Source organism: Lytechinus pictus, chromosome 17, assembly GCF_037042905.1.
Source record: "Lytechinus pictus isolate F3 Inbred chromosome 17, Lp3.0, whole genome shotgun sequence".
In the NCBI taxonomy this organism is placed as follows: domain Eukaryota; kingdom Metazoa; phylum Echinodermata; class Echinoidea; order Temnopleuroida; family Toxopneustidae; genus Lytechinus; species Lytechinus pictus.
This window is the reverse complement of record NC_087261.1, coordinates 12,805,651-12,927,546: the sequence shown is the minus strand read 5'-3', so window position 1 is coordinate 12,927,546 and position 121,896 is coordinate 12,805,651. Positions and strand designations below refer to the sequence as shown.

Here is a 121,896-nt window from a genome sequence, read left to right as displayed (position 1 = left end):
ATGGTTGGGGAGGGGTGGGAGGAGAATGAGGATTGGGAGGAGGGGGGGGGGTTGGATGAGATAGAGCGTTGGGAGGAGGGTGGGGTGGGATGATATATAGGCATGAATAGGAGGGAGGGTTGAAAGCCCGTTGAAAGGAGGGTGGGGTCCGGGGCCGGGGGAGGAGAAGATATAGAGGTTTGGAAGTAGGAAATGGTGGCCAATATGGACATGATGGAGGAAATAGAGAGTTAGAAGGGGATGTGTGGGAGGTGAAAGAGTGTTAAGAAGAAAGAGAGAGAGAGAGGGGGGGCATGGGCAGAGGGATGGTTTGGAGGAGGGATTGATTGATGAAAGCGAGAATGACATGAAGGTAGAATACTGTTGTTCTTGTTGTTAACATGGTTAAGGTTGATGGTGCTTTTTTCATCGAGTTCGATAATATCCCGTGGAAAGAGGATGGATTTTTAAGAAGAAATTCCTACGGAACGGGAATACGGGAATAACAACAAAGAAGAGGAAAAGAAAGGAAGAGAAAGAAAGAGAGAGGGAGAGAAAATGGAAAAAATACAAAAAGCTGGGGGTAATACATTAAATTAATTAAAATCTTGCCTTCAGTCAATTTATACAGTCGCTCACTTTTGGGAAAATTAATTCAGAATGATATCGAAATTATTTTGATAAGTTCTAAAACTGATAAACCACACCTGTTGAATCGAAATGTCATTGTTTCCTCTTATCAAACATACAATCCTCTTATCATACGTATACTCAAATATGTCACAACTAAAATCTTCAACTTTTTCAGTCAACAGTCTCCAACATTATGAGATATTGTTGAGTAAATTTGCACTACTATATTGCAACAAGAAGATATATTTCCACATAATTCCAACACTCCTACAGAGCATTGCATCATCAATTTTATGGAAGCACAGGGTCAATGATCTAGGATTAATGAGGATTCTATGGAGGGGGTGGTGCAATACGAATGAACAAAGTAAAAGTATGTAAGAAAGCCACCGTGCCAGGTTAAAAAACAATTCATTAAATTAATGACTGCATGTAGACCTGAAATTATTATTCATTTCAAACAGGCATGTCCGTCAATTCACTTTTTCCCAATTGCATCAGATTTTATCCCTTTCCTTATCTTAATTGCATATACAGTATTATCTTTCTTTAATCCAAATTGAATGCCATGTTATTTTTTTCTGACTTAATGTAGGGCAAGTCAAGCCATTGTTATAAACGTTTAGTAACATGAATGATAATTTCAAACGAAAATTGAGATGTATTGTGAAGTTTCTTTCTTGTAGAATAATGTTGCTTATATCATTTATTTAATCTATGACACATCAACTCCAGAGTATGAATTTTTTCCAGAGTCAATGCTCATGAAAGAGGCCATTGCAATATCAAAACAAACACAAAAATTAAAGGACTGATCTTTTTTAAGAGTTACCTGATTATTGCAATGACCACTATTGTCTTATAAAAAGTGAAAATTAACTGTAAGCTATCATATCATCATCAGGACAGCATTATTAACTAAATCAAATAAAGAGTTTGCAAGGTTTCGAAGTGATCAGACTAGAAATGTAAGGAAAGTAAAGAAAACTGTCAACTTATGACATCTTAAAATCAATTCATCAAATTCTTAATTAAAAGAGAAATCTCAAATCTGACTGACTGCTTTATCATTCAAACCAATCAATATGTAATCACGTGGAGGAGACAAGAGGGAAATATTGGCATATTCGTATCGACATGTGTCCAAATTCTCATCAGATTTGGTGGTAAAACTGTATAAAAGAAGCAATGTTTTACAGAGTTATTCACATTCATCCAACGGGATTCACCGCGTGTTATCTGTTGGTAAGTTGATATATATTTCCTTTATGTTGACATAAAGGGCATTATCTATATACTTTTTTAAATCAAGAATATTTGTTCTCTAAGTAGCAAAGCTTGGTTACTATTAAGAATACCTGCTCCACTGTTGCTATTTTCAGTTTGTTTGGATATTCGAAATTGAAGGAATTCACTTTCATCTTGAATTTGTTTTTCAGGTTTAGTAAATCTATATAAAAATTGAATGCTTTACAATTCGATATTTAAGTTCTCGTAAGATAAGATAAAAACGTATATCATAAAAAGACAAATTATTTTATCAAACACACGTTGTGTGAGCGAATTAACATATCATTTTATATCTATTTGTAAAATTTATTACTAAACTTTCTCGATGTAATGTTGTTTTCCTGTTGGGTATAAAACTGCAAATGAGCATGGAATTGTGCAGAACTATTTTTATTTGAAAATTATCTATGTATATCATATGGCTGCAGTGGTGGATGTACTAAAATTAATGTAAGTAGTAACGAAGTACAATTCATGCCTGTCTTTCCTTGCTCTTTATTTAATCATATATATATATATATATAGACGAAGTTAGACGAAAAAGGTCATCAAAAACTCCTAGAAAACCATGGATTACTTTTGGGATTGTAAAGTCAATTCGAAAAAGGAACAAACTTTATAAAACTAGTTTGAAGAATCCTTCCTCTGAAAATATTAGTAAATATAAAAGATATAGAATTTTTTTAACATGTATCATAAAAAATGCAAAGAAAACATATTATTCACAAAAATTTGAAAATGCTAAAGGAGATATGTCAGCTACTTGGAAAAATATTAACGAATTATTGGGGAAAGCAAAGGATGCTAATTTAAATCATAAATATTCACATGGTGATTTTGTATATGAATCATTAGATGATATTGTTAACGGTTTTAATGATTATTTTGTTAATGTTGGGCAGGAACAAGCATGAAAAATACCACATACCACAACTAATTTTGCAGATTATTTACGCAATTCATGTCAACATACATTGTTTTTTAATCCAACAAATTCTGAGGAAATATTGAAAATCGTAAACAATCTTAAAAACAGTCGTTCTTTTGGACATGACGAGATTAGTAATTTTCTCCTTAAAAAGATTATATTAAGCATTATAACTCCTTTTGTTCACATATGTAATAATTCAATGTCAACCGGAATTTTTCCACTTCATATGAAAATTGCGAAAATCATTCCAATTTATAAAAAGGACGATCGGACACTCATTGAGAATTGTCGCCCTATCTCTATTCTTTCGTCATTTTCAAAAATACTTGAACGTCTTGTTTACAATAGATTAGTTTCATTTTTGTCATTACATAATTTATTAAATCCATCCCAATATGGTTTTCGCATATTTCATTCTGCTGATCTAGCTCTTGTTGATCTTTATGATAAAATTTCTTCTCTTTTAGCAAAAAAGGAACATGTAATTTGTGTTTTCATGGACTTAAGTAAAGCGTTCGATACCCTGGATCATACTATATTGCTTTACAAATTAAAATATTTTGGTGTTAGAGGTACTACTCTTAACTGGTTTAATAGTTATATTTCAAATAGGCAACAATTTACATGTATAAATTCAGTAAGTTCTAATTCACAGTATATTAATTGTGGTGTGCCTCAAGGCTCAATTCTGGGCCCGCTTTTATTTCTTCTGTATATAAATGACATAGTATATTCTTCACCCTTATTACAATATATTCTTTATGCTGATGACACAACAGTTATTTCTTCAAACTCGAATAAAAGAATGCTTTTTGAAATGTTGAATAATGAATTGCCCAAAATATCCACATGGTTCCAAAGTAATAAATTGTCTTTAAATTTGCAAAAAACATATTATATTGATTTCAAGAACTCCAAAACAATAGCTGATCATTATACAGAAGAAATAAAGATAAGTGGGATTTCTATCGAACAAAAATATAATGTGAGATTTTTAGGTGTCATTCTAGATGAGTTTTTAACATGGGATGACCATGTATCTAAAATATTGACGTCTGTATCAAGATGTATAGGTATAATGTTTAAAGTTAAACACTATTTACCTCCTCAAGCATTACTCTCAATTTATAATACTATTTTACTTCCACATATCACTTATTGCAATATTGTATGGGGCTCATTCAAATAAAAAAATCACCATATCCTTTTACTTCAAAAGAAAGCTATTCGTTTGTGTGCCGACGCTGGTTTTTATGAAAATACTGGTCCCCTCTTTAACCGTTTCAAGACTTTAAAAATTGATGATATACATAAATTTCAAATTGCTTTGTTTATGTTTAAGTTTCACTGTCGCCAATTACCATTAACATTTGATCATATGTTCCTTTTGAATTCGTTTATTCATAATTATCCTACGAGAACCTCAACAAATTTACATTTATCAAATCCGCTAACTGCCTTAGCCCATAGGTCAATAAGACATACTGGTCCAGATACCTGGAATGATATAGCTTTAACAATACGTGGTGCTCCTACATTGAACAAATTTAAGTTTGAGTTTAAGCATTCCATTATTAGCACTTATTTGAGTTAAGATATTGTTCTATCATCAGTTTCATGACTTTCATCATATTGCATACTTTATTTTTTGTATTATTTTATACGACGTATCTATGTTAAACATAGTAATATTAATCGATACACGGCTGGTGTGTTATTATCATTTGATTTATTCTTGACATGCTTGATGTGTTTTCCTTTTGGCCCTGCTTTTACTGTAATTTTTAAATATGACTTATATTGATTTTATTCAGGGCCGTAGTCTTTCTTGAGGGGCGTCCTTTTCAAGCCTTGTGCTTATGACTGTTCCCTCCCATGCAATGATTGTTTATTGTTATTTTACCATGAGATATTGTCAATATATTTTCTGTTGTATGATTTATTTTTGCATGGAAATAAAGAATCAATCAATCAATATATATATGAAATGTTTTGCATATGTACACATGTATCAATTAGGTATTGTAAGCGCCTCTCAGTTAATTGTACAACATTATTTTGTTGCATTGTAATCTAATTTTATTTTGATAAATATGGGCAATAAAAAGCACTTGCACTCGAACTTAGATTTTAATTTGTTCCTTCTTCAGCCGATCCACATGACTCAGGAAAGGAAATGAATAGCATTATTGAGATCATTTTCCATGTGTTTTCTTTTTTATCACGTGGCAAGGTACATTGGACTGTTTCTCTGCTGTAGAAATCGACGTCGAAGAAGTCATGGGGCCATTTTTAATTGCCTGCCTACTCATGTCTCTTGGAGCCATGACGGTTGGTGAGTATTACACACATTATGTGATTGGTATTGCATTATGAAAACATAAAAGGAATAATTATATATAAAAGAAATATGTAATGGGAGAAGTAAGGAAGTAATCATAGAATGGATAAAGAAATCAAAATAGATTAGGGGTAAAAAAAACTGTAGTGAAATACTGAAAGAACAAAATGGATGATTAGATAAAGAACTGACTATACATGCTATAAGAAAATGTAAAAAGTTATAGAGTATGTAATACGCAGAATACATAAAATAGAACAGAGCACATATAAAGTATTTTTTGTCGGATCTTTTCGTTTGTATTTTATTCATTCACGTATCACGTATCACATATCTTGTTTGATTTTTTTTTTTTTTTGGGGGGGGGTAAACATACTGTTTTTTTTTTCTTTCTTCCATTGGATTTAGTTATAGCATTATATATATATTTTAATGAAAATTGTAGAACGTCTTTCATGTCGGCATACATGTTTATATTTCCTGTATTAAACTGTACTGCAAAATGGAGAATAAATGAAAACGGGAAGAAAGATGGGCACAAGATTGATAGAACGACAGATAAAAGAAGAAAGGAGAAATGAAAGAAGTAAATAATAAAAGAAAGATAGCGATGAATAAAAGAAATGGAAGAAGAAAAATAGAAAAGTAATAAAGTGTAAGAACAATCTGATTCCAATAACTCAGTTCTAATAATATCCACACTTTTTTCCTTTGATATTATTTCAGAGGGTACATGTAACATCTATCAGATGACCTCAATCCAGATTGACTTCTGCGACTATGCCCAGGTTATCAGCGACCTCGTCCCCGGGATGGTTTCATCTAACCAGCTCCGTGAGATAACTTTCGATATTCCTTGATGATAACGGTGATGATGATGATTACAATGATGATGATGGTGATGATGATAATGATGATGATAAAATTATAATGGTGATGATGATGTTGATGATGATGATGATGGTGATGATGATGATGATGATGGAGATGATGATGGTAGTGGTGGTGCTGATGCTAATGGGGATATCTTATTTATTCTGGACTGTTCCCCATGAGTGAGATGAAAGTGCATGGATCTTACACACTGATTTACTGTAGGTATTTTACCATGTGAAACATGTATGATAGACATGATGGTGTTGGTGTTCACTATATGGATGATGATGGTGGTGGTGTTGGCGGTGATGATACTGATGATGATGAAGATGCTGCTACTGCTGCTGATGATGATGATGGTGGTCATGATTTGTATTTGAGTATCGAGTAGTTTCTTGTTTGCCCATCTCATTATAATTTCATATCATAATAATGAGTGATATCGGTCATCAGCACTGCTCAATCATGTCAATATTAAAATCATCATCAAATAGACCTACAGGAACTACTATTGAAAACATTAAGAAAGGCAAATTACTATCATTTGTACTCGTTTTAACAAATTCAATCTGTTTTATTTCAGAGCGCTGCATCGCTAACATGGACAGGGATATGTGCAGACCAGGTAAATTATTTCAGGCTGAGTAAGATTAAAAGGATAATAAAATAATATTGAATAATACCAATCAGATTGAATCGAATAATGAATTAATCCTATTGCAGACTGACAAGCCAAGCCACAAAAAGATGTGCTCACCGCCCTTTAAAAAGAAAGACGTGATTGAAGAGCTTTACACTCGTGTTTAATTGTAATCATATTCGATACAAAATACCAATAACCCCCCCCCCCCCCCTCCCCGCACGAGTCAGTTTATCACTATACTTGGGCAAGTAATCTATTATCATTTTATATTATTTTCTGCAAAATAGGGATTAAGGCAGGTTGGGGGGTAAAAACTTAAAGAATATATATATATATATATATATATATATATATATATATATATATATATATATATATATATATATATATATATATATATATATATATATATATATATATATATATGCATTACGAATGGAGTCGTGTTTCAGAACAGCTTTATTTTTTCAAAAAAAGGTAAGGTATTAGGAATGATTACCGAACGCCGTGCTTGTTATCACCACATGCAGGAATTTGGGCAATGCAAAGCCATTTATGATTTGTTACATTTTTTACAGTATACGCCTTTCTATTGTCCAAAGTTTAAAAATTATTGTATTGAATGTAGCTATGATTTAAATTAATATCTCTATTTCATTCCCTTACAGTTTTAGACTGCCCGAATTCAGGTAAGATATGAATATAGCGCTTCGGTTTATCTCCAATCTAGGGTGTTCTGAGGGTTGTAATTCGTTTTGTTTTTCGCAAGTTATTTTGCGGTATATATTTAACCAAATTGATGGTAAAATCAAATCTTAGGAATCGATATGAAGTAAATTTTATTAAATTCCTCATGTAATTTCAATTTCTCCTACCGACATGAATTTTGAGGAGTCTTTAAAAAAAGTATGAAAACAATAATAATCAATCGGCTTTGTAAAGTCAATTGAAAAAGTTGTTGATTGCAATACACCATAACAATTTATAGTTGAATCATGCCATTATTTATGCCTATATCCCAAAAAGACTAATCTATATGTCCATGCTCTCCAATTACCATTTTTATACCAGACCAATTTCCACAAATTGTGATATTGGTAGGCCTATACGCCATGCCAGATGTTAACAAATACTTCTGAATTATAAGGAATGCTCACGAAAATGATTATTCGTTTAAGTATAATGAAATGGGGTTTAAAAACTAAACAATAATTTATCGGCAGGGCTGCAGTTGTAGCGATTTAATCATCATGTTCCTGAATTTAGATCATTTCAGGCAATACTGGTATATTGGCCACTAGGTGGCGGAGTTAAAGTATGATTTTTAGGTCTGATTAAGTGGCTCTAATTGTAATTTCAATATGTTCGTGTTTTTTTTTTCTTCCTTTGAATTTTTTTTGCGATTTTCATGACCTTTTTCTTCTTTCTAATTCTCTCACCAAATAGAAAACATGATTAATGACGCATTGGGTAAGATTTTAACTATGTATCAATACATATTTAATTACAAATATATTAATATATTCCACTATCGATAAATACTTTCAAAATAAAATATGGACAGATCTTATATGAATGGGGGAATTTTTGTTGTGATTCCATATGTCAATGAGTAATACATTTCATGACTCCATTGAGAACGCCCAAAATATATCTTATTAACTTAAAAGTAGTAGAATTGTGTGCGTGGGAGTTGAAGGTGTGTGCTTGTAACTGGCGAGTATGTGTGTGAGTTTAGTTTTCCTAGTAGAATGGTATATATTTTAGGCATTTCATTCTACAATTAACTGCTTCAGTTTTTGGTAAATACTTATTGTATATTCTTGATAAAGTAAAATGAAGATTTGCAAATTTTGTTATAATTATTTATCTTGATGTTATATAACTTATTTGAATGAAATCCTTAATAAAAACATGTTGAAAAGTGTGAGCGTTAAGGGGGGGGGGCGGAGAAATAGAAATAGAATCTGGAGAAGTAGTCAGAAGTATTAGTAGTAGTAGTAGTAGTCATACTACTACTAGTAATATAACACACATACTGCTTAAATAATACGAATTTGCAGAAGATAAATATTCCCATCAATCATGCATCAGCATTATCCTCATATCCGATTCTGCTTCCTGATTGTCATTATCATTATTTATTTTACCTTTTTTCCAACAGAACTTCTCGATCACATCTTGGCAGACGATTCGTGTACCGGTATGTCCTCATAGTCTGAATAAAATAATAGGAGAAGTATTAAAGGAAAAAAATCAGTTATGATAACAGAACTCGTTGCCACCTAATAGTACGAGTTCTCACAATGAATATTCCAATTAGCCCATGGGCACTAAACACAATGGCCCGTATTCTGAAGTCGGGTTTAACTTAAACTCAGGTTTAAAGTTGTGGTTTAAGTATGGACAGCCAATTATTACATAATCACTAACAGTAGAGATATCATACTTTCAGCTCATTCGGCTCTCAAATCATTCATAATTGTGTAGGAAGTATAAATAGATGATTGTCTTCACCATCGATGAATCAGGAAAGAGCACAGTAAACATAAGAAACATACAACTTAATAAAAATTTTGATACTTTTGGCTTCCCATACTTAAACCACAACTTTAAACCTGAGTTTTAGTTAAACCCGACTTCAGAATACGGGCCAATGACGCCATGCAAGGAAGTGAAGCAGAGTTTTGATTGAATCATTGCAGACTTATATGTTGTGACTGTTCTGTTGAAACTAGTTTACAATAGGAATAACTTTCATTTTTCTTTATTGAACCATCATGGCATTTTTTTCAATGCCATGACTTTGTTTACCAGCTTAAATGTTGCCATAAATTGAAAGGTTGTGAGCAAACATCGAAATGACAGCTATTATTGACATTTCGCCAAAATTACTTCAACCCGCGGATAAAAATATGCATGGTATATAAGTCTTGTAATTTCCAGAGTAATATTGGCTCTAAATTGCCAATAGCATCGGGGTATTTTCATAAGTAACCGTTTACCAATACTGTAAGTGTTGAATATAATCATGGTTTAAGGATACATTCTTACATTTTCGTGACATCACTGTAGACCCATGCACGTCGAATCCATGCGTCCACGGATCCTGCACTCGTCTGACCTCTCAAACCTACTCATGCACGTGTGTAGCAGGATACACCGGAAGTACTTGCAATACGGGTACGTACACATTCTGGATGCTTTACCCCCAACAGCTACCCCCCCCCCCCCAGAATTATTATTTCATATTTAAAAAGTCATTAAAAATTAGTTATCGGACCCTTTAAAGTAATATCCTTTGTTTGCGGAATAACAAAATATTTGAAAAATGCTCTTAAATACCACAATATCAGAGTTTCAATACTTACTTGAATTACAAAAGTTTATATTGCTAACTGACTATGGAGGTGTGACGCGACTAGGGAAAATGTTTTGATCAGTTTTATGAATTTGGAAATGACACTCTTGTATCTTGGATAAAATAGATAGATGTATATGGAATAGATAGAAATATAGATGTATGGTAATTAGATGTAGGCCTAATTGATTTTTGTTTCATCTACAAGGCAATTGCCACAGGGATAAAATATATCATGCATAATAATCTGAAGTCTTGATGGAATATATTTACCTGTTTGCTATTCTGACATTTAACAGTAAGATTAAATTTGTAGCTAACAATGGCTATTATGACAGGAGCTATATAATACTGCTTTACGATATTGGGTTTGTACGTCGTCTGCAAAGATTTAATCATAAGACTTGATATGTTTCAGATATCAACGAATGCGCATCAAACCCTTGCCAAAATGGAGGAGCTTGCGTCGATGGAGTCAATTCCTTTACCTGTAATTGTGCGTCTGGCTTTGGAGGAGACAGATGCCAAACCAGTAAGCTTTATTTGTCAAGAAAGGACTAAACTTCAAATCTGCGACGGAAAATTAAGCCGTTGAATTGTTGTGTAAATTCGGACAATCGATAAGGGTGTTGGGGTAGAGCATTCGCAAAGTTTATATCGATAAACTTCGTAGTTATATTTCTCATATGCCTATGAATCCCCTTTGAATGTCGATAAATATCTTTCGAAAGATCGTAAAGATGGTGGGTTGTGAGTTGATGGAGTTAATTTCTTTACTTGTAATTCTTTGCATGGCTTAGCAAGTTAGCATAGACTGATGCTAAACCAGTAAATTTTGAAAATGTGTAAAAAAAAAATTAAAAAAAAAAAAAAACCCAAAGAAAAAAAGTAAGACGTATTCTGATGAACATAATGATGAAATTGGAAATAGTTCAGATTGGTAGAATATTTGCGAGGATTTCTTTCTTCAAGGAATAATTTATCTATATTACGCAAATTCTTACAGATATCAACGAATGCGCATCGATTCCTTGCCAAAATGGCGGACTGTGCGTAGATGGAGTCAATTCCTTTACCTGTGACTGTGCGTCTGGTTTTACAGGAGATCGATGCCAAACCGGTAAGTTTGAAAAAATAACTGAATATGTCACGCAAAAATTCGCTTTCAGCTCACGTTCAAGACATCCAACCCTAAGCTCCGTAAATCATGTCCGAATGTGCGTATTTTTTTATTCAACTCTTTGAACTGTAATATATATTGTGTAGCTGGCTTTGAGGGGAAAGTGTGCAAAACCCGTAAGTTCTAAGGATATTTCATGTAGACTAAGCCCAATGTGTAAGGCCATTTGCTAACATGATAATCAAAAGGAAATGGCTCGGATGGGATTAATGTTTGCGAGGATCTTTTTTCAAATCATATTACATTTACCTAATTTCTTTAAGATATTAATGAATGTGCATCGAACCCGTGTCAAAATGGAGGAGCTTGCGTCGATGGACTCAATTCATTTACCTGTACCTGTGCGTCTGGCTTTGAAGGAGATCGATGCCAAACTGGTAAGTTTTGAGAAAGAACTAAATACGCAAAATAAATTAATATAATTTTTGTGTGAGTTTTGGGGCACTAATACACGGGTGTTTGCAGATGCGCATTAAAGTTTTGCTAAAATTTTGGACGCACGTTAATTGACTAAGTTCATTTAGCTGTAATTGTGCAACTGGCTTTGGAGGATATCGATTTAAAGTATTGAAAATATGTCACGTGGACTAAGCCAAAATTTAATGCGAACATAATGAGAGAAATAAAACCCGGTTTGTTTATGATAAGGTGGATATTTTGAGGATTTCTTTCTTTACTGAATACTTTTTTATGCAAAAACTTTCAGATATCAACGAATGTGCCTCTAACCCGTGTCAGAATAGCGGAATGTGCGTCGATGGACTGAATTATTTTACCTGCAATTGTGCGCCTGGCTTCGAAGGAGACCGATGTCAAACCAGTAAGTTTAAATTAAAAGCAATAAACTTGTAACGCAAACTAAAGATAATGGATTAAAACAAACTAATGAGTGATTGGAAGGTGTCAATAAACTTTCATACTTTCTCCTTCTTTCAGACATTGACGAGTGCGCCTCGAATCCTTGCGAAAATGGTGCATTGTGCGTCGATGGTCTGAATTCTTTTACCTGTATCTGTGCGACTGGCTTTGAAGGAGACCGATGCCAAATCAGTAAGTTTCAATAGAAGAAATAAATCTGTAACGCAAACTTAAGATAATGGATTGAAATAAACTAATGAGTGATTGAAAGGTATCAATAAACTTTCATACTTTCTCCTTCTTCGTGTTCTTTCAGACATTGACGAGTGCGCCTCGAATCCGTGCGAAAATGGTGCATTGTGCGTCGATGGACTGAATTCTTTTACCTGTAACTGTGCGACTGGCTTTGAAGGAGACCGATGCCAAATCAGTAAGTTTCAATAGAAGAAATAAATCTGTAACGCAAACTAAAGATAATGGATTGAAATAAACTAATGAGTGATTGGAAGGTATCAATAAACTTTCATACTTTCTCCTTCTTTCAGACATTGACGAGTGCGCCTCGAATCCGTGCGAGAATGATGCATTGTGCGTCGATGAACTCAACTCCTTTTCTTGTATTTGTGCACCTGGCTTCAGGGGAGATCGCTGCCATATCAGTAAGTGAGAGAATGGAGAAAATCTGTAACACAACTGAAAAAAAAGTTTATTCCAGACAAGCTGACAGATAAATGAATAGTAGAAAAAATAGTGACTTACTCAGAAACATCATCACATCATAATATCATAATGACTCTGACAAGCTGACAGATAAATGAATAGTAAAAGAAAAATAATGACTTACTCAGAAACATCATCACATCATAATATCATAATGACTCTGACAAGCTGACAGATAAATGAATAGTAAAAGAAAAATAATGACTTACTCAGAAACATCATCACATCACAATGACTCTTCATATTAAATCTATGGCAATGAGAGGTACAACAAATGACCTAATGTTTTAATTGACAGGTGTTTTTTTCTCGGAAATTGATGCAGGTTTACACAAAAAAAAACATCGTTCAAATAAATAGATAACCATAACATTTTTGTCAACTTTCTGGACCACCACACCCGAGCCATACCAGCTAAATTAGATGAAAATTAATGCGGACATTTGCTCAGTAATAGAAACGAAAGTTTACTACTTTCCTTTTCGAATCATCCAACCTGTAGAATATCGAGCATCATATCATTTTCAGAACAAGAAACTTTTGGACTACCGAGCAGAAATCCTGGTAAAAATTATGTTGAATGTTTCCCCTCACCGTGAAATCGTTAAATTAAGTGAGGTTTAGCAACCTGACAACGATTGCAACTTCATAAGAAAGATGGCAGAAAGGTTTTGCCCCGATTTAAATGAAACAAAATAAAAGAAGGACTGAAAAAACACATTTTCCAATATTCTGTCATAGTATACAGAAGACTGAAATCAACCTATGGAAATGGACATTTGATGCAAAGTGATATTTTTGTGAGTCTTTGTGTATGGGGTGTGGAGTGTGGGACAGCGGCGGATCCATCGATCCAGGGGAGCAAAAATCGTAAGGAGGTTCTGTATGTTTATCCGACAAAGTGTGTTTTATCCAACATTTTGCATAGTACACAGTTGAAATCCCTTTGCTTCTCAGCCCATCAAAACCAATTAAACTTGTCAGATCTGACAACTTGTTGGATGAAGAATCTCGGAGAACCCCCACCCCAATGCACAGAGGGGGCTCACTAGCTTTTTAAAACAGTTGTCTGAAGTATGTTTTTTTTTTCATAGATTTTATCATTTTTAAGGCGGGTGGAGCCCATGTCCCCCCCCCCCCCCCCTGGATCCATTTTGCAATGGACAAACATTACTAGAAAAAAATTACAATTTTTATTCAAAATTTCTGTAGACATTGATGAATGCGAATCGAATCCATGCGAGAACGGCGGAGCGTGCATCGATGATGTCAATTCATTCATCTGCGAATGTCCACTCGGCTTCGAAGGACCTACTTGCGATATGGGTAAGCATTGACAATTTTGTCCTCACTTGCAATATATATTTCAAATGAACTTTCTTTTTGTTGCGGTGGTTAGTTCTGAATCTTTCAATAATGAATTTTGAATTTTTGCCCCTTCTTATTCTTCATCTTCTCCTTCATTTTCTTTTTCGCTTCCATTTTTCATATTTTTAGATACGGATGAATGCAGTCAGCAACCTTGCGAAAACGGTGGCGAATGCGTCAATGAATTTGGTGGATTTATCTGTCAATGTGCCGAAGGATTCGTGGGCGAAACCTGCGAGATTGGTAAAAACAACAAATTCGGTCAATTTGGTTCCATGACATTTTCTCCGGCGACAATTGCTCCGCTCTAAATTCCATACACTAATTGAAACATCAACTCCATCCCTGAGTTAAACATTTTACCCTACACTAAGCTTATAACCCTACACCTAACATAAAACCCTATTGCAACCCTAACCCTATACCTCTTTGACGAAATTAAGCTCGGAGCAATTGTCGCAAGAGCAAATGTCGTGTAACCTTTCAGATTGAAAGGTTGCAATGAAGCGAATATGATGAGCATTTGATTTCTAGTTCATCTAACATAACTGTTTTTAATAGGACTGTCATGTATTTGGGATTTTAATTTGGTAAAATGGCGAGCATTTTTTTATTATTGAATAACATATTTCAATATAAAAATCTCATCCCTGGCCAATAGTAATGATTTCATCCAATTTCAAATGGTCGGTAATTTTTACTAGTTCTTTGGATGTATTCTTTCAGGCATTTATATATTTATTTGTTTGTTTTGATAGATATTGATGAATGTTTGATGGCACCGTGTTCAAACGGTGGTATATGCACAAACTTACAAGGATCATATGAATGCACCTGCGACCCCGGTTTCACTGGACAGAACTGCGAAATTGGTGAGTATGGTCTTTAAACGGAATAATGTGAAAATACTGCGATGTGAAAACGCGACCCTAATTTCAATCTATGCTGTCCTACGTTCGTTATTCCGAATGTTTCCTATATTTATTGAGTAACTACAATGGTATTTCTTTGAAGAATTGAAGATAATATATAACTGTGCCGGAATAAGGGCAAAATGAAAAGGATGTCAATAAGGTCGGTAGAACTGCTTAAAGGGATTTTTAAGTGTCTAAATGTAAATTAATCAGGTATACCTGGCTTACACGGAAATAACAAGAGACATAAATTTAATGATTTGTTAGATAGTTTCCGGCTATAGATGTTTAAACATGGAAGTAGCATATTAAATTTAAAAAAAGGGGAAAACAAGCAGATGGTAAAGAATTACTCTAAATGTGAACTTAAAAAATATCGGTAAGCCCCATATTTATTTCTTTCTCAAATATTGCCAAAAGAATTCGAAAATAGCCTTACATAGATTTTTTTCGACATCCGGAGACGCTAAAATTGGTATTTCCAAACCTAAGAATTCAGTTACTTTTATTGTTTATCCTCTTCTGCATAGTCCTGGTTGTCGGAACCGGTCCTGCATGCTACACGGAACTCGACGGGTCGGACTACAGAGGAGAGGTTAATACCACTGACCGCGGCTACCCGTGCCAGGCCTGGGCAAATACTCATCCGAACCGCGTTGGGTAATTTGAAATTCTTTGAAGATTGTCACACAGGTCTAAAAATGAATATTTTTCTGTGGTAAAATCACAGGTCTGGAGTCACCGTGGATAATGTGTCACAGCTCAAATCATCCGGGGGTCACCCGGACGATATTTCCGGACTGCTGGACCGTGAACGGGGAAAGAGGTCCCGGTCTTACGAACGTTTTAAATAGACAATATCGATCATAATGTTTGGAATGTTGGGAATGCCTTTGGTGTAATAATCCGTCATCGAAGTGTGTTTCGGTTGTTAGTCAATTTGGGGGGGGGGGGGTTGATAGGATTTGCGACTCTGTAAAAACGTACCCAGGTGAAAGTTTCTTCCGACAGACTGTCATTCCTAAATATACCTACTGTTTCTTATCCTTTTCTTTGAACAGAGATTTGGAGCATTACCTATTCCGTGACCATTCCAACTTCTGTCGTAACTACCCTGGCAGTGGAAAGTCGGGTCCATGGTGCTACACTAACATAGAGGAGATCGAATGGGAGTATTGCAGTGATGTTCCCACTGTCTCTGATATTTGCAACGACAAGCCACACATTGAAGGTATCGTAGCAGCCCCTTGGCCATGGTTTATAGGGGTTCGATTTCTTCTCTTTCTTTTCTTCTCCTTTCTCTCATATATTTTTTTATTTTGCTTGCTTGCTTTCCAACATTATCTTAGGGGGTTCGATTGAACCCCGAACTCCCATGCACATTCCTGTAACGGTAGTAGAATGGTTATTTTTTAAGGTACAAACAACACCTCTTCCACTTAAAGCAGATTATTTCGTGTACAACGCACATGAAAGGGATTGCGTTGCCACGATTGCTTCATATTCGATGCATCCACTGTAAAGTTTTGACGTTTTTAAGACATTAGGTAATTGCCTGTAATTCACAAAGGAAATACTAATAATCAACGGATCAACCATTTGTGATTATTTAGGTTTAGCTGTGTGGAAGATCATTGTGATGGATTAACGTAAAACAAAGTGTTCCTTTCGTGAGGAATTGACAGGATAATGAAAGCTCGCCTACATATTTCTTAATACAGATTTCACCGAGCAGAAAGCCGCGTTCGACGCTCTAACCTTGGATTCTGCTTACGTTGAGGCAGAGTGCTACACCAATCCGATCGGCACGGACTACTACGGGTACGTTTCGCAGACCGAAGACAACTTTGTGTGTCAGCGGTGGGATGTAAACTACCCTAACAAGAGAAACGATGCTAAGAAGAGCAAACCACGACACAACATGCTAGTCTTCGGAAGCCATAACTACTGCAGAAACGACGGCACGGGTCCTGATGGGGCTACCGATAGGCCATGGTGTTGGATCGCTGATCCGATCGCGATCGATGCTGGGTAAGAGAAGCATGCTCATGTTACAAATCTGGACCGGAACTTACAACCAAAAGACGTCTTCATTTTCAGAATACTGATTCAGGAAATGGTATCGTGTACAATGGCCTGAAATGTGAGACATCTGCAAAGTTTGAACCATCTCCTGTTAGTGCGTTATCGTTTCGACTAAAGGTCCTATATATCTCAACTGTCCAGACCGCCCCGATTGGGAAATACGGTTCATAAAAGAGGTATAACTCGTGTTTCCCATTCAAAAGCGACTATTCACATCCATAATGCGAACAATTACCATAGGCCAGTTTTAGTGTTACAACTTTTGTCATTTTGGCTTAGCAGCAAATCACAGCAAATGGCAACATGGTAGTGGCAATAACGGTGTAGTTACAATAGTGTTAACTATTTATGAAACAGGTCCAAGAACAGATGGCAATGAATTTTATCTGTCTTTGACCACAAATATCCTTGCCGGACCCTGTGTGACGAATCATTAACCCGACATTACGATAAACATACTATGTTATTTGCGAAATACTCAATTGTAAATCAGCTCCAGTAATTGGAATGTTTTTAAAGGACATGCCCTTTGCCCTACCTGATGATTTCCTTCAAATCGGCAAGTTAATTGATCCACGACGCCCATCATTAATAAATAGCGACGGGTCCCAATACTTACAAAAGTACTTACAGAGGATGCTTTCGCGAATGGTCGTGTTACACGATAACGCGGCACGACTCGATCATTTGATAGAAGCCATTGATATCGAATGCAAATGCCTTCACTGATTGCTGATGAATTACATCAATGATTTTCTGTCGAAAATTATCATTCAACTGACTTCTGGGTTAGCTACATGGCGAATTAATCGTCATAGGTGATGATTCGGTCTTAAAACCACATAAAGACTTGTGACACCTGCGTTACTGCTCTTGTCTGTATGCAGTGGCGTACCGTGAGTCACGGCATTGGGGGGGGGCACCAGCAAAATTTTTGAGTCACTTAGTGAGCGCGCGAAGCGCGCTCAGTTGCCAGGTATACTGACCTAATAGGGACATTTTAAGGACAGTGCCATTAAACGGATATGTATCTCACTGCTCAAATAATGCGAGCGCGAAGCGCGAGCTGAAAATTCTTGATATGCAGACCAAAAAAGGACATTATAAGCAAATTTTTGTAATCATGATACATACCTTTCTTGCTATACAAACAATGCGAGCGCGAAGCGCGAGCTGAAATTTTTGTAAATATTGACCCCAAACAAGGACATGTTAAGGACTATATTTTAGGAATCCATTAAGAGTATACATATCTCACCATATCCATCTAATGCGAGTGCAAAGCGCTTGCTGATTTTGCTACATCTAAACACATGAAGCACTTTTTGTAGTCATTGTAATCATGATAATACGCATCTCACTCATCAAATATTGCGAGCGCGAAGCGTGAGCTGAAAATTTAGGATATTCAGACCTGAAGAGAGGCATTCTAAGGCCTCGTTGTAAGAATTTACTAAGACCATACGATACGTAGGCCTATTTCACTAACCAAATGATGCGAGCGCGAAGCGCGAGCTGAAAATTTTTGATATTCAGATCAGAAAAAGGGACATTTTAAGGACTGATTTTTAGGAATTCATAAAGAGCAGACATATCTCACCAATCTACTAGTGCGAACGTAAGCACGGACAGGAAATGTTTTATATTAACACCTTAAAATGGGGCAATCACTTTAATTAGTCATGAAAAAGAACCATATGTCACTACATAAAACAATAATAAGTCGAAGTGCGAGGAAATATATTTGGTGTATATTGACTTAAAAACGTTAAACAGACAATGCGAGTACCGGGAACAATGAAGACATCTAGGCCTGAGCAAAGTAAAGTTATGAAAAAATGTTTCTTATGTATTAATATAACATTATATTATTTTAATATAACATTATAATGAACAATAATTTATTCATTCCTACTACGTTTCTCTTCCTTTTTTTTTTTTTTGGCCAGCCGATTGGGGGGGGGGGGGGGGCACGTGCCCCCCATGCCCCCCCCCCCCGTAGTTACGCCACTGTCTGTATGATATAAAAGTTGCATATATTCCAGCATATCATGCAGAGCCTGGAATTCGGAATGTCCAATAAAGGTCCAAAAGTTTGTAATTATTATGTACTGGTCATTCTAGTAGTAAATAAGCTAAATTAAATACTTTATACTTTTCACACTTGAGCAGTAGAAGTGAACCAATATTGAACAAAATCAGATGTGGTACGTTCAAATTCAGGAAGGCGGGTGTATGTACCCGTGTCTTGCATTTGATCGGTTCAGAAATGCAGTTATTTACCAGCAAAAAGAAATTTCAGAAACAATGCTGAAAGTGCGTAATAAAGGCATATGCCAGTCGCATAATTTTAGTTCAATTCGGTTTGCACTAAAGTTTCAACTTTTGCCAGATCCCAACGCCCTTTCTCTTCAATGTTTTTCATTCATCAAAATTTTCTTTTTTATTAACCCATGAGTTTCTGTTTGTACGGATTACGCATACAGTTGTATTTGAAATGTCTTTTCAAATATGAATAAACCGGTAGGCCTACACAAAGATAACCGATTAATGTCGGTGAAGCTTTTTATTTGAAACGAAATCATATTGGCCATCCTGTTCCATGAATATTCATGAGTCGTAGTCTGACTTAATAAACCGTTTGATATTACCATAACCCGCATAATAGACCTACGAAAATGTTACGGGAACGGTTTACTACCCTCTCTCGTCGGGTGCACAAGTACGGACGAAAAAATCGCATTCCGGACCACCGTTAGATATTTCGTAAGTCCTACGTATCTGTATTTTTTTCTTTTGTTTGCCTGAGATGAAATTAATAAGCTTTTATAATTGCTATCTCTCTTTTCCGTACAGAAAGAGATGGGGCTACTGTGACACAGAGAAGTACTTGAGTGCCTCATGTCCAAACAAAGGCAATCCTGTTGGCCGTAAGTGACATTAATTTGTTTTGTTTTTTAATAGCAAACAGTGAAAAAGGTTTAAACAATGTTAGATGAAAACGAAACCTGCATGTTTGATGGGTAAACATTAACGAATGTCAAGTAAAATTCGCTTTTATTACTTAAGAATTTTGTTGTTTGTTTGTTTGTTTATGTTTCACTTTGATCGGCTCTAATTTTACATCAAACGTATGCTCCTCTTTTTCACAACATTTCGTGAATGTTGATATAAATTTATCTTAAAGGTCAAGTAGCCAAAAGTAGTAAAGAAACAATATTTGGGCTTTTATTGAAACCAAGAAATCCTGAGCATTCATCAGTTCTTTGCCAACGAGATAATTATCGTGACTCCACCCATTTCTTCCCCAGAGAAAACCACTTTCACAGGTACTCATGGTTAATGCTTTCTCTTAAAACATATTAGATTTTACATTTAAGAAATACATTTGAATTCCAATCAAAGCATTGATAATACTTTCTTGATCAGTTCTTGGTAGGCCTACAGAATGGAGTGAAAATGTTAAGAGAGAATCACGATGCCTTGTTACAATTCAGTGCGTGTGTGTGTTTTATATTATTTGTTTATTTGTTTGTTTGTTTTGTTAATTCCATAATTCATCGTATTTTTTTCTTTCATACAGAGGACAGGGTTGGGATCTACCCGGAGTGCATGACCACCGCTCTCGGTATCGACTACGCAGGCAGCGTGAACGTCACCGAGACTGGTTTACCGTGCATGGATTGGGCCGATCTCAATGAGGCCAACAAATACAACGTCGCTTTCAGTGACCAAGACAACAAATGCCGGGCACTAAGTGACAGTGACAAATATGGGCGCCCTTGGTGTTTCGTGACTACGAGCCTCAGCGAGAAATGTCGGGTCAAGGATCACTACGACCAATGTTTCCCAGGTAAGAAAGGAATTTTAGATGACGTCACAGTCAACTATCGTCGAATAAAAATGTAGATCTGACTTCCAGTAAATTCGAACTGCTCCAACTTAAAACAACAACATAATAAACATCTTAGCGACGACGGTCAACTAACGAGGAGTTGACTCCACATTTGATAAGAATATTTTAATAGTAATTATAATGATTACATTATAGTTTAAAATGAGCCAAGTTTTATTTTCTTGTTCATTTTGAATTATTACTCATAATAATCCCTCAATATGGTTCAATAAATATGTACAAAAGAACTGTTGGTATCGTTTTTACTTATAACTGAACACATTTTTAAGGATATGCAAATTTTGATGTTGTATTTCTTTTAATTGTCACTATTTAATTTTGTAAAACAAAACGAATCACAGTCCCTCTCTTCTCTCTGTCGCACTTTCTAGAAATAATAAATGACTTGTTAAAGTAATAACCTATGTGTCCTTTTGTGAAGAGAGTCATGACTTTATTTCAGATCATACATTTTATATATGTAATTATTTCTCAAATTTGTTCTCATTGTTCAACAGCCGTAGCTGCTTAGATCCGTGGTCAGCGATCTCGACAAACATAATGACAAATGACTTGTGCACCGAATAAATGCTCCACCAGAATTATTGATTTTAGCAAATGATTTTACAAGTTGATTATTCTTATTTACTTTCTTTCTTTCTTTCTTTCCTTCCTTCCTTCTTTCTTTCTTTCTTTCTTTCTTTCGTTCTTTCTTTCTTTCTTTCTTTCTTTCTTTCTTTCTTTCTTTCTTGCTTCTTCCTTTGTCCATCTCTTATCTTCTACTCTCTATCTTTATTCATTTCTTTCACTCTCTCTTCAGTTATCACCAAACATAATTATGTAAACGTATGAGCCATTATGATTATAGAAGATGCTTTTCTGGGAAGCTTATTTTATCAAGTGCATATAGGCGGCTTTGCGTACATAGACTATCAAAATAATGTATTACATTTTTAATCAAGCTCCCCCTGAAGGAGTTGCCATTCACTTACCTACATAGGCTTTCTAATTCAGAAAAGTCTAAATTAAACACCTTCCTTCTACATGATATATTGGTTATGGAAGCCCCCAACTGGTTTGTCTTGAATCACTTGGCTTCACATTCCAAGTCTCAAATGTAACACATACTTATAGTTTATTTTCATCATGATTTTCAAATGAACAATATAAGCATAAAAACAACCCTTGTTGAACTATTTCCTCCGTAAGCCTTTTGTGTCTTGAAACATATGAAATGAAATGTCAAAGATAATTAGCAATGAAATAAAGCACGATATGATTAATGAAGAGAATAATGTCGTCCTCGTTACTTATTCCAGTCGAATGGGATTGAATCTTGTGACATTTGGGCACGTTTCCGAGAGGTTGCTGTTACAAACAATTGTCATTATCTATCAGTAATAATAAGCAGTCAGTGCATCTTATCCTGTTAACTATAAAATGGATTTGGTCAATTAAGGCATAAAACTTTGACGAATCGGTGCCCGGATAAATTATTATCTTCTTATATTGAAACTTGTTTCCTACTTTCACTCTTCTAGTCAGAAAGAGAAGTTGTGAATAGTGAAATAGAAATGTGGAGAAAGAAAAAAATTAAGGGGGAAATGTGAATGGAGAGGGAGGATGTGTGAAGGGTGAATAAGGCGAGGAAAGGGAGGGGCTAATACACAAGAGATAATTATGAAGAAGGGGAGGTAGGAAATAGAGATATTAGAGAATGACAATGGGGAGCGAAGAGTATTATGCTTAAAGGCCAAGTCCACCCCAACAAAAATTTGGCTTGAATATAAGAAGAAAAATCCAACAAGCATAGCACTGAAAATTTTATCAAAATTGGATGTAAAATAAGAAAGTTATAACATTGTAAAGATTCGCTTAAATTCACACAACAGTTATATGCAAATCCTGGTCTGTATGCAAATGAGGGGACTGATGACGTCACCCACCCATCATTTCTTTTGTATTCCATTATATGAAATATGAAATACTTTAATTTCTTCCTCATTGTCATGTGAAGAAAATATTTTTTCCTCCCTGAACATGGAAGTTACCACTGTCTTAACATAATGTGATTAAGCCAAGTTGGTCATTATTGCCAAATCTGAAAAGAAAATGAAATATTGTATAATTCAAACAATAGAAAACAAAAGAAAAAGTGAGTGGTGGACATCATTGACTCTCTCATTTGCATATCACTGAGTTGTGCATAGAACTGTTTTGTGAAAAATAAGCGAAACTTAAAAATGTCATAACTTTCTTATTTTACATCCGATTTTGATGAAATTTTCAATGTTAAGCAAGTGTGATTTTTCTCTATTTATTTTATATCAACATTTTCTTCTGGGGTGGACTTGACCTTTAATATGTATATTAAAATCAAACCTTGTTGTTTGATATTTTAAACGCTTGTTAAAACTGTAAGCTTCATAAACTAAAAAAACCGTTGTATCAAAATTTTAAACAGCGTTTTCTGTATAGGACAGAAAGACCCAGGGGAGACGGATAATCATGCTAAGGATTAGAAATGATAAGATATAAAGAAAGGGAAGGAAGAGAGGGGGCAAATGAAAAGGAAAGACAATTATGAATTTTACAAATAAAGCACACAGGTAAGGTGTCACGGGGGGACTACTCTCCCTCTTATAAAAGGAGAATGAAACCTGCGGAGCTTGTGTGAATTAAAGCAAAAGAAATGTAGAATAATATCAACGAAATATTTAGCAAAAATTGACAAACAGTAAGAAAATGATGAGCGTTTGAATGAAGAGAACATCGGGGTAGAATGTCATGGCGATCCTCCCATTGGCCATGTTGGCTAAGCGAACAAGACCTGTGATGCCATATATGTACATCCCAATTGCAAATCTGAAAACATAACCTACCCCCAAATATCTCCCCTTTTTTGCTCATTCTAATAGGCAAAACAAAACATCCATGATGTCTTGAAACCTGTATATGGCCTCTCAATTAAATAAAACAACATCATTCTGATCTTGCGACAGACTAGATAAAAGAAAACAATAAATGAAATTCGCATTATAAGTAATGGGAAACGGTGACATCGCAGTTCTTGGTTGCGTTGCCAACTGGAGTATCTACATAGCTGCAGTAGTGATCTCAATTATACAAATGCATAGAGCTTTCTTATCATTTATTCAATCTTATGTAAACCTTCATTTTATCTGCTTCCGGGCGATTCCATACGTGTCGTACGGGACATTTTGACAACAATTTCTAGTTTCCTAGCCGAATGCTTGGGCAATAAAATATTCTTTTTTGTCCATGATAAAGCTATTATATAGTGGGTAGTCATGTGAAAAACTAATAACCAACACAAAAAAAATGATTATGGGTAAATCATAGGTGAAAATGTTGTGTGTCGTACGGGACACAGAAATGTCCTGTACGACACGCAACATTTTAAGCTCTAATTCACCTATGGACAAAATATTTTTGTTGGTTGTCAGTTTTTTGTATGTCTACCCAGTAGTACTTTGATATTACCACAAAGAAAATTGAAGTTCTTTGTTCGTTTGGACAGCAGGTTGAAAAATGTTGTGAAAATGGCTGATTTTTCTAGAATGGAATCGCCCTTCCCTTGATTTTTCTCTTTTGTATGTGTTCGACTTGTTTCAACTGTTTCATTCTCCTTTTAATTATTGAGGGGAAAATGGGGTAAAACGGTAAAAAACGGTCTTCCTCCTCCTCCTTTCCCTTCTTCTTATTCTTCTTTTTCTTCTTCTTCTTCTTCTTCTTCTCCTTCTCCTCCTCTTCCTCCTCCTTCTCAAATATGTATATATTTTTTTAATTATTATTGCTATATACTATATCACCATCGTCCTTCCAAAAAAAATCATTTGGCCTATTAAAGGACAAGTCCACCCCCTATAAAAAAAAAATTTAAATGAGAAAGTTATGACATTTTAAACTCGCTTATAATTTCACAAAACAGTTGTATGCACATCCTGATCGGTATGTAAATGAGCAGACTGATGACGTCACCCACTCACTATTTTTGTATTTTATTATAGGAAATATGAAAAATTCTAATTTTCTCCTCATTGGCATGTGAAACGAATTTTATTCCTCCTTGAACATGTGGAATTACCATTATTTTACCAAATTGAAATATTGTATAATTCAAACAATAAAAAACAAAATAATTAGGGAGTGGGGACATCATCGACTCTCTCATTTGCATTTCACTGAGTTGTGTATATAACCATAAATGTTTTATGAAAATAAGCGAAACTTAAAAATGTCATGACTTTCTTATTTTACATCCAATTTTGATGATATTTTTTGCGTTATGCTTGTTTGATTTTTCTCTTTCATTTCCATTCAACAATTTTCTGGGGTGGACTTTGCTTTTAAATACAGTGAACGCTATGCCGAATGCGTTTCATACTCAACAGAGTGGTTTCCAGCGAATACACAAAAAGCATTATATCTCCTCTGGGGACACGAGCTGTCTTTTCCGCCTCCATTCACAAACAAACGTCATAGACTATTTTAGGTCAAGTGCATGCGATATGTAAACAAAAAAAATCGAAGCCCACGCGTTATATTCACTTGTCTATTCTGAAGCAGTAGTGTGTTCATAACGGATCGTTTTTTATTGGTAATGGCTGATCAAGGAATGGCAACGACAACCAAGCCCGGTCGAATAGGGTTATGGTGTGTGCCCAGATCTACCTCAACGTTACTGGCGAAATGTCTGAGTGCCATCGAGGGGATCGAAGTCCACTTGGATGTCTACTCGTATGCCTCGACGTTCAGGGGGTTGTATAAGACATCAACGGGCAAGGAGTTACCTTCTGATCTCAATGGCAACGAATCGGTGTACGAGGAGGCCAATGATGTATGGGAGAAAAACGTTGGCAATAGAGACCTGATTCCGAGAAAGACTTCGTAAGTGCATTATGAGAATCTATCCATATAACTGATTTTTAAAGTGTCAATCAAAATCCAATATGTTGTGTATTAGTGTACATGCAGCCTAGCTATTAATAGGCCCTATAATTAATTCAATACAAAATTATTTTCAAAGCCTTGCTTGTACCATGAAGTATACAGCAAACATATACATAATGTACATACACACACACACACACACATATATATATATATATATATATATATATATATATATATATATATATATATATATATATATATATATATGTGTGTGTGTGTATATGTGTGTGTGTCTGTGTGTGTCTGTGGGTGTGTTGTGAGAGGGTGTGTGTGTGTGTGTAGAGAGAGGGGGAAGAGGGAGGGAATTAAAGGGATAAGAAGAGGGAAGGGAATGATCTAATCATTGTGTCTTTTCAGCGTTACCGCAACCAAGTGCGCATGAATAGCGTGATTTTCTAAGTGAAATAATTTGAATAATCCTGATTATTATTTTTGTTTTTATTTATTTTTCATTCACTAACCGTTTCGAGCAAGAAGCTATCTAGCGCCCATTCTTCCGGATTGTGTAGACATATAATGTACGTAATCTGTCATAGAATAGACTTTCTTGAAACCGTACAGGGTGCTCTATTTATACATCATTTCAATTACATTGGCAATAGATTGTTACTAATTATAAGATTTATGGTGCAGTCATATTTCCCCTACGACGGCCGTACGACGAGTCGAAAACAGCCGCTTTATCATATATTTTGTACCAGCTACATATAGGTGGTTTGACTATAAAAATGAACAAAATGTCTTTTTTTTTTACTCGCCGTGCGGCCGCCGTGGGGGAAATGTGACTGCAGCATACCTGTTATAATTTAAAAGGATGATCCAGGCTGTAAATATTTATATCTCAATAAATAAAGTAAAATTCACAAAGCAAAATGCTGAAAATTTTATCAAAATCGGGTAACAAATAACGAAGTTATTAAATTTTAAAGATTTGCATTATTCCAGGCTGGCGAAACAGTTCTAGGCATGTCGATCATGAATATGCATTAGGTGGGCTGATGTCATATCCCCACTTGTTCTTTTGTATTTTATCATATGAAATTAGGTTTATTCAAAAATTTTCTATCAAGAACTAAAACAATTGAATTGACAACTGATTAGTGCATTAGTTATTTATTACAGCAACTTATTTCATCATAATGGAGACACATTATTTACACATGTATGAACATGAAACAATTACGATTTCATGTTATAACACAAGAAAAGGGAAAGTGGAGATATGACATCATCAGCCCATCTAAGAATATTCATGACGATGTGCATATAACTGTTTTAACAAAATATTGATAAACACAAAAATTAAATAACTTCGTCATTTGTTATCCGATTTTGATGAAATTTTCAGCATTTTGCTCTGTGAACTTTACTCTATTTATTCAGATACAAATATTTTTAGCCCGGACCATCCCTTTAACCAAGTATTTTCAGAGCGTCAGAAAAGTCACTTTGAGAATTTCTATAGTTGTTGGTTGTTGTTTGTTTTTTATTTGTTATTCATTTTTAATTCACCTCTCACACACTTAATATTTTCAGATACCAAACTATCAAAGAGGACCTTGAAAAGGCCAGTGCCAAGTATGTTCTCATCAAAGAAATGGGAGTTCTCCCCATTGACCCCAAATTCTACCCAGAAGGCTACAAATTCGCTTTTCTGATCCGGGATCCATCCCGAGTATACGTTTCGGCTCGTAAATCGATGGGGGCGAAGTATGTCGAAACGGGAATGGTCCCGTCCGAGGCCGATTACGATCTTATCCGAGATGACCAGCTTGATAGTCAACCAATGAAATGGTTCGAAAGGGAGCATGCGCTGTGGAAGCATGTCAAAGCAAACATCGACCCGGATCCGATTATAATCGACACGTCGGATATCATGTCAAGACCGGGACCGACTATCAAAGCATTCTGCGATGCCGTTGGCCTTCCATACAGCGATGATCTTCTGCAGATGAAGCCACTAACTGAAATGCCCAGCAACTTTGTGACTGCAGCAGAAAATCTATTCACCGATATGTCCGCATTTTATGAGAGAGCATTCAAGAGTACACAGATTATTCCGCCGAAGGATGTAGGTCCTTTACCACGTGACCAACTTTCCGATGACGTCGGTCGTTGTGTGGATTACTCCATGCCTTTTTACCGTGAAATGTTTGAAAGTAGACTCCACATTCCATCATGACACTGTAAGGTCTCATAATTTGACGTATGATTATGTTATTGAACGCTGAATCATTAATTGAGCTTCTTTGGAATGACAACCCGTAACTAGCTTATCATTAATACGCGGCAATGAATGAGCCGAAAAAGGAAATCAAGGCAATTGAAAATACAAAATAGTAACTATACGAAAAATGTTAATCAAGCATGAAGCATTAAATTTTGATTAATTAACCGGGAAGAGAAAAGTACGTAGAGACGTGAGACGTTCATCCGGGTTTTTTCTAAAACAGTTGGACATGTTGTTATTAATATTCATGAGTGTTTTCGTTTATTTGATGCAAGATACATTTATATAAAAGGGGAAGTTCACCCTCCTGACCCCCCAATAATATTGTAATAATACAATAACAAATAATAAAAAAAAACACTGGTGAAGGTTTGAGGAAAATCAATCAAAGATTAAGAAAGTTATTGGAACTCATCTGGTCATCTCTCTCACAAGATGTAAACATGACGAGATCCAAGATCTTGCCACCTGACCATCTCTTCTAAAAGATGTAGACATGACGAGATCCAAGATCTTGTCATCTGATCATCTCTCCCACAAGATGTAGACATGACGAGATCCAAGATCTTGTCATCTGATCATCTCTCCCACAAGATGTAGACATGACGAGATCCAAGATCTTGCCATCTGACTATCTCTTCTAAAAGATGTAGACATGACGAGATCCAAGATCTTGTCATCTGATCATCTCTTCTAAAAGATGTAGACATGACGAGATCCAAAAGCTTGTCATCTGATCATCTCTCACACCACGGGATGTAGACATGACGAGATCCAAGATCTTGTCATCTGATCATCTCTTCTAAAAGATGTAGACATGACGAGATCCAAGATCTTGCCACCTGACCATCTCTTCTAAAAGATGTAGACATGACGAGATCCAAGATCTTGTCATCTGATCATCTCTCCCACAAGATGTAGACATGACGAGATCCAAGATCTTGCCATCTGACTATCTCTTCTAAAAGATGTAGACATGACGAGATCCAAGATCTTGTCATCTGATCATCTCTTCTAAAAGATGTAGACATGACGAGATCCAAAAGTTTGTCATCTGATCATCTCTCACACAACGGGATGTAGACATGACGAGATCCAAGATCTTGTCATCTGATCATCTCTCCCACAAGATGTAGACATGACGAGATCCAAGATCTTGCCATCTGACTATCTCTTCTAAAAGATGTAGACATGACGAGATCCAAGATCTTGTCATCTGATCATCTCTTCTAAAAGATGTAGACATTACGAGATCCAAAAGCTTGTCATCTGATCATCTCTCACACCACGGGATGTAGACATGACGAGATCCAAGATCTTGTCATCTGATCATCTCTCACACGGGATGTAGACATGACGAGATCCGAGATCTCGTCATCTTATCTTTTTCCCTAAGAGATGTAGACATGACGAGATCATTATAATTATGAACATCTGGGTTGCACTTTTAAGCTTCCATAGTTTTCAGCATTGAGTCGGGTTTAAAATGGAATGAGGCGGTGGAAGCTTGCCAGAATTATTCCATCCTGCGATCGAGAGAGCATTATAATTCATCTCTTTATATTTCGATTTTTGAAAGCTAACCGAGCTCCGTAACACAAAGGTTTGAAATCAATCGCTAAATACCAATGACTAATCAAGATCATCGTTCCATGTGCACTCTGTTTAAAATACTGACAGGCAGCCAATCAGTGCATCTCTTTCATATTTGCAATTCATCGCAAACCTTTGTATTACGGAACCCAGGGGCCCGTTAACACAAAGCTAATCGTAGAACAATTTTCTACGATTGATTCCATTGTCTACAATGTACAATCAATCGTAAAAATCCAGAGTACGATTAATCACTAATCTATGTGTTACGGGACCCTGATGTTCATTTCTCCTTTCGTCTACTGCAAGCGATCTGGGGGGCATTTCATCAACATTTTTGTCGGACAAGTTTTCAGGTCTGAAAACTATCCTTGATTATGATTAGCTGAGAGGCACTGTTACCATAGTAACTGTCGGATAAAACGGGACTTGTCGGATAAAATGTCTGACAAGTCCTTTCATGACACGCTCTCCAGGTAACCTACTATCTGAACCTAAAATCCGATTCATTTATTAATCTCTTTTGAATTATAAAATATTTCAAAAACCATTACCATATGGCAGTCTTTCGTTCATACTTTGCGCGAGAAATCTATGTTTTTGTTGAATGTATGAATAGAAAATTATTTGTCCGAAAATGCAGAAATAAAATAAAATAAATAATAAAACTTCGAATTCAAATTTCAGATCTTTTGTTTAGATCATCTGCAGAAACTAAAGATGTATAAGAAAACAGGTTGTATAAACTCGGTTCCAAAGAAACTTTTAAAAAGGCACTGCACAACGACCTCTCAGTAAAAAATTAACAATATTTTTACATGCTCTCTTTTTAGGTTAGGGTATAGTATTAGTTTCTTGTGGAACCCAGTTTAGAAATAAGACGTCTGAATTTTCCTAAAAAATAACAATAGCACATTTTATATAGACATTTAAGTATAAAGAGATTAAGAAAGGTGGCGTACTGAGTTAACAAGTTTGAGGGGGCCACATATGGCATATCGGGCAAATCTATAAAAAAAAAAAAAAACTTGCGAGCGAGCAAAAATTTTGAAAGGAAATTTTATTATAAAAATCCAGTTTGTGATGGATTTTGACATAATATTCAGCAAATAATATTTTCACCCTTTTCTCTTTCCTTTTTTTTTTCTTTGCTCGTAAAAAATGGGGAGGGGGCATCTGTATACCATTGATTAAGAAGAAGAAACATCGAAAAAAAGGCAGGAATAAAGAATATCTGAATCGACAAAATATAGTGTTTTCAAATTTCAATCGAAATGTAAGTTGTAACGTTGTAATGATCATATCACTTTCCTTTCTCCAGTACATATTTCTTTCGCTTTGGACCCTACGGCCCGTATTCTGAAGTCAGGTAAACTCAGGTTTAAAAATGTGGTTTAAGTATGGACAGCCATAAGTATCAATTTTTTTCATTAAGTTGTACGTTTCTTATGTTTGCTGTGCTCTTTCCTGATTCATCGATGGTGAAGACAATAATCTATATATACTTCCTAGAAAATTATGAATGATTTGAGAGCCAAATGAGCTGAAATATTATATCCCTACTGATAGTGATTTATGTAACAATTGGCTGTCCATACTTAAACCACAACTTTAAACCTGAGTTTAAGTTAAACCCGACTTCAGAATACGGGCCTCTAAGTCTAGTTGGATTGGATTATGAACTGCCAAGGAAGGACTGTACAGTGCGTCCAAGAAAAAAGAAAACCAGGATTCCCACATCTTTTTCCTTCAAAGGCAAGTTAATTATGATGTCATTTAAATCATCATACAATTAAATTATTCCTCTACAATTTGATACCTAAAATGTGACAAACACTTTACGCATTCAATGAGCAAGACAAGTTTGAAATTTTAATGTCCAATCAGGTTGCGCAGAAAAATTGGACAAGATTGGTTCGTGATACGACCGTGCTTATTCGACGATTGGCTCATTAACGATTATTTTGTATTCTTTTATTGTTAAGTTTATCTCACTTATCCCCAAAACGAGAGTGGAGTCAGATTAACACATTAATTTCTGCTCAAATCGTTTCTGATAGGCCTCAATATTTATTGTTTGTAATCTGCCATGCGTGAATGATTATAAGCAGTTGGTCTCAAATTAAGATGAGATTCCATCATTGCCATAAGTATCAAATTCATAGTAAAAACATGGTGAATAATTAATAATAGTGAAATCTATCTCTGAAAAACGGGTTTCCTTTTTAGTGGCGACACTTTGATATTAGTTCTGACCTTTTAATGTTGGGGCACTTTTTACTATTGATGATGATATACTTCTCTTATAGGCAGAGATTGCAGAGCCCACTCTTTCTTAGGTTAGTATTGGACTTCTTTTCTAGAAAAGGATAAAAAAGAAGTCTAACACTAATATATTTTCCCCTAAATTGGGGATTTGGGAGGTGTCAATTTTTGTTTGACTCACACGGTATATAATCATATGAAGACCTATTTTTCACTACCATTTCAGAAACGATTTCAATTTTTTCTTTGTAACACACCATGGGTACTGACGAAGAGTGTGACTTTACTTTCATTTTTGAGGCATATGCTCCATTTTCTTTTAAAATCTTTAACTTTATTTTTATGGCGTTCTACCATTACCAATTGTGATTTATATATATATGTATATATATGCCCCCCTCCCTATTTGACACAATCAGTTTGGATTTCAATTTCATGATCAAATACCAAAATATGGCCTCATTTCTAGCCTGGCTTTTTAAAAGCTCTTTACTGAAGGAAATATTTTCATGTGTGCGGTTGTCTAATATAGTCATATTTGTATATTTGGATTCACCTCTGAGTCAACATCTTGACTTTAAAAAAAACACGAAGATTGTTCGATATTTATTCAAATAATTACTTTCATATTTTATTTGCACATCTGCAACAAATACAAAATAATCTGAATTCTTCGAACACCTGAAACTTCTTTTTTTTTTTTTCAACTTTCATAAATCTCCAACAAATTTCCAATAACCTGAACACAGTCCTTCTTTATACGGAGTTACATAACAAAGAAAGAGAAACACCATTTTCAAAGTGCATTTTGATACAAAATTTAGGAAATTTGGGATCTTACAGGCTACATGTATTTCCCCGCAATATCCAATATACCGTAGAATCAATCTTACAGTTGGATCAGCTGTAGTAATGGGAGACCAAACATTACATCATTGTCACAGTGCAAGAACGCCCTTAACACCGCACTTTCGCGCATCACATGCATGCAAAAACGGCCTTAGCAGCATGCATAAATTGGGGCATTTCTGCACCGATGAGGTGAGTTAAATAGTTTGGCTCAGGGCATTCTTACACCGATACGACGACATGTGACTGGACATGTTTAATTTTTTTTATGAAAAGCCTTTGGACTTTACATTTGCAGTAACGGGTCATTTGAGATAAACCTCCCCCTCCTACATTTCATGTTTTAAAAAGGGGGTCTCTTTGTGGCATATCCATGAATATGAAAATGTTAGCAAAATTTGATGAATGGTTTGTTCTCAAAAGCTTGTACTCAAAATTAACTTTTATATATTTTAGCTTAAAGTGAAAGCCCAAATACATAATATTATGTTTAAGCAATAGCATTGATATACTCAAAATTGGAAACGGTAGTATTCAAAGGCATGTAGTCAAAATTAGAAGACCTTATAGACATGTACTCAAAAGGGATAAGATTGGGTGTTTTCCCAGCTCTTAGTTTTGCAAATATCTGTTTATGACATTTAAAAGTAAACATATACTTCAAATTGCCCAAAAAAAGGGTTATTCGGCAAAAAGTGTATTTGGAATGCAAAAAAGGTGTATTGCTCAGGCCAAATGGTACTATTTAGGTGCAAAATACTAGTAGTACAGTATAAAAATACACAAAGCTTTCAGGAAGTATAGCGGAATTATTTGCCTGAGGTTGGACTAGCATTACTATTTTTCCCGAGGGGCGAAGCTCTGAGGGGAAAACAGTAGTATTGACAGTAAAACCGTGGATGAATAATTCCCTGTATACTTTCAAAATAAAGGCCTGGTATATCATATCCTACTTTTTATAAGTTGTAACAATGAATCTTGATGATCTAGTCCTTATAATTCATCCCTAATCTGAACCAAAATACAGATAATGCGCCCAGCGTTATCCGTTTAGTGCCTGCGCCATCCCTTCGCAGGATTTGCCCGGTGTGGAGACACTTCGCTGACAGGCGCCTTTGAGAGATTGCATGATCTGTGACATTGCTACTTCAAGGAATGGTAAATTTTCTTTATTGGGCGTTTTGTTTCATCAGCATAGCTAGAATATCTTTGGCCACATGATGCTTTTTGAACCAATCAATATATAGGATTCAATTTATGTAGGATATACGGTAAATATTGCTGAAAATTTATATGAAAACACATCTTACAGTAATAGGGATACATTTCTGGGTAACAGAACAAACACATTCAATACCCTAGACCAAATTATGCATGAATCCTTGCTAGATCGTACTTTGCCCTTGCATTGGTTGAAGTGACCATTTCCATTTTGTGCTTTTATAAGAAATAGACAAAATTTCTCCCGAACTCCTGAGTGTAATATTACATTTCCTTGCACATGGATATCTACATGTAGATTCTACGTGGAAAGTTTGACAATACCCTATCAGTTCCAGATCAATTTTCAATTTAATGCTAACACTGGATCTGAATTTTAATCAACCAATTCATTCAGTGACCATCATTAATCACTGGTATAATAACAGATATAGAGCCTGGTAATAGGGCTCAACAGCCAATCAGAATCAAGGTCCATGGTATTTACCATCATGGTAAAGTCTATGAAACCAACTCATGATGTTGGTGAAGTCTCGTAATTAATTATTCAGCAATTCAGTATAAGGTTTAAGAGGGAACACTCAACATTTTTTAACAGATCAATTTCACAATAGACAGACTCTTCATCTGCAGAAACCATTTGAGTTGAGGAAGATGTACATTCCAATAAAAAAAGAATCACTTCTGTATTAAAGCTCTTTCCAATCCTCAATAAATTCCTTTATCATATGTCAGTTGTTTGGATTTGTCCATTTTCTCTGACCATCGTTATCCATACATCGGTTGAAGGCTGATTACACACTCTGATCCTGAGGAAACAAATCCCCAAAAGTTTTACGATCTCTGCTGCGTTTCAATCTTTCCAACCTCACCGTATGCTCATACGAATGTCGCAGTCTGCTAAACATGACTTCACCTTCTCCTAGCTTGGACCAGAGCTTTTGCCAAACCACCATTATCTAACAACCTCCGTAGTCCATTTTCTTTTAATAAGCATTGGCCGATGCAATGAGAAAGTATTCTCATCCCGAGTCTTGTTTGGCTTTTTTCTTGGCTTTCTTAGTCCTTTCGTATCGTATCGTATCGCTTTCAAGCGAGGTAAGCTCTGCAAGTCTTTGGGTGAAGTCAGGGGTGGCCCCCGCTACAGGATCATGAAACTGGTACAGGCTCTCTGTCAAAATGAAATAAACAATAATAGAGATTCAACATTGACTCCCTCTTTTGGGTGGAACTAGGGTTTGGGGCAAGTGGAGCAGCATGGACCTATCCACGTAGGATTATCTATTGTTACTGGGGGTGCTGTGACAATGCTCAGCACCCCCGGTAACAATAGAATAATCCTCCGTGGATAGGTCCATGTGGAGCAGCTGCAGGAATGCACTGTGTCTCCCGTCCATTTTGAAAGAAAAATTAAATTATTATGAGAGAGTGCACTAGATAGCCAATAAATCAACTTTTAATTTTTCAAAAAAGAATAACAGTTCAAAAAAGATTCAATTACCACAACAGGTTTGTAAGTTTGAGTGTTTTGTTGGATTCAGGTGTAATTCACAATAAAGCCTTTATCAAAACTCAAGGCAGGCTTAAATATACATGCATGGAAAAGAGATCACCAACAAATTAAGTAGACCTTCTAGAAATGAATTTGACTTCAAATCACTGCAACTTATGGCAGCCATAATGGGGGGGGGGGCTTCCAAAGAATAAAAGCATTTTAAAAGGGTTATGCAGTGAGCCAGGTGCGTTGCTATGTCCATGCAAAAATTACATTTTTAAGGTGTACGTGAACAACCCTACTTAGAAATTCCCATACATGTGAAACAGCATCCAAACTGAATTGGTCCATAAGTTGGATAATCGCCCTTGTCAAATTATTATTTTTTTTCAGACCAGGGGCCCGTTTCATGAACAGTTCCAACCATGGTAACTTTGCTATTATGGCAACTCCCAGGGTGACATGGCTCAGCAGCCAATCACTATCAATGTTTCCATAGTAGTTAGAATAATTGTAAAGTTACAATAGTTATAAGTCTGTTTGAAACAGGCCCCTGATTGTGGAAAGCATTTGCCTCTCCCTCGCCTTCCAGTCAGATTTCTCTTGTCCCAAGAAATATGGAAAACAGACTGATTCACCTTTTAATACTTACGTTTGTATTTATCACTCTGCCCTGCCAAGAAAGATGACCTTGTTCTCGTCTTCATGTTGCTCGTTCTTCCCTGACTTCCCATGGTGCTTCCAATGAGCCCTCCTCCGCTGCTTTCCCTGTTCCCAAACCCGATGCTCTGACCCCGTAGCGCCCCTGGAACCCCGGAGGTGGACATCATTGCCGGGGGCCCCGAGTTTGTGATGGATAAAGAAGTCATGGGGTCAACAGGTGGGGCATGGCCATGGCGGTAGGCAGTGAGATGAACGTTGGATTGGTCTCTCATGAAGGAGTTCTTCGACGTGGGGCGGAACCCGTTCCTTCTCAGGTTGTTCAGATCGAATTGTGGTCCACTTTCACTAACCACTGCAAAAATATTTTAAAAGGAGACGTATTATCAGCAAATCATAAAAAGAAAATAGTCAAATTTAAAAAAAGGGTCACTGAGATAATACATTGTAAACACTGGCTATTTTTCCAGCATTTTTGTTGTTGTAATTTCCGAGTACAAGTAGATGACCAAAAAGAAAAGGGTTATACTAGTCTAATCTAAACAACCAACACACTGAAAATCAAAATCATAAGGGTAGAGTTTCCCAAATTTGAATTCTTGGATTTTTGTATGTGTTCGTTTCACTGTACATGTACATGGCACATAACAAACGTACAGTATGAGCTCATGTCACATCCGCAACTGTATCTTTTCCATTTACACATTTTTCATTCATCCTTGTGCATAAACATATCCATTTGTAACAAATAATGAAATGTTAATGTATGTAGAAAGAGAGGGATCCAAAGTCCCATGTTAACTCAGCAAGTATATTTTTTAACAATTGATTTTCAATAGGAACTGGTGCATCTTGGACTTGGTCAATGTCATCAACCGTACAAACATGTTAATATGACTTATGATCATCGCTAAGACTTTTGTTACGGGCCACTAGCTCTTCTTTGTTGTGTCATATATATTCCTATACATAAAAATACAAAAAAGTTTGGATGCATCATCAGCTCAACCTATGAAACAATTTAATGAAAGTATGAAACATGCAATTTGCATGAATCCATGAAAGGAGTACATACATGCAATGCATTAAATTAAACAATCTTCAACAGATTCATGTCCTGTGGTAGTCTGCAGACTGTGCAGACCCAAATTGAATCACTAATTAAGAAGTGGATCTTGAGACATGTCTAGCATTGCACTGTTGTCACACTACAAAGCAGTTCAGCCACCAGTAGTCTTCAGATTCAGACCACTTTGTGTTTCTACAAACTGAGGAACTTCGTGGAAGAGCACTCCAAGATTCATTACCATTCTAATTAGTTATCAAAATTACTAGTAAACAAAGAACCTTCAAGAAGGTATCAAAATCATTAGTATTTAACCAGGCATAGCAAAAGAGCCTTGAAGAAGAGAAAGGAAATATTGATATTATGTCTCAATCCAAGGAAAGCAATGACACCGATAGCATTAACCATGGGACTATACATTAAAAATTGATTATTATAGAGTACACAACCGAAGGAAATCAACAACCACAAACAGCATTGGAAAAGTCACTTTACAATATCATGGGGATTTTGAAGAGCAAAGAAGATTATTAATTGCAGGTTAAATTGATTAATGCTATCCTAACGACGCATGTAATTATTAAAATTATTTTTTTTACTATGAACTATAAACCTGCTAAGAGTGACAGATCACAAGAGAAAAAAAAACAATACAAAAGACAGCAACAAATCGTTAAACAATTTGTAACAAACCCTAGAAAGTGCTAGTATAAGACGTTCAAACTAATGATTACATTTACAATATTGGTTTAAAAATTCTTTTAAAAACAAAAGGAGAACTTTTATGACACCTTTAATATCTTTTTTTCTACTTTGAGATCATAGTTTACCATTAATATTAACTTCTCAACACATCAACAAAACATACAGTAGTTCGATTGGTATCACTAGTCAACATTTGTCAGAAGATTGAATTGTATTAAAGGGGAAGTTCACCCTGAAGAAAAGATTGTTGTAAAAACTAGCCGCAATAATGATAAGAAATAATGGTGAAGGATTGAGGAAAATCCAATAAAGAAAGTTATTAATAATAATAATAATTTTAAGTTTTTGATTTGTGATATCATAAACGAGCAGCCGCCCAAAATGTTACAGTAAGTAATATAAAATACATAAATTTCAAATTTTCAATGGTTCATGATGACTTATACAATTTTCTGAGGAAATCAATTTCATTACTTTTTACCATACGATGTACATGTAGGCCTACATGTAGAAGTGCTGCTTGCATACATGTTTGACGTCACAAAGGATGAAATTAAAACTTTAATAACTTTTATATTCTTTGATGGATTTTTCTCAAACCTTCGGCAAATTTTTTTATAACTTTTCTGCTATTCTTAAAATAAACTTTTTGTCAGGGTGAACTTCCCCTTTAAACACCCTCCATAGTCAACCTCTGTAGTGTACCCCTTAACACTGTCACTATTAAACACTACACACTGCATTTTCATATTAGCAATGTTCAAAATCTAACATCTAATTTTAAGGAAAAAATTGGGTTAAATTCTTATTGGACATTATACCTTCATTGTTAAAATTTTCTGGGTAATACGACAGAAGGCTTTCTCTTCTATACCTCAGGGCTACAAAGTGTATATATGGGATGAGGTCAATTTCCATGAATGCAAAAGGAGGTAGAAATTAATAAAATAAGTGGTAAATGTTATTTTGTAAGTTCATCTATGAAAACTCTACATTGATTTAAAAAACAAATATCCCTTTTTCAAATAAATGCAACTTTATAGAAACATCTGGCCTCTAATAGCAGTTAGCATTCCACACACACACACACCCTCTCACCCTCTCACACACACACACTCAAACATACAAGAAGCAAATTCTCCCTTTTCAAAATACCTTAACTTAAAAAAAAATACTGAAAGGAACTTTTAACAGAAAAACAAATTGCTGGAGTGTTTCTGCACTCATTTAATGTACCGGTAGCTACCCTTTGAGTGAAAAGTTTATTGGAATCACAGAATATAAAAGTTATGTACATGTAGGCAACTAGGCCTTATAAAGAACAAAGGTATTAAGAGGAAGTAAGATACATTTTTTTTAAGTTTGCAAAGCTAATCAGGGAATAATTTTCCTGGTATCGCATCGCAATTTGCTCCACACTTTTGAAAGACTGCTATGCCTAAAGTCTTTTGTATAGCATGTTCTTACAAAGACTGTAACTACTTAGTTGAGAGCTTTTCTCTTATGGCCAAAAATGCTATTCAAATTTGTAAAGCAAAATTATTCCCTGCTTGTATTCACATTGCTACATTTGCAAACATTCATGGCTCAAAGTTACCCCCTGAACCAAACTTGAAGTTTAAGGACTCACCTCTCGCATCTAACCTAGAAGGCGGGGGCTCCGTGTTTATCCTCTTCTCCCGCTCCCTCTCAAGCTTCCTCTCAAAATGCTTGAGATCCTCGCTGGACATCTGACGGCCGAGGTCCGAGCTCTGACCGCTAGAGCTGACCACCGGTGAGTTGCCTTGCACTCCATCTTGGTTGGAGAAATTAGTGGAGTTACTTGAGCTGGTGGAAAAAAAAAATTGTAAACAAAGTGAAATCTTTGAGGAACGATTATTAAGTGAGCCCAGAATCAAAGAGAGTAGTCCAGGGGTGTTTCATAAATTGGTAACTTTGCAATTATGCCAACTGTAATGGGAACAGGGCTCAGTAGCCACTCACAATCAAGGTTTCCAAGGCAATTACCATAAACAGCAAGGTTATGTTATCCATGTACTTTGTTAGCCTTTTTGAAATGGGCCGCAGATCTGACAATTTGTCAAGCATCAAAATTAGAAGAAATTCCCTCCTTGTTAAGAGGGAACTTGCATGTTTAATTTAGTAATGAGGGGCAATATTGATGAACTGCTATTAAAGAAACAAGTTGCAAATACTTTTTAAAAGAACTTTCAAAGTTAACAGACACAATGTAATTCAGATACAACATCTGTGTAAAACTATCTTGATTGGTTTCAGACTAGAGACATGAGGTTGCCTGGCAACTTGGAAAAGAGTTGGCTCTCATGATTATTGATGCTTCTGGATTAATTGGCATTCTTTGCATCCATGTTGGAATATAATAATACATGTAATTGCACAAGAAATAATTTATTTCATTTGTAAAAGGGTGAAGAATAATGAAAAAAAATCCCTACAAGAATTAAAAAAATTTTTTTTTTTTGAAACCATACACTTAAAACATACACAGAAATAAAACTACGATCACAAACTGTATGAAAATATATCACTTGAACACAATCCATAAACACACAAAATTCAAAGTCCAAAGTTTTCAGGAAAAGAAAATCATAAGTGGGTATCATAAAAATATTCAGGAATTCAACACTTCCATTAATCATACAAAAATGCAAGAAAAACTGTTTGTAAATTTGTAATTAAAAAATAATTAAATTTCACACGAACCAGCAGAAGTGAAAGCAATAATAAAATTGAAAACATATCAACTGAAAACAAAAAGTAATCAATACATGTGCAAATACCAAGTTTCAACTCAGAAAGAAATAATGAAATAATTATCAATGTAATGCCATATTAAATGAAGCACAAGTTGTTTTTTGCTTTACATTGACAGGATAAGAATTTGAGAAAGTTGAACAATGCAAGCATGGAGTGGAACCGACTGAAATACATACCATTCTTGAATAGAATTACAGAATATGCAGATTTTCAAGAAACAAGTAGAGAATAATAGCAAACACATGCAGTTTAATAAACGAGTACATTTCGTTGTTCAAAATTGAAATCAAAGCTTTTGTAGGGCTTTCCTTGGGGGATGTTATTTTGAGGCCTTTAAGGAGGAGGGGGGGGGGGGAATGGGGCAATACTTCTATTTCAGGGGCTTTCTTTTCACTGACAACACATACATGTAGTTAATACGTAAAATACAGGGGTCTTTTTCTTGCTTCTTCTGTTCATTCAAAATTTTCTTTCATTTTTTTATAGTAATTAAAGGACAAGTCCATCCCAACAAAAAGTTGATTTGAATAAAAAGAGAAAAATCCAACAAGCATAACACTGAAAATTTCACCAAAATCGGATGTAAAATAAGAAAGTTATGACATTTTAAAGTTTCGCTTAATTTCACAAAACAGTTATATGCACATCTTGTTTGGTATGCAAATGAGGAGACTGATGACGTCATCCACTCACTATTTCTTTTGTATTTTATTATATGAAATATGAAATATTCAAATTTTCCCCTCATTGCCAAGAGAAAAAACGATTAATTCCTCCCTGAACATGTGAAATCAGCATTGTTTAATACTATATGGTTAAGTCAAGTTGGTCCTTATTGTCAAATCTGTAAAAAAATGAAATATTGTATAATTCAAACAATAAAAAACAAAAGAAATAGTGAGTGATGGACATCATCGACTGAATCATCTGCATGTCATTGAGTTGTGCATATCACTGTTTTGTGAAAAATAAGGGAAACTTGAAAATGCCATAACTTTCTTATTCTACATCCGATTTTGACGAAATTTTCAGCGTTCTGCTAGTTTGATTTTTATCTATTTATTCAAATCAACATTTTTATGGGGTGGACTTGGCCTTTAAAAAAAAAAAGATTTATAAGGGACCCTATCAGCACTCGAGTTAATTTTTTTGTAAAATTGTCTACATGTAACTTTAGGCTAAAGCCCCCAAGTATGCCTCCCAAAGGATGATTATTCCACAAATTCTCTAGGTCTGAACATCCAGAACATCCAGTGCAGCGTGTCAATCTTGTAAATTTACAAACCTCCTGTTTCCCTTGGTCCATCTTTTATCCTTACTGAGGGACTCCCTGTACTGGTTGTCAAGAACATCCAGATACCATTTCTGATTTAGAATTGGAAGTTTAAGGCTCATGGCTGCTAGCGGACTCGGCATCCTTCCAACGAGCCCATCGACATGCATGCACAGAAATGAAGGGGAAATGCCTCCCAACCCCCGAAAGACAGTCACTACGCAATAGTCTTGCAGTCAAAAGGATTTTGGAGAGTCAAACTTTCAAGTTCCAGTAGAGAATAAGAAGTACCGGTAGTAGTTCATTCTATATTTGTTGGCTAGATTCCTTCCTCTCAAAATGATCCCATGAACTATATACCTTCAGAATAGGTTCCAGGAGGGAACCTATTTAGGTTCCAGGAGGGAGTTTAGTACTTGTCGGCAAAATTTATTCCTTTCATAAGATCACCAATCAGACTTCTAAAATCGAATGGAGATTCAGTGGAATAAAATAAAAATCTGTCATAAAACTTTGTCCATTTCTATTGCAATCCTACATTCCTTGATGACCCTCTAAACTCTTCAAAGTGAATTCACACCTACATGTAATATCCTTCAAAGATGTTTCATACATGTAGCAAGATTTAATCAACCTCACACTCTCACAGGAACATGCTGATTGAATGCCACTTTCACAACAAACCGATAGTCCATCTTTCGCCGGTTCGTTCAAGATTCTAGAATATCCTGACAAATTCACCAGAAAGGCAAAGTGGATTCCAAATGCTATTGATCCAACTTATGCAGCACTATTTAGTTTTGTTGAAGTATTTGATCTTCAGCAGTGGTATTTGCTCGAGCTGGAGGGTGGCTAGTTTTGTATTCAATCGCCAAATCATGCAAATGGAAGATCTTAAATAAATAAGTGAAGTTCAATATGGGCCTTTACCCGTGGCAAACCAGCTTTTAGATTCACAAGGCAATTTTGGTCTATTACTGAATAATCTTCTATTTACTGTGGACCATGGTAAAATGGCAACGGGAGTACAGTTGTTCTATTCAATGATGGCTTGTGATGAATCAGAAAGGTGCATTCGATGCTTGATGAGCTATATACATGTAACTGCACAATGATTCCCAATATTAGATTGCATTCTTGTTTATTAGAAAGCATCCAAGTTTCAACACAATGCAAGCAATCAATCTCCACATCAATGCTTAGGATGTAACTGCTCCAATCACAGAGTACATGTACAACTGATCATCTCTTTCTAGGCATGAAACAGGTTTCAGAACGAGAAAATCATGTTATCATACATGTACATCCATTAGAAATACATCCATCTGCACTCTCACTCGCTAGCTTTATCCATGTAGTCAATAATCATGTGTTATGTCAGCAATAGACGGGGTTCCATTCACAATGGTCTTGATCAACAACAGACAACAGTGTTTTGCTAACCGAGAAAGAAACAGTGTTACAGACACACCGGCACTGTATCCAAGTATTCAGGAAGCAGCTGAAATGTGCGAGGAAACAAACAACATCGCTGATGTGATGCCATCCGCTCATATCCCTGACATATCACAAGATGGATGGTCTGCTAATGAGCTGCTCATTGCACCTTCCTTGGAAACACCCATTCCTTTGCTTTCAAACTCTGTCCTTGAATATGTTGTTTGCTCCCTTACCCCAACCCTCTGGCCTTTTGCAGTTTCCATCCTCCTCTGCAGCTTTTGTATCAATAGATTATTCTCTTTCCGCGCCACTTGTCTTTGGTAAGGGAAGCCATTGATATGCTTTTCAATTATTCATGCAACACAGATCTCCAAATAGGAAAGGTATACAAATGGATGGAGAGATGTACTGACAATTGATGAAGAGATAGATCATGAATATTCATTAGCTTCATTGGCAACATGTGGTAACCAAAGGTGGACTGTTCCATTCGGCCAATAGGGGTGGATGGTCAAGCTCTTTAGTACCCAAATTGAGTTGACATACATGTAAGGCATGTTGGTTGACTCGGCTGTTTTTTTTTGTTTTTTTAACAAGTACTTGCTTTTTCAATGACATGTTATATATCAAAAGAATATTACAACATAAACACAAAATTACAAATAAATCATGAAAATTACAACCATACCACAAGGGAGAGTGGGGTAAAATAAGGCAGCCTGTTACTTTTTAGCTCAAGAATGGTAGGGTCAAATGGATTTCTCTTTTTGGAGATTTGAGACAGTTCCTTAAGGCTTTGTTAAGCCCCTTTCACAATTTGTGATGCGACTGCTTAACCGTTGCGATTGTGTGCAACATATATTGTGACCAAAGGAACGCACAGGCAATTGTGAAAGCCCCTTATGCACAGATTTCGAGCATAATAGAGAAAGTCTCCCAGCCCAGTGCACATGATCAGGAGGAGCACAAACCCAGCAGCAGCACCTCAAAATCAAAATTTCGAAAGAAATGAAGCATTGTCACTTTAGAGAGGCAAGTACTGTACCTACCCTGTAATGTGTATTATAAACTTTTATCTTTAAGAGTTTACTTGTTTAAGGTATTCTGTCGTACTTTGGCAAAACGAAACAAGTTACAAAAGTATCATTTGTTGTACATGTAAATGAGCAATGTGTGTTCTACATTTACTAGGCAAAGCAATTTTAAAATTTCTTTCTATAGAACGATCATTTCTCCCCTAAATATATTGAACGGTGAACGTGCAACATACAAAGGGTGTTTCAGAAAAAACAATAACTCATATTTGACTGATCAATGTGTCACTTCCTTCCTTCTGCCAAAGATGGGCAGTGTTATTGTGCATGCCAGAACTGTAATAAACTTCACCACTTTCCCTCTTTTTCTTCTGACTGGATGCCTATGAACTCACATGTCTGATGGGGCAAATAAGGCCATCCGGATAACACTATATGGTTACACCTCTTCAAACTTTCAAATGCAGTGTAGACTAATACCCCTTTCATAAACCCAATAAAACCTATCCTCCAATTAGCCGCCTAAGAGTAATGCGGATAATTCAATAAAAATTGCGTTCACAAACTCCGAAAATTATCCGCATTATTTTTACGAGCGCCCGTCCTGAAAAAGGCGGATAATCGTCATGACAACTGGACACGCCCCCTCCGATGCGGTTGTGTTGGAAAAGGGTGACCTTGTGACCGCACCATGGCAATTATCCGCATTATTTGGAAATACGTTCATAAACTCAAAATCTTGTCCCGATGCCGCTATTATGCGGATAATAGCAGCATCAGAATAATGCGGATAACTCTTGTCCTCCTGATTTTACGACCAAATTATGCTGCTATTAGCCGCATAATTGGGTTTTATTGGGTTTATGAAAGGGGTATAAGACATCACCACAATTGATTATAAATGTATGTGTCCACTACCAATAAAAAAACATAGATACACAATATATGATATAACTGACAGTAAAAAACACAATCGGATATTTTTTTTCCATAATAATGGATAGGATTTATATATTTTTATTAGATTGTTCTTTGGGCCTGATGTTGCCATCATAGAATCATGAAAAGTGGCCCATGACTGCCACGTAAAAACCTTAATTAAATCAAAAGTACAAGGTTTTACATCAAGCTAATAAATTAATTCTAAAATGGGGATGTTTTGATAAATAACTAAATGTTAATAATATGATTGTTACCAGTAAATGTTGTATCAAACCAACTGAACTATTTTTACTATGAATACAGAAACATGACATAAGTTTTAATCAGGCGGCCTCATTTGCCCCATCTCGGTGGGGCAAATAAGGCAACCCGACAAAAATATTTATAGCTCATTAATATGCATAACATGCAAATTCTAATTCTAATGGATAATGTACATACATGTAGGTCTACTCTAGGTCTAACTACATCTAATCATGTTTCTACTGCTTTACATTGAAAAGATATAATTGGAATTATGAAAAAGGTGGCCTTATTTTCCCCATTCTCCCTACATAGTAATGAACTTATAATTTAGAGTGCAAAAAGAGTATACACAGAGAATGTTCAAAAGTCAAATCTCCATTAATGAAAATGAGCAGAAAGTTTACTGTTCTTTTTAGCAATGGTGTATTCAATTTTCTTTGTTACTCATTAAGTAAGCAGGCCAAGTCAGGAATCTTATTGTTAACGATAGAAAAATGTATTGATGAGTAGTGAGTCAATTGTCACATCCTTCTCAGCTGTACAGTGCGTATAAAAAAAATGGGACATTTTTGAAGTCTATAAAAAATTTATTCTAAATTATGATATCTATATTTTGATGTTAATAGATGCTCTGAAATCTTCTTATCTTTGAAATGCAATTTAAAAATATAAATTATGTTAATGCTTGAGCGAACACAGGACGTTTTTGTTGGGGGTTGAAAAAGAGGCTTGAACCAGAATGGCAGAATATGAGTATTATGATGATCAGACTTCTTGCTAATGAGCAGAATTCATCTGTGTCATAATTTTCAAATTATGCTGTCAAATTTTATCTAAAAATGTATTTATTTACTTGATTTATTTTGTTTTTTCATTTAAACTTCTTTTACCTTTGAATTTTCCTTCATAAGTAAGAAAAGAAGACTTTTTGTCAACCCAAGCAAGAAGATTTGCATTATCAATTGGGAAAACTTGTAATTATTAAAATCCTTTTATTTTGTGAAACAAATTATGTTATGGATCCTTTAAAACACATGAATCCATTTTCAAGGGGTTATTGATTCCTTGACCAAGTTTAATTATATGCTTGACAGGATAAACAGGAATGGATTCATGTCTTTCAATGGCAATGGTGTATTGAGTCAATTTTGAAGAAGCTAGATATGACAGATCTGGTAAAATGTATCATAAAGTTGTTAGCGAGCGAAGCGAGCACGCAAATATTCCCACTTTTTTATTACAATATCAAATTTTGTGATAGATTTTGACATACATGTAATATTCAGAAAATAATATCATATTTTACTTTCTATCTTTCCTTTTTTTCCTATCCACCTTTTTCTTGGTCATGATTTTTTTAATGGCATTTGAAAGATAAGACTTCAGAGCACTTATTAACACCAAAATACATGTATAGACATCATAATTTGAAACAAAAATTGTATAGACTTTTCAAATCTGTCCCGTTTTTTTTTATACGCACTGTAGACCAATCCAGACACCAGCACCAACTCCCTCCTGCACAAAATCATAAATGGTAACTTACCAACTCTTAAAGGAAAATGAAACTCTTGGAGCAAGTTAGCTTTTGTGAAAGCAGAAAAATCAAAGAATAAGATCAACAAAAGTTTGAGTAAAATAGGACTAGCAATAGAAGAGTTATGAGCATTTGACTGTCGAGATCACTAATGCTATGGAGATCCTCCCATTGGCAATGCGACCAAGATCTATGATGTCACAGATGAACAACTCTCCCCTTTTGGACACTGAAAATATACCCCAAAACATCTCTTTTTGCTCATTCTAATCATATGACAAACGATTCATCAATGATATAATGTTGTGAAACCTCTGTACTTGTCCTCTCATAAAGAGAACATCTCACCTTGTGATAGACTCTATAAAAGTGAGAATATAATGGAAATAAGTACTAAAGTAATGAGGGAGTTGTACGTGTGTGACATCACAGATCTTGGTCGCATTGCCAATAGGAGGATCTACATGGCATAAGTGATCTCAATATTCAATTGCTCATAACTTTCTTATTATTCATTCAAACTTTCAACAATATGTTTCTTAGATTTTTCTCTTTGATATGGATTCAGCTGGTTTCAAGGGTTTCATTCTCCTTTAATTATTTTAGCCCATTTTCAATTTTGGCAAACCCATTTAGAGTGAATATCACTTCTCAATTCATACATGTATACATGTAAATATCAAAGTGTATTCCTTACAAGATGAGATTTAGGATTGATGACTTATGATATGTTTCATCAAGGAGTAACCAACTCCTTGATTTTATTGGATAAATTTTGATATTTTACATGAACCATGATTTTGATTCGGTGCCCAAAGAATCAACATGGAATTCCCAAATAATAGACAGTTTGCTGTATCAAAAAGTTGAGTTAAAATCTGAACTGAATTCTAAACGTTTATCTTATGTCATCTGATGCACAGGCCATGTACAGTGTAGGCCTGTAGTACATAGCGGGAGAAAGGGATTAACACATTTTTCTGAGAGGCATCAATTATAATAGACTCAAAATGATCTACTTTAAGGCTTAAGACCACTTAAACATAATAAGGATGAGATAAGAGGATTAAACTCGAAGGGCTCAAAGGGCTTCTATTTTGTCAATCAATCAACTGAAGAGCCAAAATATACAATATGTGCCAAGAACCTCTACATTTCCTTGATGTAGTAAAATGCAGCTCTGAGACTGGCATTCAAAAATGGAAAAACAAATCACAAAGAACAAGATCATTTGAATACAAAACTATTCCATTTTTACTTGGAGTTGAAGTTCAGACTGTTGTTGAGCCTACACATGTACATTAGGCAGAACAAAACTTCTGGCTTGGATACATGTATTCCCATTCTTGCACTGGCACCAAGAATGATGATTCTGATGATATAATTTCCTGAATAAATGGCATTTTATAGGATTCATAGATGGAAAAGCTGCTCGCGTGCGGATTTCCTAAAGCATTATTATCATCCACTATCATTTTTGTTGTTATGTTATTGTTATACATGATTGGATTTCTTTTATGTAAGTTAGATCAAAGTGATTGACATGCATTTAACCAAATCATATTAATTCCTACCTGACAGCATCTTCAATAAATTACAAACCAAGATCACACTTACCCAATGGTTAGAGCTGGCATACCAGTAACCACCCGACGGCCTCCCTCCATGGTGTAGTATACCTTGTGGGGCGAGTTACCCGCGCTGAGGGTATCCCGGTGACGATAGGTCATGCGAAACATGATGCAGGGTCAGGAGGGTACAACTAGCCAAGTTCAAACAGTATTACCCAATAGGTAAACACAGGGTTGATAAGACCATGGGTGCAGAGTACTGACAACAATCTCAGTGCTGTCTGGACACAGCCTTCGAGTCTCCTATTATGTTGGCAATCAAAGTTTGAGATGTCTGGATTGTTATTTGCCTTGACTGATCATTGGGCATGTTTGTAGTAGAAATAATGCCAGGTTTTTATGATTTAAATATGTTTAGCATTCAAACATTGTAGGTTCATTCCTGACACTCTTCTTGTTACTTCCTACAGTGTATGGCATCTTCATGATGAATGACATTTCTTACTTTTTGAATATTTACAAAGTCAAAGACGGGCAGAAAAGTTGATCCAGCTCACCTCAACAAGAACATGGTCAATTTCTTTGAGGAAGTTCTCAACCATAGCACAATATGCTGATTCATGAAGATACTCAGACAAAGCAAAGGCAGCTATACCACAACAAGGATAGCATGCATGTGTACACCGGCTGCATTTACACCAATTGGTCCCGCAGTATATATAAATCCAGATCGAGGCGTACCAATTTAAAGTGTTTGGTTTGAATTCTAAGGTGAGAAGCACACTAGTGAAGATAATCTCTGATGAAAAATTTTTATATGATGACGGTGCTAATTGTGGGTCACTTCATCCCAGCCACAACTTGGTCTTGAAAAAAGTTGTGCAGCTTTGCCTCAATGTCTGATGTAGCAGTAGAAATTGTATGCTGTCAAGTATTCCAGTGATCTTATTGCACTTGCAGGGATATGAATATATTGCACTATCATAACATGAAGGCAAGCAAAAAGTTAATGCTTTGTTTGTAGAAATACACCAACAAACTTGACTCCAATCATGAAAAAGGCAGCAAGATGTCAAATTCTTCAAATAAAATGTGACGTATTGCACACTATAAGGGATGAATACATGTATGTCGGTACATTGAACATGTACAAGTCATTCGCTGTCTTCTTTCATGAATTATACACAAATTCACATGCGATGACCCATGTAGATGCTGTATGCTTCAGCAAATTTGTCTGCTGTTCGCTGTCAATGCGTAAAGATAGGATTATGTGCGATAAGAATGAGCTTACGAAGCAGAACAATCATTTGATCATAATCAATCAACCAGCCCCAGATGGTGTATGACTTCAGTGTGCTGCAATACCAAAGCAAAGATGTAATCCAAAAACAACAGCAAAGTTTGTTCCTCACAGGCCTTGCAGACATATCAATGTCACGTCTGCATTCTCCAAGCCACCTGATGCCACTTCTTCCAAAGAACTAAGCATGTCTCGGGTTTTCATGCTCTTAGGTTTCAACTCTCGCGACCTAATACAGTCACCTCACTACACCCCCTGCTCATACGTACCACGCCACAGGCAAAGACCGGTACCCCTTCCCATGTTATGTACAGAGTTTAACGGCCTATTATTCTATTAACCCTCTATTCCTTCTAGCTCTCCCGGTACCCATTGTCTATCAATGGACGAGATTCAACTCAAGGGGGCAAACTCTGCCCCCCTGGGTCACACCCTGGTAGGCACTTACAAAGGATCATGGGCTTTTCTATTGGTGATGGGTTGTCAAACTCTTGAATCTCGATTCTTCTAATGAACACACCTGAGATCCATTTGTTAGCAAGTTAATAGTACAAGTATTGCATTCTGAACCAAGTACAATCCTTTTTTGTGTGTGTTTTTGTTTATAGTTACTTTAGCTTCTTTCCAGTCTATTGACGATGGGCTATGCAAATTTAAGTACAAAATTAGGCCTTCATCTCTGATTGTTTATCAATTTCAGCAGTACTGTCTATTTCAAAACTGTCTTCAGAGCTACCAATGAATCTTGTTTATAGACTATAGAGAAATCAAACTAGCATAACAATGAAAATTTATTTATTAATTTATTAATTTGCACATTAAAGGGCAAGTCCATCCCAGAAAAGGGTAGATTTGAATCAATACAGAAAAATCAAACAAGAATAATGCTGAAAATTTCATCAAAATCGGATGTAAAATAAGAAAGTTATGACATTTTAAAGTTTCGCTTATTTTTCAAAAAACAATTACATGCACAACTCGGTGATATGCAAATGAGAGAGTTGATGATGTCACTCACTCACTATTTCTTTTGTTTTTATTGTTTTGATTATACAATATTTCAATTTTCACAAATTTAACAAAAAGGACCCTCTTGGATGAACCACAAAATATTCAAAGCAATTGAAATTCCATACATTCTGGGAGGAATAAAACTTTGTTTCTCATGACAATGAGGAAAAAATCAAAATATTCCATATTTCATATAAGAAAATACAAAAGAAATGGTGAGTGGGTGATGTCATCAGTCCCCTCATTTGTATACCAGCAAGGATGTGCATATAACTTTTATGTGAAATTAAGCAAAACTTTAAAATGTCATAACTTTCTTATTTTATATCCGATTTTGATGAAATTTTCAGTGTTATGATTGTTTGATTTTTCTCTATTTATTCAAATCTACTTTTTCTTGGGGTGGACTTGTCCTTTAAGGAATGGCATCATTTCTTCCAACAAATGATGATGATGATGAGGACATTCATGATGATAACAATAACAAATAATGTCAACGTTCCATAATTTTTTCTCTTCATTGTACTTGTACAATCACCTGTTGGCTGTAAAAGCCGATTTTAAAAGCTAAACTGCACACTATCATGGGTCTCAATAACTTTTATTTGTATTAATCTCAATAACAATCAATTAAAAGGACACTGCGTGTTCAGTAGATCATTGCATAAAAGACACTTCAGAGCAGCTGGAAAACTTGCATAAATCAATAAAAATTGATACAAAATGGGAAGGCCTCAGGAAATACATATAACACACATCTTAAATGCTATCTGCAATTGTCTGGAGAAAAATAAACCTAAAAAGGTTTTGTATCTTTTAAATTATTCCATGTTGGAATGTTTCACAGAAGTGTTAATCTATTTGCATACCTCACAAAAATATCACCTGCTGTGAGTACTTGACCTAACAAAACTGAAGGAGGTAATTTACAAGGACACCATATATTTTTTACTGTGTCCTGCATGTAGAAAGAGAAAATCATAAACAGAAAGAAAATTTTAAGAACCTATTACTTGGAGAATTAACCATTTCAATTCAAGATCTGTAAATAAGAATTGGGACTTTTTATTTCTTTTTTTATACATGAACGCTTCATTGCAAAATCATCAAAATCAAACTTGCATTCAGTACACATGTAATGGAAAATTGGGATAAATATGTTTCCTTTAAGATTTGCCATTACGAAAATACCCCATTTGAGGCGTCACCGCAGTTCGGATCGCAAACTGCGGTTTTAGACCCCATTTTTCATTTGAACATTTCCAAGCCCCGATAAACCCATCTTGGCCAGGTAATCCACAGGCCAGTAAAGCCAAGGACGAAATGATAAACAACAGCTGTGCTATTACGTAAGACTTCTCTGCCTGTAGAAGGACCTTCGGAATGAAATTATTGTATTCGATATTTAATCACGTTTTTAAAGGCATATTGTATTCAGACATCCAATATTAGTCCTTTTTCAATTTCGAACGAAGAAAATCGACCTCGAAATAAGGAAAATAAGTGAATAAAAATTACAGTATGCTTTGCATGCAGGAACCGCCCTCAACGCTGCGATGCATCCCATAGTTTCTGTCCGTCCAGCAAGAAAATAGGGGATGCATTCCGTTCACTCGCGCATTGATACAGTCCTAACGTTCGAAAAAAAAACCAGCCAGACAGAAAGAAAGAAGGAAAGAAAGAAAGAAAAGAAAGAAAGGAAGGAAGAAAGGAAGAAAGAAAGAAGAAAAAAGTTGCACTTCACCGCGTGTATACACGGAACTCCATAGCAGGCTCTTATACACGTTGCAATCCATCGTGTGTGGCCCCCTGCTGTGACTGTATGTGCTGGGCTGTCGTGTTATCTTCGGACCGAGGCCAAGAAACAGGTGTTTTGATACGTAAATTGCTTGCTTGGGGCAGTTCGGGCTTATAGTACTTGGAGAAGAGAATTGGTGAAAAAGAAACTGGGGTATAGTGTTCTCAAATGGAGGTTTTTCGTCATGCTTTGTAATACTTATGTTACCAAAGAACTATTTCATAAAGAGATAAGGAGAACCCTTCCATTAATTCACCCTCGAATTATCCAGACTTGCTGCAGATCAGAATAATGCAGCTCAGAAATAAAAATTCCGTTCATGAATTCAGAAATTTAGTCTACACTGTACATTACAGTACTTGTTTTAGAATGAAAAGAGGAAATAGTGTGGCTTAATCATAAGTTAATAGTAAATTCCCATGCAGTGCCTGTGCATGAGAACAAGACCTTTGACCGCAGAATAGGCCACATTATTTGAGAAGCCCTTTCATAAAACCAAAACCAAGATGAGATTGAACTTGGCTGTATGGAAGCTCTCTTTCCTAAAGGTAACATAGAGCGTCTTCACTACCAATCCCTAACCAGCCACTGCCAATCCACTATATATCTCCCATCTGCATTTTAGTCCAGAACATTATTTCCCTCCCTTAAAGGACAAGTACACCCCAACCAAAAGTGGATTTGAATAAAAATAGAAAAATCCTACAAGCACAACATTGTCAAGTCAAGTTGGTCTTTATTTTCAAATCTGTAAAAATTGAAATATTGTATGATTCAAACAATAAAAAACAAAAGAAATAGTGAGTGAGGGACATCATCGATTCTCTCATTTGCATGTGACTAAATTGTGCATATAACTATTTTGTGAAAAATAAGCAAAACTTTAAAATGTCATAACTTTCTTATTTTACATCCGATTTTGATGAAATTTTCAGCATTATGCTTGTCTGATTTTTCTATATTGATTCAAATCAACATTTTTCTGAGGTGGACTTGACCTTTAAAGCAGACAGGATATGAGTGGATTGGCAAAAAGAGCAACATAGATCAAAGTCCAATCTTGACTTGAATGGATGCACATCAAGTGCAGCTTGAGTCCTCCTTGAAACAAAGGTTCCAAGACTTATAAATAATGCGGCTTAATCTGGTCCTTGACATTTCATAAATTAGAATAATCCGCATCCCATCCACATTCGATCTAGTCTGCAAGCATAGACTCGATTTTGACATTGAAGCAAAACCCCAAAGTCCCCGCTGTAACCAAATATACCATGTACTAGAGTGAAGACTAGACTCCAAACTCTCTGTCTGCATGCTGCGTCGTCTAGTAGCACTTCTTCAGACTCTGCATTATGCACTACAGGGGCCGGTGTACTATGAAAATTGTGAAAACCAAAGGTTTGTGCTTGCGAACAACTGTACTCAGGGCCCCATCTTACAAAGGTTACGATTGATCCGATCAATTGCAATTCTACGGAAATCCAGCATTGTCATTTATTTTCAACAATATCCTTTGTAAACAAAAAGAAGCACACTGAATTTTTAAGAAAACCATGGATGTATGAATATACAAAATATATATTCAAAATATTTTGAACAAACATGCATTTTAGATGCCGACGTTACTGGCTTTCCACAGTTGTGGTTGATCCAATCAACTGCAACTCTTTGTAAGAGGGGGGGGGGCCTGATCCAAATCCGCAAATTCATAAAAGGGGTAAGAGATGGCAGGGGAATGACAACATATTTTTATCACTTTAGGTATGAATGATGATGCCTGATGATATTCTTCATACTGTCCTTGAAAAAGACATTAATTTGTTACAAATGTGACAAATTGATCTTTTGAAAGGAAATTGCTAGATGCAAAACTAAATCAAACAATCAGTTATTTATGGCTATTTCCACCCACTTATCACTCTGATTTTCCTCTGCACCTGCTGTTACAATATCCGAAGGATGCCACAAAAAGAGATCATTTTACACTGTCTCCTTGGAGAAGATGTGTTTTCATTAGCCCTTCACGTCCAAGAGCCTTGCCATTAGAAGTGGCAGTAGGCAGGGCCGTAGCTAGAGGGGGGGGGGGGTATGGGGGGTGTGACACTGTGACACCCCCCAACATTCATGGCAGTCGGCAAAATCATGTACCAGTTGGCAAAATGGAGGATAGGGGAGAAAAAGAAAGAGGGAAAGAAAGGAAGAGAAACAAGAAAGAAGGAGAGAGGGGAGAGAAAGAAAGAGAGAGAAAAAAAAAATAGGGGTTCTAACTTCGAAGAAGGTTACGAGTTATAGAGTAAAGACAACCAGTTGGCAAATCCAAGTCCATGTAGCCAGGCTTAGAGCCCTACTAGTCAGCAAAATACAAAGGACAAAACAGATGGAGCTATAATAACACACAAATTAAGCCCCCGGTCCTCCCCCAATATAAACAAGCTTGTGAGTTTGCAAATTATACCACAATTATTAGGCGGTTTCAAACCGCCTCGATCACAAGAATCCCCGTTAAATTACGAGAACATTTTTAGGCTAAAAATACCCATTAATTATTCCTGCATTCACACCGCCCTGAAACATACCCTTTCGAGATAAATTCCTGAAGTTAGGAGCATACGCAGTATTGTCTAATAAGCAGGCAAGGCGCGAGATTCAAAACCACTAGCCCAGCAGCCACCCACGGCGCCCGCGCCCAACAACACGCTGGGCTAAAAGTTCCTGTAAATTGCTTTCACATTGCTAAAATACCTGCGACCTTGGAAAAATCCCCGCGAAAGTTCTCGTAATTTCGCCAAGTACCTACTATTTAGCGGGTATTTTCTTTCAGGGAAATTACGCGTAGTTTGCTTTCACATTACCAAAATACCTGGTATTTTCTGATCGGGGTAAATTTCCCGATCAGAGAATACCTGTAACTGACGAACTTCGAGGCGGTCTGAAACCACCTACAAACACATAAGTTTTGTAAAATTAGAGGCAAGACTAGGTAAAGAAATATGGGGTGGGATGAATTTCCAAGGTTTAAGTAGAATAATCAAAGCCAAAGTATAGTTGGCAAATTTAGCTGGTACACCCCCCAACAAAATGCTTCTGGCTACAGCCCTGGCAGTAGGCTACCTACAAGTAGGGAGCTTGGGTGTATGATCTGCATATAGGAATATAGCCACACAGAAATCTCCTCAAAAATCGCCATAGGAAATTGAATGAATGAATGAAAGAATGAATAAAAGAATGAATGAATGAATGAATGTAATATCAGTGAAAGCACTGGTATGAGAATCTACTCCATCTTCATTGCATTACAAACTTGTTTTCAGCAACTTTGAAATTTATTGTATGGTTTCATTCTTGTAATGCTACAAATTTGAGATTAACAATACAGGTGTAATAGGGATATTACACTTCACACTTTATCCTTTTACAGTTACACATGTACATGTATGATTGTACTTCTGCCCTACATATATGTCAATGACATTTCATGTACATGTATAATAGATCTATGCAATGTACTAGCTATTTGTATTTCTACAACCTACTATTAATGAAGCATAGGTTTTTTATATTCCAAGAGTACTTGTGCATGATTTTTTCCCCTGGACGAGTTCATGATAAAGGAAAATCCTCAGTTAACCAAATTCAGTCAAATATCCCTTACTTTGTCTTGAAGGAGAGCAGTTGGAACAAAGAATGTACAGCAAATGAAATTCAAAAGTTTGGTAAAGCTTAAATAATTTTGACTATTTATGCAAACATGTGTATGTTGGATTGAAAGTTTGTGTCTCTATGAAGACAGTATCGATACCCCTTTCATAAACCCATCCTCCAATTAGCCGCCTAAGGGTGCGTTTATCCGCCACTTTTTTACCCTAGAATCATGATCTGAATCATGATTCAAATCATGATTCTGCAGAATCACGATTGCGTTTAGTCGAAATTGAATATAATCATGATTAGAATCACAAACATGAAACACGAAAAAAGGGGCGTTTGGAAAGACGTTTCTGCAGAATCACGTACGAAAATGTTCGAATAAACGATATCGTGATTTGAATCATGATTATATATGACCTCACTGTGTCGGGCTACTTTCGGTTTGACTATTGCCAAGCTCAAGGCGCTCTATATGCTCATTGTATGTACATGATTATGTACTATGCATGCATTTCTTGTCATGTTCAAGTTCTGTGTTGGTCATCGCATCGTACACTACTGTTCATTTTTTGGTCATGTCTTCAACTTCAACTTCTAGTAAATGAATTAACTGGACAGACAATGATCTCAGTTGTTGTTGAGTATACAGTTTCAATATTAAATTGGATCTACGCTGAAATTCACTTCCGAACACCATTTTGGATAAACTAACAAGATGAATAGAAGCATATGGACCCTATATGATAGAAGTAAACAAAATTAGGTATAGACTGAATTCTGGAAGCAAAAGATTTTTCGAGAGCCGAAACACGTGCGAAAAACTTCCTCTGTCAAACTGCGCACTAGTGATGCGCACTGGATTGGCCCGAATCTGAGGAGAAACAGCATTGGAATGAAGGTCGTCTAAACGCTGATTCTGTGATATTGTGATTCATGTTTGTGTTTTGAATCATGATTCGAATCATGATTCAAATCATGATTCTGGCTTGAGGTCGCATAAACGCAGCCTAAGAGTAATGCGGATAATTCAATAAAAATTGCGTTCACAAACTCCGAAAATAATCCGCACTATTTTTACGAGCGCCCGTCCTGAAAAAGGCGGATAATCGTCATGACAACTGCACACGCCCCCTCCGATGCGGTTGTGTTGGAAAAGGGTGACCTTGTGACCGCTCCATGGCAATTATCCGCATCATTTGGAAATGCATTCATAAAGTCAAAATCTGGTCCCGATGCCGCTATTATGCGGATAATAGCAGCATCAAAATAATGCGGATAACTCTGGTCCTCCTCCGATTTTACGACCAAATTATGCTGCTATTAGCCGCATAATTGGGTTTATGAAAGGGGTATTAGGGTGCGTTTATCCGCCACTTTTTTACCCTAGAATCATGATTCAAATCATGATTCTGCAGAATCACGATTGCGTTTAGTCGAAATTGAATATAATCATGATTAGAATCACAAACATGAAACACGAAAAAAGGGGCGTTTGGAAAGACGTTTCTGCAGAATCACGTACGAAAATGTTCGAATAAACGATATCGTGATTTGAATCATGATTCTGACCTCACTGTGTCGGGCTACTTTCGGTTTGACTATTGCCAAGCTCAAGGCGCTCTATATGCTCATTGTATGTACATGATTATGTACTATGCATGCATTTCTTGTCATGTTCAAGTTCTGTGTTGGTCATCGCATCGTCCACTACTGTTCATTTTTTGGTCATGTCTTCAACTTCAAGTTCTAGTAAATGAATTAACTGGACAGACAATGATCTCAGTTGTTGTTGAGTATACAGTATCAATATTAAATTGGATCTACGCTGAAATTCACTTCCGAAAACCATTTTGGATAAACTAACAAGATGAATAGAAGCATATGGACCCTATATGATAGAAGTAAACAAAATGAGGTATAGACTGAATTCTGGAAGCAAAAGATTTTTCGAGAGCCGAAACACGTGCGAAAAACTTCCTCTGTCAAACTGCACACTAGTGATGCGCACTGGATTGGCCCGAATCTGAGGAGAAACAGCATTGGAATGAAGGTCGTCTAAACGCTGATTCTGTGATATTGTGATTCATGTTTGTGTTTTGAATCATGATTCAAATCATGATTCTGGCTTGAGGTCGCATAAACGCAGCCTCCTAGCGCTCACAGCAGCAAAGCTAGCTAGCGTTTAACCATAAATGCATACTGTGTGACCCTTGCATCCATGGACGTCACATGTATATACAACGTATGCCTCGGCCAATTAAAAATTACCTGTCATACTGCCTAGGGTAAATTTATCACAACCGGGATGAACTTACTTGTTACAGTTGTACTCTGCACTTTTGGACGAGGCCACGATCGGTAAAACAGTCGCACTCCTCTCCAGCTTCGGGTTATCAATCCGAGCCTTGGTACGACGATCCCGAGCACCAATAGACGAGTAGTTGCGGGTGATCGTGATATTGTTCTCCCCGACAGTCACCACGTACCCCTTGAAAGCCCCACGGGTGACAACATTACTACCACTGTTGCCGGAGTGGTGCCGGTGGTTGGTGTGGTGCCTGCCGCTCATGGTTGCCACCATGGTGTAGAGATGACTGCAACAAGTGGCACCGAGTCAAAACTGCGGTTGCAATTTGGGTGATACAGCACTGAAGCGACTCAAACCATCATTGATCAATATCTAAAAGATATTAGAAAACAACCTGCATTGGATTGCTACATATTGATTTCTAATTCTATGGGAAAAAAATTAACCAACTGGTAGATTCAGTCAAATACAGTTCTGTACGTGTACACTAAAGACAATGGGCACTTCTTCCGAAAGAAAATTTTCCCATGAAGAGAAAGAACATTCCAATGACAATGTCATTTTCCCAACAAGAATTGTGCTATTTACAGACTTATTCTGTGAACAACACCCTTCCATGACAATTCCAAGCTGAAAATAATTCCGATTATTTCCAAACTCAAAGATCTCAAGTATAAATCAATATTGACATTTGAGAGATGCAACTGATATTAAGCATACAGTATGTGCTGCATCAAAAGATGGGAATAAGATAGACAAAACATTTCCATTGAATACTTCACTCATTCAGTCACATTGGTAAACGCTAATATCATGATTGTGACATTGTGAGAACAAAGTTCCCATAGAATAGATTAAAAATCAATTCAGATACTGCACATGAATCAAAGTGCAAATTGAACCCACTTGAATGAGTTTTGAAATAAGAATACAATAAATACGGCTTTTGGAACTGGGGGCCATTTCATAAAGCTGTTCAGAAGTTAAGAGCGACTTTAAGAACGACTGGTGAACCTTTCTTACATGTCACACAATCGCCAATGAATATACCATTTACCACAAGAAACGATCACCAGTCGTTCTTAAAGTCGCTCTTAACTTTAAATGAACAGCTTTATGAAACACCCACCTGGTGTCTACACTAGATCTGTAGTCTCCAAAAATCATTATTTCCATTTGCCATTTACAAAATTTACAAAAATAAATGAGAATCTATCAGCTACGGCTACGTGTATTAAGAGTTTCTACTTCTGCTGGTCATTGTAAATAATGAAATCTGAGGGGAAATTTGATTTTTTTTTATTTTTTTTTGTCTGGGGCTAAAAAATACCAGCCTAAATTTTCTATATAACGCAATTTACCTTGAATTCAGGGGGGGGGCGGTATTTTTATTTTTCCAGGGCCTTTGGCTTTGGGCTTGGAGCATTTGAGGGGTAAATTTGCTAATCGGTATCTATTGTTTTCCCTGAGTGAAATGTGTATGATAATGCAAAATTTTGCAACCTTGTGCCACAACAGCAGTAGGCATGCCTTTGCACTGAAATATCTTATCTAATGAAAAATATCCATGCTCAAGAGTATATATACTTTTGGGAAAAGTCTCGGAGACATCAGTGCAGTGATACAGGCATGTTCAATTATTGACCTGTTGAAACTTAAAATTCAGAATCTCCAGGGTGATCGAGATGCGAGAGATGAGAATTTTCCTATTTTCTTATTCACTTTTTTATTGATCCACTATAACAAGTTGTCACTTCAAATTTACATTTAAGTTTGAAAAATTAATGTTTTTAACAATTGGCCATTAAGTAATTTCAGGTGAAAAGTAATTGACGAATAAAATATCTTTACACAACTTCTAATAATACTTCCTAAATTGGTACTTACTTGGGTTGGTGACCTACTGTACGGATGTCGTTAATATTGTATACTCTACAAGCATCCTCACAAACCATGCCAACGGTTAGGCCATACCACTGCAAATGATTACAGATCTCGAATCTTGCCTCTCTTTGAAATGGGAACAAACAGAGAACTAATTCGCAAATCAACACGGGAAGTATCTATTCTTGAGCCGCTCTCATTGTGTACCGACTGACCAGTTAAGCTGAACGGCTTCCATTCAAACAAAGAACACCTTCAAAGACAACCTGTGGTTAAATAAAAGGAGCTGGAATCGTTCATGAATGGACATTACCATGCATGAGGGACAGGTATTGAATGGATGAATGCAGCCATAAAAGGGAACTTGGAGGGGGCACAAAAGCCCCCAAAGCTCCCTAAACAACAAGTGGTTAGCTGGTGTTGCATAGGACATATTGATTTTGATGTGCTGGAGTCAATTGAAGGTTTGTTTTATCAAGAGATTCACAAAGCAAGGTTGCTTCTCTCAGACATTAACCAATATTATGAGTTAATTGACCCCTCAATTAGTGATTTCATGACCTATTCTATTCCCACCTGTTTTTTTCAGAATACAAAGGTTTTTTTTCATTCTGTGCTGGGATTCTACCTAATGCACCAGCCAGGTCCCACCAGCATTCTCTCATTTTCTTTAATCCCTTGAATTGCTAGCTTCTTCCACGTACCTCTAATATAATCATACCATTGTAAAATAACATGTCCATTCTGCCACTTTGAATTTACAGTACCAGTGACCATCTTAAGATTATATTTTCTCTCTTTCTCTCTCTCTCTCTTTTCATCTCTATTTTTCCCCTCTGTACTCTCTTTGCTCAAATTTCACCCCACCTTCCTAACTCCCATATCCAGAGATAAAATCTTTCAATATGCTCTCTCTTTCATACGTGCCAACTTTTTTTAAATGCCAAATCATATACACAGAAAAATCTTATTTGTAGCAATTACACACTTAAAGAAAAAAAAATCTTACTAAATCTGATAAAATCTTTCTGGTTGGGAGGTATGCTCTATTGTTTCCTCTCAATGAAAGCAACCACAATGAGTCCAAACCATTGTGTATTCATGCAATTTATCTATTGATTATATCTCATTAATAGCAGGGTCTGACCTTGGGCTTGTCTTTTTATTCAGTACTTCACAGACTTGTCACAATTCATTTTGATTTCTAACGTTCTTGTATACAGTTCAGCACTGTCCCCAAGGTTTGCAATTATCATATAATATATCATGATTCCATTTTATAGGGGGAGTAAGTTGCGCGTAATTTGTTATAGATAACTAGCCGTAAAATATACCTTTGGAGATTAATATACAGGAAAAAAATGAGCCTATATTTTGAATTTACATGCATATAATATACATATAAATGTAAAACAAAAATGTTTTGAGAGGAAAGGTATTTGTTTTGCTACTTGTCAGATATGATCTAGGCCTAAGACTAGTACTCCTCTCAAGAATGTTGCATTATGGTTTTGAGTAGTAAGAGGACTTGAAGATAAAGGAATGCTGAATTAATATTGGCTTTTATTTTATTATCTTTTCATTGTGCATGTTCTAGACCTGAAAATGTATCTCTACAATTCTCTAAAGAAGCGAATCTACAATGTATTAAAGCTAAATGACAGTAGTTGCAGTAAAACACTGATTTCGTGAGAAAGTCTGTAAAACCAAGGTTAAGTATTAATATATCATCGTGGATCTAGATCTGGTACAGTTACATAAACTGAACTTTGTGAAATCATAATATCTAGCTAACAAACGATCACATTGAAGATCGTCAACACAGATCACACGTGGGACAGTGTATTATTATTGCTGGAATAAAGACCCGATGGAAGTGACCGAATCCGCACTTATTTTGCTTATTTCTCAGCAATTACACAATTTCTTCCAGAATCCTTTGGCACATGTTTTTTTTTCATACAAACCGACACTTTGGTGATCATTATATTAAATTTTTTTTTTGCCTCCGACGAAGATTTTGCTAGGATCGAAAGCTTAGGCCCCTTTTTGACTTTCTAATTTACTCCATTGGCTCTCTTTTATTAGATAAGCAGTTTTCAGCAGCTTCTTTTTGCCATATATTAAATTCTGTAAAAAGTCATTTTGAGATCGTTCCCACAACTGGAATTTATCTTTAAAGGGAGGTTGCAAAAGACCAAACAGATCACCAGTGGGCTTGTACATACTGTAGAAAGATAATAATCAAATGCAACTTGACTGTCAACCAATCACAATCATGTATCAAGAGTGGCATTGTAAAAACGCAACTCTTTGAGCAAATGGGGTCCTGATCTACTACAGCTACAAGTGTGTAACAGTGTTTTTCACATTGGGAGATGCCAATTCGGCAAGTCAAAAGGGGGTAATACTAATTAAACGAAAAAGGAAATTCATAAAAATACATTTTATACTGATGCACTACACAATTTTGACATCACTGAGCATACATGTACATACTGTACAAGTAAACCAACATTTAAAACAGTCTACTGTTTTTTCAAAGTTGAAGTGCAGAACTTAAAGGACAAGTCCACCCCAACAAAAAGTTTACTTTAATAAAAAGAGAAAAATCCAACAAGCATAACACTAAAAAATTCATCAAAACTGGATGTGAAATAAGAAAGTTATGACATATAAATTTTTGCAGAATTTCATAAAAAAGTTATATGCACATGCCATCCTGGTCGTATTCAAATGAGCGGATTGATGACATCACCAACTCACTATTTATTTTGTACCGGGGGTAATTTATTATATGAAATATGAAATGATTTAATTTTCTCCTCATTGTCATGTGAAATAAAGTTTTATTCCTCCCTGAACATGTGAAATTAGTTGTTTTTAAACATTTGGTGGTTCAGTCAAGTTGGTCATTGGTGTCAAATCTGTAAAAAATGAAATATTGTACAATTCAAACAATAAAAAACAAAAGAAATAGTGAGTGAGGAACATCATTGACTCAATATGTATGTCACTGAGATAACTACTTTTTTGAAAAATAAGAGAAACTTTATAATGTAATAAGTAATTACATGTACTAATAACTTTCTTATTTTACATCCGATGTTGCTGTGCTTTTTTTTTCTCTACTGTATGTAGATTGATTTAAATCAACTTCTGGAGTGGACTTGACCTTAAACTACATGTACCTACCTTGTACAGTCTCTCTTGGTTGGGTATTGAGGGGGGGGGGCTTAGGCAGTGCTTGCTTTTTATCAGCAATCACATGCATGCTGAGAAGCCCGTTCATATTACTGAACCAGGTTGGCCAGAAAATACCTTTCAAACAATCAACGATTTGTGATGATCCGCCTTTCAAGAGCTCCTACAAAATGCCTTTAAAGCAGTGCTGATCCATTTCATACATCACAAATTTATACCCGCAAAATATGGCAAATTAATCATAGGCGTGAATATTCATACATCTGAATGGTATGCGCCTTTACCAAAGAAAACACCAACAACGAGACTACAAGTTTTGACATCAATAGTTAGCAAACAAAATAAACAAATACTATATAGCATATACAATGTATATGAAATAAAAAAATATATTTGAACAAACTAAACAAATTCAAGAGTAACCAAGAACATATCAAAACTCACAAGAAGAAATTAACAGGAAACACTAAAACAGCAAAAAGTAGCAAAGTCAACTGGGCTCTATCACAAATTGGTTTAATGAATCGCTTTAATATTGCCAGTTATCCTCAACAAATCAGGATCAGTAAACAATTCTAATTGATCATAAACCTTTGTGCTCCAGTGCCATTGACAACACATATGAATTTTGATAGAACATTTTATAACTAACAGGTGCATGCATGATTTACCCAGGATGTGTCTTGCGATGTTCAAAGAAACTGGTCCACGTCAAATCAGGTTCAATGATATCGGGCTGACTACCAAAACCTAATTTCTCTTCATTGGAAAAGGAATAAATGGGAAGGAATTTCAAATCACAGACTTTTTCCCATACACAGTAAAAGTCGAAGTGAAAAAAAAAAAATCAGGGAGGGAGTGAATCACTCTTACTACTGGAGGGATGCAATGTGCAACTTGGTGAGCTTGAGCAACTATCTTGGCCATGATGACTCCAGTTTTATACTAGCCAGTAAAGACATGTAGATGCAGTTGATTACAGATGAATCCCCACCCCCTCACCGACTTACATTATTGAGTAAAAAGACCTATACTGTGTAGCTAATAATAATAGGCAAAATGATTTCCTTTTCTTGGGAGCTGTTACAAAGTGTGACTTAAAATTGACCTTCTTTAGTTTCCAACAATTTGTTGTAGACCTAGTGTCTTAGACCTAGAGAAGAGCTTTTTCAAAATCAACACTACAGATAACTGACTGGCCGATAATTACCGGTATTCTGTAATGTGTGTTTCAAGAGAAGGTCTGATAATTTTTTTTTTTTTATTGGATGATAAATCAATTCAAATAGATTTTGTTGACTTCTCAGTTCTCACATCTAACTTTACAGTAATATGTTCTTAAAGGTCAAGTCCACCCAACAACTATGTTGATTTGAATAAATAGACAAAAATCAAACTGGCAAAATGCTGAAAACTTCATCAAAATCAGATGTAAAATAAGAAAGTTATGACATTTTAAAGTTTTGCTTATTTTTCACAAAACAGTGATATGCACAACTCAAATGAGACAGTCTATGATGTCCCTCACTCACTATTTCTTTTGTTTTTTATTGTTTGAATTACCGGGTATACCGGGTACTATATTTAATTTTTTATAGATTTGACAATAAGGACCAACTTGACTGAATCATATAGTATTAAACAATGCCCATTCCACTGTTTCCACATCATGTTCAGGGAGGAATTAATCGTTGTTTCACTTGACAAGGAGAAAAATAGGATATTCCCTATTTCATATAATAAAATAGAAAAGAAATAGTGAGTGGATGACGTCATCAGTCTCCTCATTTGCATGCCCAACGATGTGCATATAACTGTTTTGTGAAATTAAGCAAAACTTTAAAATGTCATAACTTTCTTATTTTACATCCGATTTTGATTAAATTTTCAGTGTTGTTTGTTGGATTTTTCTCTTTTTATTCAAATCAACTTTTTGTTGGGGTGGACTTGTCCTTGAATTTAAATATAAACCTTTTTTTAAAAGTCTTTTCACTGCTTTTAGGCTTTACAATGGTGGCAATGTCTTGTTTGAAAAGGAGAAAACTAGTAAGAAAAACAGACCTGTAGGTCAAGACTGAAGGTTTGAAAGAAATAAGGGAAAGGAATAGGACGGTTGGGGCCGTTTAAAAATGATACCATCAATCAAGATCGGGTTTTAGCCCTCACATAAAAAGATCTTAGTTTAACTTTGTGAACACAGTCACACGCTCATTATCAAATCTGCCTGCACTGCAGTTTGTGACTTACATGTAAATACTCAACTCAAAGAGTCTGACAAAAGTTGCAATCAGCAATGCCAATGGCAGAAACATTCATTGTTTTGAAACACTTTAAAATATACACAGTTAATTAGTATTACTTGAAAACATTTTGACTCAATTTTTTTTGGCATAAAAATATCTAAAGTCTTTTGTAAAGAACTAATGTTAAACTTAGGTTAACAACAACGTCAACGTTAACCATTCACACCTCATCGGCCGGGCGGCCGGGCGGGCTCACGGCAACGCCAAGAACAGCTAACTTTTTACTTTTAATTTAGGGCCCACATTTCGCCGCCACCCAACCCCTGCCCTGGTCCCAGTCCAGGTGAAGGTCTTACTTACTGGTTTGTGCCTTTTGTTGGTTGAAATGCAGCCGTTTTCGCCGTTGAGCAGCAAGGATGAGTTGCGATGTAGAAGAAGCAACGCCCAATGGCAATGGCAATGCCGTGCTTCGATTGCAAGGCCAATGCCGTGGAGGTGTCCCAGAAGCCAACGGACCGGTCCCCGATCGGTTGCCCGAACTGTAGGGGTTGGTGTCCGTGACCGGGTGGACAGTGAGCGTGACCACACTTGGAGTTGCGACAGCAGAATCCCAAGCTGTTTGGTCAGATGATTGCTGGGAATCTTTTGATAAAGCAAAATTATTCGATAACCACCAATCTCCTTGCATGATTATTCAAACGAGAGCACAGTTTAGATGAAGAACAACAGCAAATGAGCAGACGACACCATTAATTTATTGACAGCATTTCCAATTTTAGATTTTAGGCAAGAAATTGCTATTTGGATTAGCGCGCCCTCTGGTGTTTAATGCAGGAAAGTACTGTAGACCGAAAATATGCTGAAAATCTCATCAAAATCGGATAACAAATAACAAAGTTATTGAATTTCAAATTTTAGCAATATTTTGTGGAAAATGTCACATGCACGTTGTCATGAATATTCGGTTCCCCGAATATTCATTAGGTGGGCTGATGATGTCACATCCCCCACTTTCCTTTTTCTTATGTTTTTACATGAAATCATAATTGTTTCATTTTTTTCATACATGTGGAAATGATCTGCATCCATTATGACGAAATAAGTTGCAGCAACAGATATCTAATGCACTTAATTAGTTCTCAATCCAATTGTTTTTAGTTAATGGTAGATTTTTTTAAATAAATTCCTAATTTCATATAATAAGATTTAAAAAAAGAGCAAGTGGGGATATGACATCATCAGCCCACCTAATGAATACTGATGAAGACATACTAGATCTGCATGTTTCACCTGAATAATGCAAATCTTTAAGATTCAATAACTTCCTTATTTGTTATCCGATTTTGATCATATTTTCAGCATTTTGCTTTGTGAGTTTTATTCTATTTATTGAGATGTAAATATCTTCAACCTAAAGTATCCCTTTAATTTCAGTCAGGGCAAAAAAATGAAAAAACTCCTCTGAAACAGCGGATTTTTCATTTTAGCAGAAAATGAACTATAGTCCTCTGAAAATGCCCCCTTTCCTAATAACCCAGATTTCGGCTTACGATATAAGCGATAGAAGAAAATGAAGAAAACGACCAATTAAGACCAATTAAAAAGTCCCTGTCTAGTTAGACTAGTTTAACTACTGAGGAAGAAGAAGAAGGAGGAGGAGGAGGAGGGAAACCGTTTTTGACCGTTTTACTCCATTTTCCCCTCAATACTTAAGAGGAGAATGAAACACCAGAAACAAGTCGAAGACATGCGAAAGAGAAAAATCAAGGAAGCAGATAAATGAAGGTTTACATATAAGATTGAATGAATGATAAGAAAGTTCTGAGCATTTGTATAATGGAGATCACTACCACTATCACTAGAAGAAGAAGAAGAAGACGAAGAAAATGAAGAAGAAGAAGTCAGAGGAGGATTAAGGTGATGATGATGATGGAGATGATGATGATGGAGATGATGATGATGACCGAGATGATGATGATGGAGATGATGATGATGGAGATGATGATGATGACCGAGATGATGATGATGGAGATGATGATGATGGAGATGATGATGATGGAGATGATGATGATGGAGATGATGATGATGGAGATGATGATGATGGAGATGATGATGATGACCGAGATGATGATGATGGAGATGGTGATGATGACCGAGATGATGATGATGGAGATGATGATGATGGAGATGATGATGATGGAGATGATGATGATGGAGATGATGATGATGACCGAGATGATGATGATGGAGATGATGATGATGGAGATGATGATGATGGAGATGATGATGATGGAGATGATGATGATGGAGATGATGATGATGGAGATGATGATGATGACCGAGATGATGATGATGGAGATGATGATGATGGAGATGATGATGATGATGATGGAGATGATGATGATGACCGAGATGATGTTGAAATTGGCGGTGGTTATCACTAGCTTATATGATTCGAGACTTCATCGAGGCACTTGCACCCCCCCCCCAAAAAAAAAAGGGGGTTACATAACAAAGGATGACGATATGAGCGAATGCTGAATATTTTACCCTTTTTTTATTAATTTTCTACTATATAAATTATTTTGTGTACTTGCACGGATTTTTTTTTTTTTTGGGGGGGGGGGGGGGGTGGGGTGGATTACCTTCCAAACTGCCATTGGCTACCCCTGCCAGTGACCACCATTTTCTGAGGCATGATGATAAGGATGTTGGTGAAGGTGAAGGTGATGACGATGGTGGTGGTGATGATAGTGGTTGTGGTGGCGATGATGATGACGATCAGTGGCGACAAAGCACGGGATGATTCTGTTTTTAAATGTCCTGACTCCTGATATGCTAACTGCATGAGTTTAACCACTTTTTTAAATCCATGAACAGGAAATTTCGGTATGTAAAACAATTAGTGTGAGCCAGTGGCGTAACTACGGAGGGGGCATGGGGGGCACGTGCCCCCCCCCCCCCATCGGCTGGCCAAAAAAAAACGGGAGGAGGAGAAAAAGAGGGAGAAAGGAAGAGAAACGTAGTGGGAAAGAAGAAATTATTGTTCATTATAATGTTGTTTTATATTATAATTATGTTATGTTACTGTATATTACATAAGAAACATTTTTTTCATAACTTTATGAAACTTAATTTGCTCAGGGTCCATGTCTTCATTGTTCCTGTTACTCGCATTGTCTGTTTAACTAAATATAATAGATTTAAAAAAATTCAGAACACTATAGTTTTCAAGTATATTTGAGTGACCTGACGTTGTCAAATCAAGTCAATTAACACCAAATATATTTCCTCGCACTTCGAGTTATTATTGTTTTATGTAGCGACATATTATGCTTCATTTTCATGACTACTTAAAGTGATTGCCCCATTTTAAGGTCTTAATATAAATAATTTTCTGCCCGTTCTTACGTTCGCATTAGTGCATTGGTGAGATTTGTCTGCTCTTCATGAATTCCTAAAACCAGTCCTTAAAATGTTCCTTTTTCAGCTCGCGCTTCGCGCTCGCATCATTTGGTTAGTGAAATACATATGGTCTTAGTAAATTCCTACAAAGAAGCCTTAGAATGCCCCTCTTCATGTCTGAATTTCTTAAATTTTCAGCTTGCGCTCCGCGCTCGCAATATTTGATTTAGTGAGATGCGTATATGAAAATCATGATTACAATGACTACAAAAATTGCTTCATGTGTTTAAATGTAATTCTAACAAAATCAGCAAGCGCTTGGCACTCGCAATAGATGACTGTGGTAAGATATGTAAACTCTGAATGGATTCCTTAAAAAAATAGTTCTTAAAATAGTCCTGTTTGGAGTCAATGTATACAAAATTTTCAGCTCGCGCTTTGCGCTCGTATTGTTTCTTTAGCGAGACAGGTACGTATAATGATTTAAAAAAATTGTTTATAACGTCAATTTTTAAGGTCTGAATATAAAAAAATTTCAGCTCGCGCTTCGCGCTCACATTATTTGATCAGTGAGATACATATCTGTTTAATGGTACTGTCCTTAAAATGTCTCTAATTAGGTCAGTATACCTGGCAACTGGGCGCGCTTCGCGCGCTCACTAAGTGACTCAAAAATTTTGCCGGTGTCCCCCCCCCCCCCAATGCCGTGACCCACGGTACGCCACTGGTGTGAGCACATAGCTGAAGATGTATAATTTCATCACTTTATTATGAAGGATGCGTGGTATCCCGCTAAAACAATGAAAACTCTAAGAATAATTTGTGCATATTCACTTTACAAACACTGGATTTTTAAAGGGGAATCCAACCCAAATAAAAACTTGTTTTTATAAGGAAAACTAAAATCAGACAAGTTAATAGGTGAAAGTTTGAACAATATTGGACAAACAACAAGGAAGTTATGAATTTTTAAAAGTTGTAAATATTGGTAATCACTATACACATGGAGACTTCAAATTGGCCGCATATGGGATGTCATAGTGATGTAAGGCAAGGACTACTCTTCCATGTACTCCAATACATATTATGGCTAAAATGTCATTTTTCCCAAAAGTTTTATTTCAAATTATATTTTTCTTTCATGAGGACATAAAACAATATACTACCTGGGTTATATTTAGATTACTGCCCCAGGGGAATGGGTACTTAAAAGAAAACCACAAATCCCTGATAATAAAGTACATGGCCTATGGGAAAGTTGTCCTTGCCCCTTGTCATAATTTACTTAGCCAGTTGCCAATTTGAAATCTACATAGTATTAGTGATCTCAAATTTAAAGCAGCTATAACTTTCTTATTGCTTGTCCGATTTCTTTCAAACTTTCACCATTCTGTTAAATTTATTTTTCTCCTTCCCAACACAACATTTTATGGCCAAGGCTGGATTCCCCTTTAAGTTGCACGTTATCCTATTCTTTTTTTTTAACCTCAACCAACAGCTACTGCGAGCTCGAGCGAAATTTTGAATTTTAGATAATGACTAGAAAGATTTGTGCTAACAGTGACTGGATGAGAATTTTGTCAAAATTGGAAGAGTGAAAATGCTGGAGGACTTTACAGCTTGAGTAGGATGCTTATGACAGCATTTATTTTTTTTTGGGGGGGGTTGGGGTTATAGATCTTGACTGCCCCCCGCCCCCGTGGTGACACTAATTCAGTGGCGTAGCTACGGGGGGGCCTGGGGGGGCACGTGCCCCCCCTGAGATTTGGTGTGCCCCCCCCAGGTGCCCCCCCAGAAAAAATTGGCAGAGCAAAAAAAAAAAAAAAAAAGGGAGAAAGAAGAAAAGAAAAAGGAAAAGAAGAAGAAAGACAGAAGAAAAAAAAAAGAAGAGGAAAATAAGAGGAGGAAGACGAGTGAATGAAATAATGTGAGGGGAAGACTTGCAATTAAAAAACAAATCTTTTCATGTTACTATATAAAACTTTTGCTGGCGCTTCGCGCCAGAATTGCCTGTTCGATGAGATTCATATCTTGCTCAATAGGCTGATATGGAGCAAGTTTTGAAGTCAATATGCAAAACATATTTTAGCTCGGACATCGAGCTTTCATTATTTTTTTTTCATTTACAAATTTAAGTGCTCTGTGAAATCGGTCCGTTTTATGGTCTACATATCAGCATTTTAAGCTCACGCTGCGCGGTCACATTGTTTGATTTGCCAAGTTCATATTGTATTCCATAATGTTCCATTAAACAAATGTATTCAGAATGCCCAGATTCTAGGTCTAAATCTAAAACATGCGCGATAGCCTGCATGTTCTTTATTTAAAATGTACTTAAATTATCCAGTTTCACATCAGAATATCAATAATCGTCTACTCACGCTTCACAATCGCATTATTAATTATACCCAATTGACTATATTCTATTTATGATTTACAAAATATGAATAGAGTGTCCCGCTTTTAGGTCTAAAATCTCAATTTTAAAATTTCTTCCTCTCGCGCTTCGCGCTCGCATCAATTATTTAGTTACATATCTACTCCATTTATTAATACAAAAAGTGCTTAGAAAGACAATTTTTTAGGTCGGAATGTCAAAAAATTTGCTCGCGCTTCGCGCTCGCATTATTGAAATATATACCGTCTTCGTGGGTAACTGTAAGCAGTCCTTTTCGATAATGCTAGAACAGTTGATAAAAATTTCTGTTCACGCTTGGCGTTCGCAGTAACCATCTAGTTACATACGAATCTTGTTCAGGATCACACATAACATTGCCCAGAAAATTAAATTTTCAGGAAAAAATACATGAAAGTAAAAAAAAAAAAAAAATCGCTCGCGCTTTGCGCTCGCACTTTTTATAAGGCTTATGAGATTATTTCATGTTTATGTTGTTTTATAAGAATAAAACTAAGAAGTGACTGATATAGGTGAAGATAATTTCGGGCCCCATCCCCTAATGGCGAAAGTCGGATCCGCCCTGGTGACACATACACACACACACACCGGAAAAATGGCCGGTGCCCCCCCTGAAAAAGCAAGGACCCCCCAGTGCCCCCCCGTGAAAAAAATCCTAGCTACGCCACTGCACTAATTATGATAATAATGATGATGATAACCTTCAGCCCCCAACTGGCCTATACAAATGGGGGTTTAGACCAAGGAATAAATAAAGAAAAGTGGAATGAAAATTGTGAACTGTGGTCCTATTTTCTGAATATTATGTCAATTAATATAAAAATTCAATGTTAGTGTAAAAAAAGTCAACATTTTGCTCGCTCGTTATCGTCAGGAGAGGGAGCCAAACACTTTTAGTCATGAAATTCTCACGCAAATGTCGTAATCTTGCGAGGATTGTGTAAACATAAGGATATAGGTCTCAAACCGTGCCTCAAATTACGATTATCCCAAGATTTTCAAGGCTTTCCATTACACCGTATCATAGGTGAGACAGAACTCAGGCAATATGTACTGCTTACAGTGGCTGTTACCTGTTCTTTTAATGCCGATTCCGAAGCCGAATGTGATTGCTCCTTTACTACATCACCACACGATGTTTCTTGTGTTGTATTTGACAGGATTTTTCTTGGAACGAAAACCGTGCACGATTTGCAGCGTTGTGTTCCTCGTCGCAATATCACTCATCTGCTATAGTTGCTATGGAAACTGTGTATTCTTTTGCTGTGGGAGTTCGTGTGATGAAACGTGATGATGTCAAATTTCTGGTGATTTTGAACAGTTCTTTTTTACACTGCTCTGAAAACATCCGAACAGCGCTGACATGACACTGACAGAGACGGAAGTTCGGAACATCATGATGATATTGTGCCTGTCGAACAACTATTGGGCTAATATTCGAGAGAAGCGAAAAGCCGAAAGTGAGACACTTACAGACTGATTACCATCATTTTGAATCATCACCATGAATCAGATTCAGGGACAAGAATGCAGCGCTATTGATGATTATCTAATCTAACTTCTAAGTTCTAACGTTAATCACTTTTCTTCTTTATTCAAGATGGCTACATGTATCTTCTTCATTGACCCTGATTGCTCTCTAGCTTGATTGTTTATCATCAATCCACGATCAACTTGTTGTCAAGGGTGTGGTAAATGGTTCTTCAATATAGATTTACATGTTTTCTGTGATGATCCTGATCTATCATGTCTTTCAGTTTCACTGGAAGTACTTTCATTTTCAGTTCCATGAGATTAAAATTTGGCCGGAATTTTGAAATTACCTAGTTGCTGATCTTGCATTTACCCTTACCTTTACCTAAGATTCTGGAAGAATGCTGATGATCCCAGCAGTCGTGCTTCCAGTTCAAGTCCTTCATCCTTCTCATTAGTTACATGTAGGTATCTTCATAGCAGTCTACATGTAGCTTGGAAATCTACACCGTCCTCGACATTAGTATGGTTTATACATTTGATCAAATGAAAACCTTCCCTACCTATCGACCATCAGAAACTGGATAGGCCTCAAGAGGCTATGCTTCAATAGTACCACTTGCTAGTGTTACTATTAAAATAATGACCAAAACAGAGCTCTACAGTTCTGCAAATCTCCCGGAATCCTGTGATCATGTCGGTATTGTAGCCGAACTGAAGTAGATTTAGATCAGGAACTGTTTGTCCACTGTAATAATGCCCAGTTAAACCTGAATTGTGATTGCCCTACATGTATATGACGCTATGCGTGCCAGTATGATCTGAACTAGGACAGCAGCAGAGCTGCTTGGGAATGCAAGGGTGAACCAGTTAACAATAACAGTGCAGACAAAAGGGATTTATAGCATATTATACATGTATGTATAGTCTCCATTTCAAACTTGATAACAATCTTAAAATAGCAGTTCTTTATTTTGGCATGTTATGTTATTAAGGGCAATACTACAGCAAAAGCCACCTGAAAATATAGAATATTTTTGGTTTTTATTGAAGAAAGCTGTAATAAATTAAAATTAGATATGACTGGCCACTCATCCAAACAATGAACTTTTCTTACTATTCAATTCTGAAATGTACATGTACATATTGACTAAGATATACAACCTTTTATTACATGTATGTTTCATTTCAAGTTTCTTTCTTGATGAAATGAAAATCTGAGATGAAATCATGTTAATGACAAAATTCGTTGTATCAGACTTATCAGTGCCTTTCTAACATCATTTGTCATTTCAAAGATTGCATCAGTACTTACATAAATGTTGTAAGTGTTGTGAGTAGAATAGTAGATTATTTTACACACATGAAGTCAATAGTGCCATCTTGTGACAAACATGAATGATACCTGTGTTTACTTTATTGTCATGTTGATACTTAACTGTTAACATCATTCTTTAAAGGTAAATGTAATGGTGATTGTTTTTCTTGTGGCTTTTCTACATACCACACTTACTTTTATTATCATTAGAAGATAGAACTTTAAATATAAATCTTTGAAAGCAGTTCTATTTTTGACTTTCTAAAATGTAGTGTGATGATGTGACTCCATTCGACAACAATACTGCAAGCCAAAAAACACAATTAGCAATTAATAATCAGTCTAATTACGAAGTAGAACTTTTTTGTAACTACTTTTGGAGAAATAGGTAGGAAAGGTCATGTCTTAGACTTCATAATGAATGGGGGTGCAAAGAAACTCAAAATAGATAAATTATTTGCACAGAAATTGAGGAACAAATTAAGAAATTAACAAATAGGCTAGCAGTTGCCCCAAAAAAAGTCCTTGTCAATGTAGTCGGGAAAAAAAATAATAAAAAATGAAGGTTATCTTTACAAAAATTGTCAGACTTTTCCTTAGAAAAAAATATCTTGCCAAGGAAAAGGAAGGGCTCTTCACTCTAGATTTTCATAATATAGCACACATGTACACAACTACTATGTATAAATGAGGTACATGTGCTACCTACATGTGCATCAGGATACAAACTTACACCACATACAATTTTGTTCAACTTTGAGCCCAAAGGAGGGTACATACATATCCCTTGTGAGTTTTCTAGAGGTGCTCCACTCGTTTTTTATCGGACCTCTATGAAGAACAGGGCCATTGAATCTGAATACGTGTAGAGTAATTATCATCTGCGTCTCTTGTGTTCTTATGTTATGTTTGTACTCACAATTATTCTTCAATTTTGTACACTGCACATTGTTTTGTTTTTAATACACGAAATTAAACAAAACTGTTGGATAGCTCATGTGTTTTGAATAGATGGATTATAATGGTGGAAAAATGTTGTGCTATTATCTACTTAAACATGTTTCATAACCCCGTTGCACACACCATTTTGGAATCGTATTTGACCTGATGTGTTCAGTTTCACATGGTCTGACCTGATGTGTTCAGTATCACATGGTCAGTAAATTACATTGAATAGCAACAATTTTCATCAACTTTCTGTTTCAGGGGCCACAGAATGTAATTTTTTGCATGGTCACCCCCCCCCCCACACTTTTAAAACCATTCCATGGCCTTTGTGTTTATCTTTCTGCAACGGGCCCGGCAGAAAGAGTTGCAATCAAATGCATCTTTAAAAATCACGCGCAACTTCATTATCAACCAATCAACAGCGCGCATTTTGGACTTGCGATTGATTTTTTGACTTGCGTTTAAACGCAACTCTTTCTGCAACGGACCCCTGGGGTGAAGTAAATGGGTACCAGGCAGGAATTCATTCCTTGAAATGCTTGTGCACTGCAAATAATTATGGCTGCCAAACTAAAGTGGGGGTAATAATTATCAAGTCCTTTGGAAGCACATAGAGACATTAATCATAATGTGAAATGCAATGAGAAAATGACTATTTATTAATATTATTGATCACGTGTTTATTATTAGTAACATTTCCAATTTTTGTATATGATGTTATTACCTTTGTTACAAATCCAAATCATCATGCTATCATGATTATATTATGTGTGTGTATTTCCAATTTGAATAAATTTATGAAAAATGTCAAATGTTATATGATTCGGTCATATTTATACTTGCATGCCAGTGTTATTTTCAGTGTTCTTTGCAATATTTTTGTATCTGTTGATTTCACTGGATGGGTCTTGTTGGCTTATATTCCCAAATTTTTGAAGAAGTGAGCCAAGGATTGGTCAGAATTACCAATGAAAATTCCTAGGGGGGTGCTGCATGTATTATTCTCCATAGGCAGCACCCCCTTGAATACGGGAAGGTGAGAAAAAGGGTAGAAATGTAACCAAAATGACCCTTTTTTTGCTTTTTGAAAGTCCCGGGACCAAGATGACTTCCAATTTTTAGTGACAACCTTTAATAGAGTAATGATTTTTAAATTTTCTTGAGATCAAAATGACCTCCACTTCGTAGTAAAAACCCCTTTTGTGTGTGTGTGTGTGTGTGTGACGAACTGACAAAAATGGTCAAAATCAACCAGTTTATTCATTAAAGGAGAATGAAACTCTTGGAGCAAGTTAGCTTTTGTGAAAGCAGAAAAATCAAAGAATAAGATCAACAAAACTTTGAGTAAAATAGGACTAGCAATAAAAGAGTTATGAGCATTTGAATATTGAGATCACTAGTGCCATGTAGATCCTCCCATCGGCAATGCGACCAAGATCTGTGATGTCACACACGTACAACTCTCCCATTCGGACACTGAAAATATACCCCAAAACATCTCTTTTTGCTCATTCTTATCATATGACAAACGATTCATCAATGATATAATGTTGTGAAACCTCTGTACTTGTCATCTAATAAAAAAAAACACCTAACCTTGTGATAGACTCTATAAAAGTGAGAATAAAAGTGAAATAAGTACTAAAGTAATGAGGGAGTTGTACGTGTGTGATATCACAGATCTTGGTCGCATTGCCGATGAGAGGATCTACATGGCACTAGTGATCTCAATATTCAAATGCTCATAACTTTCTTATTATTCATTCAATCTTCCTCAAACTTTCAACAATATGTTTCTTTGATTTTTCTCTTTGATATGGATTCAGCTAGTTTCAAGGGTTTCATTCTCCTTTAACATCTACCAGAGTTTTAGGTTGATATTGCTTATTTGTATTAGTCGGACACATATTCACTAACAGGGGCCTGTTTCATGAAGAGTTATGGCAACTCCCATGGAACCCTTGATTCTGATTGTCTGCGGAGCCCTGTTACCATGGCAGTTGCCTTAATGGCAAAGTTACAACAGTTGTAAGTCCTTTATGAAACGGGCACCCGATTGGCTACAATGTACTTTCACTAATTTTTTTTTAGAGTGAATGAGTAAATGAAGAAAAAGAGTGAGAAAACTTAATGTACACAGAGAAAACAAAGAGAGTGGGAGAAAGGAAGAAAGCAGAGTACAAATCCATGTGAAAGAACGCAAAAAATATTTTAATTGTTACAAAAGGGCGGCAAGCCGGTGATGTCTAGAGTCTAGACAGATAAAGGAGAGTAATAAAGAGAACAATTGACCTACATGCAAATATCCAGACTACTTGTTGCTTTCCCTTTTCTGCCAAGGTGTTACTCTTTATTATATTTATTAATTCGAAGCTATTTTTCAATGGTATGTACTTAAAAGAATAGAATCTTTAAAAAAATAACGATTTTACCGGTTTTTTCTTTATATCAGTAATGGTCGGACTGTAACAGACTCCCCCACCCCCTCCGGCGCTGAAAAAAAAAGGAAAGTTAGAAAGAAAAAAGGAGAGGGAGATGAAGAACATAAAGAGAATAAACGTAAAACGAAAGGAAAGGGGGAAAAGGAAGGAAAGAAGAACATCTGAAAAAGAATTGATCCCGAAGTATACAAAATGGGTGAGAAAGGGAAAATGAATTGAGGGATGACAAAATATAGGACAGGAATTTATGGCAGGAAAGGCAAAGAAAAGATAAACTGGGCATGAGGTAGAATGGAATGAGGTAAAATGCTAAGGGAAAAGCTGAATTTAAAAATGAAAAAAAAATGGAAAAAGAAGAAATTAAGAGCACAGCCAGGCTGGCGAGGATTGCCGAAAATAAAGAACAGGAATAAAGGGATTGCGTTTGTGTATGAAGTCAAAGATAGCTTGCTAAATTTCATGTAATAGCGGTAGCAATCAAGACACAAAAAAATTAGATGACCTTTGTGTGATTCCGGAGATGAGGCCAAATCATTACCTATTCTGTCCCTAGCCAAGGGCTAGACCTGCCCCTTTACTTACATCATTAGCTTTATTTTAATGAGGCAAAATTTGTCTCGCTCGTGACGTTTTATAAAGGACCCCCCATGTACCCCCTCAAAATATTTGGTTTATTATGCCACTGCGTTGGAGTAGTGTGTTCTGTAAAACTTAGCCCATGATTTGATTAAAAGTAGCGGCCGTCGATCTCTAAGGTATAAAATGACTAAATTGCCAGAGGATCCGGGGGCTCCGCCCCCGCATCCCACCCACTGGCGTTTACAAATTTTACAAAAGGAAGTTTGGCCCCCAAAATTAAAGTTCTACGACCAAGAACAGAAAAGAGAGAAAAAAGAAGAACAAAAATAACTGGAAAAGTGCAAGTAGTATTATTTTCTGAATATCATTTCTACATCTATAGTAATGTTGTATTGAGAAGGTGAAATATTTTTCTCGCTCGCTTAGGACTTTATTAAGAAACTTTTGCCACACACGCGAACGCTCGAGTAAAACCATGAAAAATCCTGTGCACATCATAATATGACCGGGAAATTACTTTTTTCTAAAAAAGTGTTAAAAAAAACCTAAAAATGACCATATGATTGTGATTTTTTGCATGGTCAGCCCCCCCCCCCCCCACTTTGAAAACCGTTCCGCGGCCCCTGAGGTGGGTGTGTCATAAAGTTAAGAGCGACTTTAAGAACGACTGGGGGTCCCTTTTCGTGGTAAATGGTATATTCATTGGCGATGGTTATGTGCGTAAGAAAGGTTCACCAGTCGCTGTTAACTTACGAACAGCTTTATGAAACGGCCCCCTGGTGTTAGCCTAGAGCTGAAGTGATGCTGTTTGAATTCCTCGCTTGTGTTGTCCTACATCGATACTGAGCTGGTGTTAATTTAACACAGGTATTTTTGCAGTGTAACCGTTTGTCACATCCCGATATCATAACTTAAAATTGATCGATCCAGTAAAAAGAAAAATGTGTAATACCCTTCAAAAAAAGTAAAGAAATCAACAATACAGCACGGAAAAGCCAATATCCGAATGGGCCCGTTATAGGGCTTATATGACCCCCACCCCCCCCCCAAAAAAAAAAAAAATAGCTAAAAACAGACACACATATTGAACCTTTGATAAAGTTGCGGATTTGATTTGATAGTCGTTTAGAGATATAAATGAGAAAAAGTGTTTTCACAAACACGGGTTTACGTTAGATATCAAATGATTAAGTGATTTTTACAAGTGGAAACTTACTATTTCTGAATTAAAGACTAAGAATTCAATATCCATAAAAATATCCAAGGCCCCGTTTGGTATATCCTAAATCTGCATGTTGTACACAAATTTCATCTTGGCTTATGCACCCAGAAGAACTATAAACTAGGCTTCCATAAATATATTGACAGGTAAAAAAATCATGTCCAAAACTGTAAGGTACGTATAATAGCAATGAGGGATGTATACAAACTAATTCAATTTCAGACCGATAGCACTTTAGTTGTTCAGATGATATGTTTGGAGTTACCCTAAAATAGTTGATAATTGTATTTGAAAAACCGGTATCAAATTAAAAAGAAATTATATCAGAATGCAACGTTCATTGTGATGACATTGTTCTTCATGCTAGGATACTGACATCCGTACACTGTATACATTCATACGCCATTATACATACAAATTTTATCTCAGGAAATGCAGGTACCTTACAACCATCCAACACCCATCCCTGCTTATTTGTCTCATCTCATCACTATATACCAACGACAATTTTATGCTAAACCCTTTTTATTTAACAGGTAAAATACATTATCTCTATTTTCTACCGAAATAGAATAATTGGCAGGAATTAAAGTAGGCCTATATTTTTCGACTTCTGACTCTGAAATCGGTCAATTTTACATAAAGGGGAATGAAACCCTTGGAACTAGTGGGCTTGTGTGGATAGACAAAAAATCAAAGAATAAGATCAAAGAAAGCTTGAGAAAAATCAGAAAAATAATGGCAAATTATGAGCATTTGAATAATGCGATTAATAATGCTATGGAGATCTTCCAATTGTATGCGACAAATATGTGTGATGTCACAGGTGAACAACTTTTCCTTTGATGGACTACAAAATACACCCAAACTGTCTCTTTTTGCTCTTTCTCATGGTGATAAAAACTCTTTATCCATGATATAATCTTTGAAAATCTGTATTACATGCCCTCCTATAGAAGAAATTTATGATCTACTGATAGATATGATAAAAGAGGCATTTTAAGTGAAATATATACAAAAGAAAAAAAAGGAAAGTTGTTCACGTGTGATCCTTGTCGCATTGCCAATAGGAGGACCTACATCACAATAATGATCTAAACTTCAAATGCTCATTACTTTCTTATTATTCATTCAAAATTTTCTCAAACTTTTGTTGATCTGTTTCTTTGATTTTTCTGTTTTCACACAAGCTATCTTGTTCCAAAGATTTCATGAACGCCTCTGAAAGTCTCGCCTGCACTTCACGATTCTATATATGAAGAGTTTAGTTGCAAAAGGGCTTAGGTCCACTTTGGACCATTCTGAGAAAACCATGTTTTTTATTTTCACTTACTGCAATATTCTTATGAGAAACTAAATTGTCATGATGTACTATCCTATCATGTGAACATAAAATTGGGTATTAAAGAAATCTACCTGTCTTCATTTTTTTTTCATAAATATTGTTTTAAAAATTATAATTGTGGACCTAACCCCTTTTGCAAGTAAACTGAAATGAATCCAATCTATTTTGATTAAAAAGGTGATTTTTCTTTTCCACTTTTATTCACTTTTTCATGTAAATTTCGAATTTTCTTTGTTTTCATCAAAGCGACTAAAAATTTAGAGGTTTTGAGACATAAATCAATAAAATTTATGAACAATGGACCTAACCCCTTTTGACAAATGAGCTCTTCAGAAGAGTTTGTTTGCAAAAGGGGTAAGGTCTACTCCAAGAAAATCATTTTTTTAAATTCTCCTATCTTGCATATTCTTATACGAAACTAAATTTTCAAGATTCCCTACCATGACAACATAAAATTGGGTATAAAAGAAATCTACACTGTAAAAAAAAAATAGTAGAAATTACTTAATAAAATTGTGGCAAAAAATTGCCTTAATTTTTTCAAGTATTTATGACTTCGGCAGTTTTAAGTAAAATTTACTTATTTTCTTTGCTTCCATTTTACTCAAGAAAATTAAGTTACAATAACTTAATTCAATTAAGTAAAACAATCAACAAAATATTTTAAAATATCAAATGGGGGAGTGGACTTTCGTGATTCGAAAGTCCGCTCCCCCATCGTCCCACTTTTGGTGGCATCATTTTCATTTTAGACATGTTTTATCCAAATATTAGACTTTGTGAATTGTCACTTACCTGTACATGTATAGGTACTGACATTTATATTTATACGCGATCGTTTCATTCTTACAAATAAAACAGTGAGAATAATTTTCTGCTAAATGACTATTTAATATTGCCTTTTCATTGATTCAACAAAAGAATACAATAGTTAGCACACCCTTATCCAAAACAATTTCAAACACAAATAGATATGACAGTTATTAAAAAAAAAACCATTTACTTGCTCTAATGAATATTCATGCATTATTTAATTATGGCGTTAATTGAAAAATATAAGTACATTCAACATGATTTTATAAGTAACAATCATCTTTGCCTAATTGAGTTAGATTTACTCAATCAAAGCAAGCTATCAATACGTGAATTTTCTTAAATGTATATTGAACCCAAATAAATCAAGTAAATCAAGTAAATTAAAATACAAGTTGAAACTACTTAAAAACAACGAAAAATAATTACAAATTGTAAATTCTACTTAAATACATTAAGTGTTAACTACTGATTCAAAGATTTCTTTTTACAGTGTACCTTTATTCATATTTTTTAAAATATTCTTTTCCAAAAAAATCGGTGTGGACCTAACCCCTTTTGAAAAAAAAGTGATTTTTCTTTGCCATTTTTGATCACTTTTAAATACGAATTTCAAATTTTCTTTGGTATCATCTTATAGAGCTACTAAAAATCTATACATTGAGACCCAAAAAATCAAATTTGATGAAAAATGGACCTAACCCCTTTTGCAAGTGAGCTCTTCATATAGGAAACGAATGTTGAATAATTATTCACAAAACACCATTTATAATGATAATGACTCTCGCCTTTGAAACAGAGGGTCGTGGGTTCGAATCCCAGCCAAGGTGTGTTTTCGTTCAGCAAGAAATTTATCCAAACTGTGCTGCACTCGACCCAGGTGAGGTGAATGGGTACCCGGCAGGAGTAATTCCTTGCATGCACTGAGCGCCGGTGATGGTAGCTCGAGCTAAAGCCGGGGTAATAATAGCAGCGCTTTGTATCCTCAGGCAAAAAGCGCTTTATAAATCCAGCTATTATTTATGATTAATATAATAAAACATGAATTCATTTACCCTAAATGACCTTAGACCTTGATCATGTGACCTAAGACTCGTGGAAAACAATAAGTGATACTTGATTACCCTTTCGTCCTCCTTTCATATACTAGATACATAAACTTTCAAAGCTATGAAATAATAAAGTATGCAAAGTTCAATTACCTATATAATTGACATTGGTCATGTGACCTGAAACTCGCCTAGGATGTTCAATGATACTTGAATGATTACTCTTATGCATATAAGGTTTAATCCATAAACTTTCAAAGTTATGATAGCAATTTAACAAATATTCTCACGATGGCCAACATTTGTTGACCCTATATGGCCTTTGATCTTAGTCATGTGACCTGAAAGTCGCACAGGATAGTGATGCTTGATTGCTCTTACGACCAAGTTTCATGAGCTAGATCCATAAACTTTTAAAGTTATGATGAAATTTCAAAAACTTAACGCTGGTTAAGATTTCGATATATGTTCCCCCAACATGCGTGTCTATTGTCAATTCGGACCCCAAATGAACTTTGACCTAGGTCATGTGACTTGAAACTCAGGCAGGATGTTCCGTAATACTTGATTACCCTAATGTGTCCATGTGTCATGATCTAGGTCCATATACTTTCTAATTTATGACAATTCAAAAACTTAACCTTTGTTAAGATTTAATGTTGACGACGCCGCACAGTGGGCCAGGATGAGTTGAAAGTGCGCCAAAATTATTTTCCGTGTTATATTTTTATTTTAACATGTTGATTAAGGGTAATTTGGGGCGTAGAATCAACTGAACATAATTTAAAGCCGATATGACGTCACTTTGATACAAAATTTTGATTGGCCGATTAAAACCTATCTGTGAAAAGACAAATTACGATAAACAATTCGTAGTATATAAACTTTTGTGTTATGTGTTACTTTAAGATTGACCAGAGTGAATATTGGTTTATGCTTCTCATATGCCTAAAAAGTGTGTATGAGATCCTGAAAATAATTCTATGGCATCAAAATGATCATTAGATTTAAAAAATACCTTAAAATATGAAAAATATTAAACGTGCTTTATCAAGCTATCAAGGTTTTACGTGATATATTGCCAGGTAGAAATAAGAATACAGGAATACGAAAAATTGTTTATAAAAATGAAGAATACTCAAAGAGCAAAGATATTGCAAATGTACTTAATGCCCATTTTTCTTCTTTAGCTATGAATAAGAAGCAACCAATTCAGCAACATGGAGCCAGAGGAAATCCGGTTCAGTTTATGGCTCATGTAAACTCCTTCTTTTCATTTGCTCAGATTACTGGAGAACAAATCAGAAAATGTCTTTTAGAGATACCACGTAACAAAGCGACCGGTCTCGATACAATTCCTTCAAGTATTCTGAAAGACTCGTCTCCCTGTATTGTTAACACACTGGCACATATCATTAATTCATCACTGAAAGAAGGGTATGTTCCACTCGAATGGAAAAGGGCAAGAATTACTCCATTATTTAAGGGTGGTGATGCTTCAAATCCATTTAATTACAGACCAATATCTGTATTACCAGTACTTTCCAAAGTCATAGAAAAGATAGTCTTTAAACAAATATATAAATATCTAAATGAAAATGACATACTTATTCCAAACCAATTTGGTTTCCGTCCAAACTTTTCAACGAGCCTTGCTCTATTAAATCTGACTGAAAATATTACTAAATCACTTGATAGAGGTGAGTCAGTTGCCCTTGTTGCATTAGACCTGGAAAAGGCATTTGATATGATTAGCCACGAGATATTGCTTAAAAAATTAAAATGTTATGGATTTGATGAAAATTGTTTACGATGGATTCAAAATTATTTTCAATTTAGAACCCAGAAAACCGTCATAAATGGAAATGAATCCACTGAACAAATTGTACAATGTGGAATTGCTCAAGGGAGTATTATTGGGCCTTTGTTTTTCATACTATACATGAACGATCTCCCCAAAGTAATAAAATATTGTAACATATCACTTTATGCAGACGATACCTGTCTGTATGTATCATCTAGAGATCCTACTCGAATGCAAGATATGGTAAACGAAGACCTGGCCTCTATTCAAGATTGGTTAATACACAATGAGCTTTTGTTGAATGTTAAAAAGTGTAAGCTGGTCATTATAGGCTCGAAGCGTAAGACCAATTTATTTGCCAATGTCAATGTACGGATTAATGACCAAGTTCTGGAAAGAGTAGAAAACTGCAATTGTTTGGGTATCGTTATTGATAAGGAATTAACTTGGCGACCATACATTGACGGTGTCCGATCCAAAGTCCTACGAAGTTTCTTTATGTTGAGGAGAATCCGACCATATATAGACATATCCACTGCTACTCTTTTGTATAAGACAATGATTCACCCCCATTTCGACTATTGTAACACCGTGTGGATGAAACCTGATTCAACTTCTCTGAAACGGCTTCAAATCCTCCAAAACAGAGCATTGATGATAATTCTACAGGTGGATTGTCGCTACAGTAGAACACTTCTTTATCAGACTGTTTCTGTTGACTGCTTAAATGTAAAGTTAAAAAAAGACCTCGTCACTTTGCTATTCAAACTATTAAATAATCTACTTCCAAATGTGCTAGACTCAAAACTTACAATTAAGGACACGCACCATTCACTTAGAAATATCGAACAGTATATTTATCTTCCAAAACCCCACACCAATTATTTGAAAAATAGCTCTTTATATCTTGCCAGTCATTTATTCAATAATCTCCCCCAATCTGTAAGAACACAAACAAATCTACCGGCTTTTAAAAAATGCATCCAAAATATCTTTCCTATTAGTTTTCCGTAATTGTTGCTGACTGAGATTCTGACCATTGTATTGTTTCCGTTTTTTTATCATATATATTGATTGTACTTTTGTTAATGTTTTGAATGTGTATATATTTATATATTTTTTGTTGCTTTTTTAGTTCTTATTCTCTTATCTCAAATCTTTATTTTTATCATGTACAATGTAACTTATATCTGTTCAAATGTTTGTACATGTATTTATTATTTTGTTCATGATTTATAATTTATTGTTTTAAGTTTTTCAACTTTTATGTACGGACTTGCTAAAAAACAGCCTTGCGGCTGATAGCAGGTTTTTTTAATCCCGTATTTAAATAAATAAAACATACAAAACAAAACATACATACTTGGGTAAAACGCAGAGTATATAACACCACGAATGTATCACTATGAAGAGGCTGAAATTATTCTACAAGTAACTTTTATCTCTGGAAGAAGGGGTGGATAGCCCTTATATGCGTTATCAACCTTCATTTTGTTTACATTATGCCCGGAATTCATGTCATTTTCATGAAATGGAAGGGGCATTGTCCTCGCCGTGCAAAAATGCGCCGCAATGTACACCCCATACGGTGCGCTGCGATGACTGCGCGGTATAAAAATGAGGGCGATTCCACACTAGAACTTCAAAAATATCATAAATTTCAACATGCTTTCAATAAGTCATAAGTAGTGTAATATTTTACTATGATACCTAAATTTTATGAAAATTATGAGTTTTAACCAAAAGTGAAATCAGATATAGTTTTTTTGGGGAAGAATAATGGAATTTTCAATTTTCAATAATTTTGCTAATTGAATATTCAAGTACAAACACTGCCTGAAACAATTATTGGCAAAGCACGAGAAGATTGAAAATATTGCAGGTCAATGGAATAATGTATCATTGATGGTTCCAAATGATATCTACTACATTTTCCTGATCCATAATAGGGGCAGCCCTGATTTTTCCGAACCTATTTTTGGCAATGTCCCGTACGACACATAAAGATGCAAAAGTTTGTCCTACAATTTTATTTTTGATGATGCAATTTCACAATATCAGTTTCTCTTTCTTTGACCCATGGGTGATCGATTTATCCCATAAGGATCTAATCACAGCCCTTCATTTTTTAATAATTGTCCTATTGAAAGTTGTCCCGTACGACACAGTGTGTGTCGTACGGGACATGTCCGGTACGACACACAATATATAATGCATTTAATTGCAGGATTTTGATTCAGAAACTGTAAATAGTAGGCCTATTTTAATTCAAGTAATTGATTTGACATAAAGTGAACTGAAAAATACTTTTTTATCTCCATAGAACATAAAATAGGTGATTCTAACCATTTTAATTGATGTCATGTAGGTGTATTCTTTTGTGAATCCCTTCAGCTAAACTGGCGATTTTCACTGGTCAGAGCAGGTTAATTTCTTTGTCACTGAGCATGAAAAGAAAACCTTTATAATTGATTCACCCTAGCCTGGAAGATGACTTCCTCTTGCATGGAATTATTATAAGATGTAAAAAAAAAAAACATATTAATCAACTATTTGGACTTCCCTTGATGATCACTATTTTTTTATGTACAGTATTGAAACTCCTTACTTTTTTCAAGTTGTAACAAAAATCTGGAAAATAAGACAAACCATATGGTTTCATGAAATGCAGAAAGGTTTGAAAAAGTAGAACCGCATTTCTTTAGAAAAAAATATTTTGTGGAATTATAAGTGACAGTTGTGACATATATCATGTATATATACATTTTATATGAAAAAATATAACATTTTAGCCCCATAATTTACACAAACAGTTTCATTCATTCATTGTTTAAATAGTGTATTGGAAATCATCAATTAATTCACTAAAATATAACTTCACACAAAACCTCAAGTTCTTCAGCTTGGAAAAAATGCTGCGAACCCTTGTACATTTCCCATCATGAAAAAAATTATAACATATTGCTCCCGATTGTATATATTGAGGTTACTTAATTATATTGTCCTGACTGACTACTTATTAAAAGACTTTTCATTAAAAAGGAAGAATTTAGGGGCAATGCTCCCCTTCTAATTGATAAAAGTTCATTGTTTTATTCAGACTGCCCAGTACAACACGCAAGTGCCTGTACAACACACAAGTGTCCCGTACGACACACAAGTGTCCCGTGCGACACAGAAGTGTCCTGTACGACACACAAGTGTCCCGTACGACACATTATTTTGTTTATGATATATTGACAGAAATATTCAGCCAATTGCGGTTTCTAACATAATGAATGTCTTTAGTTTGATAGGACTATCATTATCATCAGCCAAAAAGAGTGATTGAAGAAGTCAAAGAGACATAAAGTAACTAGGTTTGGCTTCAATTTAGAGGTGTCCCGTACGAAACATTTTGAGTGTCCCGTACGCCACAATGTTCTCGAAAATTGTAATTTGCTCTATTTATTCATGAATGTCTATTTTGCTTTCTTTCATAGATGTGTTTGTTCTTGGGTAATTGAATTTCAATTTGAGATCAGTTTCTATGAAAATTATCCGTCCAACTCACAGACTTTAGAGTACAAACTTGAGGTTTCGAAAAAAGCCACTTTTTCTGCGTCCGTACGACACATTACTATTTTAAATCTGTATTATACAGGATGTGAATCATGTGAAGTCATGTTAAGTCTTGGTTTTTCTAACACTCTGGTAGTACTTGATGATCACCTTTAGTTACTGGAATATTTTTTGTTTTTCTTGTCAAAAAACTGTCAAATGTTCTCTAAATGTCCCGTACGACACGTATGGAATCACCCACGACCGTTTTGGGGGTGATGTGTCAAGTAAAATCGGCTCTAACATAAAAACGGGCAGTTAAATTTGGTATCGACTTATAGCTTAGACATCGGGAAAATGATGCTTATATAATTTAGACGGATATCCACGGAAATCCAAACGTTTCTATTGTAAATGCAAAAAACATGGATTATCAGCCTATTTCGAGGAATAATTATCCTATAAACCACCTGAAAGGTGTCTTTTATCTACTTTGAACCCTTTCACACGAAAAAAAAATATATCAGGATTATGTGGGAGCCATTTTAGATTCCTACATGAAAAACCTCATGTGAAATGGCCTGTTTTTCAACTATAGGTTGTCATATACGCGGCATTTCGCAAAATGTCACATTTTACGATTTGAGGTAGGAAATTAACAACCTTTATGCAAATTACGGAATGAAATAGTTTGCTGAAGTATTCTTCAAACTGTTGTCTTTCAGCTGGGCATGACAAAAATTAAAAATCTGGAATTGCCCAAAATTACTTTTGTTTCTCCCCGGCCCACTGTGCGCCGCGGCCACAGTCGGAAAAGTGGCGTCTGTATATAGTCTCGCTCTGCTATGCAGGCGAGACAAAAAGTATTTCAACCAACCAAATTTCCAAAACTGCTGCATTTTCAGAAGTAGTCTTTGCAGAAGTAAACATAAATCACAGTATCATTATCATAAACGGAACAGGACAAAATGTGTAAAGGGGTCGACCAATATTATTTTGGAAGATGCTATAAATTAATTGAATTTGAATTGAGTTATAAGTTACTTTCGTAAAAGAAGTAAGATCAGGGTGGGGAAGGGCGCGTTTCATCAACATTTTCGTGCGACAAGTTGTCAGATCTGACAACTTTTCGTGATATTGATTGGCTGAGAAGCACTGTAACTATGGTAACTGTCGGTTAAAACAAGACTTGTGGGATAAAACATCCGACAAGTCCTTTCATGAAATGCTCCCCTGGCGTATAAAGGTCACTTGTTCATCTGTATTTTTTCTCACGAAATTATACTGAAATTTGGGATTGAAAACAAGCTTCAACTTTACTACTTTCCACAAAAAACCCTTATGACATTAGATAAGTCAATGATATGGACAAAAATGAACATGCAAATATATTTATTAAAAAAAACAAGTGGAACGCCTCTGGCAGTCTCGCCTGCATTATGACAATTCCTCAAATACCTCCAATATGGCAAAAGTTCGTTGACCCTTAGTGACCTTTGACCTTGGTCATGTGACGTGAAACTCGCACATGATATTCAGGGATACATGGTTGCTCTTATGTTCAAGTTTCATGATCTAGATCCATAAACTTTTAGAGTTATGATGACAATTCCTCAAATAACCCCAACATGGCCAAAGTTTGTTGATCCTAATTGGCCTTTGACCTTAATCATGTGACGTGAAACTCAGGCAGGATATTTAGTGATACAGTAGCTTTGTACACAATTAGTCGTCCATGGATAATGATTCAATTTATTATACATCAATTTATTCCATCAATTTTACTTGCTAGAACTTACAAAGATAATCAAATTAACAATAGATAGTGAACTTCAATGATAAAATCTTAAACTACTTATTCAATCACTTACTGTCTGTATTGTGCATTAAACATTAATGAAATATTATTGGAAACTGTACATATCATGAGAGGTTACGTCCATTTTTTAATGGATACTGACGGTTATGCAAGTTTGTTTTTATCTCTCTCTCTCTCTCTTTTATTCGGGACAACCAGTTATTGACCTGAATGCGTTTGACTTGGTCTTAAAGAAATACCTTTTGGACTTCCTTGAGGGCATAGAGCAAAAAGATGGGGACTACATCAGGGCCCCGTTTCATAAAGGACTTGCAACTGTTGTAACTTTGCCGCTATGACAATTTACCATGGAACCCTTGATTCTGATTGGCTGCTGAGCCCTGTTACCATGGTAGTTGCCATAATGGCAAAGTTACAACAGTTGCAAGTCCTTTATGAAACGGGCCCCTGGTGGCCGTTTCATAAAACAGTTGAATGACAGGTGATCCTTTCTTGAGGTAAATGATATTCACCATTAAAAATGTTTAATGGTGATTATTTTGCGCGTAAAAATAGTTCACCAGTCGTAAGCCGCTCAGCTTATGAAACACGCCCACCCGGTAACCTCTGGTATTATTTGAACACATTAAGAAAAATCAGACAAACAAAACACTGACAATTTGATCAAATCTGACAAGGAATAACAAAGTTATGGCATTTTAAAGATATGCATTATTCCGGTGAAAGCGTTCTGGGCATGTCTTTATGAATATTCATTCAAATTTTTCGAACAAGACCCAAAAAATATTGGAATGACAAATGATTAAGTGCATAGCCTAAGTTTCTTTCAAAGTACAAAGCCACTAAGAAACTTAACAAGTGATAGAACTTCATAAAAGATAAGAAATTGTAATATTGAAAAGGATTATTTGAATCAGAGTAAGATCAGATACTCACTACAGAGTTAAAGGGTTTTTTTATAATAAAATGTAGGAATTTTTAGGACAGCACAATATTCTTTGTTTCAAATTTCTCCCCAAAGAAATTCACAACTTTCAAAATGGTTGGTAGTAGTTTTACATGCGAAATTTCAAATTGTACGTGTGTGAGTATGCAAAAGGCGGCGTCATGATTTCTTGGTCGGGGGCGAGGGACGACCAATTTTGTCTCAATTGAATAATAGGGGTAATACAAAGTAACAGTACACGATCTTTGTCTGACTACTTGATAGTACTTAGTCTTTATTCTTTCTTTTCCTCTTTAATTTTTTAGCATGTTCTCCTCTATTATTTAATTCATTAATTTAACGAGCAAAGGGAGACGATATGGCTAAGTCAGAGTCTCAAATTCTATGACGTCATGAGAAAATTGCAACGTCACGCAACTTTGTCGCGAACGTAACAGCTGCTCCGCGGTAAAAAAAAGTCTATGCGTTTTATGAGTTAAAGGGGAATCCAACCCAAATAAAAACTTGTTTTTATAAGGGAAAGAAAAATCAGACAATTTGATAGGTGAAAGTTTGAACAATATTGGACAAACAACAAGAAAGTTATGAATTTTTAAAAGTTGTAAATATTGGTAATCACTATACCCATGGAGACTTCAAATTGGCCGCATATGGGATGTCATAGTGATGTAAGGCAAGGACTACTCTTCCATGTACTCCAATACATATTATGGCTAAAATGTCATTTTTTCCAAGTTTTATTTGAAATTATATTTTTCTTTCATGAGGACATAGAACAATATAATACCTGGGTTATATTTAGATTACTGCCCCAGGGGAATGGGTACTTAGGAGAAAACCACAAATCCCTGATAATAAAGTACATGGCCTATGGGAAAGTTGTCCTTGCCCCTTGTCATAATTTACTTACCCAGTTGCCAATTTGAAATCTACATAGTATTAGTGATCTCAATTTTAAAACAGCTATAACTTTCTTATTGCTTGTCCGATTTCTTTCAAACTTTCACCATTCTGTTTTATTTATTTTTCTCCTTCCCAACACAACATGTTATGGCAAAGGCTGGATTCCCCTTTAAAGCAAAAATCGCGTATCAAGATGGAGGCTGAGAAAAAAGCTAAGGCAAATTTCACTGAAGGCATAGAAGGAGAGAAAGTTACGCTAATAGCAGAAATAGGAGACTCACGCTTAATTCACGTATCACGTTTCAGGATAAAGAAAACTGTCTTGAAGTTAGGGCAAAAATCTTAGCCATGTTGTATTTATGGAATACAGACTCTGCAGTTTTATGAAAAGTTGCTTAGCCATTCGATTCATCCTATATCAGTCTCGGTCGCGCAAAAATTAATTATTAGCCAATTCTTTATGGAATACGCGTTTTGGCTAAGAATTTTGGCTTAGACAGAAAATAAGACAAAATGATTAGATTTTTTTTACTTAAGCATGCTTATTTCGTTTATAGAATACGGGCCCTGGTATACATGTGTGTGTTTCCTAACGCTGTCTTCTTAAAGCCATGCGCAATGCAACGGGCTTGCAAAAGTTGGGATGAGATTAACATGCTTTATCCGCGGTCATGTTACCGCACATTTTGGTAAATTGCATATTTGGTAATCACTTGTATAATTTCTTGGTAGCTTTGTTTTTTGAAAGACTAGGAAAACAATTGACCGGCTAAAGCTATTAGCTAGCTTACGCACCACTAACCTGGTCGTTTAACTTTGGACCTCACGGCTGCCCATAAAAATTACCCGAAACTCACGCGCAACTATACAAGGCCTTTTATAACAAGACATTATTTGTGACTATTGTGAGGAAAAGTGATATTCAAGGAATATGAATATTGAAAAGCAAAAAGGAAAATGAACAGCATTAAACTTAACTGGATAAAATGTACACATGATTCAACGTTGCTCTGTGAATGTTAGAAAAATATGCGAGTTACTTACAATAAGTATATAGTAATTAAATCCATGAAACAGTAAATTCAGTAAACGAACTATCAATAAACATAATAAACATAAAGTATTGATTAATTTCAAGGAAAATCATTTTAAAATGATAAAATCATTTTAAAATGATAAAATGTGAACATTTTAAGCGCAGTGCATAATCAAAACCAGAAGCATCATTTGGTATAGCATTTAGTAAACCAGATTGTTTTAATCTTTTATACAGTTCAATTTACAAGTTAGCATAAATTATATGTATAGATTCGATCGGTGCCTCCCAATAAATAAAACAGCGCAAATATTTTGCAATAACGTAGACAAAAAAAAACACAGAATTTTCACTTGAGTAATTGTTTATTGTTGCTCTTTTGCTTCAACAAAGAAGTCAAACATGAACTATTTTACAACATCCTAAGCTAAAACAATATTAAACACACACACATTCAAATTTACCAAAACACATCTACATGTATAATCTTCTTGCTATTAATGAATATTCATGTACTGCATGAATGAGGCGTTTTTTTACAAAAAGGTATGTTTTACGATAACCGTTTTCCCCCATTTACTGTGCACTATCCTAATGAGTGCCAAACTTGCGCGAAAAGAAATTAATAATTTCTCCCGTCAAAATTAGCTATTCATATCTAATGCATGAGTGTAGACATGGTAGACCACAGTTTACACCAGAGTTCATCCGGGCTATAAGGTCTCGAACCTGAGTAGACCTAACCTATTTATTTATTTATTTATTTTATTTATTTATTTATTTATTCATTTCCTTTTTTAAGGGTGGCCCAATCAGCACAAACTCTGATTTTCGTTGGGACCCTTTTAAATACAAAGTAGATGTACACACAAATATATATATACACTGTAATAAATGAAGTGCTGATTTAGCACTTACAGTGCTTGTTTAGTGATTGCACTACGAGTGCTGATTTTCTAGTTTAAAGTAGTACTAGAAAATCAGCACTTAATGTTTACAGTGTATATATTTATGTATATGCACACACACACACTTTTTTTTGTTTTGAATACTGTTTTTATTCTGATTTCATGAACAAATAGTTACATAACATTTCAATTTAACATTTCAAATCACATATAATACTTTACATTTCATATTTTCACTTTTTTCACTAACTTAATATAATCATAAATCATATATATCTTAAAAGAAAACAATGAAATCAGCTATTATAAAAATGCTTAAACACCAAACTTCCCCCTCCCTCTCCCACCCCACCCCGCCCCAACACACACCCCCACACACACTTACATACACACCCTCACACACACACATATATATATATATATATATATATATATATATATATATAAAGCAAACTTAAAACTACAAACTTATGTATTTATGTATAAATAGACTAATTGAAAATGTTACTGAATGAAATACAAAGTTTGATAATACACGTTTACAGCCTAATCAAATTAATATTTTATTCTCGAACGAGTGTGCTATGCTTGATCTTACTGTTTACATGAATATAAGCATGGTAAGTGATGAGCCGCATCAGTGCTTTTGTATAATATTTGGAGTTGAAAAGGAAAGAATTTGTAAAATTATTTTTTATCGTCGTCATCTTAAGGCCACCGCACACCTTACGACTGTTCGCGATCCGATTTTGGAACGAATCGCATTTTGCTTATTTTCTGAAAATGTGAATGGAACATATCATTTTATTTGAGGTTGAAATCAATTGAAAGAATACTAATATAACCATTTTGAAAGATTGCAAGCTTTTATTTTTGAGTAAAGGCCAGATTGGTTTCAAATCGTAGTCAATCGTACGACTGCTATGACGTCATTACGACTAGATATTGAATTCGCTTTTATTCTAAGGAGGATGATATCACAGTCACAGATTTGAACATAGGTATTCGTACGATGATTTAGAACATTACACAGTAAGATATTCCAAGTCTCAATATTAGCATCAAATTCTACTACATTTTATTCTGAAATCGAGTCGCCGACCAGTCGTAAGGTGTGTGGTCGCCTTTAAACATGCCCATACGTGGTATCGTTTACGAATGGGACGCAGCTTTCCTTTTCAGGTATTCATGAAGGTTTTACATTTTTAATTGAATCTTGCAAATGTGGGTATATCGCCAACCGCATTGCGTGTCCTCCCAGATACTCACGTCCTCCTCCCAGCTACTCACGTCCATCATCCATGTCGTCATCAGACTCACACACGAAATGCCTTCAGTATACCACTTATGTGGGTAGTTTTCAGCCCATGCGGTGAAGTTGACTGACGTCCCATCGGACCAAAGAAATGGTCCATCTTTATCGGGTCTGTACAGACCGATCCATGCCCTGCAGCTCCACGAATCCTTTTATAAAACGAAATAATATCGGCTGATAAGTGAAAATTTAAATAGCCGTAAGATTAACGAGATGGCAAGGCATTTTGTTTTACCATTAGTCGTCTAAACAGCTGTAGACTTGTTAAAACTGTAAATAGATATGGTGGCGCATGTTGCCATGTTGACATGTAAAAAAAACATTCATATGGCATGATGGTAACTTAAGGACCCTTCCCAATTCAGATTCTAAAGGAATGTTTAGTTACCATGGCAACATTAATTGTTTTCCCAGGTCGATTTACCATGACATTTCGATTTGTCGGACTTGGTGTGATTTAACATTAGAGAGTCGCCGCGCAAGATACCTTATGTCTCCGTGCTCCGTGACCATGGTGACGACATAGTCATAGAACTTTCCAGGTCTGGAGACGAATTGGATAATACTTTATAGTACTGGGGGTGTTTCACAAAGATTCAATCATGACGTAGAGTCGCACTTAAATGCCTAGTTGCATGTATTACAAAATGCATGGCCGTATTGGTGAGATCATGCGAAGAGGACGCTTACTACTGCGTATCGTTCAATAAGATTGCGCGTTTCATATCGTGTACGCGTCGACATTTAAGTGCGACTCTAAGGGGGTGTTGCAAGAAAATATTTGCAATCAATCGCAAATATTCTGTTGCAATTTTACAGTTGATTGATCGCTTTTAACCATAGCAATTCAGATTAAACTCCTTGTTCAAAAAGCAGACCAGCAATCAATCACAAATTTACAATTGCAAGATATATGAATGATTTAGGGACTGAAAATAGACTTGCAATTGACCGCAAGTTTCTTGCAACGGCCCATAAGTCTTCCCCCCAGAAGCCAGCGGTGTTTGCCTAGCTAAAGACTCCCTCACACCATGGACCTATTACTAGTAGGTCCATGCTCACACCTAACCGAATCGCCTGAAATATGCCTTGTGATGGCTGGCGAAAGGCATATTTTTAAAAATCGTTTTCAATGGTAACTGAAAGTAAATTATATTTACCCTTCGTGTTTGGGTTCGTACACCTTCTGAACTAACAGCTGCGATTATTCAAATTCGCGCGGAAATTTTGAACATGTTAAAAATTTCCCGACGAATTGAAAAATCGTTGGTCATCTATTTGAATTCGCATCTCTTATTTAATCATTCGTTTATCGTTCGTGTGTTATTGTCGCGCGTAGTCCCTCATCGCACTTTTGCCAAAGTGGACCGATCTCGAAAGAACCCTTAACGAAGCAACACGATGACACAAACGTACATAAACACCCAATCTATTCCCTCGTCTTCGTTTCTAATCGCACGCCATATCAAACCATTGCTCACTGTTCGTTCGTCTTATTGGGTTATATTAACCCTTCGCTCGCCTTCGGCTGCAATTTACTCAAAGAGGTGAACCGAAAAATCGATATCTTTCGCATGTCATATTTATCCTTCGCCTACTGTTCGTTGATAAGATTTGACAATAGTTACTGATCGCATGATTTGACGGAAATTTTATTTGAATTCGTTGACAATTCGTGCATTTTTCCCATTCGTCACCCTTCGTCCGCCTACATTCGGTCAGGTGTGAGGGGGCTTTAAATAGGTTATTAATTTTCATCTTCATTGCAATATAGTAGGGATACCCCGTAGTAAAGAAATGGGCGTCTGGATGGTCGTTAGTGGTGGGTGTGGTCAGGAGGGCGTTGAAAAGGACCCCAAAATTAGGCTGGCCTTGCTGAAAAAGAAACCTCATGAACTCGCTGGGATATCGATATTGTCTTGCTTATTGTCAGGGTCATTAAAAATATGATGCTAGATATTTTGGTGGTGGGGATTAGCGGCCACACGCAACCAAAAAAATTAGCGGAATGCATTAGTCAAATAGCAATGTATTGGGTCAGATGCATAAAAAGTAGCAATTGCTTGCCAGCAATTACTTCAAGCACAAGCAATAGCAATAACCCTAACCCTAACTTTTACATGTGTACAAGCAAAATATCATGCTTCAGCAATTGCTTTATTTCATATGCATAACCCCTTGCTAGTGCTTGGACCCTTTTCTTGCCTTCAGGAAGCAATTGCTTGCGGTTTGAACAAAAGAGACGTCACGCTGGTGCAAACACGACTCACAGAAAAGGCAGGACTCGGACACAAGAGTGTGGCAGTGCAAATTACTGCTTCTTTCCTATAATATCTTTTCCTCAGACGTGGTGTCAAACTAACTCGTTTCTTTTTGATAAATTTATAAATGTGGCATTTGGTTTGCACTTATTAAGAAGAAAACAAGGACATGTGCGTTACGGTACACCTTCGGGTTCTCTCTCAAGTGTAAAAACATGATTTTTTTTTAAAACGCGAATACCCTGATCAAGCAAACGCTCAAGCTGCTCCGACAGAGCTTGAAAAAACCTCAGTGAGTGCCTAAACGCACAAGCGAAATGCTGGCTGTATGCATACGCTCTTTAGCAAAAGCTTAACGGCAGGAATTGCTAGCAGTCAGTCAGCGATTAATGTAGCAAAATAATTTGCTCGCTCATTTTTATGCATACAGAATCAAGCAAAAGCCAAGCAAGAGCTTAGCAAAAGCAATTTCTACTTTCTATGCATCTGACCCGTGATCTCCAAGTGTTTAGTGTCGCACTTAGACCCTTAATATTTTGTTTGTGCCGAAACCCTGATGCACACAGACGTCTGCATGCAGTTGCAGAAATGGGCTAATGGTTGGTGGTTGGGTGGGGGTGTTGGAGGGGGAAGGGTCGGGGAGGAAGAACACACTGGGGAAATGGTATACCTAGCTTGGGGGAGGTTGGGGTTCCTTAAAAAATGACCAATAGAATGCCCTACCCCCTAAAAGGGGGAGAAAAGTCTGAAAGATCGTCACATTTAGGAAATAAACCCCCGAAATTGTGCAAAGCCCTAAGCGAGGTTCTAGAATAGAACTTTTGGTGGGGGCTTCTGCCGGGGGCTTGAGATTTTGGATTGGGGTAATTAATACACACTGGTCATATCAATACAATGGAAATGGCCTATATCTTGGGCAGCAGGAGGGTACTATACCGACCATGCAGCTGATCTATTTTATCATCCCGTCTCCACTGTCCCCTGCAAAAAAACCTATTTGTTTTTTTGTTTGCGAGTGATCGTTGCGACCGAGCGAAAAAAATGTGCAAATTAATGGTACTTGGAATTTTTTTTTTTTTCAGAACCATTTCGTTTGTGAAGTCTAAATTCAAACCCTTTTCAGCAGATATCTATTTTGTGCTGAAACCTTGATCTGATTGCAGATCGCATAAGCATTGATAAAGGGGGGAATGGTTGTGGTGGGGGTGATGTGGGTGTACTTTTAAGAGTGATTTTACTAATTTTCTACTGTTGTCATCGTTGCGTACTGTGTAGACATCTATCATTATCAAGGAACTGTATACCGATCATCTTGATTTAGCTTCCGCGGGTCTCTTACCCTCCCCCTTTTTAAGTTATGATAATCTCCTTGTCCATGTTGACTCAGCCACCCGGCCACAATCATCTTACATTCAGCCCTTGTTCAAACCTAGATATGAACCTTCCTCCACATCAAAGGGATGAGGTAAAGGGAAGACTGGGTGGTATCCCGATGAGGAGGACAGTTATCAGAGGCATGTCAATTTATGGAAGGTCTGGAAAAGATGTGGAGACATTTCCAAGGAGCACAGTTATTTTATTTGAAGTTCGGCATAATGCTAGGAATAAAAAAATAATAATAATTTTGCTTTCCGGTAAGCCCTGTGTTCGGAGTTAAGTCCAATTCGGCTTTAAGTCGCATGCGATGGAGACTTCATTCCGATTTGGAATTGATTTTGATTTTATACCTACAGGGAGGCTCGAACTTGACTGAATTATGATTTCAGTAATCCCATCACAATTCTGAATTCTGATTACTAAAATTATATTGGTTGAAATGTTCATATATATCAAGTGTCATTGCAATTTCTTTGAAAGTTCGATCGCAACGAATCGCAGTGTGCGCAGGGCTTATAAGTTAGCATCATCTTGGCCGTAAGACCGACAACCTATGTCGGAGTCCTATAGCGGTCTCTATGAGGCTGTTCACACCGCAAGGGGGGACCGTGGGCGGACCGTGGATCGCGCTATCGTAGCGCGATCCACGGTCCGCCCATTGGCATTCGCCGGATTCACACCGCAGTGAGATAGCGCGGTCTATCGTAGCACCCCCTTTTTTGAGAGGTCCTGTTGCCATGACGCGTGACGTCATGAGGTCAGAGCGGTCAAAGATTTCGCGCGCTATTACGAACCCGTACTAGTTAGTTGGAAGCTCGATATCGCTGTGCCTATTATGCTAGCCGGCCTACGTTTATTTCATGGCGTTGTATACATTGTGCATGTATTTCTAATTTGATTAATCTAGATTCTACACTCTTGTATTTCCGGCGTGCTATCGTAGCTCGGGTTCACACCGGCAGAGATAGCGCGATCTAGCGCGCGCTAGACCGCGCTATCTCTCGTGGACCACCCCCAAGAGGTGCTCCAGTGGCACGCCGTTTTGGCTCGCCGTGGCTCGCTGTTGGGCGGACCGAAACGACGTTGTACCTTCCACACCGCAGAGATAGCGCGATCTAGCGCGCGCTAGATCGCGCTATCTCTGCCGGTCTGAACAGGCTCTATGATCAATCGCATGATATTGAAACGAAAACAAATAGGTTTTAGCAGGGGGTCAAGGGAGAAAAATACAGATACCAAATCCCAGCTGCATGATCAGTGTAGTACCCCCTTGTTGACAAAAAGATTAGGCCCTTTCCATTGTAATTATATGACCAACGTAGGGGGTTAATTTCCTAATGGTGTTAGTTTTTTTTTTTGCTTTTGTCATTTTTAAGGACCCCCTCCCTCCATCAAGCTAGATATACCATGGGTGACCCGACAATTGCTCCGCCGACATCTGCTCCGCCGACAATTGCTACGCAAAATACGACAACTGCTCCGCCGACAATTGCTCCGGACAGTTGCTCCGCCGACAGTTGCTCCGTCGACACTTGCTCCGCTGATATTTGCTCCGTCGACACTTGCTCCGCCGATATTTGCTCCGTCGACATCTGCTCCGCCGAAAATTGCTCCGCCGACATCTGCTCTGATTATACGACAATTGCTCCGCCGATATTTGCTCCACCGCCGATATCTGCTCCGCCAAAATCTGCTCCGTCAATATTTGCTCCACCGACATCTGCTCCGCCGAAAATGGCTCCGCCGTAAATTGCTCCGATAATGCGACGACTATTTATTTATTTATTTATTCGTACTTTCATGCGCATAACAATTGTAGCACAGGCTGAAGACGTCAATTTCCATTTTTGTATATTATAATATATTGCAAAGTAAATTTAAACAATGCTTGCATGACATACACAGGGGCCGCGGAACGGTTTTCAAAATGGGGGGCTGACCATGCTAAAAATCACAATCATATGATCTTTTTTACGTTTTTGTACACGGTTTTGGAAAAAAAAAGTGGGGGGCTTCGGCCCCTGATACATAACATAGAAAGAAATAGAATGAGAGGGATAAGCACAAAGGAGGGATAGATATTCTTATTCATGGGAGTGGCATTTTGTGTATATAAGTGTTATTACGTGACTGGTGATTAAAATGAAAAAAAATACGCGTGCTCTTGTAATAATTATGACAGTACAAAAAAACTTAGATATACCCCATTCTTAGCGTCAAAATCGCTCTGGCTAAATATGCTCCGGAGTGGAGATATTTGCTCCAGGTGAAATTCAACGGTACCCCAACTTATTTGTCGAAAACCTGTACTGTAGTCATGCAAAATGTTTACTGTCGGCAAATTTTGTCCCTCACAAACATGACCAAGACATTCAGTAAGTAAAAATTAATATTCACGAAAATACCAACTTGTGAAAGGCTACATGTCGTGTCACCTTCTCGACTCACCCCTCCACTCTGGTTTCCATATCTTCTCGTATACACAGTGCTCTGGTCTCCACATCCACATCATGTCATATACACCGTAGGTTTTTAGATAAATATGATAATATATATAATAGTGAGTTGATTTTGTGTTTTATGTTGATCATGATTGTATTCTTCACTGATAGAAAAAAGATAATTAAAATATTCAATTAGCGCATCGCACTCTCATTTCTTTTACGAGATCCCCCCCCCCCCCCCGAGGTATGCTTCATGTTTACAATTTAAAAAAATGCGTATAAATCTCCCCTTTCTATTTCTACGCATTTTTTTATTGTAAACATGAAGCATACCTGGGGGGAGATATCTCGTAAAAGAAATGAGAGCATGATGCGCTGATTGAATATTTTGGATATATTTACCAGAAAAGGGACAATAGCGACAATATGAATATATTTTAATAAATGGATATATGTATGTATCTCTCTCATAACGTCTAAACAAATAATGTTGTTTTTAAAATACAATAATATATATTACTGGTATATATATTATTGTCTTTTAAAAACAACTTTATTTGTTTAGACGTTATGAGAGAGATACATACATATATTCATTTATCAAAATATATTTATATTGTCGCTATTGCACAGAATAGAACAAAATACAACCGAAGTCTAATTTTATAGTGACTCACCAGTAGCGTAATGAGCCAACAACAAAAAATGGAGGTGGCCAGACAAGGATGACATTTATTTTCCTTTCCTTTATTCGTTTTTTCCATTGATAGGGAGAATGGGGGATCCGTGACCCCTAGAACGCCCCTCCCCCATCTGTACGCCAGTGATGATCATTGAAACAAATTGAAAGAAAAAAGGTGCAAGGGTAGATAAGGCCCAAGACGTAATAAAAATATTGATAAAAATTATAATGCTGATAATGAAAATAAATGGCGTGAAAGAACAAAACGAGAGAGAGAGGAGAGGGGAGCCCGCACGAATGTATGGTGTATAAGTTGCTGGAAAGCAGAAGAGATATTGTGTCCAGCACCCCCCCCCCCCCCACATTCTCTCCCCGCTCAAGACCGGAGTGAAACCAATGATAATAATATATGAACAAAAATCCAGATTCACAATCTGCGTTACAATTTGTCAAGTGTCAGCGGCAGGGAGAACAATTTGTTTTTTTTTTAAGCAGAAAGCTGTGATGATGGGGGAGAATGAAATAAATAAATAAATAAAAAATTAACGAATAATAAGAACAGAACAATTTGTAAGATGTTCGTGCAATTTTGTTATCTGAGCACATGACGGCGGAGCAATTGTCGTATAATCGGAGCAGATGTCGGCGGAGCAATTATCGGCGGAGCAGATGTCGACGGAGCAAATATCGGCGGAGCAAGTGTCGACGGAGCAAATATCGGCGGAGCAAGTGTCGACGGAGCAACTGTCGGCGGAGCAACTGTCCGGAGCAATTGTCGGCGGAGCAGTTGTCGTATTTTGCGTAGCAATTGTCGGCGGAGCAACTGTCCGGAGCAATTGTCGGCGGAGCAGTTGTCGTATTTTGCGTAGCAATTGTCGGCGAAGCAAATGTCGGCGGAGCAATTGTCATGGAACCATACCATGTCCCTTATGTTCTTCCATCCCCGACCCTTCCCCCTCAACCCCTGCCCTCTAACATTCTCACCCAAACCCAATCAGCAGCCCATTTCTGCATCTGCATGCAGAAGTTTTGGTGCATCGGGTTCTCAACACAAACACAATATTAAGCCGGGTCTGAAGTGTGACACTAAACACATGTAGATAATACATCGCTGTTTGACTTTTGCATTACGCTAGTATAAAGGTCCCTTAAGATTGATAAACTTTTCAGTTATGTCTGGCATTATTTTTCAATGACCCTAATAATAAGCAAGACAATGTCCCACCGATTTCATGATGTTTCTTTTTCAGCTAGGCTAGCCTATTTTTTTTTCTTTTTCTTTTTCAACGCCCTCCTGACCACACCCACCACTAACGACCAGCCAGACGTGCGTTTCCTTACTAAGGGAATACATACTTTATTGCTATATGAAGATAAAAATTGGCTCCCGGACTAATGGTGGTTCTAATAGCAATGAAATTTATAATGATTATGATACTGATAATAACTTCATATCATATAAAGAATATCGGGGGTTTTCCCCACCTTGAAACCTGGGAGATGATTGCACACCGCATCCCCCTCTCAGAAAATTGGGGATGCACTCCCACCCCCGCTGTCTACGATATGAATCATGTTTATGATTACAAACAGTCCTTAATCCCGTTAATTGTCCCCTTTTCAGGTCAGTATAAATAATTTCAGCTTGCTTTTTGCGCTTGCATCAATCGATTCCCTTTAATACGAGGTGGCAAAGTGCCGTGGCAGATGTCTAAGGCACCTGACTACATCATGAAAGTCCGGGGTTCGATTCCCTGTATGGCCCTTGACCGAGGCATTTTCTTCCCAATCACTCTTTTATCTTGCATCAAATAAGTTAAAATGCTTTATGCGTTATTGATACCAACATTTTTCAGGTCACTATACAGAAAATTTCGGCTGACGCTGATGGATAAGCACCATGCTCATGATTTAAAAAAAAGGAATGTTCCCTTTTTTTCAGGTCTAATAGCGCTTTGCACTTGTACCATCTTTTAGTCCTTATGAAATACATAATTTTGTAAACATAAAGCTAACAGCTCTTCTTCGAACAGCCGATCGCGGAAAGTGTTGAGGAAATGTTTCACTATCCTTCCACCTAATGGACCATGCTTGATCTGCATCCGAGTTATGAAACTTTCTAGTAGTCGACTTGGCAAACTATCTTATGTCACCATGACGACAAAGTCATTGTACTTCTAAGAAGTGGACATAAACTTAAAGGTTATTGGATCATATTCCGGGGGCACTTGTATTGACGAGTGGATACCATGCGTGACCCAAAAAAAAAACACGTAAAAAGGATGTCCTTTTCAAGACAGGGCACGTTACGTACGTAACGTGGTGTCAAAAACACTACAATAATGAAAAGGGGTATCTATTTAGCTCGGAAAGCTACGTGTTTATGGTCAAATTTTTCGAGGGTATAAAAAAGACTAAAATCTTTAATAAAGGATGTACTTTTGCCCAACAGTCAATACTACGTGTTTAGAGTCCGATTTGCACGAGGTATGGGAGGTGGGGCCGTACTAAACCCAATGATGTAGCTAAAGGTGAAACCCACGACCGAAGTCCGTGACATGTAACAATTAAAATATCGCTGTACTTGTTTCCCGGGGGGGGGGGGGGCACTTCCATTCACGAGTGGATACCATGCGCGACCATGAGATCTCAAAAAGCACCATAAACACGTATTTTCCATATTCTGAAATTGCACCCTTAACAAGTATTGGCGTGTGAAACCCTACCCTTAACAAGTATTGGAAACAATGCGATACTATCGGGAAGTATTCCCTGATTTGAACCCATAAACAAGTACAGCGGTATGTCACGGACGTCGGTCGTCGGTTTTACCTTTACCTACATCATTGGGTTTAGAACAGCCCAACTCACGCAAATCATATACTCTAAACACGTAGTATTGACTCCTGGAGCAAAGAGTACATCCTTTATAAAACATTTTAGTCTTGATTTTTATACCCTCGCAAATTCTAAACACGTAGCTTTCCTGGCGAAATAGATACCCTTTTTCCATTATAATGTTTTTGACACCGTTATTATCTTGAAAAAGACATATTTTTACGTGTCTTTTTGGTCGCGCATGGTATCCACTCGTCAATGTAAGTGCCCCCCCCCCCGGGACTTGTTTAGGGGTTCAATTCAGAGAATACTTGCCAAGGGTATCGTTTTGCTTCCAAAACTTATTAAGGGTAGGGTTTCATACGCCAATACTTGTTAAGGGGTGCATTTTCATGGAAAATACTTGTTTAATCTAGGGTGCTTTTCGAGACCCCATGGTCGCGCATGGTATCCACTCGTCAATGGAAGTGCCCCCCTATCATGTAAAGTTACCTTTATACAGAGACTGGCAACGAAGTTCATTTCCTCGTCGCTGTGGATAGATACGAGATCAGGTTGGCCTTTGGACTTGTCAGTGTTCCTGCAATTCGTCACGGCTTGAGTAAAGCTGACGCCCTTCTTATGATGACGATAACAATTACCCTGGAAAAACACCCAAGGCCTAGGACATAGGAAGGTTATCTTGCAAACGTAGGCCATAGTAGCGGAACATTCGTTATCGTTCCACTTTCCTGGTCCTATATATTGCTTCGTGAATTTTACAGCGGAGTCGTTCAAGGATTTGGGCTCACTAGAAGAAGTGAGATATTTCTTCTTCCAAATATAAGCACAGTCTTCTGAAGAATTTGGGAGATGAGGGATGTTATTATCCGGTTGCAAAGGAAACCATGCAGTGTAGTTCACCTCCGTTCCATCCGACCATTCAAAGGCACCTTCTGGGGTTGGTTGATAAAGTCCTATCCATTGATTCTGATTTTGGCAAGCCTATATATAGAAGAAATTTGCATTGACGTAGGCCTACAAAATGTCGGATTCGAGATTGCGTAGGGAAGGCGGCCAACAGACTGACCAATTTACTCTTCAAGCATAATTTTTTTTATCTTTTTAAGAAAGAAATAATGATCAGGACTCCCATCACACCTAGCCTTTCTTCAAGCAAATTCAGATGAGCAACAAAAAAGGGGATTAACACAACGCTTTTCTTGTTCAATTTCTGATCACTTATTCTGAGCCGAGGCATTGAAAACGCATATTGATTTACACACTCTATGACAAATGCATCATAACAGAACATTCATAATTTTACATTAGAAAAAACGCAATGTGATATCATTTCGATTTTGCATACTCTGTATACCCTAGGCATCTGTTGTGTGTTTCATAAAGTGTTCGTAGGTTACTAGCGACTTAACGACGACTGGGGGTCCTTTCTTGTGGTACGTGATACAACACAAGATTTCCCTTGGAGTTGATTTGCTACTTATTTTATTTTATTTATTTTGTTATATTTAATTGATATATTCATATTCCACAAATCCTCAAAGTACATTTCGTAATAAATCATTTTTACAATGAAATGAAAAAAGTGGAGGGGCCTACTGAAAAGCAAAGCTTGTAAGATGTAGACCCCCTATCAAAATCTTATACACGGGTAATATGATATAAGTAGAGTAAAATAATCAGCAAAATCCTATAAATTTATAAAGATATAAACACTGTAACACAAATGTATATACACTATATACAAAATTAAATATTGACTTTTAAATAATCAACACTACCGTGGATAAGTATGAAGTTCACAAAATATTCTTAAAGGTCAAGTCCACCCCAAAAAAATTGTTGATTTGAGTCGATAGAGAAAAATCAAACAAACATATGCTGCAAATTTCATCGAAATCGGATGTAAAATAAGAAAGTTATGACATTTTTAAGTTTTGATTATATTTCACAAAACAGTTAAATGCACAACTCAGCAATATGCAAATGAGAGAGTCGATGATGTCCATCACTCACTATTTTTTTTTTTGAATTATACAATATTTCAATTTTTACACAGATTTGACAAGAAAGGACCAACTTAACTTAACCATAAACTGTTAAAATAATGGTAATTCTACATGTTCAGGGAGAAATAAAACTTTGTTTCACTTGACAAGGAGGAGAAAATAAGAATATTTCATATTTCATTTAATAAAATACAAAAGAAATAGTGAGTGGATGACGTCATCAGTCTGCCAATTTGCATACCTACGAGGATGTGCATATAACTGTTTTGTGAAATTAATGTCATAACTTTCTTATTTTACATCCAATTTTGATGAAGTTTTCAGTGTTTTGCTTGTTGGATTTTTCTCCTTTTTTTCAAATCAACTTTTTGTTGGGGTGGACTTGTCCTTTAAGAAAGGATCACCCGTAGTTCTTAAAGTCACTCGAAACTTAAACCTAGCTTTGTGAAACACCCACGCGCCATTGGCACGTTGCAGAAGAATTGCAATCTAACACAACTCCTAAAACGAATCGCAGCGGGATTATCAACCAATCAGACGGGCACATTTTTAACGTGCGTTTGTTTGTTGTTGTTGGGGGTGCCTCAAGCGCAAATTTTGCGTCCGAAGGGTGCTATGGGATTGGTTGATGGTCAATGCACACCATACGCATTTTTAACTTGCATTTGTTTGTTGGTGTTTGGGGCAGGGGCCGCGGAACGGTTTTCAAAGTGGGGGGGGGGGGCTGAGCCAAAAGTGGGGGGGAGCTGATCATGCAAAAAATCACAATCCTATGGTCATTTTTACGTTTTTGTACACGGTTTTGGAAAAAAGTGGGAGAGGGGGGGCTGAAGCCCCCCCCCCCCCCCCCCGCTTCCGCGTCCGCGTCAAACGCAATATCTTCCGGAGGGTGCGACGGAATTGGTTGATGGTCAATGCACACTATGCGCTTTTGTAACTTGCGTTTGTTTGTCGTTGTTTTGGGGGTGCGTCAAACGCAATTGCTTCCGGAGGGTGCTACGGAATTGGTTGATGGTCAATGCACACTATGCGCATTTGTAACTGGCGTTTGTTTGTTGTTGTTTTGGGGGTGCGTCAAACGGAATTACTTCCAAAGGGCCATACGGGATTGGTTGATGGTCAATGCAGACCATACACATTTGTAACTTACGTTTGTTTGTTGTTGTTTGGGCCGCAGGGGCCGCGGAACGGTTTTCAAAGTGGGGGGCTGAGCCAAAAGTGGGGGGCTGATCATGCAAAAAATCACAATCCTATGGTCATTTTTACGTTTTTGTACACGGTTTTGGAAAAAAAAGTTGGGGGGGGGGGGGGGGGCTGAAGCCCCCCCCAGCCCCCCGCTTCCGCGGCCCCTGTGGGGGTGCGTCAAACGCAATTGCTTCCGGAGGGTGCTACGGGATTGGTTGATGGTCAATACACACCACAAACTTTGACTTTGTTTAAAAATACTAATGGAAATCTAATGAATTCAATTCAAATTTTTCTATCAATATGATTAAACGTTACGACTCCCGAATACACATGAGATAGACAGGAAATTATGAGGCGCCGAATGTACCAATATTATATAGAACAATTATTTGTTATATAATCATTATTTATTAAATAATAACTATTATTTATATATAATTTACATTTTATTTGTAAATAACTACTATTATATAAAATATCATTTCTAATTATTTATATATAATTCCAAGTAATACTTCATTATTTGTAAATAATAATAGTTCGACATTCCATTATTTATAAATAATGATTATTTGTTTTTCATTATTTATAAATAATGATTATTTGTTTTTCATTATTTATAAATAATGATTATTTGTTTTTCATTATTTATAAATAATGATTATTTGTTTTTCATTATTTATAAATAATGATTATTTGTTTTTCATTATTTACAAATAATTATTATTTGTTTTTCATTATTTATAAATAATGATTATTTGTTTTTCATTATTTATAAATAATTTGTCGAGTTTTCCATTATTTATAATATTTTGTTAAATAATGAAAACGTCTACTTCATTATTTATAAATATTTTTTTCGAGTGCACCATTATTCTCATTATTTATAAATAATCATTATTTAATGTTCGAGTTTTCCATTATTTATAAATAAAGATTATTTGTTAAATAATGAAATATCTACTTCATTATTTATAAATAATAATTTTGTTTCAATATCCCATTATTTATAAATAATCATTATTTATAAACAATTTTTACAGTTTGCCATTATATACAAATAATCATTATATATATACAAATAACCATTATTTATTAAATAATGCCATTATTTATTAAATAATGCCATTATTTATTAAATAATGGAAAACTCGCTATAACATGCAAATGTGGGACCGCCCATGATATGAATATTCATGATGCGATTTCCTTTTTCGTGATTTTTCCGCTTCACAAATTTTTGTCCATTTCCTCTTCATAATGACATTTCTTGAAGCAATTTTCTAGGGATATGGTCTGATTGTAATATTCTTGATTTTCTATATAACTTCGTCTTCGTACAAATATCAAAAAGTGTAATTTTATACGATTTTTCCTACAGTTCACAATCCCCATAGGCGCGCGTGTACGGTAGGGACAACCGGTGAATCGACGGAGTGCTCTTCATCGAAATACTACGTTGGTTGGTCCCCGGAAGTGGCGGGCGGAATTTAGCCCGAATCCTCGATGGAAGTCGATCAAGTGCATATGAGCTGAGAGAGTGAAATATCAGTGTACTTGTACAGGCCCTTCTACTTTTTATATATATTTCTTGTTGCTTTTTTTGTGAAGTTAATTTTTCCTGGTGTAGAGATAAGTTTCAGTTCTAATAATGCACTTCAAATACATTTTGGAGTGTCTGTTTGAGGCGTTTGGGGCGATTTCACCCTGGCCCCAAAATGCTCGCAACGACAATAAGGGGGCATGATGACCCCTAATTTTTTAAAAACTTATTTTTCTATTGAAAATTATCACAAAATTCACCAAAAGTGTGCACGAAAGCCTTCGTATTTCACTTTTAAAACTCCAAAAAGTGCCCAAATGACAAGCTTGGTCGCTTCGCTGTGTCGCTTTCAACTTGAGAAAGTTTACGCGTCTGCTTCCCCCCCCCCCCCCCCTCCTCCGAAAGAAATTCTGTATACGGCCATGCTCTAAAGAGCCTGGCACATTGATTTATGTATACTTCATTTTCATTATTTTTATCTCATTATTATCATGGCCTTACGCAGAATTTTTTCCGGGGGGGGGGTGGGGAGAGCAGGACGCGCGTAAACTTTCTCATAAAAATCTTGAGAAAGCGAAGCGACCAAGCTTGTCATTTGAGCTTGGTCGCGTCGCTGTCTCGCTTTCAAGATTTTTTTGAGAAACTTTACGCGCGTCCTAGCTGCTCCCCCCCCCCCCCCCTGGTAAAAATTATGTGTAAGGCCATGATGATAATGTGATAAAAATAATGAAAATGAAAGTATACATAAATCAATGTGCTAGGCTCTTTAGAGCATGGCCGTATACAGAATTTCTTTCGGAGGAGGGGGGGGGGGAGCAGACGCGTAAACGTTCTAAAGTTGAAAGCGACACAGCGAAGCGACCAAGCTTGTCATTTGGGCACTTTTTGGAGTTTTAAAAGTGAAATACGAAGGCTTTCGTGCACACTTTTGGTGAATTTTGTGATAATTTTCAATAGAAAAATAAGTTTTTTTAAATTTAGGGGTCATCATGCCCCCGTATTGTCGTTGCGAGCATTTTGGGGCCAGGGTGAAATCGCCCCAAACGCCTCAAACAGACACTCCAAAATGTATTTGAAGTGCATTATTAGAACTGAAACTTATCTCTACACCAGGAAAAATTAACTTAACAAAAAAAGCAACAAGAAATATTTATAAAAAGTAGAAGGGCCTGTACAAGTACACTGACATTTCACTCTCTCAGCTCATATGCACTTGATCGACTTCCATCGAGGATTCGGGCTAAATTCCGCCCGCCACTTCCGGGGACCAACCAACGTAGTATTTCGATGAAGAGCGCTCCGTCGATTCACCGGTTGTCCCTACCGTACACGCGCGCCTATGGGGATTGTGAACTGTAGGAAAAATCGTATAAAATTACACTTTTTGATATTACTACGAAGACGAAGTTATATAGAAAATGAAGAATATTACAATCAGACCATATCCCTAGAAAATTGCTTCAAGAAATGTCATTATGAAGAGGAAATGGACAAAAATTTGTGAAGAAAAATCACGAAAAAGGAAATCGCATCATGAATATTCATATCATGGGCGGTCCCACATTTGCATGTTATAGCGAGTTTTCCATTATTTAATAAATAATGGCATTATTTAATAAATAATGGCATTATTTAATAAATAATGGCATTATTTAATAAATAATGGCATTATTTAATAAATAATGGTTATTTGTATATAAATAATGATTATTTGTATATAATGGCAAACTGTAAAAATTGTTTATAAATAATGATTATTTATAGATAATGGGATATTGAAACAAAATTATTATTTATAAATAATGAAGTAGATATTTCATTATTTAACAAATAATCTTTATTTATAAATAATGGAAAACTCAACAAATTATTTATAAATAATGAAAAACAAATAATCATTATTTATAAATAATGAAAAACAAATAATCATTATTTGTAAATAATGAAAAACAAATAATCATTATTTATAAATAATGAAAAACAAATAATCATTATTTATAAATAATGAAAAACAAATAATCATTATTTATAAATAATGAAAAACAAATAATCATTATTTATAAATAATGGAATGTCGAACTATTATTATTTACAAATAATGAAGTATTACTTGGAATTATATATAAATAATTAGAAATGATATTTTATATAATAGTAGTTATTTACAAATAAAATGTAAATTATATATAAATAATAGTTATTATTTAATAAATAATGATTATATAACAAATAATTGTTCTATATAATATTGGTACATTCGGCGCCTCATAGGAAATACATACAAATACAATAATAATGATAATATGCATTTTGTATAGCGCCATCTATCTATCTATTCTTACTATTACTGTTAGTATTGTTACTATTATTATTACACCGGATTTAGTTCGAGCTGCCTTTCAGTGCTCGTGCATTCAATGAATTAATCCTGCCGGGGACCCATTCACCTCGCAAGGGTCGATTGGAGCATAGTGTCTTGCTGAAGGAAAACACGCCATGGCTAGGATTCGAACCCACGACCCTCTGTTTGAAAGGCTAGAGTCAGAACCACTCGACCACGGCGCGCCCACAATTCAAATTATCTTGAAATGAGCCTAACAATTATTTCAGGGGCGTATTGTACTTACTTTTCCTTTGCACAAGTCCAAAATAATGTTCGTCTCCCCATCACTGTGAATGGACACTAGATCGGAAAAACCAGGAGAATGATCGTCTTCCTGATCTTTCCAGTTGATGTTCCGACAGTTCGTCAGTGCTCGAGAAAAGTTGACTCTCTCATCAAAGTAACAATAAAGATTGCCTTCATACCATCCGAAAATATCTTGACAGCTCGAATTATCTGCTGTACCTGGAAAAAAAAAATCGAAGGAAACCCCACATTAATTCCTGTCATCAAATGTTTCGGTCACTGACGGATCCAGGGGGAGGGGGCACATCCGGCTCGTGCCCCCCCCCCCTTGAAAATCACAGCATATATTTTTAATTGCAATATGTCCTTCATACACAAGTGTTGCCTTTTTCTTTGTTTCTTGTCAAATTTTCTTCGGGTAAATGCTTTGAAAATTCCTGGATCCGCCCCTGGTGGCTGTTTCATAAAGCCGTTCGTAAAGTTACGAACGATTTTACGCACGACTTGAACATGTTCTTAGGTCATAGCTCAATTACATATAGGGATATCACATAGCACAAGAAAGGATCACAAGTCGTGCGTAAAGTCATTCGTATCTTACGAACAGCTTTATGAAACACCCCCCAGGTTATGGTTACCAGCCATCTTGATAGATCAGTAATAGGCCTACATGAACTCTTATATTGGCCACACCCACACAAGCACAACCTCACGTCCACTGGCTCACTTACAATTAAAATTGCAAAAATAATGTTTGTACTGCATGTGTAAGTGCGTTTGTCTGTGAGGGTGAGAGTATGGGTGTGTGTTTTTGCATACGTGTTTGTTGGGTCGTTCATGTGAATGTTTGTGTGTCTTGACGATTTGTTTTACAAAACGAGAACCCCAGGAATCATGCAAAATTAGAAGACAATGATTTTTTCAACGATTACTGAACTAATAATGCATTAATTTGGTATAGGTCATTCAATTGCAATTAACGTAAATGTCTCTAAAATACTAAAAAGTTCAACCAATTGTAAAGAGATTCTTTGCTTATCTAAATTTTGAGGTATTGTGGGAATGGAGCATATTGACATTGTCAGCTTGAATGTTTTACAGCTGTGCAAATACGGGTACGGATAATTAATTTTCCTGAATGGTGTTATGATTAGCTATGCAACTTGGAATTACTACCAAGGGTGTTTCATACCCCCCAAAAAAAATGTCCGTAAAGTTTTCTTGCTTTTATTGTCATTGTTTTGCGAGCCAACGTAATAATACGGCAAGCCTTAATTTATGGTGCGGCATGATTCGTACTTTGTAGATTACTCGATCTTCGTGTTGCTACTTTGTATCATAAATGCCTGTTGTACTATTTTATTCATGTATATTCATCTTGTATCATGCGAAGTAATTCATGCCCGTTCTTCTTCTTCTACTTCATGCTCGCTTCTATAGCTCTTTTCTTCCACTCTCTTCTATTTCTTTACCTTCTATGTATTAGCCCTTTCTTTTTGTATTTGTTGTTTAGTTGTATATTTTTACAGGCGTAGGCCTATCCCGGCACAGTCAAGCATCTGCTGCCTTCTGCGTTTTTTTACACCTCCTTCCATGTACATAGAAACTTAATTACATACATTGTTATATTACTATACAGTAGTATTGATTTATTTCATAATATGAAATTGGATGTAACCTGCGTAATGTCAATCGGAAGAAATAAATGTTTAATTGAATTGAAATATAATTTTTCCTCACGTTCATTGCAATGGGTCCCGTGGAATCCAGCAAAACAGTAACATTTGTAGCTCTCCATAGTCTCCAAACACCAGCCGTTCTCACATAAATATTCTATACAACCTAAGATAATAAATATACGCCATAAGAAAGTTAAAATAATTTTTGAAATGACTACATATTATCCTAACATAAGTATTTACATAAAGAATTTATTTAGGCCTAGAATGACACAAAAAATATCATTCTTGATATGAACTTCCCACTTTCTCGGTTGGAGTTTAAGTTTGATCTATCACAACACTCTATATGACGGGAACCGGATCTCATTTGAAGGCCTCGATCTTCTAAAACTATGACGTTTTCATCTCACCGGATGGACTTTCAAGGGATTCCGCTAGATGTGTTGTCCTTGAGGGCGTATCACTGGTCATCAGGTCTGCTGTGCTCGTTTCTCCTGTCTTTATCATCATCATTTCGTCAGTCAATAGTGATTCTGCAGCTAGAAATATGAACAAAAAATTACAATCACGATATATTATTATTTGTCCTGACATGACTTTTTTTTTTTTGACAACGAAATTATATGACTAAGCACGTTCGTTTTTTAGTGATCATTGATTTTAAATCAATGACGCTAAACATCACTTTATGTAAAAAAAATATGTGAAATATATCATAATTCGTTGAATCAGTTTTATATTTTCTCACGTTCATTGCAGAGGGGTCCTTGAAATCCAGCAAAGCAGATGCATTTGTAACTTTTCATAGTCTCCAAACACCAGCCGTTTTCACAGAGATCTTCATCACAATCTGAATCAAAACAAAAATTAGAATGAAGTGATTGATATTCGTTTTCAATGCAAACGATTCAGATAGTCAGGACAAAATTATCATCTCTCTCCATTATGTTATGTACTTCCACACGAGAGTAGATTTTAGAATATGTCGAGGACAGTTAACAGACCATCTTGACCGTTCTGGACAGGAATACTGTGGAGGCTATCGTTTGATGTAAACAGTCCGCAGCGGGTGTAGTACGGTCTTCTACGGCTATATTACGACAGACATACGGTCCACAACGGTCACTTAGTCTTCATTGCAGAGGGACACTAGCGTACCTACGGGGGAAGAGGGTGCAGACTGCCCCCCCCCCTGACGAGTCACAACCCATGCAAGGGACATATCCTTGCCCCCTAACGATTCTTGAAGACCTTTTTTTTTGGGGGGGGGGAGCTTGTCAATTTTTTTTCTGGTACGAAATTCTTTATTTGTGGTTGAAGACCTTTTTTTTTTTCCTTGTCAATTTTTTTGGCGGACGAATCTTCCCCCCTCCCTGTGAAAAATCCTAGGTACGCCAGTGCAGAGGGGTCTTTGAAATCCAGCAAAGCAGATGCATTTGTAACTTTTCATAGTCTCCAAGCACCAGCCGTTTTCACATAGATCTTCATCACAATCTGAATCAAAACCAAAATTAGAATGAAGTGATTGATATTCGTTTTCAATGCAAACGATTCAGATAGTCAGGACAAAATTATCATCTCTCTCCATTAAGTTATGTACTTCCACATGAGAGTAGATTTCAGAATATGTCGAGGACAGTTAACAGACCATCTTGACCGTTCTGGACAGGAATACTGTGGAGGCTATCGTTTGATGTAAACAGTCCGCAGCGGGTGCAGTACGGTATTCTACGGCTATATTGCGACAGACATACGGTCCACAACGGTCACTTAGTCAAGCTAGGCTGACGCAGACGACCACCTAGTGTGCGAACACCTTTCGTGGATATCTTCCATGGTAATTTTTTGCAAGCTTTACTATTTCCCTAACCGAGGATCGAACCGCGGACTCTCATGTGTCTAGTCATGCACCTTGGACCACTCGGCAATGCCACCTCCGCTTGAAAAAAAGAATAGAAATCAAAGGCACCCGCTTTGTTGAGTACCTTTTCGCTTTCAAAAGAGGAATTTCTCGGCCTGTTTGTGGAGACACCCACATCATGCCAGTCGTTTGCCACCAATGAATACTGCAACATGACGCACAGAGCTATACTTAGATGTAAAATATTCCATATTTGGAAGGTTTAGTGGTCCAAATGTTTTAATACAGGAAGTAATCGTTTATTCGTAGGATTCGAAAACACAATAAGCCTTATTATTCTGCAAGTTTGATAATCCGATACGTATACGATAAATACGTATGATCTTAGTGAATTCCTACAAACAAGCCTTAAAATGCCCCTACAGGTCTGAATTTCCTATATTTTCAGCTCGCGCTTCCCGCTCGCAATATTTGATTAGTGAGATGCGTATGTTAATCATGATTACAATGACTACAAGTGCTTCATGTCTGAATTTCATAGATTTTCAGCTCGCGCTCGCAATATTTCATTAGTGACATGCGTACGTTAATCATAATTACAATGACTACAAGTGCTTCATGCGTTTAGATGTAATTCTAACAAATTTAGCAAGCGCTTGGAACTCGCATTAGATTACTGGTGAGATATGTATAATGCTAATGGATTCCTAAAATATAGTACTTAAAATCTCCGTTTTGGGTCAATATATACAACAATTTTAGCTAGCGCTGCGTGCTCGCAATGTTTAATGAGACATGCACGTATCATGATATAACAAAATGGTTATAATGTCCCTTTTTAGGTCTGAATACCAAGAATTTTCATCTCGCGCTTCGCGCTTGCATTATTTGATCAGTGAGATACATATCCGTTTAATGGCACTGTCCTTAGACTGTCTCTATTAGTGCATTCCTGGCACCTGAGCGCGCTTCGCGTGCTCACTAAGTGACTCAAATTTTTTGCAGGTGCCCCCCCCCCCATGCCGTGACCCACGGTACGCCACTGAACGGGAGTTTGCCGATTTGGCTTATGATTGTCGATTTTCAAAAGTTTTTGCTTTGAGGGTTTTGTTTTCAAGACGTTGATCGTGTTGCTTCATTGGTTTGAACTACTAATGTAAATGAAATAACTGTTTGTGCTTATCACCATGACCACTAGGCAAATCATTCAATTATTTGATTCTAAAGTACTTTAACCCTTTTTCCATAATGGGGTTCTGGTAAACGGAATCCATATTTGATACGAAATACGTGACATTTTGCGGCATTTTGTGGCAACTGAGAGCGCTTTGCGCGCTCACTAAGTGACTAAAAAATGTTGCAGGTGCCCCCCCCCCCCATGCCGTGACCCACGGTACGCCACTGAACGGGAGTTTGCCGATTTGGCTTATGATTGTCGATTTTCAAAAGTTTTTGCTTTGAGGGTTTTGTTTTCAAGACGTTGATCGTGCTGCTTCATTGGTTTGAACTACTAATGTAAATGAAATAACTGTTTGTGCATGACCACTAGGCAAATCGATAATTATTTGATTCTAAAGTACTTTAACCCTTTTTCCATAATGGGGTTTTGGTAAACGGAATCCATATTTGATACGAAATACGTGACATTTTGTGGCAGATAGGTCCATTCATTACATGTAGGCCTATTCGCATCGCAGATACGTATGTATACAATGATAATGGAGTCAATACTGTATAATGAAATTAAACACTGCAAACATCACAAGGCCTATACTGTACGCGACATAATACCCTTAATGATCTGTTAGGGAAAATGAAATATATTCCGATGAATGTGACTGGTGAATTTCATTCCACACATTACATAAAATTGGTCATTCTCATGAAATAAATACACCGGAAATGAATTGTAAAAACACAAATTATGATTACATCTTCATAGATCATTGTGCTCCCTTTCACATACCTAGTCCTCTAAGAAGTAAGTGCCGATAACCAAGGAAAGAAGATGTAAATAAAGTCTTATAATTTACAACAAAAAAAAGTCAATTCAGAGGTAAATTGGATGTGGATTTCTTCGAAGGGAAGCTGAAAATCGATGACAGATGCATGCACATCGCTGAAGAAATAGTAGTTTAACATATTATCTGAAACCAATGCAGGAATGCGGTTATTTGCTTTATATTCCACTTTGGAAACGATTTCATTTATACTGTGTAAATCCAATGAGCATGATAGTAGTTAGGGGTTAGACCTCATACCAAATTGACCTTTGACATTTGACCTTTGACCGCATGACCTTTGACCCCAACTTCCGGTCACTGTTGACCCCGTGACCCCACCTTCCGGTCAATCATGACCTTTGACCTTTGGGTACGCGGTAAACAGGAAATTGGATAATGGAGCGCGGGAAGCGATTTTAATTGGATAATGGAGCGCGGGACGCGATTTTAATTGGATAATGAAGCGCGGGACGCGATTTTAATTGGATAATGACTCCGCGTGGGGACGCCATCTTAATTGGATAATGAAGCGCGGGACGCGATTTTAATTGGATAATGACTCCGCGTGGGGACGCCATCTTAATTGGATAATGAAACGCGGGACGCGATTTTAATTGGATAATGACTCCGCGTGGGGACGCCACGCTTCAACCCGGAAATGATGGGGGTGAATCTTAAAGAAAGAGTAAAAAGCAGCGCGTGCTATAAAACCCGCCAACTTGGACACCCGGCGCATTCTGGACCTCGGACTAACCAGAACAGCTCTGCCTCAGGAACACCAATTTATCTACATGCCATGTTGATAACCGTGTGGATGTTGTTTGCGTTTTGGAAAGCGCCCATGTGTGGTTTCGAATATTGGAATCATATCGAAAAGGTGTTTGAAGAGTGGAAGGCGAAAAGAGAATCGCCAACTATTGACAATCATGAGTCAAGCAAGGTGGACCGCCGAGGACGAGGCGACGTTCCGCCTCCTTCAGGAGCGCAGGAGGAGAGCAACGGAGCGGCAAAGGCAGGCCAGAGCAGAGGTGGTGGAGAGGATGCGGGAAGAGAACATCGAGGATGAAGAACGGGACGCGAGGTCTGATATGGACGCGATGGAGGGACATGATGGGGATGAAAATCGAGGTAAGCGTTTGCTATCCTTATTAGTGAAGGGGAGAAATTAGAAATTCGAGGTATAGTAGTCATTTTGACCCCAACGCGAATTTAATTAAACACGGGCGGGGTCCGCGTGAAATAATCATGACGATCAATTACTATATAATCACACGCAAAAAGTTTTTGAACCAGTAATACGTCGTATCACGAAGCAAAGACCCTATTATTCATTTTGGTTGTTTCCATTTTATCAACGATGTTGGTCACGGTGTGGATAGTATTCGCATGGTGGAGGGAGCCATATATCGGAACCCCCTATTGGACGCGGTTGGGGGAAACGTGGGTGTCAGTGAGCGAAGAACTGAGAAGGGAAGATGACGCCGCTGATTTGGTATTTGATGGGAAATAAAACTTGTAGGTTCGAGGAAAAATCCGAATCTCACCGATAATTGTGTTTTAACCACCGATCGGAAAATTACAAGGTGAGAATCTTTTACAAACTCTAGGCTTATGCTCAGGTATCGGTGTAAACGATAAATTTACTTATCAGGATAGAATTACTAAACACTGTGTGTACTCGTGTTTGTAGTAACCCGCTGTCACCGACGCTCTTGTTTTTAATTGTTTCTCACATTGGAATTGAAGCTAGCTCTTGCGCGAGGACTATTGCGATAGTATTTCATAAAGGACCCAGCAGCATGAAACAAATATTTATTTCCAATTTATTTAATTCAATGGTCAAGGAGCTGGCGACCTGTTTGACCCAATTTAGGAGCTCTGGAAAGATTTTTCTCCCCATCGTATTATTATTGTATATACAAATATATTTATATATTTACATTTAATTTTTATTTTTTTATTTATCTACTTTTTATAATCCTAGATGATCGGGAAGGCGGCGGTACTGCGGATGACGGTGAGGACATGTTTGATCCCAACTTGGCCGCGCTGGAAGAGGGTGTTGTGCTGGATAAAGAGACCATGCGTAGATTCTATCGGGTGGATGGACACAAGGCACGCAAGGTAGGGCGATTTAAAACTGAAGCCATTGATTATACCATCGTGGTACGCCCCTTGGATGCTCTATTACACCATCATGGGGCTAACGAGGTCGTGTAAGCGCTACTCGAGAGTATTTTTTCTTTGATGAGAGACGGCGTTCAATCGCACGATAGAATCGGAATGGTCATCGATGGTGGCGGGTTAAGAGCACCGATTTGGATTCCCATCATGCGAAACGATCAGTTCTCCATCGAACGGGTCATGTTAGCGATAGAGGGCGTTTTACAATCCAACGCGGGGTTTCTCACAGAAGAAGATGGATTTGAAATTTCGTTCATTCACATTGCCATGCCAGCGGGGAGAGGCAATCGCGGTATACCTAAACTTGTTTTTCAAAAATGGCTGAAGAGAAAACGTTGCTTTGTGAGAATCAAGAATCGGGACAGCACATGCTGCGCACGGGCTCTCGCCGTGGCCATCGCTTACGCTCGCCGTAATGACAACGACAAGGCGGCTTCTGATTTTAGATCCGTCAGTCGATCCGACACGCCTCAAAAAGCAGAGGCGTACCGTCTGCACGATATGTCGGGCGTGCCAGTCGATGCAGCCTGCGGAATCGACGAGTTGAAGGCGTTCCAGGAAATCTTGCCCGATTACCAGATCGTAGTCTATTCCAAGGACACATTCAACGAAATTCTCTACGCTGGACCTCCTAAATCAAAGCAGCTGTACCTTTACCATTACGAAGACCATTATGACGTCATCACCTCGATGCCGGCTTTTTTGGAACAGAATGGATATTGTCAACACTGTTTAAAAGGATATAACGTAAAGAAACGGCACGCGTGTTCGGCTAGATGTGCCTGCTGCCGCAGAGGTCCGTGCGAGCTGACAGAATGGGTGCATTGCCCCGACTGCCTCCGGTACTTTAAGAACACAGACTGCTTTGAGAATCATAAACGGGAAGGAAAAATCAAAGATTGTAATGAAGAAGAAGAAGGAGAATATGATGAAGAAGAAGAAAATGAAGGGCATGAAAAAGGCGGTCAGGACGAAAAAAGCAGAAGGGAGGTGTCGGTATGCAACCGTCTGTTCAGATGCAAGGATTGCGGGGTGATGATCGACCAAATAAAGGGAGGAACAAGGAAAAAACATGTCTGTGGGATGCGATACTGCCCGCGTTGTAAACTGGAAGTTTCATGCGATGACATTCACTCGTGTTACATGCAACCTCTGGCACGGGAAGATCTCAAAGAAAGCATGGAAGGTATGGATAGGTTCATCGAAGCATTTGCCAAACAATCGGTCAATCTGCCTGATGAGGGTGGTAGTAAAGATGATGGTAATGAAGGCTTACAGCAGACCTACGTTTCACTGGCAATAAAGCTTAAGATTCTCGAGGAGTTGTTGAACGAATTGGAGGCTGTTGCCGATCCGCCACAGGCCGTAAAAGCCAAGATTAAAGCCTGCAAGTCGTGGATAAAACTATGCAGAAATTCCATCCCTTCCTACATCTTTTACGACTTCGAATGCCGGCAAGATGAAGAGGTGGGTGAAAACAAATTGGGGAAAATCTACAAACACGTTGCAAATTTATGCGTTGCCTACCGTGTGTGCGCCCTCTGCTGGCAAGACGTGGAC

The 121,896-nt window shown here is 36.6% G+C and overlaps 4 protein-coding genes across 13 annotated transcripts; 3 read left to right on the top strand and 1 right to left on the bottom strand.

Annotated features, from left to right (window-relative positions):
- The first annotated feature begins 1,555 nt into the window (after positions 1 to 1,555).
- On the top strand, positions 1,556 to 22,586 carry LOC129280298 (fibropellin-1-like). The gene is made up of 24 exons (XM_064111855.1): positions 1,556 to 1,857; positions 5,067 to 5,168; positions 5,901 to 6,008; positions 6,634 to 6,675; positions 7,362 to 7,382; positions 8,140 to 8,163; positions 8,858 to 8,896; positions 9,769 to 9,876; positions 10,473 to 10,586; positions 11,061 to 11,174; positions 11,498 to 11,611; positions 11,941 to 12,054; positions 12,171 to 12,284; positions 12,409 to 12,522; positions 12,638 to 12,751; positions 14,025 to 14,138; positions 14,310 to 14,423; positions 14,939 to 15,052; positions 15,625 to 15,754; positions 16,156 to 16,325; positions 16,816 to 17,125; positions 20,036 to 20,109; positions 20,763 to 21,032; positions 21,593 to 22,586. The coding sequence occupies exons 2-24, from the start codon at positions 5,114 to 5,116 to the stop codon at positions 21,604 to 21,606; spliced, it is 2,505 nt and encodes an 834-aa protein (XP_063967925.1). The 5' UTR covers positions 1,556 to 1,857; positions 5,067 to 5,113; the 3' UTR covers positions 21,607 to 22,586.
- A 2,977-nt stretch (positions 22,587 to 25,563) lies between these two features.
- On the top strand, positions 25,564 to 31,118 carry LOC129280302 (uncharacterized). The gene is made up of 2 exons (XM_054916340.2): positions 25,564 to 25,985; positions 27,588 to 31,118. The coding sequence occupies exons 1-2, from the start codon at positions 25,699 to 25,701 to the stop codon at positions 28,231 to 28,233; spliced, it is 933 nt and encodes a 310-aa protein (XP_054772315.1). The 5' UTR covers positions 25,564 to 25,698; the 3' UTR covers positions 28,234 to 31,118.
- Positions 31,119 to 32,744: 1,626 nt separating this feature from the next.
- On the bottom strand, positions 32,745 to 67,163 carry LOC129281061 (uncharacterized). Of its 10 annotated transcripts, none has more exons than XM_064112272.1 (6): positions 66,716 to 67,132; positions 60,912 to 61,174; positions 59,032 to 59,396; positions 39,766 to 39,962; positions 36,357 to 36,719; positions 32,745 to 35,380 (listed from the first exon to the last, which is right to left on the bottom strand). In XM_064112272.1, exons 3-6 carry the CDS (start codon positions 59,295 to 59,297, stop codon positions 35,232 to 35,234), a joined length of 975 nt encoding a protein of 324 aa, XP_063968342.1. In that variant the 5' UTR covers positions 59,298 to 59,396; positions 60,912 to 61,174; positions 66,716 to 67,132; the 3' UTR covers positions 32,745 to 35,231. The 10 variants fall into 10 exon arrangements, with proteins under 10 accessions (XP_063968342.1, XP_063968343.1, XP_063968340.1 ...); XM_064112273.1 differs by lacking the exon at positions 66,716 to 67,132 and adding an exon at positions 66,582 to 66,614; XM_064112270.1 differs by lacking the exon at positions 66,716 to 67,132 and adding an exon at positions 38,957 to 39,016 and having other exon boundaries at positions 60,912 to 61,254.
- A 51,277-nt stretch (positions 67,164 to 118,440) lies between these two features.
- On the top strand, positions 118,441 to 120,372 carry LOC135157251 (uncharacterized). The gene is made up of 2 exons (XM_064112223.1): positions 118,441 to 119,280; positions 120,137 to 120,372. The coding sequence occupies exons 1-2, from the start codon at positions 119,079 to 119,081 to the stop codon at positions 120,370 to 120,372; spliced, it is 438 nt and encodes a 145-aa protein (XP_063968293.1). The 5' UTR covers positions 118,441 to 119,078.
- Positions 120,373 to 121,896: the final 1,524 nt, after the last annotated feature.

Excerpts from the sequence above, each read along its gene's own strand:
- LOC129280298 (XM_064111855.1), top strand. The coding sequence starts at position 5,114 with ATGGGGCCATTTTTAATTGCCTGCCTACTCATGTCTCTTGGAGCCATG. Across the intron at positions 8,897-9,768 it reads GGCAGACGATTCGTGTACCG|ACCCATGCACGTCGAATCCA; the intron begins GTATGTCCTCAT and ends ACATCACTGTAG. Across the intron at positions 16,326-16,815 it reads CGACAAGCCACACATTGAAG|ATTTCACCGAGCAGAAAGCC; the intron begins GTATCGTAGCAG and ends TTCTTAATACAG.
- LOC129280302 (XM_054916340.2), top strand. The coding sequence starts at position 25,699 with ATGGCTGATCAAGGAATGGCAACGACAACCAAGCCCGGTCGAATAGGG. Across the intron at positions 25,986-27,587 it reads CTGATTCCGAGAAAGACTTC|ATACCAAACTATCAAAGAGG; the intron begins GTAAGTGCATTA and ends TAATATTTTCAG.
- LOC129281061 (XM_064112270.1), bottom strand. The coding sequence starts at position 59,297 with ATGGTGGCAACCATGAGCGGCAGGCACCACACCAACCACCGGCACCAC. Across the intron at positions 36,720-38,956 it reads AGAAAATTTTAACAATGAAG|TGGTTAGTGAAAGTGGACCA; the intron begins GTATAATGTCCA and ends ATATTTTTGCAG. Across the intron at positions 35,381-36,356 it reads GCAGAGTGATAAATACAAAC|AGAGCCTGTACCAGTTTCAT; the intron begins GTAAGTATTAAA and ends TCATTTTGACAG.
- LOC135157251 (XM_064112223.1), top strand. The coding sequence starts at position 119,079 with ATGAGTCAAGCAAGGTGGACCGCCGAGGACGAGGCGACGTTCCGCCTC. Across the intron at positions 119,281-120,136 it reads TGATGGGGATGAAAATCGAG|ATGATCGGGAAGGCGGCGGT; the intron begins GTAAGCGTTTGC and ends TTATAATCCTAG.